General features: G+C 37.2%; 17 protein-coding genes and 4 long non-coding RNA genes across 37 annotated transcripts; 12 read left to right on the top strand and 9 right to left on the bottom strand.

Moving 5' to 3' along the window:
* Positions 1–2773: 2773 nt before the first annotated feature.
* On the bottom strand, positions 2774–25401 carry Smg6 (Smg6 nonsense mediated mRNA decay factor). Of its 2 annotated transcripts, XM_065299947.1 has the most exons (19): positions 25119–25401; positions 24437–25041; positions 23537–24372; positions 23324–23484; positions 22127–23269; positions 21992–22070; positions 21822–21932; positions 21631–21648; positions 21165–21389; positions 21031–21092; positions 19106–19251; positions 8265–8523; positions 7931–8031; positions 6540–6820; positions 6311–6475; positions 4202–4349; positions 3836–4117; positions 3520–3753; positions 2774–3466 (listed from the first exon to the last, which is right to left on the bottom strand). In XM_065299947.1, the coding sequence occupies exons 2-18, from the start codon at positions 24984–24986 to the stop codon at positions 3623–3625; spliced, it is 4698 nt and encodes a 1565-aa protein (XP_065156019.1). In that variant the 5' UTR covers positions 24987–25041; positions 25119–25401; the 3' UTR covers positions 2774–3466; positions 3520–3622. The 2 variants fall into 2 exon arrangements, with proteins under 2 accessions (XP_065156019.1, XP_065156021.1); XM_065299949.1 differs by lacking the exon at positions 21631–21648.
* Positions 25402–25540: 139 nt separating this feature from the next.
* Positions 25541–29115, bottom strand: LOC135789886 (kinesin-like protein Klp61F). The gene is given in 6 exon segments (XM_065299951.1): positions 25541–25840; positions 25897–27782; positions 27785–28375; positions 28378–28388; positions 28449–28892; positions 28958–29115. Coding segments are annotated over 6 exon segments (3009 nt in total). The 5' UTR covers positions 29014–29115; the 3' UTR covers positions 25541–25819.
* A 63-nt stretch (positions 29116–29178) lies between these two features.
* Nsun5 (Nop2/Sun-like domain containing protein 5) lies at positions 29179–31917 on the top strand. Its single transcript, XM_065299952.1, has 5 exons — positions 29179–29553; positions 29645–29912; positions 30377–30636; positions 30691–30979; positions 31043–31917. The coding sequence occupies exons 1-5, from the start codon at positions 29434–29436 to the stop codon at positions 31708–31710; spliced, it is 1605 nt and encodes a 534-aa protein (XP_065156024.1). The 5' UTR covers positions 29179–29433; the 3' UTR covers positions 31711–31917.
* On the top strand, positions 31886–36195 carry Taf2 (TATA-box binding protein associated factor 2). The gene is made up of 7 exons (XM_065299950.1): positions 31886–32242; positions 32316–32369; positions 32430–32810; positions 32872–34247; positions 34311–34560; positions 34648–35408; positions 35470–36195. The coding sequence occupies exons 1-7, from the start codon at positions 32198–32200 to the stop codon at positions 36140–36142; spliced, it is 3540 nt and encodes a 1179-aa protein (XP_065156022.1). The 5' UTR covers positions 31886–32197; the 3' UTR covers positions 36143–36195.
* A 35-nt stretch (positions 36196–36230) lies between these two features.
* On the top strand, positions 36231–39153 carry LOC135789640 (uncharacterized). 2 transcript variants are annotated; one of them, XR_010547627.1, is made up of 8 exons: positions 36231–36727; positions 36840–36891; positions 37004–37055; positions 37168–37219; positions 37332–37383; positions 37496–37547; positions 37660–37711; positions 38496–39153. It is a non-coding gene; the product is annotated as an uncharacterized lncRNA (long non-coding RNA). The 2 variants fall into 2 exon arrangements; XR_010547628.1 differs by lacking the exon at positions 38496–39153 and adding an exon at positions 37825–38350.
* Positions 39154–46188: 7035 nt separating this feature from the next.
* Positions 46189–70496, bottom strand: Ret (Ret oncogene). The gene is made up of 18 exons (XM_065318229.1): positions 69953–70496; positions 63707–64000; positions 63321–63614; positions 62856–63223; positions 59143–59314; positions 58396–58505; positions 56062–56177; positions 55603–55983; positions 52653–52822; positions 52336–52584; positions 51558–51817; positions 51124–51238; positions 49684–49873; positions 49239–49443; positions 48987–49116; positions 47431–47632; positions 47144–47334; positions 46189–47061 (listed from the first exon to the last, which is right to left on the bottom strand). The coding sequence occupies exons 2-18, from the start codon at positions 63966–63968 to the stop codon at positions 46769–46771; spliced, it is 3708 nt and encodes a 1235-aa protein (XP_065174301.1). The 5' UTR covers positions 63969–64000; positions 69953–70496; the 3' UTR covers positions 46189–46768.
* On the top strand, positions 55358–56108 carry LOC135804363 (uncharacterized). Its single transcript, XR_010551055.1, has 3 exons — positions 55358–55466; positions 55894–56022; positions 56092–56108. It is a non-coding gene; the product is annotated as an uncharacterized lncRNA (long non-coding RNA).
* On the top strand, positions 65738–68614 carry LOC135789479 (uncharacterized). 2 transcript variants are annotated; one of them, XM_065299324.1, is made up of 8 exons: positions 65738–65916; positions 66410–66586; positions 66642–66896; positions 66958–67100; positions 67177–67447; positions 67679–67831; positions 67960–68138; positions 68202–68614. In XM_065299324.1, exons 2-8 carry the CDS (start codon positions 66425–66427, stop codon positions 68251–68253), a joined length of 1215 nt encoding a protein of 404 aa, XP_065155396.1. In that variant the 5' UTR covers positions 65738–65916; positions 66410–66424; the 3' UTR covers positions 68254–68614. The 2 variants fall into 2 exon arrangements, with proteins under 2 accessions (XP_065155396.1, XP_065155395.1); XM_065299323.1 differs by having other exon boundaries at positions 65738–65920.
* Positions 70497–74463: 3967 nt separating the features above from the next.
* Nop56 (Nop56 ribonucleoprotein) lies at positions 74464–76699 on the bottom strand. Its single transcript, XM_065299680.1, has 3 exons — positions 76541–76699; positions 75845–76407; positions 74464–75769 (listed from the first exon to the last, which is right to left on the bottom strand). The coding sequence occupies exons 1-3, from the start codon at positions 76541–76543 to the stop codon at positions 74863–74865; spliced, it is 1473 nt and encodes a 490-aa protein (XP_065155752.1). The 5' UTR covers positions 76544–76699; the 3' UTR covers positions 74464–74862.
* Positions 76700–76900: 201 nt separating this feature from the next.
* On the top strand, positions 76901–79730 carry Pitslre (cyclin dependent kinase 11B pitslre). The gene is made up of 3 exons (XM_065299679.1): positions 76901–77818; positions 77885–79449; positions 79513–79730. Exons 1-3 carry the CDS (start codon positions 76996–76998, stop codon positions 79612–79614), a joined length of 2490 nt encoding a protein of 829 aa, XP_065155751.1. The 5' UTR covers positions 76901–76995; the 3' UTR covers positions 79615–79730.
* Arms (Ankyrin repeat-rich membrane spanning) lies at positions 79618–93392 on the bottom strand. 3 transcript variants are annotated; one of them, XM_065299675.1, is made up of 12 exons: positions 86651–86790; positions 86408–86539; positions 86098–86295; positions 85762–86032; positions 85481–85698; positions 83530–85428; positions 83056–83471; positions 82199–82998; positions 82051–82142; positions 81704–81860; positions 80447–80626; positions 79618–80387 (listed from the first exon to the last, which is right to left on the bottom strand). In XM_065299675.1, the coding sequence occupies exons 1-12, from the start codon at positions 86684–86686 to the stop codon at positions 79750–79752; spliced, it is 5037 nt and encodes a 1678-aa protein (XP_065155747.1). In that variant the 5' UTR covers positions 86687–86790; the 3' UTR covers positions 79618–79749. The 3 variants fall into 3 exon arrangements, with proteins under 3 accessions (XP_065155747.1, XP_065155749.1, XP_065155750.1); XM_065299677.1 differs by having other exon boundaries at positions 79618–80384; XM_065299678.1 differs by lacking the exons at positions 86098–86295; positions 86408–86539; positions 86651–86790 and adding an exon at positions 93195–93392.
* On the top strand, positions 86140–87514 carry LOC135789712 (uncharacterized). The gene is made up of 2 exons (XR_010547642.1): positions 86140–86251; positions 86378–87514. It is a non-coding gene; the product is annotated as an uncharacterized lncRNA (long non-coding RNA).
* LOC135789711 (uncharacterized) lies at positions 87741–90719 on the bottom strand. 2 transcript variants are annotated; one of them, XM_065299681.1, is made up of 4 exons: positions 90261–90719; positions 89070–89201; positions 88760–88957; positions 87741–87953 (listed from the first exon to the last, which is right to left on the bottom strand). In XM_065299681.1, exons 1-4 carry the CDS (start codon positions 90717–90719, stop codon positions 87942–87944), a joined length of 801 nt encoding a protein of 266 aa, XP_065155753.1. In that variant the 3' UTR covers positions 87741–87941. The 2 variants fall into 2 exon arrangements, with proteins under 2 accessions (XP_065155753.1, XP_065155754.1); XM_065299682.1 differs by lacking the exon at positions 87741–87953 and adding an exon at positions 88592–88612.
* Positions 88811–95311, top strand: LOC135789713 (uncharacterized). Its single transcript, XR_010547643.1, has 3 exons — positions 88811–88913; positions 89040–94629; positions 94686–95311. It is a non-coding gene; the product is annotated as an uncharacterized lncRNA (long non-coding RNA).
* Positions 95312–95986: 675 nt separating this feature from the next.
* LOC135789769 (tripartite motif-containing protein 2-like) lies at positions 95987–107239 on the top strand. 9 transcript variants are annotated; one of them, XM_065299763.1, is made up of 10 exons: positions 95987–96125; positions 99245–99293; positions 103148–103257; positions 103394–103408; positions 103855–104309; positions 104366–104581; positions 104644–105349; positions 105409–105629; positions 105685–105823; positions 106011–107239. In XM_065299763.1, exons 2-10 carry the CDS (start codon positions 99268–99270, stop codon positions 106250–106252), a joined length of 2130 nt encoding a protein of 709 aa, XP_065155835.1. In that variant the 5' UTR covers positions 95987–96125; positions 99245–99267; the 3' UTR covers positions 106253–107239. The 9 variants fall into 9 exon arrangements, with proteins under 9 accessions (XP_065155835.1, XP_065155839.1, XP_065155838.1 ...); XM_065299767.1 differs by lacking the exon at positions 99245–99293; XM_065299766.1 differs by lacking the exon at positions 103394–103408.
* A 163-nt stretch (positions 107240–107402) lies between these two features.
* LOC135789774 (golgin subfamily A member 7) lies at positions 107403–108654 on the top strand. The gene is made up of 3 exons (XM_065299775.1): positions 107403–107675; positions 107751–107903; positions 107964–108654. The coding sequence occupies exons 1-3, from the start codon at positions 107526–107528 to the stop codon at positions 108102–108104; spliced, it is 444 nt and encodes a 147-aa protein (XP_065155847.1). The 5' UTR covers positions 107403–107525; the 3' UTR covers positions 108105–108654.
* A 66-nt stretch (positions 108655–108720) lies between these two features.
* On the bottom strand, positions 108721–121733 carry Pde6 (phosphodiesterase 6). 2 transcript variants are annotated; one of them, XM_065299759.1, is made up of 9 exons: positions 120903–121731; positions 115749–115997; positions 114440–114583; positions 112930–113658; positions 112552–112875; positions 112205–112358; positions 111888–112033; positions 111531–111765; positions 108721–111434 (listed from the first exon to the last, which is right to left on the bottom strand). In XM_065299759.1, exons 1-9 carry the CDS (start codon positions 121584–121586, stop codon positions 111301–111303), a joined length of 2799 nt encoding a protein of 932 aa, XP_065155831.1. In that variant the 5' UTR covers positions 121587–121731; the 3' UTR covers positions 108721–111300. The 2 variants fall into 2 exon arrangements, 1 of the variants encoding a protein (XP_065155831.1); XR_010547652.1 differs by lacking the exon at positions 108721–111434 and having other exon boundaries at positions 111623–111765; positions 112548–112875; positions 120903–121733.
* A 350-nt stretch (positions 121734–122083) lies between these two features.
* Positions 122084–124528, bottom strand: Loxl1 (Lysyl oxidase-like 1). Its single transcript, XM_065299770.1, has 5 exons — positions 124057–124528; positions 123544–123690; positions 123294–123474; positions 122643–123233; positions 122084–122521 (listed from the first exon to the last, which is right to left on the bottom strand). Exons 1-5 carry the CDS (start codon positions 124298–124300, stop codon positions 122146–122148), a joined length of 1539 nt encoding a protein of 512 aa, XP_065155842.1. The 5' UTR covers positions 124301–124528; the 3' UTR covers positions 122084–122145.
* Positions 124529–125301: 773 nt separating this feature from the next.
* Positions 125302–126922, top strand: LOC135789772 (uncharacterized). Of its 2 annotated transcripts, XM_065299773.1 has the most exons (4): positions 125302–125726; positions 125817–126114; positions 126181–126422; positions 126476–126922. In XM_065299773.1, the coding sequence occupies exons 2-4, from the start codon at positions 125896–125898 to the stop codon at positions 126867–126869; spliced, it is 855 nt and encodes a 284-aa protein (XP_065155845.1). In that variant the 5' UTR covers positions 125302–125726; positions 125817–125895; the 3' UTR covers positions 126870–126922. The 2 variants fall into 2 exon arrangements, with proteins under 2 accessions (XP_065155845.1, XP_065155844.1); XM_065299772.1 differs by having other exon boundaries at positions 125302–126114.
* Positions 126923–127184: 262 nt separating this feature from the next.
* Positions 127185–128166, top strand: Tspo (Translocator protein). Its single transcript, XM_065299774.1, has 3 exons — positions 127185–127527; positions 127580–127674; positions 127747–128166. The coding sequence occupies exons 1-3, from the start codon at positions 127305–127307 to the stop codon at positions 127948–127950; spliced, it is 522 nt and encodes a 173-aa protein (XP_065155846.1). The 5' UTR covers positions 127185–127304; the 3' UTR covers positions 127951–128166.
* LOC135789771 (large neutral amino acids transporter small subunit 1) lies at positions 128156–134086 on the bottom strand. Its single transcript, XM_065299771.1, has 7 exons — positions 133489–134086; positions 130482–130728; positions 130083–130208; positions 129879–130017; positions 129496–129820; positions 129369–129443; positions 128156–129208 (listed from the first exon to the last, which is right to left on the bottom strand). Exons 1-7 carry the CDS (start codon positions 133693–133695, stop codon positions 128888–128890), a joined length of 1440 nt encoding a protein of 479 aa, XP_065155843.1. The 5' UTR covers positions 133696–134086; the 3' UTR covers positions 128156–128887.
* Between the last annotated feature and the right edge of the window lie 4874 nt (positions 134087–138960).

Genomic DNA, 138960 nt, shown 5'->3' with positions numbered 1-138960 from the left:
AATTTATACCACCTCAAGTGTTTCAGTAGAACTGATTGATTTTCAGGTTATGTTTCTCTTTTAAACCACCGTTATTTTGCAACACACTCAACAAGTAGTTTCAGCAGTTTTATAAAAATGAATAAAAAAAATAATCGCATCAATAACATTAAATTAATAAAAACTGTAAATAAATTATACTAACACGCGCAGATGTATAATAATAATCGAACGGAACAATGATAAACGTCCATATATTTCACATTAATTAAATATGCGACACTAGCTACCAATCAATGCACAACGGTCAACTAATTAACCGACAAAACTACGAATGCCACATGTTTTAATTTCACGGGATTTCCACACATGTTAAATAAGTTTCGATAATTGATCGACCGAATAAGTGAATACGCAATCATAATAATTTAAATATTACTTAAGTGTATACATAATCTTATAATATTTAATTTCAAGTTGAGAAATTTGATTTCCAATGAACACCTTGGTGAAAATAAGTTTCTTTTCACTCTGCGATGCGTTACAGCTTCAGATGAAGTCGGCGTCACGCTTTAATTGTATTGAGTGTTTTTGTCGATTGCGCAGGCACGAGATGCCGTCTTTAAAGGCTTCGTGTTGTCACTGCCTGGAAAGAAGATGCTAGAATGACGAACAAAACAATTCAAAGTGTCTATAAGAATAGCGCTCGACATGGCATAATGGAGCACGCCGAAGAAAAAGTATCTGTGTACAAATTTAATTTATAAACGAGTAGTCACAGTTACATTTATAATTCCTTATTGTCCATCGACCATCGAGCGGGCATATTATGGCCGGCAAGGACACACGAGATGCTCTATTGTTCACCGGCGCGCTTTTTCTACTCGAGCGTTTAATTTAATTAATGTGCAAAAAGCTGCGCGTATAACAAACCGTTTAAAATTTTAATTCGGAAAAATGGCTAGTGCGAGAGTATTTTGTTGCGTCGTTGATGATGCACTCAGATAGTCAAAGAATGTGTCAAACAAATAATTTATGTGCGTTGGGTAAAAATTCCTAACAAGTTCGCAAATATTCTTATAGCCCAAGGTGACGCATTGCCATAATAAAAGCCGTGAAGTTTTCCTTCAAACACGTTCCCTTAATTAATCAGCCTATAAATAATGCGTGCGCGAATTTTAATGGAGTGCTTTTCTGACCGCGCGCGCATCAGTATTCAATGCACACATCTGAATAAATATGTTGTAAATTTTGTGCGGCGAAGAAGACGAAATCTCGCACAGCGTCTCAACGTTGGTATAAAAACACAAAAATGTTATAAAATCGAAAGAAAAAAGCGATGGCGTATGTTACAAGTGTATATACAAAGCGGCTCCTCATAAATATTAAAATTAATTGCTAAAAGCGTAATGGGACATGTTTAATGAGGTAATTTCATCGTTTCACCCCTACCAATAGCAATAAAACCTGTTTATCCTTTACCAAACTTTGGTTATATAAATAAAATTTTGCACATTTGCAAACATGATAAAAAAAGCAAGTAGATTGCTAGCGGTGCAAATTTTGCCAAGCAAGTGTTACTTTGTAAACATGCAAGCAAAACTGCAATCGGCCATCATCCCCGTTTTTGCAGCAAACGACCAACCGGCCAACGCTTGCATGTGTGCATCTGTACAGCCGTTTTCAATCTTGCCATATTCCCAAGGTAATTATTACACGGGAGCAAATGTTTGTTCGCCCGCGTGTGTTTGCTCAAAAGTCTAGCGATATGAAACAAAAGAGTGACAGTGCAACAACCGGTCGCCGTGCTACAATGTGTGCTCGACCTAAGCTGCACAAAGCTCTTTCTACTACATATCCAGCAAAAAATGGAAAAAATCATAAATTTTTTAAATCACATCAATGATTTTAATTGAAATTTTGTAATTATAATAAAAATCTAAAAAATCATGGTTGAGATGCTGATGGTAATTTTCAATTCCAATCGTTACAAAACACTTGATGCAAATAGCACTTGTAGAGTCATGTAGGAAACACCGAAGGTATGCATGTGGTCTGCAGGTCGACCGACTCGGGCTGGTCACAGTCAACGACACCTTTCATTCCGACGTCTAATAATACCATAATAGTAAAATTACTGTTAGCGCATTATTAATAGGTGAGAAGTTACTGGGTAAACATCATAAAGGCAGGTAAACAAAGAGTCGTCGTAAATTGAAATGCAATATTCCACTTCTTGCGCTCGGTGCTTTGAGTTTCTGCATGTGGCATACTATTGCGGCCTACGATTACTGCATTTTCATCTCGTGCGCGCACACCAGCGCTCGTCGTCAATGAAAATCAGCATAAGTTTATTAGTATACTAGGAATTTTATTCGCATGCCAATGAGCATCTGTTCTTCGTCTTCATCGATGGTTATCAATGGAAATAGTTAATATTACCAAATTATTACAACCACCGCATCGATGACGTAAGCGTGATGCACGACGTAACGGAAGTATTAAAGGAAAGGCACATTTAAATCGTAAAATTCAATAAATCTATTCTAATCTGTTGGGCTATGCAAGGAGTCGGTCAACTTGAACTAAACCCATTATTCTTCACCTCTCCGCGAGTCTTACGTTGCATGTGCGACATCCAATTCAAGCAAAGTTCAAGCGTTCTCACGCAATCCTCTGACCCACAACTAATCAATAGGGAAAACGGAATTTTGCGATTAATATTACGCTAAAACAGAATACACACACACAGTTCAAATTACCTAGTTTCAGAAATATGATTAATTTCACATGCTTGAATAAACCTGTAATCTTTATTTTCATTTTATTGAGCAGAAATACTTGTCGTCAATATTTGTATAGTCGAAAGCATCGAACATTCAAAAAGTTAACAGTCAAAGTCACAATTGTGTTATTTAATATTTAGTCAACTAAACTTAGCAGTAAATACTTAAAAAATTAACCGGTAAACAGAATAATAAAAATAAGACCGAACTTGGGTCCTTTTTTACCTTTTTTGTTGAAAAACTAAACAATATTATCTTGTATTCACATCGTGTAAATGTATAAGTACATAGCAGTAACTAACATACAAGTTTTAAAAATAAACGCATTTGTTTAAAATATGTTTTTCATTAACGATTAATCACAATCAGGTGCATAATTTACGCACCGCGCTTAGAAACAATGAAAATCGCCTCACGTTTATTACATCTAATAATGTCCAAGTCTCACACGCAGAATGCATGGGTATAATTAAAGTCAATAAAAATACTCTGTGCAAAATCCCGTCATAGATAAATCGTCAATTGTCAAAAAGAACAAAAAATAAGAAAAATGAGAAAAAAACCTAACAATATGTATAATAGATTAAAATAGTTTTCATAATAATGGCACAATGCGTTTGAATAATAGTTTGGTGCATGTTGATGAATCAGCAAACATATCAGGATCGTAAGTTGAAGGTAACGCCACAATTCATGATAACCTGTTAAGGATTCCATCAAAAAATCATGTTTTCTGGATTTTTTTTAAACTTACCCGATGATGAAAGATTAAATTCACAAACTCATCAATAGTTTGCAATTTGACGTGCTGTCTGGCAAGTGTAGCGGTCAAGTTGAATCGTCCACGAGGGTCATTTTCAACCCAGACCAGCCCACTGGAGAAAACTGGGCACCTCTCGTACGGGAACATCCCTTGCCAGCGCTTTCACCCGCAGGTTCCGATCTTCCGTGAGCAGAACCACTTCACGATGAATTTTTCGTGGCTCGCCTTCATTCAAAATTAAAACACAAATACATATTAAACATCTGAAGGTATATCGCGTCGTTGGTTGCTAAGAGATATTCTCTACCTGCGGCCTGTTCGCTTTGGCCCTTGCATAAAGTCATGCACGCCTGTAAGATGCGATCGTCGTTCGTGGCGTTGACATCTACGATCGCATCGTCCTCTTTGGTGAAAGCGGTCGACGCGAGAATTGTGCCCTTTGTTGTTATACATTTCACACCCGCCGAGCGTGTGGCGAGGTAATCTAACGCAGCCTTCGACGCCTCGGCTACTTTCAGGGCGTGTGCTGGATTCATGACACGTTCAGGTGTTTTCGCACCTTTTGCAAGCCCTTCTAACTCATTGAGCACTGCATGAATAATAAATGAAATTATTTTACTACTGGACTGAATTTTTTGATGATTTTTTTACTGCGAATTTGATAAAATCTTACCTATTAATGGTACCATCAACGTGTAAACATTACTTGACGCAATAGTCTTCAACGAAGGAAGATAATCAATGAAGCAGTTCGTGTCGGGCACGAGATTCTTGGGTTTTACCTCAATATGCACACTCACGACGCTCTGTTGTAAAATTTTCTGCAAAAATAAACATTTTTTAATTTACTATTAATGCATTTTGAATAAAAATCGTCTGCGAGGTGTAATAAAACGAACAGCAAGTAGCAATTCCCGAGGGAAAATTGCAGTAGCGATTGTGCAGTCAATTAAACGAATTGCAACACATACGCAGGTTCGCGTAATTCGCGTCGCCAGCGGAAGACAGCATTGTTTCGCCGCATTCGTGCGAATGATGGATGCATTATAAATAGGCAGCGCAGGCACTTGCCTAGCAAGCAAGCAAGAAGGCAGGCAAAGCAATTGGCACAATTCCAACGCATCGCCGGCAATCTTTTTTATTTTGCGCGCGCGCGCGCGCGCTCAGACAATTTGTTGCTGCGCTTTGCACATACCACGCGCCCGTCTAATCAAATCTATGTGCGCATAAAACAGTGACACCCAGCAAGATGTAGCTACACACGCCGAGTGCGTGGGCGCACCCACGCGTTCCCACGCTACCGTTCGTTGCCCAGCGTCCGTACGTCCAGTCCACTGCCCCATGGCTGACCGGAATTCGGTTACGCGAACAATCGCACACGAATGACAAAACGCCGCCGACTACTGAGCACTGTCTACACTCGTCTACACATCGGTTAATATTATTCACGCGCAAATCAAAAACGGAAAAAATCATTTTAACCTTGACTCAGAAAAATCATAAAAGTCAACATTCATTTGTCATGCTTTCATCGAACAGGTAGTTGGGTTATTAACCAGATAATCATTTGCATAAGCTTTGACGCCTACGTAAACATTGTACGATGTGTAACACATTTCGTAAATTGGATGCAAATTTATACACTCGCAGATCGTGTCCGAATCGTTTAGCGATTATGTCTAAATTTATTAGTGTTATGAATGTGGGCCAATCGTATGCAAATCACGAATACTGCAAGATTTTATTCCTTATTTAATAATCATCACATCGTTATCCGAATTAGTAAGAAACTATCCGTATAAAATATTGTCAAGCTATTTAACAAATTATTGCTATAATGTTCTTTTCTTGAGAACTTCCTGACTTCTTCGCTTGACTTTACGTTTACGTCTTGCGTTTACTTCACGCAGCTGGGCCTGTAAAACAAGTAATAAGGCGTTTAAAAACGTTGTCACTGTCGACGGCATTTCCATATTTCAAACAGTTTTGAGTTATAATTACATTTTATGATTCGTTATACGACATTGCACATTACACCAATTCCACCGCCAGCTTTGCGATGACTCTTTTTGCGCGATACCAACGACGCACACAACAAACGACGCGTGCAAGACGTTTCCAAAAGACGCAGAGACTTTTATGACGTCTGCGCTATGACCCGCCGACAGACAAGTTTACGAGTTTGAATTTATGCATGCATTTCCGCAATGACAGCCCGAAATGATGCGACGACGCATCGCGCAGACATAAATAACATCCTTGCTAAATCTTTTAGTATTTCTTTGCGTGATTTTCCTAATCGAAATTAAATTGGTGCGACGGATGTTATTGCACTTGAACTCACTCTGTGTGTCCTAATGCAAGGTTTCGAAAATACGTGGAAGTAATCTACGTTTGCGGATTGCCACTCGAGCAATGGGCTTCCAGACACGATCTGGAATCGATTGAATCCTCTTCACATTCATATTTATTACTGTTAGATAATCGCATTACAAGTGCTAGCTTCCGTAAGTCGTAAAACGTACTACGCCCGAATACAGAATGCAGACTCAAGAGATGAAATAAAAAATCAATGCCGAACGTACAGCACAATCGTTTGATGGCTACTAAACGATTAAACGTATTAAAAAAGTTTAATAACCATGACATCATGACTTCTAAATGCATTGCAATGAATAAATATTAACATTGTACCAGAAACAAATATTTAGATGCAATATGATAAGAAAATGTACAATGGTTCATGTTATTCAGGAAGTGGTAAAGCATGTGCACTACTCACCTGGACCGTTTGTCGATGCAGCTCCTGAACGCGTTGTCGCCTTTCCAATTCATTTTTTCTACTTAGCAGCTCCTGTATTTCATTTGATGTATTCTCCAGGACGACACTCTCTGAATTACAGTCCTCTTCATCACTAAAGCTCTCTACCATCAATTCGCTCTCATTCTGCAATAAAAAATTTAAAAACGCATTTAAAAAACAGTTAAAAACAAAATAATGATAAACTTACAAATTCTGGTGGTGTATTAGGTGCACTTCGATTTGCAGTGGTACAGACGACGCTAACATATCCACGTGTGTCGTTCCTGTACTCAAGTTTAAGTACGGGTGGTTCAACCCCGCACAAAAACTCGGTGCCAAAAAAGAGCAACCTATGCAGCCGTAAGGCAAACTGCGCTGATTCAATGTCCGTATCAGGAGGGACATATATGGTTGAAGGAATCACGTTGCATAAAAGTGGTGTAAATCCACTTAAGGTGTTGTCCTCGGGTAGTCGCACCAGCTCGTAACCTGCATAGAAACAACAAGCACAAAAATACAAACAAATGAATAAGAATATCATTGCACGTGGAATTTCGCACGTCCGTTTTGTTGTGTCCTTCGGGTAAAATCTAAACGTGCAGCATGTGTAGCGTGTACGTGGGGTGGCAGCGGCAGTGTAATTAAGTAAAATTACACCACAAACTCGAAACCGATCCGGACGTGTGTGCATCTATCTCAGCGCGCAAAAGCGCACACGTCACAAATCGCGCACCGATGTGAAATTATATCGAAGGGAGCGCAGCACGTTCACACAATGCACGCGCACGGTGTGTGTTGTGTTCGGTTCAATCATTCCTACCCATATAATTTACTCAGAGAGCCGCCGATTCGCTCCTAGCTGGGAAGATAATTAATTTTCCCATAATTTTCGCATCTCCCGTAATGGTACTCCCCGGCTCACTCGCTCGATCAATGTTCACATCTGTCCGTCCGATGGTGTGCCTTACTGGCCCACATCGATACCAAACACAACTGCAATTTTCCATTATGCCGCCTGCACGACGCAAGCACACCACACAGACAAGAAAAACATCTGCGCAATTTTGGCATCGAGTATCGCCATCGGTCAACCTCAAATGAGGCACAAGTTTCGAAGCAATGGCATCTGCTTTCAAACGGTGTTTTATTTTTGATAAATCTATCCGTCTATTTACGGCTAAGTGTTGATTATTATGTAGAGAAAAACGCGATGTAGTAATGTGTGGAAATCAAAATTGTTTGATAGCTTACGGGCGATTGCAGTCCGCTCTATTGAAAGCACACTCGATTACATCACAAATTCACGCACGTACGCGCTAGAAATACTAATTTCGATAAAAATGATTCTAACGGGACACTGCTACTTTTACATCTTTAAAGAACAACAACAAACACCGCATCAAAATATCAAAATATCCACATATTATGCGAAAAATTAACACCAATATCAATTTAATTGTTTCGCATTGTTGCCCGTAGCAGTTACGAAAAATGACAGTAAAGAGATTAATACATTCGCGCAAATTATTTTCACGATTGATGATCTCCGAGCTTGAAGCCAGCCAATATGTCCACTTAAGTGCGAGACAAATTACTTACCGTCAATAGCCTCTTCTTTAAATTTGCGCATGATGGACGGATCCAGATTCTCCAGCAGATTCATCAGGATGGCGACCCGTGTCCACGCGTCCCCCGCAGGCCTGCAAACACATTACGCACGCATTAAATACGCTTGCCAGATGATGATAATATGCGCGAACGCACAAAGACCATTAAGTAATGAGAGTTAACGAGAAATTGCAGCCACGGCAGGCGTAAAGTGATTAATGTCCTCGGCAGCCGCCGCCACGAAATATCGATCGTGTATGGATAGATTCGCTCCGCTGGTAGGACAAAGGGTGCGGGTGCACACACGGGAATATAATCGACTTACCCGACTTTGTAGTCGAGGGTTGAGGGCGGCGGATTCCAGATTCTGCTGTGACACAGCATCCAATCGCACCAAATCTTCACAGACGGTAGTAATTCTTCGGCGTCTTGCGGTAAAATGTTTATATTTGCTGGAGTTGCCGTGGCCAAATGTTCAGTGAGGATGGAAACACATTTTTCTAGGATCAGACTGAACATTTCCAGTGAGACGATTAGGGCGCGTTCTTGTAACTCCGAACGCAATCCAGGCTGTAATTCTGGATCTGTAAGAAGAAGAAAAAGAATGCATCTAGTAAAAGTATTTAGGCTCCAAAAAAAGTGTTGATTTCATTAAATGTGTGAAAAATCGTATAGTGACAATGACCCTGCAGATGCCGGACGCGACGATTCGGAACGGAGGGCATTGTTGCGTGCGCAAGCAGAAGAAATCGCCCAAAGTTGAGTCAATTGAAGAACGACGAGATAAGCAGGCAGAAGATACTTCTAGCGATGCATAGCTGCCTTAAGTAACTCAACTCAACTGGAATAACTTAAAAGTTAAGCATAACTGCGCAAAGCGACCATGCATACATACATACATACAAGAGGTTGACGCGGGTCTCCGCAATGTGTAGTAATGAGAGCAAAGTGAAGAAACGGCCTCGCGTGTTGGTGCGCTCGCGTTCGCTAGATCGGCCAACGTTCGGCCTTGAAACAGCCTTGCATGGGGTCACACGCGGTTATGTAGTAGAAGTCGACACAGGCCCACAGCTCGATGGAAGCAGCCATCGCGCAAGGGTTGCTCTGATCATTGCCCACAGATCCAGCAAAATGTAGTAAAACAAAACCGAAAAAAACCCGCCAACACCAACAAGCGAGAGACAATTTGCGCATCTCGTGGAGGTGAGTATGTGTCGATCCGCTATCTGCACGCGGGCGCATGAAGAAAAAATCAGTGGTGCACACACGCAACATCAACATCCGTCGAGATGGTCCCAGACATCAATGCGTACTTCTCATCCGCGTTTATGATCTCTCCGAAAGTGTCGCCTTGGTTTTATTGTCTCGTCGTGATCGCCGCGGCGCAATGTCAGGCCCATATAATATAATTATATAATATAAAAATAGATCCTGGCTGCGGCAGAAAAGGATAGTATACAGGCGGCGCGCTGCTTTGGACAGACGTTTTAGCTACTTATCCATCGATACGATACGATACGATACGATGTGCGGATGAGTGGCATGTATGAGGGAATTGCTCATGGCAAATTGACTTGGCTAATGACGCCCGTAGCGGAGGTCAGTCGGCGCCAGCCGCAGCGCCCGAATGGAATGCTTGATAATTACTCGCCTCATCCTCAACGAGATCTAACGGATCAATAGATCGCCACTTCGCAACATCCCGAGACTCATCTACACTTTGCGAATCAAATCCACAAAAGTAATATTATCAAACCATTTCTTATTTCATATTCATTTTGAACAACCATTATCCTATTACACAATTTCTAACTCAACTCCAAAACCCCTTGGGTTCATGACTACGTGACGTCTATTTCTGTCCCCACATTGAATATTTATGCAGGCCGTAAACTGAACAGTGTGTTTATGTTGGTAAGCGTAAGTGATACAGATGCATCTGATTCAAATCAGCGATCTAAACGAGCGTACAGGACGAAATTTGCATCTGCTGCGCCATGCATTCTTCGTGCGCTCGTCGAACTACTACTCGCACTCGGACAATTACACCACAATTATCAATATTCTATATTTAGCTCATGCAGTCCGGATAAGTGCTCATAAAAATAAAGATGTTAACGATTGCACAATGCAAATCAATGCGGTGAATTAAATTAGCAAGTGTTAAATAAGCTTTTAAGGCATCACTGACAAAATATGAAAATATGAATTATTCAGGGCGAAAAATCGATCACATGATAATTGTTTGCGCTCATCAAGTCGCAAAGATGATGAACCATAATTGCGCTTTTTATGGCGTCTCAGATTTCGAGATATCTACGCGAGAAATACAAATGAAACGGATGAACGAACCGTACGAGTGCGCGTCGTGTCCGTTGTGGCGACCTTCGCAAGGTGATATTACGGACAAGAAGTCCTCGAACGTCCTCGACTGGCCGTCTCAAATCGTTAAGTTTCTCCGTAATTCTGAACCTTTGCGTATGGTCCGGATTCTAATGCATATATTTCTGCGCGCGAGTGTGTGTGTCGTCTGCACATTACATTTTTACTCAGTATAGTTAGTGGTGGTGGTTTTTTCGGTTACAGCCAGCAGAGAGTGGCAATATGCTCGAAAATATACGGTTATACGACCCGTCATTATACTTATGAGTCTTTTGCCAAGCCAACAGTCAAAGAAACCAAAGCTGATGAAACACACGAGCACTTTAACATGACGGCCGAGTAGCAGATCAGCAATCGAAAAAATCTATTCTATATTGGTACATTCATAAACACACAAATACACATCCAGCAAGGAAACAGTTACTTTCGGTCAAGTGTAATAATTGTTAATATCGAATGTGCAATGAACTAGATCTTGCTTCCTTGTCCTTGTGATGCCAATTGTAAAAATAAATTTCGAATTAATTGAAAATGGCATCAATTAATAATTCAAATATAACGTATTACGACATGAATATAAGAAGATGCTCCTTCGCGCCGATGACCAGAGCAAAGTGAACAGCACATAAACAAGTGTTAACACACTCTTCCATTTGCGCATATCTACCAGATATATAGACAGTAGAAGGAAACACAACCAGAAGTTAACATAAAAAGCACATTTTACAGTACGTTGAACTCGATATATATCGGACCCTGGCCAAGCCGGCCACAAAAACCAAATTGCTTTACGGGCATTATATTGTACTTTTCGTATTAGTTTATAGTTTGATATTTGTAAAAATGCATAATAACGTAATTACATAATGCTCTGTGTACATTGCTGCACATCGCGCGCCAAACAAGATGCGGCGAAACGAAGAAAATGCACACACAACGCGCAAGGAACCTGTGAGAAGTAGTTAAACTCGCGCCAGTATATACAACAAATATGGTTTTATATCTCTATCTTCGCACACACATGTGAGACAAGATGGGAAATTAACAATTATCAAAGGTAATCATCTCCCACCGTCATTCCAGTTTTACAATTTTCGAATTACATTATCATATTATATAGATACGTGTACACACACCCATACACAATTCACATATTATATTCTACGTACAGATATAGTAATTTTATAGTAATCTAATAATATTAAACAGCATACAAGACACGCACGTCTAGCCATCGCTCTCATGCCGGCTCAAATCCCTTTCTTCTCTTTACTACTTCCTGCTTTCGCAGCCAATTTCCACACCACTTTGGCGTCTATTAATTCTTAAAGATGCTATGATTATTATTGTTATCCGCAGCGGGTGTTTAGGGCACCCAAGACATTTTTTTGTCTTTTAACTGACACCACCTGTAGTTTTATTACCCTTTGAATTAAATTAGATTTGGATTATCTACAGGTGCCACCAAGTCAAATAATTTTTCTAAAGCATCTTAATAGAGACTTAACCTCTTGTCAAGTGCTTAGCCAAGCCAAAAATGTATTAAATTATGCACTGCATTTGTATAAGCCTAGTTTCCTAAACGCATACGCCTCCCAGTCAAGCTAATCACAAGCCACGTGCCCTAATACGTTCATCCATGTTAATGTTAATGCATCATCGCACGTCATGGAATGTCTCATGTCTCACTAATATTCGACTCGATAAAACACATTGATTATGCACATTATTAAAATATCGATTAATACGTAAATAAATTCTGTGCAATGAAGAAGAAAGATGACTTAATGATGAAATAACACTGTGAGATATAAACGATAATTTCCGAGTTCAAAAATCGCGATTCATAATATAATGATCTTGACGTGAACAGCGCTCGTCAAGTAGCACACTTAATTAAGAGTAATCAATCAAATAATAGCCAAATAACTGCCAGTTTATTTCAGTTCGTTCGACTCGCGGCGCGTAAAAAAATATTAAACGTTGCTAAACGTGTACTACGTACAGACACAACACGTCGTATTTAAATTAAACACCAATTGACGCGCGTAAAAAAAAATTACACAAATCATAAACAACTTCACAACACACGGGAGCTTTCATCAACTGATGCCGTGTGGCGTAAACTTGCTCAACACGCATAGGACGGGACAGTTTAGCAAATTAGAATTAAAATTAAAATTAAAAACACACATAGACATTTATCTCCGGGCAAAGGAAATAAATATGTTGCTACAAGCAGCAGGCGTAGACTTGAGTTATTAGAAAATGCCCAAAAGCATGTAAACATAATTGGACAAGTTCAAAGAAACGAAGACGATCGTAAATTAGGTGTAAACAGTCAGATGCACACAGTGTGGGCCTAAAAACTTGATCATGCAACGCGCGCCACTGATATCTTTAAATATTACTATCAACATTTCTACCGGACCACGAGCATGCTGAGTAGGTGTTGATGTTTGCAATGCCACAGACTGCATTCCAATTGTACATGTATCTAAATGTACCTATAATTTGATTTGATTAAATGATATTGCCCGTTAGCATAATTTCTTGAAAAATAACCGCAGGATAAAGCGTATCAAGAATGTATTCCAGAATGCAAATTCCAGGTGGTTCTGAGATGAAGAAACTAGTGACAGGTAGTGATTAGACCATATTTGCTCACAGACTTGACAATCATCTTAACAAATCCCATTCATTATCATGACTTGGGATGAAATTAAGTGAAAAATTGTGGCACGCCCGGAAAATCATCTTTTTTCAATTGTTGCGGCTTTAATGTAGGCACCACAGCGTAGAAAGCTGTAAACACACGAACCACCCGAGACAAGCAAAGCGATGTGACGCCGCAAATGAAATACTCGTATGGACATTAGCATAAACCGGTCGGATATGTACCTATGTTATGCCTTCGTTGCGCTGAGACGCAAGATGAGCGCGACTCAAAGAAGCAAGTACTCCCTTTTCGAATCCATCCAAAGTGTGTTGTATGTGCGTATAGGTGTCTATGTGCGTGTGTGTGTGTGTGTGCATGCAAGGAGATCTAAAATTATACTTTCCGAAGAACAAAAACTTGTTCATGTAGAGGCCGATAGGTTGTAAATAGACGTTGCCCGCGAGTTATTCGACTTTGCCCTCGTGGCTCTCCCAGTGTTCTTCTTTGGTGACTGCCACCAGAGGCTCCAAGAGAACAGCTCGCTCGCGAAACGCGCAACGCAACACAACACGACGAGTGTGAGTCTTCAAAACGCAAACAAACTACGAGTAACTGAACCATCGACATGCCAATGGTGATGTAAAAGCTAAAAACCTAAAGTCAGAGAGCTGTTACATCTGGGCACAATTTATGTTGTATGGTTCCCTGCTTGCAACAATAAAAGCACATTACACCAAGTGCGTATGTCGAATGGAAAACTCTACACACATCCGCCAAATGGAAAACTTTTCACCACCACGACGATTGAAATGCAAAAAATGCAAGAAATGCTAATCGCCTAGTCCGAAATAGTAAAGCTACAACAAACGTGCACATTGTTAAAGCGCAACTTTTAACCATTACAATGTAACCAATTTGTTCAAGTAGAGTTAAGTTTTTTAGACTTCCACTTAAAAGCAACCAAGGACGTTTTTTTTTTTCACTTTTCTACTCGTACACTTAGGATCATCACTTTCAAATGAGCTTTAACGCATTTAATTTCCGTATTCTTGAATTGGACTTCACGCACTCGCCGGAAATTGACAAATCACTGGAATTACACAGCCTAATGAATTCGGTCGAGTGCAACAAATCAACTAACTGCCGAAGAAAATAAAGATCGTCTGTCGGCATCGGTAGCAACACACACACGAAGAAGAAAAAGGAGAAAAAAGACGAAAATAAGATGTTTAACTTGTAAAGCTCAGAAGTTAAATTTAATGGTCGATTGCGATATGCCTCTTTTTACTTGGACTGTCAGAAATATTCGAATGGGAACTAATGATTGGACTTTCCATTTCCTTTGTAGTCGGGTAATCGAAAATTCACTTTCGATTACTTCTTTTCGAACAAGAAAAAAAATCCAACGGATGCACTGCAATCTCAAATTAATCGGATTTCATTGTTAGAAGATCCACAACTTCGTAAATTTGCAAAATTAACAAATATGAGTTCACCTGACATAGAAAATTTAAGTTTCCCACGAGCGTACACTCAAATCAATATCTACCTACTTTAAACCCGCGAAAAAATCAAAATTGATTACGCCATAATAGCATACAAACGTAAATGTGTGAGATGAGAATTTCGATAATGTTGTAGACGTTGTAGACTTTAGCAAAACGGATAACAACCTACCTAATGCCATTGAAACAACATGAAAGGTTAAAACTTCAGGCACAGGTGAAATGAACAAACATACAAATCCAAACAACCGCGCCGAGAATAGTGAAGAATTTTGCCATTAACCTAGAGCTCGAAGCGTCGATGTAATAATGCCGAGCTGGTGCCTCATATTCCGAACACACCTGCACACCTGTAGAGTACAAGGCATCCATAACTGATGTTTCACATTCGCAATTATGTAATAGGTGTGCTGCGTTCCGCGATACGGCGCTATAACTAAGATTCAAAGAGTTTAAGAGACAAGTTCAACAATGGCACACGGCGATATGCCTTGCACACAGCCAAGAAAGAGGGCTTTCAATCATCGGCGCCGTGACACTGACGAACGCTTGGCACGTAAATTATGAACTTGTTTATTGTAAGTTTGTAGAAAATAAGCAGCATGCAGCCGATATAACCAGTGCCGTTATTTCTGGGACCTACAAAACTTTGGCACACGCATTTTTCCAGCCGCACGACATCAATCATGATAAATATACCTAAATATAAATGTACACACCCTTGTCGAGGCCAATAATTCAATATTAATTGATTGCCGAAGAGAATAATAATAATAACGCACATTAAAGATTGGGAAATTCGAAATTCTAAATGATAGATGATCGGATACTTCATGCAACAATGCGGTCCAGCGCAGCGAATTACTTCAAGTCGGTTTACCTATTAATTAAAGACTAAATGCCCCCCATGCATGTGGGCGTTATTCACGGGCGCAGAATTCTCCCAAAACGAAATGTTTATCAAACCGTCAACGCTACGGCTAGAATGTTAATCGTTAAATAATGCCCGTATGCACGCGCGAGTCAATATTTCTCCACTGCACGCGCATGAATAATAATAATAAAAAAACTCACCCGTCGTGCAGTGCAACAACACAGCTCGTTGTGTCTGTGTTCGTTTTTTTTTTTGTAATATACTCGTGAAATCTACGAGGTCATCGTACCAAAATTCAATTACCAGTTGGGCATTACCCATGTGCCGCGCTTGTTATTATTTTTGATTGTGCTAACGCTTTCGCCATCGCAACGCACCAAACTGCGGCGAAAAGTAGGTACTGCAAGTGTACTTACTTACTTACCCGGGAGATTCACTTACTTGTGCTGACCCGAACACGTGGGATGTGCATCATTCATTGCATTATTTTTTCAAACGTTTATACCTTTGATTTATTGCTCTTTGATTATACTCGCATATTTTACCGAAGCGGGAGGGAAAAACCTTTGGGTTTGCGTGCATGCGCTGTGTGTGAATTAGAAAAAAGAGCTTCCCACAGCAAATAAAACTAATTAAAGTTTAGTTTGTAGATAAAAAGTTTTCCTACTTCTGTCTGGAAAATTTAACACGACAGCTTCGGCTTCATCTACTTCAGCACGCATCAGTATTTGTTTATGAAATTCCTCAAGACTGACGACGGGTATTTACATTGCCACCTAAACGCAATGACATGTGCGGCAGGAATACGTTCAATATTTGATTTAGTCGAATAAAAAAATACATTTTTTTATCTTCAGACGTAGGTAGCCATTGAATAGCAATTTTTGCAAAAAGTTACATTTTCCCATATTAGTTCGCAGTAAAAATTAGCAATGGGTGAGTTTATCTGGTGGAAAATTAGCGTGTGATGCATTTCTTACAAATAGTTGAGGCCTCCGAAACGTTTTATACTAATTTAGACAGCACTTTATTTACTGGTCAAGGGCGTAAATCAAATTATAATCCATTACACGTTCAGGATTACCATTCTCGTAGAAGATTTATTGCGCCATGCTACTCCCGAGTTTTGCTCACTCATGTAGTCGCGGCGAAAAAGTTCGCAAAACGACAACCATTCGTACTTCTTCTAAGATTAGTAACCAAACCAGTAATTATGGCGAATAGAAGAAATACATTTGTCCAAATTAGTGGACAAACCGGCGCAAACCGCTAATTAAATTTGCATGAGAAACGCAAGAGGTGGCCGGACGTTGGCGCAAAGCAGGAAGGGATAGAAAAAAGGACTTAAATATTTAACTCACTAGTTCAAGTTAACACTCACACCAACACACAACCACTGCGCTAGCCTTGAAGTTGTGATACTGTTTTTCGGTCGACGAACCCTTACGTTTCGTTCGGAGGGGTAATACACGCGCTACAAGACAAAGGTCCGAGACAGAAATGAAGAAAAAACATGACGCACACGTTCGCGGACAGGAAAAAAGTTGCGCCAAAAAGTCCCAAACCGATATTATCGAAGATACATTGTGCTTATATGCGTGCGGTATGCGGCGACGAAACCGCCAATTTGTGCCTGATAAATCATCCTTCCCAGAAGTCCCAAAAATACAAGCGTCGTGCTGTATATTGCTTACGATGAAACCGAGCCTAATAACAAGGGGCGAAAAAGTTCACCAAAGCGCGCACCGCAGGTCCCTCAACTTTGGAAATTTCCAAAACAAAGCGCACCCAAGCATACAAAACATAAACACCGCAGCTGAACTTCTTAGAGAACTTCGCAGGAAGATGATTACAATGACCACGAATTATGGTCTGATTAGTAAATTCGCAAAACCGAAAATTCCATTAATTTTGGCATTATTTTCGTTATCATTAAAAATATTGTAGTGTGCGAGAGGCGCAAAGTGTTTTTTACACGTTCCACTTGGGTGGCCTGCAATTGAATCACCGCATTACACAACTACACAAGTCATCCTGTGTCGGTGCAATAAAATAAAAGCGATCCAAATAATCGACAAGTGGCCGGCCGCATAAATGCGCAGTCGGCAACGTCAAACCGAAAGTGCACTTACTCGTTCACTACTAAAACTCGAACAGTAGTAGAGATATAAAAGCGTAATTGAAATTGACCACGTATATTTAACGACACTGCCGGCAAGTAAAAATTTAATGTTCTAGACCGAAGTACACACGAGTGACATTTACAGCCTATGGGATTTAAAACTATTCTGGGTGCGCAAATTATAATTACAGGCCATAATACTCATTTCTGTGCAGCAAATTATTAAAAACTGGGAACTCATTGTCGCTCTCCCCCACTCAGACCTCCGGTTGTGTCAGGATCGCTCGTGTTTAAGTAATCCTGTGCACGTACCTCCTCCCACCCTTTTTCGCAGGTCGGGCGCAGATGTAATGAACATCACGCCTAATAGTTCATCACTATTATATCAAAACAACTCATTTTATAATATAACAATAATAATAACAAAAACCACAAGTGGGCACGCTCACCATATCTGATAGTCGTAATAAACAAAATTTATATCATGAAATTTGTATTATGTAAATCTAAACATATGATATTAAACTTCGTGTGTAACTCTTGATAATACTAGGCTTTATAGGATTTAAAGTGCCATAGATATGAATATAAATATAGTCGAACATTAAACTCATTCAACCTTTATGCTCTTTCCATATACGTCTGTTTAATTATTCAAACAGAAAACCATAGCATGTATTTTCCTTAAAAACTTTGAAACCTATCATTTTGATTTTCATGCATTTAGAAATTATAATTCGCAAAAGTTTCGAGTCGCCCAGTAGCAGTATCTCGATAATCATAAAAAAACGAATAAAAGTCTAAACACATTTTCCCCTTCCGTACACACGAATTAAATAAAGGTCGTTAACTTTATAATTAATTATAATTAAAATAAGATTATACTCGACATTTATAAATACATACATATTCACATTGAAATCGTAGCAAAGTTGAATGTATGTATTCAAATCGTCTTCACCGGCACAAATTGGTCGCGTTTGAGACGACGGAAATGACTAAATATTCTGATTTAAAAAACATGGAAAACACAAACAACCTAAATCATCATAAATAAATATATGGCAATAATAAAAATATATAATTCTAGAATTAGTGGTGCAAATTCTAAAATGATTGCACTTTACGATCACTTTCATGTCTTTCATTTCTTGGTTTAATTTTTCCAATCATTACGCACGCTTTGCAAAAATAAACTACGTTCTAAAAGTCAGTGCAAAGAGTTCAATCACCGTATAAAAACCTATTAAATGCACAAATTAGTAGCAAATTTATGATTAATTATAATAACGCGCAGCCGATGAGTTTCATAAGCAACTTAGATGAAGAAGCAAATAGCTATGCAAAAAGATTTAAATTTATGCAGCTTGGGGTTGCAGCACACCGAAAATTGATGCGGCGCGCTTTAAACCGAAAGTTGCTGCGCTGCAGCAAAGTTGCAATCAGCTAGACAAGCTGCTGCTGCTGCAGCATGAGGGTGCATACGATGATTTATCGTTTGCAAAAAGGTGCAACTTAAACATTCGAGGCATGCCTTTTCGTAAATAAGCAATCTCGCCCGACGAGCCAGACACCGTCTGCTAGTTATTGCCTATATTTTGTGCAAATATCTACATCTTCTTACCTTTAAGTTTAGTACTCTCGATTGCAAACATGTTCAACGCCAGCAGTTGTAGAAATCTACTCGAAGGCAATGGCACTGGCGAGTGCTGCAGTAGAGCACGAAATTCTTTCAGCATTTGCAATGCCGTTTCGTGAAATGTCTCCATACTGAAATAGAAAAAATAATAAAATTACTTCTTTTTATTTATTATTCTCATTAAAATAAAAAATAGTGATAAATGTGATTCTCATCACTTTATCGGGCTACAATTAGACAGAAACCCGATCTTTTGAGCGTTCACATAATTTCAGTTTCGTGTCAATAATAGTTGCGCCTAATCCGGTCGGCTTCTTATAAATGTCTCAATTATCGCCTAACAGTTTCTCATCAACGCGTGTTTCGAATCCATATGTACGGTAAATTTAATCAAATTCCATGAAAATGAGTAATAATGCGAATGTACACAGTACGTGGAAACTATCGAATCAAAGTCTTCATTCTTCACCCGGAATACCCGAGATGTGTGTTATTACACACACAGAATTTCCGCGTCAAGTTTGCGTGCCTCAAACAAGCACATAGCATAGCATAGCATTGAACCTTAATACCCTCTCGTTCGCAAAGAGACGAGTCAACTTGAACAAGTTAAACACTTATTTAAAGAAAGCAACAAATTTCCAATCGGAAAATAATTGTGCGCATGATAGTAATTTATCAACGATTAGATTCAGATGAAGATGCACACACACACTACCAACGCACACGTAATTAATCTTATTATTACGTAGTTACGTTGATCACATTTCACATTTTGTCAGATCGCGTCTCCGGCGCTCTTTCGAAAATCCGTGCGCAACTTCTATATCATAATGATGTGTGTTCGTCAATGCGTATCGCCATCATGAAATAATAAATGATCTTTTTCGAGCATGTGAAGATGCTCAAAAACGCACGCGGCTCGCGTATTACGGCAACGCGTACGCGGAGGAAAAATCAAATGAGCTGTTATGCAATGAATAACTGCACACGAAATTAAAGCACATCGCAGCGCGCAAGACAGCAATGGCGCATGTTCTAATGAGAAAATATAATTACAGTGTAATGCATACAACGAATCAAGAAAATATTTTCATATCTTAACTAGGCGGAATCACAACTTTACAAAAACTGGATGATAATTCGTAGAATTAAGTTTATTTTTATACATTTACGACAATGTTTGTGTTACTTATGTATCCGGCGAATGAAAATGACTATGCATGTATAAAGTGATTAAAAAGCTATCCCCAGTGGCAAACCGAAACGATCTTGCTAAAAGGTAATTGATTTTTGTATAATCCAAATCTGGCCCGAGTAGCTTTTACTGTTACACGATTTTTCTTCGAATGTAAGTCGCTGCCGGCAAATTACAGCAACCAAGTTGTAGCAGGCGTCAAAATTTCGCAAATCTGTACCGATATTATTCGCAGTATTAAAATGACACGTAGACAATTATCGACTGCTGCAACTTGTTCTCTTGCAGGTTGTGCTCGGTGTGAAACAGTGATAATTTGCAGCGACTGCGCTCCGTAACAAATTACAGTGGTAAGTGTAACACGTTAGTGTTCGCGGGTGTCTGCACGCAGGTTGTTTCCCCGCGACGCTAAAATATTGCACCATTTATAAGCCTTCTACTCCTGCATGTCGGAAAGTTGCGCACGACGCACCAAAGTCGCTCATTTAAATTCATGCACGAGACTTATCATGCAATTATAATTACAATGAGGAAAATTATTGCACACTCCCAGCGTGCAGGGCCCGCGAGCGCAAAGCGTTAAAGCAGAGCTAAAGATAAAATCCCCCATCCAAAGAGTAACTTAAGCTACTTCAATGCTAATGCTTTGTGATGCATTTGCACACTCTCTCACATACACACACCGCACATAAATCTACAATGTGTGACTCACCCGATTTTCGTGATGAGTTTGCCGTGCACGTGAAGATAACTCGTCACAAATCTTTTATTCACCTGTAAATCAAATGCATCCGGTTAAAATCTCGTAATTAAAATGATGACATGATGAGTGGTGAATTCACTTACTTCGACGCTCGTTAACGCCGCCAAGTCCTCCTCCTCAGAGTCGAACGTTTTGGTATCTTGCAGCGTCGACGTGGTGCGATGCATGCGGCGCCCGCCATCAGGTCGAATCCATGTTTCTTTGCGCAGTGAGCCATGCTTACTCTTCGCATTTTCCGACTCTTTTTCTTTCATGTGTTGACGGGCTTTTTCCAGTCGCTCCTCACGTCGTTTACGCTCATGCTCATACTGAAGGGGTGCATACAAATTGAATTACTTTGCGAGAAAGTTGATGCGAATTAAATTAACGTGTGTGTGTGTGTGTGTGTTGATATCAAATAACAAATTGTGTCTGCGATGGCCGAGCGCGCTGCAGCTCACATCGCATACGAAATGGGTCGCACAAATTTTATGCATAATTATATTACTAGTGAACTCTTACTGTTCTATGACCCTACGCGACGCAGACAATAAATCATAAAATACGTACATAGATTTGATGCAGATACTGCCGCATATTTAAATGGGAAAGAAGCGTATTAGTTAATTGTTATTAGTACATTAGGGACCATGAAATAACGAATAATTTATATTTTCCTAATATAAATATATAAAAATATCCATTTCAATGCCCCAAACCATTAGTAATGAAAGAATGGCAACACAACATTTGACACTCACCTTTTTACGATTTTCATCAAATAAAGAGATCAAACACTCCCTGGCTGATGGAACAGGATTCGTCGACATCAAACTACGCATGTAATAGTAAACCGCATCCAATCTTTTCTTCTGTAAACATAATTTTACATAAAAATGTTTTTAAACTTAATTTTTTTTATGTTACTTACAGAATAAAACGCCAACACTGCCAATTGATTGTATGGCCGTCCATTTTTCGGATTTATCTCATGCGCCTTAATATACAACCTAAAACAATTAATAATTTTTAAAATATTGCAAATAATCCTTTATAATATACATACTGTCGACATTTGCCGTAATTTGTTGTGTCGCTCACAGTCTCCTTATACCTATACAAATCTCCCAGACAAATATAAATCTTCTGCGCTGATATCAACGCTAGTTGAACATAACCCGTACTTTTCGTGTGAGCTTTAGTGCCGGTGTAATTCTCCAACTTAAAATTGAACTTATCTTGCAAACTATCCAAGAGTTTCTCATAATAATCAGTCCCTTCTATGATAAGCTTCAACAAGAAATCTTTATACTGTTTGCTATTGTCTGGATCTTTAACAATAGCCTTGCGCATTATTTCAATAAAATTGTAATACAACAGTTTCCAGAAGTATTGCTCAATGTTCTCTTGTTCAGCAAACTTCATATCCTCTCGTAACAAATACACCAGCGCATCCTGCAAAAACTTTCGGCAACTGTGAATATGCAACCAGGATTGTAGAATGTATTGTGGACTGGTGAAATTTAGCATTTCCGCATCAACTTTTCGGATGTTCTTTAACAAATCAGGATAGTGTGAAAGTTTGAAATTATCAGAGTTTTCATGGTGCCATGCAGGACGCACATTTCCCAATTGATCCGTACATGTATAAGACTGCGTTTCAGTAATTTCCGAAAAACTGTGCGAGCTCACACGAGAATTCGGTTTGTTAATGATAATCGGTTTATGCGGATTTTGTGGATCGAATAAAGTTTTCTGCGATGCTGAATGCGTATGCGTTGTTGTTGCTTGTCCAGGTGAGCGGCGATTTTCAGACATAGGACGATCCTTAATTGTAAGCACAGGCGGTTTAGGTCCTTCCTTCGGTAGATGTAAAAGTCCACCACGTCGGACATTATCATCGCGATCTGAAGTGCGCCGTAAACGAGGTTCCTTCTCCACGGTACGTGCACGAATCTCTTCTCGCCAGTTTACCTCTGAACTATCGCTACAACTTATCTTTCTGTGACGTTCAAATGAAGGTTCACGTGATCCATTTCGTGAGCGAGTCTGGCCACGGTCAAAACTACGATCTCGGCGCGGCCGCGCATCTGGAACTTTAAACTGATGATCTCCTGAATTTTTACGGGTGCGATTTTGATGAGAGTGGCGAGGTTCCGAGTGACGATTTTGATTCTCCACACTTCTGTCACGATTGCTACTTGTACTCCTAAAGTTTTACAAATATTTTATCACAAAATGAATGATAATATTTATACTATACCTTCTATTTCTGCGATCTCTTTTTTTGCGTCCACGTCTTGGTCTTGACGGTGGTTTAGTAACAGACTCTGTAAGGCTAGTCATAGATGAACTTCGAGTCAGAGCGTCACTCAAACCTTCTTCAAGATTTTTCACATGCATTTCTACCTCTTCACTCCAATCCTAAAATTATTCTATCAATACAAAATATAATCTCATGAAAAACAAAACATACAAATATTTCATTACTAAATGCATCACATTCAATTTGTATTTGTATTTTGCCTGCAGGTGGAGATGTTATTTTGGTTGCCGACAATTTTTCTTGTATTAAATGAATATCTTCATGCTTAACATCGTCAGCCTCTATTTCTTTGTGTCTATCACTTTCTTTATCACGTAAATAATTCCTATTTTGATTCTGATGCCTCGGATATCTGCTCGAATTATAGTTATAATCGTCTTTTCTATTGTTTACCGGTGTTTGCGAGCGTGAATCACCGCGATTCAAGCTCTCATTACTGCGCGTCCGACTTGAATGTGATAAGGTGGGTGTACTATTCGATGAGCTGTGCGAACTGAACTTATCTGGTGTAGCCGGGCGATATGGCAACATTCCTGGCTTGTTTCCTATATTACCATAATCCATATTAATACGACCTCTACCCCTTGGTCGATTATTGGGTAAAGTATTATAAATTCTGTTGTTTGCCGACACGTGCTGGTTTGATTGCAATGCATTTCCCTTCGAATTTTGCGTAGTACCCTGAAATGTAATGCTGGAGCCGTCCCAAGATTCCTCAGGGACTTGATTACATGCTAGTAAACCGGCTTCTTCTAATCGTTTCTTGCGCAATCGTGGCGGAAGATTGTCCAGTTTGATTTGTGGTTTTTGTCTTTTATCAGGCTCTACCCCGATGGTGCTGTGACGCCGTCCGGACGGTGGTTTCGCATTCGGGGGATTACGCGATTGTATTTCATGTTGGTATGCACGTGATGCATGCGCTGGTTCTACGCTGCGCGTATCACGTACGCGGTCCCATGATTGTTGCTGTGGCCTTGGTTCGGATCCTATAAAATATTATTACATAAAATAAAATTGTTTTTAGAACATTTTCACTTTAAAAAAGCATACCCTGACGATATGTTCGGTTTGGCGACGCATTCCTCCACTCATCTTGTGAATCATTCCCTTTTCTCTTACTAGAATACCTCTTATTTCTATGAGAATGTCTATCATGTTCTTGATTATGACTGCCATTTAAATTATGATCATTTCTATCCATGTAATCATTCCTAAATCTTTCTTTTTCCTTTTTATCATATCTATCCTTGTTACTTCTCTCATTCTTAATGATTTCCTGTTCAATCTGGACTTTCTTCTCACTCTCCTGTCTGGCCTTTGCAACTGGGGTTGGAACATAGATTTGTTGCTCAGGTTTTCTATTCCTTTTTCTGTCTCCTTGTTCTGGTTTATCTTGCAATTGTTCATTGACACTTTCAGGTATTGTCCTACTAAACTCCTCCTGTCGGAAGCGATTCATACGACTGGCCGCGATATTTTTCACTGGTTTACTCATAGTGGTTTCTTCTTCAGTTGTGTCTGACTTTCGAAGAGGCCCACATCCTGGTTTGTACAAGGCTTGTTGGGGCCGATTATTACCGCGCCGTGTGTTTTCTTGCATTTGCAGCTCAAGTGCTTTGAATGGGCGTGCTTAACTTGTGCGTTAATCGAAGTGCCTGTAATATGATTTGTTTATAAACAGTGTGATTGTGAGGTCTGCGCTTAGGGGAGGTTAGGTTTGTAGATTTCTTACGTAAAATTTCACCACGACTCTTGGTCGCAGTCCGCGTAGGCGCGCGAAACGGCAGGTGAGCCAAAAACCTTCAAGATTCACACAGAATTGCGCTGGTTTGTTAAGAAAATACTGTACACCACAATGATTCCTATAACGAAGATTCCATACGAGTTGTAAGCAGAAAATATCAACAAATTGGCGGCGTATTTCTCGCGTGTGTATTAAGATGTCTCACTCTTTAATATGTGAAAGCAATATGTTCGTCTCTCGTGTTATTGTGTTTTGGTGAAAATGTGCCGCACGTCAATTCCGGTTACAAAATGTCAAATAAATATCTGTAATAATAGGCAACCTGTTATCAAAGGAGCATTTATCAGTTTGTTTAATACGTCAACACTTTCACAATCATTTCCTATATTTGCGATATAAACTACTATGACTTCTTCTGTAAACATTTATTCAAAAAATGCATATCGCGCAATGCTGTACAATTGGTTGCCTATCTAAGAATATTTTGAATTAAATATTCAATTCTGACAAGATGCAATAAATAGATTTATCTTTTACTTAAATATATTCTTGTCATGATTGTTCAGGAGAATAAAAACTTATAGAACAAAGTAGTATAATAAATTAAAATCTACAAGAGCAATCAAAGTTGGTCGCATATTATATAAAATATTACTGAGATAAAACAAGGCTTAATCTAATTATGCTATTTATGTGTCATCCGATGGTTCCTGCAACAACAATAAGTATTAAAACATTCAAAATAACAACTGAATAATTAACGTACCACATTTTCATTCGTAACATTCAAAGATTTCTTCGCCGGTTTCTTTTCCTTTTTCTGTACTTCTGTGGTCACAAATTGTCCTTGATACTCAAGATCAGAGTCATTTTGATCAAAGAAATCAAGTGATGGACGCCCGCTACTTTGATCCATACTCTCATCAAGAATCGAGATTGACGAAAGATTTAAGTCTTTGTATTGCAATACTCTTTTCGATACTTTTCGGGGAATGTTGTAAGTAATACGGTTTTTGTGTGATGGTGTCTCACCGCTGGGTTTGAGAATTTGCAGACTGGAAATAAAACTATTGCCCACGCCACTCAACTCGGCGAGACTTCTGCTACATTCTTGAATACCGCTTTTCACTGTGTCGATGACAGTTGCAATTTTGTGTGCTTGCGTTTTATTGTAATGTGTAACATCCGACAGAGATTCTTGAGTACGTTTCAAGGACTCCGATTTCAATTCATATGCTTTCTGCACATAATTCTCCAGATTCTTTTGAACTGCAACCTCGAACTTTTCAGCTTCCAATTTCCTTTCATCAACTTGTAAAATAAATTGTTCTGATTTTGCATTAATTATCTCTGCAGCAGTGCCATTTGCAACTGTGTGTTTCTTCTGAATCTCTAATACATTGTTTGTAAGATGATCAAATGCAGTATTAGTTAATTCAATTGCATTCAAACCAACTTTACTGATGCCATCAAGTTTATTTTTAGTGTTTGCTACTTGCGCCTTTGTAACTTCTTCATACTGAGCCCATTTACTATCTGCATCCGTATTCAAAGTCATAGTTTTCTCCGAAAGTTTATTTAACAAATCATGATGATTATTTGCCAGTTGATCAGTTTTCTTCATAAAAGCATCAAAAGCTTTTTGCAACTCAAGTCGTTCTTTCGCCGCATCATCGACAGGTTTCTTTAAAACTTTCATCTCCGCAGATAACTGCGCTAGACGTTCATTTGTTTCCTTAAGAATAATTCGCACCTTTGCGATAGTCGCATCATTTTTATGCTTTACATCTTTCGCCACTTCATTTACGCTACATTGCCAATTTTTAAAGATCTCATTGTACGCAGTTTTATTAGTTTCAATATACGAACAAACTTGGTTCAAACTAGTGTGCATAAGAGAATTTTCCTTTTCAAGGTGCTCCTTGATAATTTGCATAGTGTCAGTGGATAAATTACATTGTTGTTCAAGTGCATCTAATCTTTGTGCTTGTCCTATTTTCATTTGTTCCGAAACGCTTTGAATGGACTCGATATATGAGCTCACTATATTAGCAGAAGCAATTTCCACGCGGTTAATACAACTGGACTGTTGTTGAACAAATTCCAAAGTGGAAGTTTTTGTATCTTGTAATTGGCGGATCAAATCTTCATGTAATTTGTCATAGTAATCCTCAATAGTACCCGTGATGTGAGATTGTTCTTGTTTAAAACAATCCGTTGCATTTTCATTCTCTTGCATTGACTCATAAAATCGCTTCAACTTGTCACATAAAATATTATGCTCTCTGATGTGATTATCAAATGCTGCAGACATTTCTTTCGATGTTTTAAAGTGCTGCGATTCTGTTTCGGAATACTTGTCGATCAATTCCTGACGAATATGTCTATCACGACATAGCTGTTTCAAATGCACCTTGGATTTTTGTAGCGTGCTTTTCGCCTCGGTTAAATCTTGCTGTGTTGCAGAATAAACTTCTTCCAAATCAGTACATTGCCTTTGCAATTCACTTGCTCTACTTTCGAATTCAGCGCATTCCTTCACTGCCCGTAAATATTCCTCTTTATTTGAGATATTTTCTCTAATTAACGATTGATAACTATCGGCATTGAGATAAAATCCTTCGCCTTTGCGTGCTGCAGTTAAATCTTTTTTAATTTATCAATCTCTTCCAAGTAGCCTTTAATCATAGCAGTTTTACATAGTCGTTGATTAACTTCAGGTTTAGTAATAATATTTCTGGCGCGATATGCATAATCTAAAGTGCTCAGTGTTTCTTCCAAGTTAGTTATTGATGGTGAAGCAGTTGCTATAATTGTTGTCTTGGTCTTTCCCCCTAAACTATCTTGTAAAATTCGTGTCAATTTGGATTCGCGATAGGGAATATGCCCAGCTTTATCAACTAAAGCCTTAATAACTCGTCCTAATGTCAGGAGACTTTGATTAATATTGCCTGCTTCACGTGCTCTCTGATCCACCGCGCCTGAACGTTGAATATTCTCAGAACCAGCCAAATCCACCAGATTAAGTTTGCCTGTTTTAACCAATTCTTCACCTTCAGGCGTTGTTTCTTTCATGTGCACAGTAATAGTAAACACAGAATGACTCCTACTTGAATGTTGATTCATATAAGTCGCGGCAATTTTACGTTTTTCTGAGCCAGTTCTGAGTAGATCATAAACATCAGTTTTGCTGTAAACTGTCTTTTCTTCTAGGCCATGGATTTGTACAGAGCTTTTGTTTTTGGATCTTCATATATTCTGTATGAATAAGATTAAGGTTTAATTACACAAACAATACAAAATTACTGATATATTTACCTCAAGCTTTTATCATCAGTTGAAAGTAAGTCATTTAATACTTCATTGTAAATTTCAAGATATGAAACTCTGATGGTATAATCCAACTCTTTTTCCCTGCCAAGACTGTCAAAGATATGTCCCATAGCCCTGGGAATAATTCCCACATCAGAGTCAGCATTAAAAGTCATTGCATTTTCCGTAAGTTCTGGTCCAACCATTGTGTGTGTTTTTCCACTGCCAGTTTGTCCATAAGCAAACACAGTACAATTGTATCCTTTGAGTACTTCTTGGATGATTGGACTGATAGCTTCCTTGTAGATATTAACTTGTTTTGAGTGGATATCAAATACTTTGTCAAATGTAAACCGGCGAGTGCCGTGAGTTTGAGGGACAACAATATCTCTGCCATTGACTTGCATAAAGTGATTTGCATTGTGTAGTTTTTCAGAATCATTGAAGGGCCTTAAATAATCATTAATTGTTAAGAAATACTGTGAAATACGCTAGTAAAAATATTGTAAACTTACCGAATACGTGCAAAGACTTGTATGTGCTGTTTATCCTTTCTCTCCTTGCCATTCATTATTGCTAAATTTTTATAAAAACACTGAGAAACACACGTTCCAACGAACTAACGTACTTCAAAATGGCAGAAATGCACGCTTTATAGAGGGCGCTAAAATCTTAACGGCTGTTCGCGTTGTGTACAAAATTTTAAATGTTTAGCCAATCAGAAAACAGGGATAGTTGACATTCTGTGCTAGGGGTGGCGCGCAGTGCAAGTTGTTAGGAGGGGATCAACCACATGAGAGTAAATGTTAACTGTTGTCCACAACAATTCCTTAATGAAGTCGCGGGCGGTATTTAAATAAACATTTTAGCGAATTATAAAAATAGAATTATATATACTAATTCAAATCAGCATAAACTATTGTAAATCATCAATTGACTGGCACTTCTTCTTTTCTTCATTCAAAGAACAGGCGGATTTTAAAAGGTAAAAATGCAAAAACAACACTCAATTAAAGTGCCCCAATTGTATAAAATAACTTCCAACATATATAAAAAAGTGAAAGATGAAGGTGCCAGCCTTAAAAACCTCGTGTACGACGCGAATCATCCGGTAAGTGGAATCCCATAAAAGGTTATGTGAAGTCACATGTTGCCTTTGTTTTCTTTCTAATTTGTTTAATAACGATACAATATTGTTTCAGAATAAAAAGGCAATTTACGCGTTAGTCCTCACAACTATTCAGAGAGACACACAAATTGATTTTTTAATGAAAAAAGCCCAATTTCTCACAAAAGAACCAGGAATCCAGGTGCCGCTTGCCAAAGTTCTTATTGCAGAACTTCTCTGGGGCAAAAAACGCCTTGCATCTGAATGTAGACCTGTGAAAACAGTACTGGCATATGAGCAGATATTTCAGGCCCATTCCTCTGACATAAAAGATGGTTTTCAGGAGCCTCTGATTCAAAAAGGTAACTTTATTTTTGTTTTCTAGATGGATACATCCAATGAACCATTACTTCCTCCACACACAAGACAAGCAACAGCAGCAATTCTAGTGCTATTGTTCTTTAGCACTTTAATGTTCTCATTGCCTTTTGGCGTTTTCTTTGGAATTCAACATGTGTTAAAAGTGTATTTTGACATTACTGGTTTTCAAAATACTGTAGCATCAGTACTTGGTGCGGTTGTCACTGTAAACTTGATTATTGTTGCATATGTATACTATGCATACAAAGAACAAGAATATGATGATCAGGGCAATAAAATTGACACATTAAATGTTGGTACAAAGATTGTACCCAACAAACCTGAGTCAAAGAAAAGAAATAATAGTATTCTATGTGCATGATACTTATTTTAGTATTAACTATTTTGTAATCTTAAATTTTAAGACTAATAAATCTATAATAATAGTGTTTTTGTTTGTTTGTAGTGTGTAAGCCCCGTTTTGTGCGAGTTAACACCTTGAAACTGGCCGTAAATGAAGCTGTTGACGCGTTTCGTGATGAAGGTTGGATTTTGAGACGTTATATGGGTGATAACTATCAGGAATTTCTAGAGCAAGTTAATAACTTGTCGGAATCCGAGTTTATGGTCGATTTACATGTCGATGATTTGTTGATTTTTCCGCCACGCACACAATTCTATAAACATGTCGCTTATAAATGCGGAGAGATTATTTTACAAGACAAAGTAAGTTCAAATTTAATGATTTACTGAATTTATACCTAATTTATAACTATTTAGGCTAGTTGCTTGCCTGTCACATTATTAAATCCACCTCCAGGAGCACTAGTGTTAGATATGTGTGCAGCTCCAGGTATGAAGACTACTCAACTAGCAGCACTTGTACAAAATTCTGGTAAGGTATTCGCGGTTGAAAAAGATGCAAAGCGCATGGAAACTCTGCGTGCGATGGTGGAATCTTCAGGTGCAACTTGTGTGGAGACTGTTTTCAAAGATGTACTCACTGTGGACGGAACTGTACTTCCAGATGTTGAGTACATTTTAGTAGATCCATCTTGCTCTGGTTCAGGTAAGAAATTTTTCTTGTGTTTGTTTGTCATGATTAAATTTTTATTTACTTCCTTATATACAGGAATAACGGATCGTTTTGAAATTGAAAATGTTTCAACTCCGGCCGATCGCATTAATAAATTGTCAGGTTTTCAAATAATGGCATTAAAACATGCCATGCGCGCTTTTCCGAAGGTGAAACGCATTGTATATTCTACGTGTTCAATTTTACCTGAAGAGAATGAAGCTGTTGTCCAGGATGTTATTAGGTGTAATTCTAATTTTAAATTGGTTAATGCTAAAGAATTGCTTAAGTCTTGGGACAATTTTGGCTCGGACGCGTATGAAGTGGGAAAATATTGTATTTACTCTCGCCCTGAATATGATTTAACAAATGGATTTTTTGTTGCGGTTTTTGAACGACTTCAAGATGGTGAATCGAATGAATTTTTGAAAAAAGATGTTAATTCTGAAGATATTAAACAGTCAAAAAAGAAAAAGAAATCACAAATCAATCAAAATAATAATTATGAGCATGATCAATCTATAGAATTATGTGATTCTGAAAAAACTACTGATATTTTGCATAATGAAGAACAAGATTGTGATAATTCTATTAAAAAATCTAAGAAAAAGAAAAAAATGAAATCTGATACAGATGTAGATCAAACACAATGCAATATAGAGAATGTTGAACAGGATTTGGATAAAAAGACCAAAAAAGAAGAAAAGGAAACAAACAGAAATTGAAGACATGCAAGGCCAAAACAAAATAGATGAACATGAAAGTACTTCTCCTGAAAAAAAGAAAAAGAAGAAGAAGAATGAAAAACTTGATGAAGAATCAACAGTTTTGGATTCCACAACAACTAAAAAGAAGAAATCAAAGAAAAACAGAGATGAGAGTTAATTTCATGAACATTATAATCTTGACAGATAAATATTTTTTCAACATGATTTATTAATGTTATAAGTTTATTTCATTTCATTTATATCCCTAGCATTACGTAGTTATTTTCACATTAATTACACATAGTAATAGTTAATATTTTGCATGTACAGAATTTCTCAGTGCACTAGGCAATAATTTAACACGCCTGGGGAAGTTTTATGTAAAATGTAAGGTTAGAGTCGCGTCAAGAAGCGTCACATAATGTAAACATACGTGAAAATGCCGCCACAGTTTTAGTGAAATTTGTTAAAGAAACGCATTTATGTAAATAATTACGCACTCAAAATGAAGAAAGAACGAACTGGAGACACTTGTCGACCATATAAATTATAAGTATCTTTTGTTTTCCATGGGTTTCTTAAAATAATCATTAAAATAACCTCGCAATTTCTAATTGTTTACAGCTCATCAAATATTAAGTTTAACAGGAATTAGCTTCGATCGTAAGAGTATTATAGTACGTAGATGCTTTATTAATTTTCCTAGATCATTTTTAATCCATTTATTTGTGTTGTAGGGATTTGTAGAGTTAACTGTTGTTCCACTTAGGGACAACCTAAGAAACATAAAACTCAATGCAAAGCAATGCAGAATCTACCGAGTTATATTAAATGAAACATATGAAACACAATTTCAATATTTTGATCCTTTTCTTGATATATGCCAGGGTGATGAAGAAACAAGATCACTGGAAACTTTTAGTGCTCATCATTTATCTGCAGCATTGAAGATTGATCCTGATAACAGTGCTGGAGAGTTAGTTATCAATATACCTGCAGAAGCAGTTCATTTAATAGCTGAAGGAACTGCACTCAGAGTTGGTATTGAATTTTCCCTTGAACAACCTGAAGGTGGTATTCATTTTGTGGTCCCACCTGGGGAAGGCACTTTTGCTGAGGTGAGTCTTATTATAGATGTATGCTTTGTGTTTTTTAATTAAATACTTATTATTTCGTTAGCGCGGGGTACACATGTATTCTTATGGTCATCAAAACGCATCTCGTTTGTGGTTTCCTTGTGTCGACAGTTATGCTGAACCATGCACATGGAAACTAGAATTTACCGTTGATGATAATATGACGGCGATTTCAAATGGTGATCTACAAGAAGTGGTTTTTACGCCAGATATGCGACGAAAAACATTTCATTATTCCTTAAATATTCCGACATGTGCGCCAAATATATCTCTGGCAGTGGGGCCGTTTGAAATCTACGTTGATCCATATATGCACGAAGTAACGCACTTTTGCCTACCACAGTTACTGCCACTTTTAAAAGTCACCACGACTTTTATGCATGAAGCTTTTGAGTTCTTTGAGGAGACATTAGCAAATCGCTACCCGTACTCTTGCTATAAACAGGTTTTTGTGGATGAAGTACATGAAGATCACAGATCGTATGCGACAATGGCTATTTTAAGCACAAACTTGTTACATTCGGCTGTGATTATTGATCAGGTGTATATTACGCGACGTGCGATGGCGCAAGCAATTGCCGAGCAATTTTTCGGATGTTTTATATCGATGCAAAACTGGTCGGATATGTGGCTGCCAAAAGGTATAAGTCAATACTTATGTGGACTTTACGCTAAAAAATGTTTTGGAAATAATGAATACCGAGAATTTGTCCAATCTACACTCCAAGAGGTGGTGAAATATGAAGAGGAATATGGTGGGATTATATTAGATCCCAGTCAGCCACCGGCGCCACTTCCAGTGGCTTCCAATACGTCGCAAATGCATTCGAAACATCAGGAGGCACATTTTTATTTTTCAATCAAGAATTTACACACGCAATCACCATTATACGTTGAGACACTCTACAAGAAAGCGTTTTTGGTGATGAGAATGTTGGAACATCGGATTGGCTTGGAGTTGCTATTGCAAGTATTTAATAAGCAACTGTCTCTAGCTTCGAATGCTTCCAGTCAGAAAATTGGAAGTGGCCTCTGGGGCCACATGTTGATCAGTACTAACTTATTTACTAAAGCAATTTTTACCGTTACTGGAAAAGACATGGCGGTTTTTATCGATCAATGGGTACGAACTGGAGGGCATGCAAAGTTTCATTTGACTTCTGTATTCAACAGAAAACGTAACACCATTGAGTTAGAAATCAGGCAGGATGCTACTACACAAACCGGGATTCGAAAATATGTTGGACCACTTTTAGTTACATTACAGGAACTGGATGGAACTTTTAAGCATAATTTACAAATTGAGAATACTGTGGTTAAGTCGGATATTACATGTCATTCCAAAAGTAGAAGAAATAAGAAGAAAAAGATTCCTTTGTGCACTGGGGAAGAAGTTGATATGGATTTAAGTGCTATGGAGTATGTTTCCTTTATCTATCAAAATCTTTGTAGAAGTAAATCATTTCGTGTCTTTTTTTATAGCGATTCACCTGTTTTGTGGATCCGGCTTGATCCTGACATGACTCTACTGAGATCTGTTGTGATTGAGCAACCCGACTATCAATGGCAGTATCAATTACGGCATGAACGCGACGTTACGGCACAAATGGAAGCCATCATGGCTTTGGAACGTTATCCAACACCGGCTACAAGATTATCTCTCACGGATACGATCGAGAACGAACAATGTTTCTACAAAGTACGATGTCGTGCGGCCCACTGTTTAACTAAGGTACAAAACTTGTTCTTGCAATTGAATGTTTCTTTCCGTTTTACGGTTTTACACCTGTGCTATTTTTTATATTGTACTGTTTTCTAGGTAGCTAATGCCATGATTAACTGGGCTGGTCCACCAGCAATGCTTGCTATTTTTCGCAAACTGTTTGGTTCGTTTGCAGCGCCACATATTATTCGGCAGAATACGTTTAGCAATTTTCAACATTACTTTATTCAGAAAACAATTCCCGTAGCGATGGCTGGCCTTCGTAACGCGCACGGAATTTGTCCACCGGAAGTTATTCGTTTTCTATTAGATCTTTTCAAATACAATGATAACTCAAAAAATCGATATTCTGATAATTACTATCGAGCTGTTCTTGTTGATGCGTTAGGTGGCACTGTCACACCGGTGATATCAGTTGTGCAACAAGGTTCGATAACATTCGATAGCTTGAGCGCTGATACAAAATGCGTTCTGGAGGAAGTAACACGGATGCTTAATCTGGAGAAAAGTTTGCCGTGTTACAAATACACCGTTACGGGTGCATGCTTAAGAGCGATCAGAAAATTGCAGAAGTTCGGGCATTTACCCAGTAGTCCGGTTTTGTTTAAATCGTACGCGGTTTATGGTTTATACATTGATGTGCGACTGGCCGCTTTGGAATGTTTGGTTGATTTTGTGAAAGCTGACGGACGGTTACCCGATTTACAATATATCTTGGATTTAATCGAAAATGATCCGGATCCTGGGTTACGACATAAGTTGGCGAGGATGTTGATACTCAATCCACCGTTTGAAAGAGCGCATAGGCACCGTTTGGATGTTCCGGAATTGGTAAAACGAATTTGGGTGAATATAAAGTAAGTTCAAATCACCAAAGCAATATTTAATTATCACTGTGATTACAATCGTTCATTTCAGTGGCATGTTGTCTCACGATACAAGATTACGTTGTGACTTAGTCGACCTTTACTATAAGCTGTATGGAGTGAAACACCCCACATGCATTCCTATACCAGGGCTTGCTGGCATTCTCAAACCGCAGAAAGTGCATAACTTTGTGGAGGAAGAACTTCGTCGGCCACAATACGATCCGAAGCCTATACCGAAACTGAAGGAAGAAAGACTTACGCAGGTTGCACCAATGGAAATTAAAGAAGAACCAACAGATGTGTGGGAAACTCGCACAATTATAAAGCAACCTCCTGCAGCAACACTCGATGAAGTGTGTGTGACCGAAACTAAAATTGTTACCTATATTGGTGGAAATAGTGTTTCAAAACAGGAATATTTCTCGGATAATTCCGTTTCATTGCCTGGTATGGGTCAAACGGGCCCAGTTGGGTTCGAACCTGGTATGTTTAAGAAAGAAGGCGACGGTAAACACAAGGGCGATCCGACTAAAGTTAAGAAAAAGAAGAAAGATAAAAAGAAACATAAACATAAGCATAAACATAAACACGAACATAAACATAAGGATAAAAAGGAGAAGGATCCGACTAAAAAGCTGATAAAGGAGGAAGAAACGCTTAGTTCTGTTAGTTCTACACCTAGCCCGAATCCAATTTCTTTGGGTCAGACCGATATTTTATGATAGTACAATATAATTTTTTTTATATTTGCAATACAATATATGTTGTATCGAAACCAGACTTTTAATAATTCCTTCTCAATATTCTACGATAATTTAATCTTATTATCTTGTTCAGATTTATCCGTTCTGTGCATTTAGTCGTTTTTACATGTAGTTTTAAGTTTTGCTACAGAAGTAGACTTTATAAAGCTATGAGAATTGTAAATATAAATAGCAGAAACTAGTAGTGTTTGCTACGATGCCGTAGGTCGTTGGTTCTATCTCTAACCGCCTCCAGCGCTCTGGTCGATCGCCTACTGCTTCGATGCGTCCATTGCTCCCAGACCATCCTACAGCTACGATGTCTCTGCGCTTTATCCAGGATTCTTAGGCATATCAACAATTTTTATGGTAGGGGATCATCCCCAGAGAGAGGGAACTCTTTATAAGGACAATTCTTATAAGGACTTGTAAAGATATTTCCAAGTGTCGTCTCCCCCAGAGCCGGCCACAACACTGAGAAATACTTTACAAGTTGTTACCTGTACCTGAAATGATAGAAAGAAGGGGTTCACAAATCATAAGAGACAACCATCACATCAGATTGTAAGTATTTAATTTCTTTATCATTCCCCTAAATAACTTTTGTGATTATCTCACAACTTGACCGCCAAAATAGCATTTTAATGTTCGAAGGACTAATTTTTGCTGGTTTTAGGGCTTTAGCATCTGAGTCTGACATCGTAGAAGTACCATTCTTGCATCAGATTGTAAGTATTTAATTTCTTTATCATTTGCCTAAATAACTTTTGTGATTATCTCACAAGTTGACCCCCAAAATTGCATTTTTATGTTAGAAGGACTAATTTTTGCTTGTTTTAGGGCTTTTGCATCTGAGTCTGAGATCGTAGAAGGACCATTCTTGCATCAAATTGTAAGTATTTAATTTCTTTATCATTTGCCTAAATAACTTTTGTGATTATCTCACAAGTTGACCCCCAAAATTACATTTTTATGTTCGAAGGACTAATTTTTGCTTGTTTTAGGGCTTTTGCATCTGAGTCTGAGATCGTAGAAGGACCATTCTTCCATCAGATTGTAAGTATTTAATTTCTTTATCATTTGTCTAAATAACTTTTGTGAATATTTTACAAATTGACCCCCAAAATTGCATTTTTAAATTCTCAGGACTAATTTTTGCTTGTTTTAGGGATTTTGCACCTGAGTCTGACATGGTAGAAGGACCATTCTTGCATCAGATTGTAAGTATTTAATTTCTTTATCATTTTCCTAAATAACTTTTGTGACTATCTCACAAATTGACCCCCAAAATTGCATTTTTCTGTTCGATGGACTAATTTTTGCTTGTTTTAGGGATTTTGCACCTGAGTCTGACATCGTAGAAGGACCATTCTTGCATCAGATTGTAAGTATTTAATTTCTTTATCATTTTCCTAAATAACTTTTGTGACTATCTCACAAATTGACCCCCAAAATTGCATTTTTATGTTAGATGGACTAATTTTTGATGGTTTTAGTGATTTTGCACTTGAGTCTGACATCGTAGAAGGACCATTCTTGCATCAGATTGTAAGTATTTAATTTCTTTATCGTTTTCAAACCTAACTTTTGTGATTAGCTCATGAATTAGTGACAAAAATTACATTTATGTGTTGCAAAGGACTACTTTTTGCTTGCTTTAGGTGTTCTGCACACGAGCCCGATATCGTAGGAGAACCATTCTTTCATCAGATTGTAAATAATTAATTTCTTTATCATTTTCATATATAACTTTTATGAATAACTTAAGAATTAGCGAGAAAAAAAATAAAATTTTTGTGTTTCGAAGCACTGATTTTGCTGGTTTTCGGGGTTTAGCACATGAAAGCGTCATCCGCGTAATATCAGCGCGGTCCCTAAAGATGTAAAATTTAATTCTTTATGGCGTTATATTCTAATGTCGTAGGAGATGTACCTGTAGAACGTGTATTGTTAGATAAATTGTACGTTTCGTACGTTGTTATGTCCATAACTTATAACTGTTTGCTTACATTTAGTCATTTTGATATTTTTTATAAATATAAAAATATTTATTGATTAAAATTACAACGTGATTTTTTGGATTTTACAGGTTTTTTGTTGAGTTTGACATGTTTCGCCCAGAGGGCATCTTCATAAACATTTTGAATAGTTTTTGGATTATATATAACATGGATTGTGTTTTATTAATTTTCGTTTAAGTGAGTGAGATAGAAATACAGAATGAGGTAATAGCAGGCGAGTTAGAACAAGAGAGCAATACACTAAGTTTCATGTTTAATCCATGTTATTTATATGATCTGCCGAATTTTCTACACTTTGTTTATGCTTTCAGTTCGACCTTGATTTGTTCAGCACGCCGTGCGCTGCCATTTGAAATTTGAACAGTACCGCACCTGTCGCCGTGCGCCGTCGGCTTTAAGTGACAGTGCGCTATACTGCTCAGTACATTTTTCGCAGGCGTACGTATATCTGGCGCTGGTGGTTCGCAATTGTACTGTGTGCACGTGTTCGCTTTCTTCTTCGCCACTGTTCGTCGCGACTGTTAGTATTTCGGACGATTTTAATACGGTGCGAGCCTTATAATTGTTTAGTCATCGATTGTTATCAACTACTGAACAAGATTAATCTCGAATCGATTGGAGACTCAAGACATCACGCGCGCGTGTTAAGGCATCAGCCGCCGGCCGTCGGATCTCTTACGTTGGGCTACAGATTTCAATTGGATTTATATTCCAAAATGGTACTGTTAATTAGAGGGATAAATCACGCGATTTCTCCGTGTGGCATAGTTGTTAGTGCAAAAGTAATACAGTGAGTAGTTACATCAGTTCTACTAACAATTCTACTTTGTGTGTAACGTTTGATAAGAGAGCGTTGTGACTCGATGGTTCCTAGGATATGCCTTGGATCGTACGTACGTTCGTTTTATTAAAAATGAAACAAGAATGTATCGTTAAATATAATTCATAAAACTCAATTTAAAATTAAAATCTCATTCATATTTTTTGTGAAATCCTCTTTGTCGTTTTCAGGATATGCGTCTTAAATCATATTTCATATGAAGCTTATGTGAGTGCAACATAGCCAAGGCTTGTGTTGTTGTTTTTAAAAAGTTGAATAAAGTAGAAACATAAATAGAAGAATCAAATATAAATAATAAAAACACTCGGTGGTCGAGTGGGTACGTGCACCTGCTAGCATGCTAGTGGACACGGATCGAATCACAGGTATAGATGGCATTTTTCTCAAATATAAAAATATCAGGTGTAATTTGGGTTGCATATATGAATTGCAACGAAATATAAGAGAAATTGAAATACAAGTGAAGGCAATAAGGAGATATGTAAGAAAGTAAAAAGAGAAAGGAGAAGGGGAGAACAGAGAAATAAAAGAATGAGAGTAGTAGAGAAGAGGAGGATATAGAAGAAAGAGAACAGGGGGGGATCAGATTTTTAAATTTTTTGGCCCGTGTCGTTAGACAGTCTAAGGTCGATCTCCCAGAGCCCACTGCTTCGATGCGTCCATTGCTCCCGGCCCATCCTACAGCTACGATGTCTCTGCGCTTCATCCCCGAAATTATCAGGCATATCAACAATTTTTATGGTGGGGGATCACCCCCAGAGAGAGGGAACTCCTTATAAGGACAATCCTTATAAGGTTTTGTAAAAATATTTCTAAGTTTTAAGTCGCCTCAAGAGAGGTGACACTTAAAAATATTCTTACAAGTTCTGACCTGTAGCTGAAATGAAAGATGGAGTACACAAATCATACAGGATACCTTAACAATTTTTATAGTAGAGATCATCCCCCGAGTGGGAGAACTCCTTATAAGAATTTGTAGAGATATTTCTAAGTGTCGACGCTCTCAGGACCGTCCACACCACTAAGAAATACTTTACAAGTTGTAACCTGTACCTGAAATGATGGAAGGAAGGGGTGCACAAGTCATAAGACACAGCCATTGCTTTTAACATTTCTTTATTAACAAACTAAATACAATATAACTTCCGAATTTGCAATTTCAATACCTACAAAACACGTGACGTCATTTTAAAACATGTTTATCATCTGCATAGCGGCCATATGCATGGCTATCAAATTACAAAATATAACACTAGAAAATAGCAAATTGCGCCCTGTTTTCGCATGACATCAGTGGAAAATTATATACAGGGTGTTATCAAAAGAAAATCTTCAGTTAAAAAGAAAATCTTCAGTTAAAAAAGAAAATCACCCCAAAACAATAAAGATTGTCCATTTTTGGCTGGGCATAAAGGAAAATTTACATACAAAGTGTTGTCAAAAGAAAATCTTCACTTGCAAAAGAAAATCGCCCCAAAACAATATAATTATGCTCAGTTTTCGCAGAGCATTAAGAAAAATTTATATATATATAGGTGATACAATATCAAAATCAAAAGTGAATGTTTTATTACCTGTTTTCTACCGTTTACCTAGGGGAAGTGATAAGTACGTGAATAGAAACATAATAAATAATACAATTGCTAATAATTATAAACTTATTAAACACATTTTCAAGAAATACTAAATTCAGATCTCTTAAACACACAAATTAGCACAGACAGAATTATGAATACAAAAGCAAAAAGAAGGTACAAAAAAGTCCCGAATGAGAGCGAATGCGCAGCCGACGGAACGCGACAATATTCCAATACTTGTATTACAAAGGTTATTATATGCAACCATGTGACGACTATGCTATGTATTAAAGTGTTAACTAATTTTTCTGATCGTTTTTCCTTATAAGGTTGGTAATTGTAATAGAATATAGTTTTTATGTTACATACTTCTTTTACGTTTTCGCTGATGAAATATTCCATACGATGCATAAATGATGTTGATTCAAATTAATAATTAAATTGATACACGAAACAAGCCTGAATATTTCTTAGCCGACGGAAAACACGTGGTGCGTACGTTGTAAAACCACGAAATTCTTGGTTCCACGCGCGATAACTCATTAAATATAGGCCGCACTGGTCTGTTAATTCTAAATCTTATCTTTGATGACTGATTATAATCCAACTACAGACTTCAAATCACAAGAAACGCGATAAGTCGCCTTGAAGACCGCCGCGCAAGTAAACGCGTGCACACTACGCCGCAGCGCACGTTCAACTAAGTAAGAAATGGAACAAACACGGCTGAGCGCATGGGATGCGCTGCAACGCAATAAAAACAAGTTGTTTGTGCACTAACACCGATAAAAGCCAAGATTGCGAACTACGAGTATAAACTATTCATGTTGTGGATACAGTTCAATACAATGGAAAGATTTTATATTCTGAACGTACCCTCTTATTCACATAAACAATGTATCCTATAATCCGGAATTGAATGCAGTCTATATGAAAAGGCAGTTTAGGAGATAATCGCAATTGAAAAATCTGGGAACAACAAGGCAAATCTCTTATATTAGCGCCTTTAACAACTATTTTTGAACCTTTACTTCACGTAATTAATATATTTCATTATCCTGTTCTATAAAGAATTTTGGAAGTTTTGTAATCTTCAATCACGTGACGCGCGTGACGGCAAAAGTGACTACCATTCAGGGCATCGTACGTGGGTAGCGGTAGAAGTGACTCGTGTTCAGGGCACCGTATGAGTGTAGCGGTAGAAGTGACTAAACTACAATTCACAACGAGTACTACGGCGCACACACAAATTTCAATATAACTCGCGTTACGGAATTTTCTCGTAATAAATTTCAATGCCGAGAGATGCAGTTTTAAATTCTGCATCTGGGAAAATTATTTCAAACTAATTGTGAAATCGCGTTTGCGTGTTATAACAAAAAAACTACAATTCCTAGCGCAACAAGTACTTCGGCGCACACACACAAATTTCAATATAACTCGCATTACGAAATTTTCTCGTAATAAATTTCAATACCGAGAGATGCAGAATTAAATTCTGCATCTGGGAAAATTATTTCAAACTAAATGTGAAACCGCGTTTGCGTGTTATAACAAAAAACTACAATTCCTAGCGCAACAAGTACTTCGGGGCACACACACACACAAATTTCAATATAACTCGCGTTACGGCATTTTCTTGCAATCAATTTCTATACAGGAAGAAGCAGAATTAAATTCTTCATCTGGGAAAATTATTTCAAACTAATTGTGAAACCGCGTTCGCGTGTTATAACAAAAAAACTACAATTCCTAGCGCAACAAGTACTTCGGCGCACACACACAAATTTTAATATAACTCGCGTTACGGAATTTTCTCGTAATAATTTTCAATACAAGCAGATGCAGAATTAAATTCTGCATCTGGGAAAATTATTCCGAACTTAGTGTGACCCCGCGTTCGCGTGTTATCACAAAAAAACTACAATTCCTAGCGCAACGAGTACTACGGCGCACACACACAACTTCTATATAACTCGCGTTACAGAATTTTCTTGCAACAAATTTCCATGCAGGGAGATGCAGAATAAATTCCGCATCTGTGAAAGTTATTCCGAACTTATTGTGACACCGCGTTCGCGTATTATAACAAAAAAACTACAATACCTAGCGCAACGAGTATTATGGCGCACACACACAATTTTCAATATAACTCGCGTTACGGAATTTTTTTGTAATAAATTTCTATACAGGGAGATGCAGAATTAAATTCCGTAAATTCCCAGAAAATTACTTCAAAAAAATGAAAATTTCAATTTTTTTAAGGAGCAATTAGGAAAATTTATATAGAGGGTGATACAAATAGAAAATCAAAAGTGCAGGTTTTATTACCTGTTTCCTACTGCGTGTCTAGAAGAGCTGATAGGTGCGGCGATAGAAACATAATATTTAATTTAAATGACTAATAATTATAATTTTATTAAATATTATTTAAATTTTTTTAAAGAAATACTAAATTAAGATCTCTTAAGCACACAAAGTAGCAAATGTGTAAAGTCGATTACAGACAGAATTAAGATACAAAAGCAATAATCAGGCACGAAAAACGGAACCTAGTGGGAACGAATACGGAGCCGACGGAACGCGACAATATGCCAACACTTGCTCTACAATGACCATGCAACGATTATTCCTACTTATTTTCAGAGTGTTTAATTATTTCACTGATCGTTTTTTATATTAGGTTTTGAATCCACATTAAAATATTCCACACGGGGCACGAATGATCTTGATTTAAATTAACTATTAAATGAATACACAAAACAAAACCACTAAGAATTTTTAGCCGACGGAAGATATTCGACAGACGACGACAAACACAAGCGTATCTTGTAAAACCATGCTAACTTATATTGTTATCTCATTAACTATATGCGTCACTTGTCTGTTAATACTAAATCTTATCTTTGCTGACCGATTCTAATTCAAGTACCGATTTAAAATTACAAGAAATGCGCTAAGTCGCCACGAAGATCGCCGCGCAAGTAAACGCGTGCATTCCACGCCGTAGCGCACGATCGACTAAGGAAAAAATAGTATAAATAATGCTGAACCCGCCTGACGCGTTGCGCGATAAAAAGTTGTTTGTACACAACCACCAATAAGAGTCAAAGGTGTGAACTATGAACAATGCATGTTGTGGATACAGTCTAATGCAATGAAAAGATTTGATATTACGTACTTTCTTATTCGTAAGAACAATCTATCCTATAACCAGAATTGAATGCAGTCTATATGAAAAGGCAGTTTCGGAGCTAATCGCTTCTTTTAGCGACTATTCAACGACTTTTAGCAATTTTTAGCGAACTTTCACTTCACGTAGTAATATATTTTATTATATTGTTCGATACAGAATTTTTGGCAATATTATAATCTTCAATCACGCTATGAAAGTGTCGGTAAAAGTGACTCCAATTCAAGGCACTGTAAGAGACTAGTGATAAAAGTGACTCTCATTCGAAGCACCGTACGAGGGTGCCGGTAAAAGTGACTCGTGTTCAGGGCACCGTATGAAGTTAGTAGTAGAAGTGACTCTTATTCAGGGCACCGTACGAAGCTAGCGGTAAAAGTGACTCCCATTCGGAGCACCGTAGGAGGGTGCCGGTAAAAGTGACTCGTGTTCAGGGCACCGTATGAAGGTAGCGGTAGAAATTACTCTTATCCAGGGCACCATACAAGGCTAGCGGTAAAAGTGAAGTTTTTCCTATGAATAATATGAATAATTATTTTATATTTTTGCCTGACAGAAAATTTTCCAATCTTTCATAATCAGAAATTTGTTAGTTGCTATCTCCCTTAGTTTCAATAATATTATTTATCAAAAATCGTCGCAAAAAAGTATCAAGCACCCCCCCTTGGCAATTTTTTCTTAAGAATTAAATTTTCATCTCTCATATTTCCGTTTTAACTATCCTATCTTATAGAGAATAGTCCGTAGATTAAGACGCTGCGATCAGATCTTATTTATCTCTTTTAGTTTACGAGATATTCGCAATTGAAAAAAAATCGTCAAAAATTGAAAAACGTCACTTTTTAGCACTTTAGGCCACGTTTTTTTTACCTTTTTTTAATTCCTGTTGGGAATATAATTATGTTATATTTTTATCTGACTGATAGAGAATTTTCCAATCTTTCATAATCAGAAATTTGTTAGTTGCTATCTCCCTTAGTTTCAATAATATTATTTATCAAAAATCGTCGAAAAAAAGTATCAAGCACCCCCCCTTGGCAATTTTTTCTTAAGAATGAAAATTTCATCTCTCAGATTTCCGTTTTAACTAGCCTATCATATAGAGAATAGTTCGTAGATCAGAACGCTGCGATCAGATCTTATTTATCTCTTTTAGTTTACGAGATATTCGCGATTGAAACAAATCGTCAAAAATTGCAAAATGTCACTTTTTACCTCTTTCAATCACATTTTTCGCCCTCAAACCCAACGATATGTAATTATTTTATATTCTAATCTTATAGAGAATTTTCCAATCCGTCATAATCTGCAATTCGTTGGATTCTAGCGCTTTTAGTTTAGAAGATATTCGCTATCAAAAAACGTGTACTTTCGTTACATGCCTTAAATCGCATAGCTCCACACATCTGATTTGCAAGTATAGACGTGATTCAAAAATTTAATTAAGATGTTATAACGTTTATAAACTTTCCAGTGTATCGGATAGTCAAAGAAAGTACTGAAACAGAAAAACACGAGATTCTGATAAGGAATTTGTATTATTTTAACCGGTAATATTGCCGGAAAATCCTGCTAAGGACAGACGTTACTTACACAAACTTATCAATTCTCAGAATCGAAATAATCCAATATCCCACGGACCACTAACGCACAAATTAAACACAAGTTTTATTATTAGGTACTTCACGCGCAACTCATCCCTATCAAAACATTATACACATCTATTTGTCATTAAGTGCCGATATTTATGTAGCTTTTTAATCATTAAAATGTAATGCAGTTAATTTAATCCAAATCAATGAAAAAAAAGTTTCTAATTCCAATTCTCAGCATCGAAATAATTCAATAGCCGACACGCACATGTAAACACGAGTTTTATAATCATTTTAAACGCAAATCATCCTTAGCAAAACACTCTACACTCTGTTGTCATTAGGTGCCGTAATTAATGCTGATTTTTAATCAATAATAAAATGTAATGTAATTGGAATGAATGAAAGAAAGATGTCGAGCCGCGTGCAGGTAAGAACAGACTGAAACGGTCGAACGTTCGTAGCGCGAGAGCAGCATTGCGCACGTTTGCACGATATAAAAAGTTGTTTATACACAAACCCCGATAAGCGTGTTTATTCGTTTGAAATCGAAACAGTTCTGATGTGCACCTAAACAAAATGTAATATAGTAATGTATTATTGGAAATCTCTACGGCAACTTCACAAAACGATAAAACCCATCATATTTGGAGGACGATTTTCACATAGTTTACACGTGTCTTCCGAAAACAGCAAACGCATATCCCGATTATTACTAGTATTTTTCCGATTTTAATAATTTAGCTTATAGAGAATTTTCCGTAAATTAAGAATCATTAAATGTTTAGTAAACAGAAACAATCGTTGAAATCCAATCTTGTAGTTCCTTATAATTATATTTAAATATATTTGCAGTACATAATGATACATCATTAAAATCAAATGAAACGAAGCATTTTTGGAAAATATAAATTGTACCGAAAATATTCATGTTTCAAACATTTCCTTAAGAAAATACACATTTAATTTTACATACACTTATAGATTAGTTCATGCAATCGTTTGTTCAGTTTTTGAAGTAACAAGTGTGTATAAATTTTATATCTGCATTTGAAATTACCTTCTTTCACACAGAGATACTAAATGCTTTCAGCTTCTTTTAAAGATTTCATGAAAGCCTAAATTTAGAATAATAGAATAAGTAAAAGCAAACATAACAGGTACAAATAGGTACTAATAAGTTTACTATACACTTGCAGTTTTGATTAATCATCATTTCAGTCTCCTTTTTCGTTATAAGCAATCAATAAATGTTTGTAGTAACATTTAATTGTTTTCGTCGTTCATTATCAAGTATCCAAATCTTCTTACAATCAAGAGTTAGAAATACGGAGCAGCTATGTTTTTTACTATCACACAAAAAGATAAAATCGCAATGAACAAGTTATTTAATTACATTTTTTGACGCTTCCATGTTGGTATAATATTGTATGGGATCAGACGCAACCATTGCAGTATCGGAGTTAGCGTACTGCGTTTTAATCGGAGTTTCGTAGCCAGTTTTCAGTGGACTGAGTTCCGGAATGAGTTCGTTGTTGTTCTCCAACAGGTTGCTAATTTTCTTCTCGACTTGCTGTTCGGTGCTGCGGAACTTACCTCGCGGGGAATTCTTTTCCAAGTTTGTTTCCAGCTCATCTTCAGCATCATTGTCATCTTTATCGACGCTTTTCATTACGTCTAAAATTACATGTCATACAAACTTTTAACAAGAACAACGCAACTTTATAAAATATTTAATTAAAATTTATATAATAATTACCCTGGTTATCCATGCCATCATCAGTCTCTCCATTTATTGTACAGAAATAACTTCTGTTGTGGATGGCATTTGCGGTTAGATCCAAATATTCAACTTGATCCTCCAACATTTTTTCGAATTTGTTTGACAAATCATGAAAACTTGGACGCTGTTCAGCTTCAATAGTCCAGCAACTTTTCATAATCTTATATCTATAAATAAATGGAGTTGTAAGTGGACCATAATATTATTTGCGTCCATGGTCAAGCTATAAAAGTATTTGCTTGTGATAAATGCAATAAACTTACAATGGCACAGAGCAGTTTTCGGGTCGTTCCATTCTATACCCCGAAGTAAGCAAATGAAACAAGTTTTGAACTTGTATGCCAGGATATGGCGTAGCTCCAAGCGTTACCAATTCCCAGATCAGAATCCCATAGCTCCACACATCTGATTTGCAAGTATAGACGTGATCCGAGAGAGATTCGGGTGCCATCCACTTTACGGGCACTAAAAGTTGTTATGCATGTTGTATAATTCGGGGGATATAACAATTTCACAATTCAGAATAACTATGCACATCAGATGTCGAAGTAAATTATTTTGATATAAATCATGCATAAATCTGTTTGCGGATTTTAGAATTTCGCACAAGAGAAAACTTGCAGAAATACAAATAACGTCAGTTTAAATCACGACCTATTTAAACTGTAAACTATGAACATTCACAAAATCAATGAAACTTTATATAAAAGTATTGTTCAGTCATAGCCGGCTGAACTTCGAAACTAAATTTTCAAATATTGACTTTTATGCATCCATACATAGTGTACGAGTAAACGTAAAAAAGTTTAAATCGATATTATCAAGAGCGATGAATGTTGTATGCGGGTTTAGTTCAGAATTTTAAATAAGTTTTAAACTTTGTAACAACTTTGTTTCCCGTTTTCTTGTTTTGCAATAATTTACCGCTTATCGAAAAACTTAATTTTCTTTTCATTCTTTCGTTTTAAATTTAAAATGAATTCATAAATATGTAAATTCTTTTCGAGTTTTTCTTTTTGAATTAAAGATAACCATTTATCATTTTTCCACTTTTATTTAAATTAATTTATATTAAAAAAACTAAAATTGAATAATGCATGAACATTTTTATTTTTATATGAAAATTATATTAGCATTATTTATGATATAAAATGCCAACAGAACCGCAGAAAATCCTATAGTTCCCGCAAATAAAATACAAAGGCATATTTCAGTGCAAAGATAAAAGCGTCGTATCAGGCTACGAAACATTGGACTAACTAATACGGTTGTAAAACGCACGAAGCATGTACTATAAACGTCCGCAAATCCTTCTTGGAAAATTGAGCACCAAACTAGGAACGCGTACCCGAAGAGATCGCCACCCAACGCCTACGTACAATAGACCCTAATTCACGTGTAATGGTCAGTTCATTGTATTAATTGGCATCTAAAGATCAATAAAATTATAAAACAACTACTCAGCTCTAAAAAGTAAAAATCATTCGTTCAAAGTAATTAAATGACGGGTTTTTGTTTGATATTCCAGGCATATCTGCCATTAACAAAAGAAATTGGGTCTTTTTATTGCCTACAGTTGAAATTTGTTTTCTTTTCATTCCTTTGTTTATTACTAAACGGTAAGACCACGTTAGCAATTAATGAGAGAATGATGGCGCAGCGCCTGCAAAGTTCAATCGACCGTGAGATCGCCAATGAACATGAATAGAAAACGTTAAGTAGCCATCCATAAAAGACGAACGTCCTGAGACCCTTGAAACGGCGATTTTGGAACTGATAAATGAAAGAAAAACCTATAGAAAGAAGTACGGAAACCTACCTCGCCCCTTGCTACGCTTAAAATACGCGTCGTCCTCGTAAATATCACGGGTCAGGCCAAAATCGGATATTTTGCAGACTTTTTCTTTCGACAGAAGGACATTACGAGCCGCCAGGTCACGATGAACCAACTGAAAAGCATCATTTTTATTTTTACACAAATGTGTCATATCCTTTTTGTTTTCTAGTATTTATCTCTATCTATAAATTATACTGTGGATTATACAAGCTGATATACACAAGGAAATCCTACCTTAATTTCACTGAGATAAGTCATCCCGTTGGCGATTTGCCAAGCAAACGAGAGGATGTCCTTCGGCGTCACCTTGCAAGTCTTCGGCTCATCGTAGTTATCATTGGGCGTCGCCGGCGCTAACATTGCTTCGTCGACCATGCATGAAACAACACGCGGCAGATGCGTTTCAGATTTTAAGTGCCGACTTCGTCTCAGATAGCTCCTAAACAACCAAGATGAATGAATGACAATAAATACCGTCGTGTTCGTGTTGGGTAAATTCATAGTTTCTAAATAATATATACCTACTAAATAATAAACAAACAAAAACCCAACTCAAATGAAAAATGTAATTTCTCAGGAGAGCATCGAAAGCAAGTAGGAACAACTAAAAGAAAAAATGCAGTAAAAGCAGATAAATATTTAAAAACGTAGGTGTGTTTTTGTTGATATATTAGATTACCTCAAGGACCCGTACTGTGCATACTCAATAATCAAATAAACTGGTCCTCCAGGGAGAGTAGACGCGCCCAAAAGTTTGATGATATTGGGATGCGACACTTCTTTTAGTAGGTGATATTCAGAGAGCAAGTCGGTCAGTTCACCATCGCGTGCATCGTCTTTCAATGTCTTCACTGCGACGATCGTGTAACCTTTAAAAAATATACTCATTTAACTTACTGATCGTTTTTTACTGTCTGTTTCCATCACTTAAAAAGATTGAGTTTGGCAGGCAATTGAAGACTTTTCGGCAATTAAAGAACGTTCGGAAAGAAAGTTTGTCTGCGGCAAATAGCGGCAAAGAGAAAATCTTCGTTATACGACTTTGTTTTGCACTTGAACTTACAGTGCGCAAATTTCCCGAACGCGTTCCAAGAATAATAAAATAAAAGTTTCAAGTTCATTCTTCTCCAGCGATACTATCTAGTGCCAACTGTGCCAATGCTGCAGATGTGTAAGCAGCACAAGTATCAAGGCAAATTCAATTAAAAGTGGAAAACAATGTGAAGAATAAAAGGACGAGTATACATTACGTTAGAAAAAAACTAACTTCAACAAGGCTACACCACCCATTAATCATTAGATGCAGACTTTCCGTAGAGTTATTTGCAGCAAACATGAATTTTATTGACTTTTTGTTTAGAATTCAATTTGCAATTAAGAAAACAAAACGAAAACAAATGTCTAACTCCGGATATGCGCAGAAATTTACTTATAATGGAATAAAGTTTTAATTGCTTGTGGTGTTGCTTTACATTTACTGCCAGCGCCAGTCCCCGCATTAAATTCCCAATAAACTGCTCACTTATTTGATTGAAGTGAGTTCTGCTTTTGAAATCTACTTGAAAAGGTGTATAATGTTTTAATTCCCATCTTCCAAATGAATTTTTCCAATTGTAACAATTGAAAAACAGTTTGATGTTGATTTAATGAAAAATCAATCGAAATTCGATGAGAACTCGCTTTTGCAAATTCACAAAAGGCGTTATTAATGAATGAAGTGATGCGTCGACACGTGGGTGTTGAATTTTTGGGCAATACTTGAATAGTTCTACCCAACTCAAACAAACCTGACCCACACATCATACGACTTGTGTGTCTGAGTAAACATTACCTAGAATACGCAATGCGGCTTTGTTTCCAGCTTTTCGGCTTCGGAATAAAACGCTCATTAATCATTCGCATAATCAACGGAGTGGATGAAGATAGACATTTAGCGATAAGCTTATTCTGCGTAAGTTTTTTTTTCATTTTTCGCGTAAAATAATAAAAATTTGCAATTCATACATTTTAATTTGATTGTTCTTTTTCGTAAGTTCTTTATCGTGGTTGGTACTTTTTACATTCCACACCTAACAAGATTTGATTACTTGCTGGAATTTGTGAATATAAAATTACGTACCGGAATGTCCAGAAATGTCCTTTGCACGCGCTCGTAATACTCGTCCGAATTCACCTTCACCGAGGGTTTGTTCGATGAACAGTTGGCTGCGTGGAAATTCCCATTTGGGATCCGGCTGTGCGGAGAGAGAGCAAAAAAGTGAAATTACTATGACTTGCGACATGGTAACCCACTTTATTTCATATGCATTTGCCAATTATTGGATTATTAGATGGATAGATTCAAAGAAAATTTAAAAATAGCAAAAATTTTGTAATATTACCAGTTTGGAAATGTATATCAAAGTTATTTGAATAAATGTAAATGCAAATGAATCTATTTTAACGGTTTGCTTTCAAGTAATACCCATATAAATTTTGATTACTACTAGTTTGCTTAATTAAATTTACAGTTCTTGGAAATGCAAGTTAATTAAATGGTATCAATATACTTACAGTAACTTTAGTGTTGTGCGCCAAGGAGGTTGTCATGTCAAAGTTGAGAGTGATAGCATTTTCGGGCAGTAATCCCCTATCAATATAATCGGAGAGAGGCGCGGACAAGTCGTTGTGATCGGAATTAAACTTCCCCCGCACTTTATGTACCTTACCAAGCCTCCAACACACCACGATAGACCCGATGGTCGTAAGCACAAAAACACACACAGCGAGGATGCCCAGTAAGCAACCGGAACCACACGAAGCAATTTCCATTCCTAGAAATAGAAATAAATCAAGTAAAGAGAAAAAAACTGAACATGCCGCTAAAGTCAACATTCGTAAATTGCAGATGATCCCTAGTTTTCTCTCACGAGCTCACTTCTGATCCAATCTTCTTGTGTCAACATGATGCCAAAACACGGTGTTTGTCTAACAAACTGGAAACACGCTGATCAAAATGAGATGCGAGATAAAAAACATTAAAAAACATATAAAAATGACATCTCAACATGTTGCCACATTACTACGAAAAAAATCATCATATTAAGCCAAGCTGTTTGAATTCAATTAACCTAATTGCATCTCATCAGACTCGTACGGTTGCAACTTTGGCAATTTCGCCAACTTGACAAATTTTCTACTTTTAGCCTTCGGGTTTCACATTTCACATTACAGTCTATTCCGGGTAACTCCCATATGCTTCATAAAACCATCCTCAATGTCCTTATTAACATGATAAGATCCTAGTATCTACGTGAATGTTAGAAATAAGTAACAGCAGCAGGAGACTTACCGACATGGCGGCTCAAATTCGGAACGACCTCAACCGGCAACGCGGTCGTAACGTTCTCGAAGTTGCCGCTTGTAGTCTTGTTGCTTAAATCCTTGGCCCGCTTCCTCTTCTTTTCTTCTTGTGCCTTTAGCGACTTGCTGATTTTTTCTCCGCAAACGCATTGTGCCCTCGTGCATGTGCAGACGCCTGCTGCACGCGCGATGCCTCTTCCAGTGAGTGGATTTAGAGCTGTTGGAACAACTGAGCTGCCTACAGGAAACAGCAAAAAAGAAGTGTTTTATTTTAGTATTGATTTGTGTAGTTTCGTTGGAACTTACTAGTGCAGTCAAGAGGGCACAGTATTGAATTCATTTGTTCCAGGCTGTCACAGCGTCCATCAGGACATGTCTCTGTATCGACAGTGCAAGTTTGGTACAAATTCGTGGTTTCCATAATGGTGACAGTTTCATTGCCTCTCCATTGACAACGTGTTGTTGATCCACTTTTCCTGAATATAAAGTAAAACCTAGTTGAGTATATAATGTCTTTCTGTTTAGGAACATTTCTTGGAAATGTTAATTTTGGTACTAAAAAGAATTTGCTATATCAATTTCCAGTTAGAAAGTTTGTCATTAATGAGTTTCAGACAGAAGAAAGTGCATAAAACCATTATCTAGTTTGTAACAAAACACTGCGAGCGAGATGCAAGTTTATGCTTTCGTTGAAAACGTTTGCTCTTCTTATAACTTCGTAAAACCCAAACTTTTAGTGAAATTACGGTGTGCTTAGTAGGGGGTGTAAATGTGAGTAATAATAATTCATAATGTTTTAATTAAACTTTACTCTTTGCATTAAAAAACAAATTTAATTTCTGACCACTTTATGATAGAAAATTCAGAGTATAAATTGTTGCACAATTAATTATATTTCCCTTTGGCTGTATCTACTCGATAAAATAAGTGAAATATTCTTGCGAAATAAATCTTTAATGCAAACTATCGGAAACGGCATACAAACTCAATAGAAATTGAAATGAAGACGAATTGTATGTCGTGAACAAACTGAAAACCACATGCAATGTAGAGCGGAACAAATTGCACAAACTGTACAAACATGTACTCATTGCGTGGAGATATACCAAAAGTATAATACAGGTTCGTTCACCGCTTTATCACTTGAAAAGATTCCAAAATGAGAAAAATTGAATTGTCACCATAAGAAAAAAATTCTTCCTGAATTTATAGCGTAAATTTATGAAGATGGCATACAGAATAATATACATTTATCATATTCTGAAGTATTATTAAAACATATGCTTAGAAATCCACTACATGAATCTTGTAATATTCCCAAATATTAATTATCATCCTAGTCATTATCACTCGTCTCACAATGCAGAGAAATGGTTGATTTCTGCACGCAATCCTTGCATATACGAACCTTCTACCTAAATGTCGTCCTGACGTGATCATATATTTCGCGTCGTGAATTAATCGCAGCGTCGTATCAGCGTTCCCGCAACATCTATTATTTTAACAGGTATATCTACGAAGGAGGCGGGTACACAACCTTGGAAATAATCTAGTAACAGGATGATAAAATTACACTACGAGGTGTAGCTATGTAATTTGTTAAATAAAACTATGCGAAACCGTCACACATGTCTCCACCGCATGGCGCAAATCATACAAATAACGTGTGATTAATGATTCTTGCTGAAACGACATTTTTTTCTTCGCAAAAAATCTAATTCAAAAAAATATTCCTGGAATTAACCGCAGTATTGCAATAAAAATGTGTATAAACTTGTTTTTATGTTGTTTCCAATACGCAGTATGAAATTTTTAGCTTCTGACCTAGAAGTTAATTTTAATATGCGTTAAAAAGTATACTACCGTAGTTTTAATGCGCGAGAGTAATTAACTTTATGTACCTACATAGAAATGCAAAATGAACAAGGCTATTTTCCCTTTTGTATTCTTTTACGTTTTAGAGCGTCAGTTATTTACCTACTCGACAACAATGTTTTTCCAGACCTTTTTAAATAATGTACAATTCTCTATTTTGTTTGTGTCTTCATTTTCCATGTATTTTTCCACGCTGGAATTAAAATACATGTTTATGTTTATGTTTAGTCTCTTACACGCGTACTAGTCCTTTGATTAAAGGATTTTATCGTTGGCATATCAACACAACAGGTAGGTGAATCAAAACAAGTACGGCGTTGTTTTATGGATTAACTTCGTACTGCTGAATTAGTTATTGCTTAATTTTACGATCGTCGCAAACTTAAGTTGTAAAAGCTTAAAATACTATAAATGCTGTAAAGGTATAAACTTTATACGTCAAAGGACTAAAGTCATACTAAGTTATTAGAGCTATAAACTATGTATGAGTATAAGGGATCAATAATTCCCTTGGTAAACAAAAAATAAAAAAAAAAAAATTATTTTCTCTCTGAGATAAATTAAATTGTAATTTAAATTAATTAAAAGGGATTTAACAAGTTACAAATACTTGTATTCCACACGTGTTGACATTTGCGGAAATGTATCAATCATAACTGCAATTTCCCCGAATTATTCCAACGTGAAATTTCCACACAAATGTGATCTCCGCTAATTAGCTGACGAGAGTGATAACATTCCCTAACAAGTTCTTGTATTCTAACTGCTTTCAAACAAAGTTTCAGTCCTGGTTCCAGCATAATCGTCACTGCATTATTCGGCTTCGCTATTATTCTTGGTAATGCAATATGAAATTGCTCGAACATCACTTCAGAATCATTGTTGTGACATTTAGAAATTGTTACGCTCCCTGCACTTTAACTTTCGAGTATTTTGAAAGACTTCCAAATAAAATAAATTATATATAACTGAGCAATGACAGTAGTGCAAAAAATTTAATATATTATTGTGAATTACACCAATTTCCACAATTCACAAGACATGAGATACGAGTACTCAGAATTCCTAACAACGATGACAAGAGTTGTGGAGTATAAAAGCAGGGAGCAAATTTGAGCGATAGCAATAATCTTTCACGTCGAATTCGTGTCAGCACCAGATTGTCTACTGAATACTACGAAAGCTTAGAATTTCTGTAGTCTTCGGAAGTTAGAACTCATCTATCTACTAGGAAAGTAGCAATGAGTAAGTAAGCCGTTTGGCACGCTTAATTATGCACATAAATCATGCTTTTTGTCATTGAGACCCCGTTGAGATTAAGTATGACAATTGACATCAGTGACGGCGTGATTAATTACTGAATTATATAAGCTCTACTTACGATTTTGCAACGCTGGAGTGTCCACCGGTTCCAATCGCGCATGCGGTTTTGCAATCATACGGATTCGAAATACTCGTGCAGTGCGACCATTTTGTCAGGTTGTCATGCAGATGATGGCAGGTGTTTGATGCTTCCTCGTAAATGGCAATGCGTAGTTGATCCACTTCCAATTTTCCATCACGTTCCCATTGCACGTCCAACCGCACCGAACTCTCTGAATTCCACAAACTAGTTATATTGTTCACGTAGATAATGCCCTCGCTCTTTGTAATATTGAACGTTTTCAAATAGGATGCTTTCCGGGCAAGGAGAGTGAAGTTCCCAATGTTTGATGCAACCGGTAAAGGGGGATTGGCTACACGCGCTAATGGTGCTGCCAATCTGCAAACAAACATTTACCAAAGGGAATTGTATAGTTGGGTACGTGTTGTGACAAGAAATGAGCGAAAATATATTCACCTAAAAATCGTATAATCTCGTTGTTTGTAGAGAAGTAGAGGCGGAACATCCTTGGGAGGTATCAACGTTTTAAGTCGGTTGTCCTTTGGATGAGTTAGATGTATCGGTACGCGTGCCTTGAATTAAACAATGTTTATACAATTACTGCGTTAATTTTATTTTTCTTAGTGATGGTTGTGATGTTAACCTAGTAGAATGTGCAATTTCAGCATGTTCCCAAGTACCTGAGTGAATCGATACTGTTTGATTTATCACCCTCTCGAGACTTATTCGTTCTCATATTCGATTGACGCCGGTGCTAAAAAGGCTCGACAGGAAATTAAACCAGTGTCGTTAGAGACATGGCAGGTAAACCAGGCCGATATGAGTGCCGTTAGGCGTTTCATTATGTCTATGTTTTATTACACTCCTCGATTGCTTACGCCTCTCTCATACCGAGGTGATCGAGTTCCAGGTAATATGTACTCAATTATAGAAGTGATAAAAATGATGAGTGTATAAAATTCCAAGCGGTAGTAATGCTCAAATGGGGAAAATTGGGATCTATTTTAATTGATTTATTTTCATGGCGTGTAATTTTTTATTTTCTTTTGGGATGTAAATTTATATCCTGTTGATTCCTGCAGACCTTGCGTATTTACAGAACTTTTTTGTTGAGTTTTGTTGAGTTTTGTTGTACAGGTCTGAATTCATTTTGACTAAAATAAACATAAATTCCACCGCGTTTGACACCATAAAGTCGCCCACATGTTTAAAGCATAATGCATGCATCCAAGAGGCAAGAGTGTTCCTTGCAGATTACAAAAAGGATTATGTAAAGTACGTAGCTTGACAAAAAATGAACAATGTAAGCAGCGACGCTTTCACAGGCGCAAGTTAAAGAAACGAAAAAGGAAGAGCGAAATTATAATAATGGAAGAAAACAACCAGAGCATAAATCATTTGATAAGAAGCTTCAGATAAAATTTCCGTCGACGGTTGTTCGTTCGCTCTAGTTTGTCAAAGGACCGTCCTTAGTTTTATTGCTTCATTTTATTGTCCTTTTTTACTTACGTCGCCAGCACGCCTAAATTTTCTCTACTAAAAAGAAAACAAAAAACTCAAGGTCGTTCCGGGGCTCTAGAACTTCTGAACTCAATTCGGCGTTTGACAAATTCTAATAAAGTGTTGAAATTTAGTTCTAAATAACTGCGCAGTACCGAGACTTATTAGGAAGGATCAGTGGAGCAAACATATTGTGACCCTAAGACCCAACTAGTTTGCGCAGGTACCTGCACTTGATTTCCCCCACCACTTTTTAAGGGTAATCCCAGTATAAAAGAGCAGCGCGAAGCGACCACAATGCACAGTCGTTATTGAGTCGCATCACATCTTCGATTCCGATCGCTCATTGCGGACGCCCACCCCTATTTTCTGACTTTTTGCAATTGACTACTTTGTAAAATGATTGTAAACATCACATAAACTCAAATTTCCAGAAACTATCTTTGTGCATCTGCATCTAGGTCATGGCGTGGAAAATTGAATTCGTCCTATTGATAAAATCATATACAACATGTTCAACAACCATAGAAAAATTCGTATTTTCAGAAACACTTAAAACTGTCCTATTCTTGAAAACGCAGTTATAAATTCCAACAAAACAATAAAGCATGAATTTTGTTCCTGAGTGGTCATAGCCGCAGCGTTGGTATGACCCTTTGCAATATTACTGCTCACTACCGTGATAAATTTATGCATCTGCGTGCATCTGCGCATCAGTTTACTGGCGCAACCGCTTTCCCGGTTTCCCAACTAAACCTGGAACCTGCCATGCCGTCGCGTTCCGGGATCCGTAACGTTATTGTACGTTTTTCATGGAAAATCCCTGATGTTAATATCTATATAGCACTTTGCTCATCACCCATTTCAGCATATTTCAACAATTTCAACACATTTTCTATTTTATAATATATTTTAACCTTTTTGGAGCAACATTCAAGCAAAAACAAAACATGAAATTAGTTAGAACTAAAAGCTCTAACTTATCTTGCTATCAGACGATAAATGTCTTCACGCTTGGGTTCTTTCGTTCCCCTTTAGCTCGTACTAATAAGATATGCGCTTTTAGTTTATATCTGTACACGTAAACGGTAGAGGGTTTAACGGTGCACTGCAACCTGGCATAGAATTAAATTCACCCGAACGCGAAAGTCAGCGAACGATAAACCGTTATCAGCGAATAATAAATTCCTAAAGCTTTATAGCATTATTCAAAGGTGGAAACCTAGCAATTTTCCACATTATGTCTTCCCAATTTTCCATTTTACACTAAAAATAGTAAAATTTACTTACAAAAGTAGGTCCATGTCCTGGCATCATTGTAGTATCATTAATTTGCAGTATAACCGTATAATTACTGACGTTAATAGCGTCCAAATCAACTTCACGCTTAAAGTGTAAATCTACGACAAAAAGAACAGCACATTAATAACACTCATAAAGCAGATAATTGTTTAATTTTCTGGAAGCATGTGATAAACCTCCACGTCCTTGGTTACTTAGCATTTTTGTAATTACGTTAATATTATTGAAACGCATGAGACAGTAGAAATGACGCACATTGATATAAATTTGCAAATGACGCTAATAAATAACACGTTCTGCCCAAGCTCCCAGAACGTACCAAATTTCTGAGAATGGGTTGGGTCAACGTAAATGCCAGGACGCATTATGTTGAAGCATGTCGATTCAAGTAATCCTCGTCGTGCGCCACTGCTTCAACCACCTGCGACTATCCGATTAATTAGTCTCTAATTATCTAACCACCATGACAGTTAGGAACTACTCGGTTCATAAAGCAAGGTGTGGTAGATAGATGAAGGTCTTAATGTCAAGTTAACAATGTGTCGTCACAACGAACAGGTTGGGACGGGGTTTAATTAGCAATAATTTCAGATTTTGCATTAGGGTTGAAGGTATTGTTGTCTAATGGTCGTGCTATCACCCATTATATCTTGCCATTATAATTAGTGTAAATTACAAAGGTTGAGGCCTTTATCACCCGTACAGAACATAAAAATAAAATTATTTGATACTTACCACATGATATTATAGTTTGCGGTTCGCCATATCTGTCATCTTCACTTTCATTACACTTTACATCAAAAAGATCTAAAGTATCGTTTAGAAGTTTAACTTTGTGGGAGTTCACAGCAGGTGAATCCAGGTCAATGAATATCAAAGTTTGGCGATGTTCTAAATCAATTTTTTTCTGTAAAAAATGAAAAAATGAAAAAATTAACAATTTATCTAAATAGGTTTTCTGTGTTTTATTGCATTCATAAATCCGGTACGGTATAAAAAGTTTTTAGAATTCATTAAGGTTTTATCACTCTCTGCATTTTGTCCTTCAAACAAAAACAATTAAAACCCCCTTGCAATTATTACGACTTTTCTTTTCGCAGCTAGCGTGCTTTATGATTTTGTGATACGAAGTTTCTGAATCTCAATTTATTCCAGCATGCTTTGTGTTTGTTAGCCTCACACGCAAGTTTACATGTTTAATCGATTGCTCGCGCGTTTTACGAACGCAATTAACAAGTTGCGCTTTTCAACCACACAAACACAAACACCACTTCATATTAAACCCTTCACAATTTACACGCGTTCTTTCTTTTGATAAGTTCATAGTTCAAAGTCAATGCCACAAAAGAAAAAAAATATACTACGCAAACTTCTAACTTTTAATTAGAATTATGAATTCATTTCATTTAGTTCCACAAGATAATGTAATTAATTATTCATTCATTACCTACAGAGGATAGAAAATCAGACAGATTAATCCCAGCTTTTGTTGTCAAACAATTGTATCAGCCCAAATTCAATTTGTATTATGTGCACGAACATCTGTACGTAATTAATATAGAATTTTAGAGTTGTAGCGGTATACCAAAACACTAACTTCGTGCCGCCGAAATTGCGACCGATGTTAACCGGTTGAATATAATAAAGTGAGGGTTGATAAGGGGAAGAGATTGAGGTGCCGCAATGGAAATTTAATTAATTAGTTGCGCCGGCGACGTCATCGGCATAAACTGCAACCCGTTAAAACCCTTAAGCGTGAAAGACGGTAACTACCAGCACCGGCGAGTTAAATGCCACGTTGTTAAATGTCGGGTAATCGAATCCGTATAACGGTGCGGTGAATTAATTAAGTAAGATCTGCGTAAATGCCACTTCATTAATAAATTAATCACTGGCTAAAAATGCAAACTTGTAATAACTTCGTGTTTACTTTAAAATTTAATCGAAATTTCTGAAGTCAAAAACGGAAAGGTAAATATTAACAAAACGACAATTAAAATTTGAATATTAAAATATTGGAAGTAATAAAACTTGTTTTTATTTTTTTCTATGTATGCTGTCAAAACAAAAATGTGCAAGGCACCAACTTATTAACTGTACCATGGCATGTTATTTCCTTTCATTGCTTTCCGGAGGAAAGCTGCTTTGCTTTTGGAGCTTAATGGCGCACGCGAATTTATTATGAATTTCTCAATTGTTAGTTGCTCGAGCATGAAACCGCAAGCAAGTATAAGCAGGATATCGTGATCCCAAAACTCTTTAAAAAATGTAATATTTGCAAAACGTGTATTATAAAAAAATAATTTCATCTAAACACGACATCTATTTGTGGACGATAATAAAAATCTAAGAATTTGTTTTTATCATAACAAAATCAGGTTTTCCAAGAACACATATGTCAAACCTCAACAAGTTAGAACGTGTATGTAGTACCTAATAAAGTTTAGCTTCAAGTAACAAGTCCTCTTACTTTAACATTAGTTTTGCATTATATGCTTTCAACTTCGGAGTAAGTCTTGAAAGTGTCTTTTAGTGGTTAGCAGATTAGAAAATCCTTTTACTCTTCAACATCATCAAATGGACGCCTTCGAAAACTTTGGAAAGAGATGAAAAGCAGTGGTTGAAAAAGAAGAAGCAATAAAAGCGTTGAAATGCATCTTGTAGACAAGTTTTTAAGCTGGAAACCATTTTCAACGCTTTTAACAGATTAAAATCATGAAACTCGCTGTTTTAATGCTTTCATTCAAGTTATACACTGTTTAGGTTTGTGTATCTTTTGTTATCATATAATGATTGACATTCAACTTTGGCATTTTATTGATTCGAAATTATTTGATCGGATGTATCACACCTTTCATTTTTATCGCGTTTATTTTGTTTGCTTCTTGTATTACGAAGAATACGACATAGTCAAATTCCTAATAATAACATTATTGATTATTTATTAAATCACAGTTTATTGTCAGTTGTGATATAATCGACAATTGACGGTCGTCTTACAATTGACAATCCCGGTACAAGTCGTGTGGTTTACATGAACAGGAGACCTAAGTCAACTAGAAACGTATTGACAGTCCGGATAGCATCCATGAAAATGATGGAAGAGAATCGCAAGTGTTATTTCCCGCGTCCGCCGATTCGATTTCGGACAAGGCGCGTCTCGGAAATATTCGAATTGTGAGCAATTTATATTCAATCGCAGTTCTGTAACATTCCGCTTCTTATTTGTATATCCAGCCGCAAACACAACAACTTTCAAGATTTCCATTTTCATGATTCAACACTTCGGACATCCGCAATTTTTCTATATTTACTTCGTTTCATTCCGCCGCATCAACATAAAAATGCGAAAACAAAAGCGGAAAAAAATGTGGCCACAAAAATGTCAAGCGATTTGGCCCAAATATTCACAATCCGTATGGATATTTCATCAGCGCCTATTCATCCTTATATCTGAATGGATTTTTCATGCGAGAGCGGCTGGCTGTGACAGACGATCTATCTCGCAAATATACATATGATACAAATGTATCTTTACAAAATATGTGGTGTATTCACAGATCATAGAAAACGTAAACATAGTGATTCCATGAATCCCGGCATTGCAGTCCTTTAACGTGAATTTCAATGATCCACCAATTACGATAGGTAGATGGATAAATCCTTTGTTTATATTTCAATAACCAGCGTACGTGATGCAAATTTGTGTTAACACGCGTAAATTTCTGTTTGATCGCGTTATTGTAAACTGGATGCCGATGAGATACCACTTCGTCCTTGTAATCCGTTTATTCCTCGGTTGCACATTGGCCGCAATGCAAAATCGTATATTGCACAGCATATAAATCGATAGATAGGACACTAAGCGTTCAATTGGCGCACATATGCTGGTTGAAATACATAAATGTACTCAAAGATACCTCTCTAACGACATGCAATTACTGAAGTGGAAATGTGACTCCGTATCGAAGACTATAAACGTAAATTTCAATGCCAGTTATTTTATTCCGCAAACATGCACATTGGAATGACTCCCAGAAAGATACAATTAACTTTTATTTTATTTTTTCCACTTTGAAGCACAAAAAAATTATATAAATGAAATTGGCTCATCAAAATGTTCTTTAAACGAAAAACTTTCGATAGAGGACAGAATAACTTCGATTAACTGAGATATTGGAAGATTGTCTAAACAAAAAAGCCGCAGCCGAAAACGTCAATAAATCAATTTTTCTTGCTGCGGATTCGTTCGCAAAAACACCTAAAGCCTTTCGATGAAGAAATTCCCAAAACGATCCTCGCATATAAAAATAAAAATAATTCCACGCTATTCGCAGGAAATAGAAGATTACTAAATAGCTGCCGGCAAAAGTACAACTTTTTCGTTGTTTTCTACGCTTGACGATAATAAACTTGAATGTTTACTATTTTTAGAAAATTCGACTTACCTTTTGCAGTTTGGGATGATCGTATTTTATGAAAATCTCCGAGTCGTCCTGATGTTTGGGCGGATTGTCGTTTTCATCCAGCACCTTGAGAGATAACTTCCTACTTTCTTTTCGTTGTGAACCGTTGATATCCTCGATGAAACAGTGGACCGTAAAGTTAATCAACTCCCCAGCGAATCGCTTCTTGCGTAAGTTATGCTCGTGAACCGGCGAACGTTGAAAATCTCGCTCTAAAGGTTTCAGCGTACGAATTTTCCACAATTGTCTCTCGTCTTTTAAATCACTTTTAATATTGCGATGATTATTTGCATTAAGACCCACGTCATTATCTTTATCTGCATAACCGGCACTTAGACTTATTCGATCGTCTGAAAGTTAATAAAAGATGTTTTTAGTTTGACTAAATTTTTATTTTTGTATGTACGAGTATTTTTACTAAAAACCGAATTAAATTAGGTTCGTTACCTTGATTGGCTATGGTGTAATTAATTCGATAGCCGGGGCATAGTGATTGCAGATAGGATGACCCTAACGTGCCCACAATCGACGGCCGACGATTCTCGTAGATGCGATAATCGGCGGCTTGCCAATAGCACAGATTACTGAGAAGGAAATCGCATTCGTAGCCCTTCGCACGCTCAGGGATCTTTTTACTTTCACCAACCGGCCCAAACCTCATCACGTCCACGGTGACCGTGGTGTTATCTAGATGCCCACTGCTGTCCTCGACAGATATCTTCACCGCAAGGGTCGACAGGTCTGCAATCATAAAGTAAGCACATCACGTGCGTTAAGAAAAAATATTGCTGGAAAAACCATTGATTTCTATCACTAAAAACATCTACACTTACTTTTGTCTTCTCCTGATCGACGAATAAACGCTTCAGTGAACGCTAAATTTTTACCATCCACTATCTCGAAATGATTTTTGTTGTCATGCAGCACGTACTTTAGCGTCTTGTTGGGGCCTGTAGCTTTATTTGAAGTTTCTCTTCCCACGTTGGCGCTGACATGATTTTCATCGGCTGCTTCATGCGGTAGAGTGTAGAGATGAGTGAGGACACGATGCTCCTTGCTGACAAAGGACGGAATCGTCAGCTTGAGGTTGCCCATGGAGAAATAGGCGCCTTGTGTATGGTGCACATCTGGAAACAGGCAAGAAACGCAGACGCAAAAATTAATTAATCTAAGATTTAAATGAAAAACAATGATAAACGAGAGTGCATGATGTATTTTGGCGTTGTACGCTTAGCAAAACGTGTTAGTTGTAATATTTTACGATTTTTTTATTAAGGGATTAAAACCTACGCTTTTGTACATACTACGACAATTAAATAGTAAATAGTAAAACGTAAAATATATACTCAGATTGAAATGAATTTTATATCTCTATCAAAATTTACATTATATTTTTGCGTCAAATTATATTTGTTCATGTTTTGTACGTGTCTAGTTTATTATTTTACAAATATTCATATTTTTTGTGCAAATAAAAACAGATTGATACCCTGGTGTAATTGCTTTGCAATGTCATGTAGCGAGCATACAGATGTTGACCTTTTCAACTTGTCCGCCATAATGCATTGCGAATGGATGAAGGATTGTTCTGCCTACCCACCAATGCGAAACATTGGCATGCTTATAAAATATTTATACTGATCGATAGCAACAATTATTCCAAACCACAGTTTAAAAAGTATGTTAATAAATAGTACAGCAGCTTGCAATTAGCTTTTTTACTGTAAAAAAGATAGTAAATTTAAAATAAATTTGTTTAATTTTTTGCATATTATCACGAATTCATGTCAGTCTATGCACAATTACAATTCGTTGCTTTGGTGTTTGTGGTACATGCTGCTGTGACTTTTCCCGCTTTTCGTAATGGCTTGAGCGGTTAAAACGTGAAGAGCTCACAAACTGTTGAGCGCGTTGGTTGTAATTAAAAACGCCGCCAGCATTTTTATGCGCTCGCATTTATCATTTAAGTTTTCTTCGTTTTGCGTTCTTTTCATTTTATATTGTTTGATTTTTTATCACGCCTCCACTAAAAGCTCTGCATATTAAAAACTCCAGAATTGTTCATATTTAATTATTCACAGTTATAAATATAGAAAAATCTACCTCAAGAATTTTATAAAGTATTTTTTCGTCAATATTAGAAAGGTTATACATTACTTATGCGAGAACGTGTCGTTTGTGATCACTAAGCAAACATATTTCCTTTGTTAGGTTCAGTGTGCTACACTTTAAATTATTAAATTCCACTCCACCACCAATATACCACATCATGACATAAACTATTTGCTCAAAGTAACTTTGAACACAAAAAAGGTAAATTTATTATATTACATTCCTCAAATTTACGTAAACAATTATTAATAATAAATAACATAATGGTCTTCAAATCGAATTAAAATCCATATTTTTAAAAGTAATATTAAATGAGTCGTGTACACATAATAAAAGTACATTATTGTAATTATCCTTTACACGTTACATTTCATTTTTCTTATCTGATTAATTTCCTACTCATCACATTACTCTATATTATTATTAGATACAAAAACTGTTTAGAAATAAAGGTGTAGGGCAAGTTCAAGGTTAATAATATCGGATAATTTTACTACCTACGCATTAAAGTAATAAAAAACAGATCAATAATGTGTGCAACTGCGTTTTATTGCACTTATTGCATTGCTATACATTTCAAATCGTGAAAAATAAATGTTGTTTGACTAGATATTCTTCAATTTCCGCATAAAGTGCACAGCGGGTAAATAACTAAATCCTACAAGTTCTATTCAGCGCTGATTCCCCTACCAATACTTAGGTAGGAGGCTCATTATAATAGAAAATGGAAAATGCAGGCAGGCAACAGCTGTGGACGTGAAAATCAGGTGCCAGGTGCAATGTTGCGAGACCTAACGAGGCGATGAGGAGTGCGAAGGTTGTATGGAAATGGAACGGTCGTTTGCACGCAAACCTTTACCAACATTTTCACATTTAACTAATATATACCTATATTATTATATACCAACCGGCACGGAGCGCATTTAAAACAGTATGTATGTATATAAATAGAACCTATAATTACATTTACAAAGTTGGAATAAATTTTCCATTTTAAAACAAAAATGCCAAAAAATTGGATTTAATTAATAGCCTACAAGACATACTGTATAATTTGTTAATGAAGTACAAATTTGCACGCAAGAATCGCAAGAATCATAATCGCACTTCATTAAAACCGTATTAAAATAATGCATATGATAAAATCATGCGTTTGTGCAATACATTCATAAATGTTTTTCTATAATTTTTCGAAACACAATGACAAAACAAACGAAATATGCAAATGCAAATTTCAACTCGAACAACTGTTCACCTTTAGTCTAGTGACGCTTGATTTAAAATTCAAATCAAGTTTGTGGAACGATATACATTTTGTGATAACACATTTTCATTATATACCAGACCCAACTAAAGTAATGTTGTTCCATAAATAATTTCATAGAAAAAATGTGTGTTTAATAATAATTTGTGTATATGTATAGACATAGTGAGTAAAAATGGTGGTACTCAGTAAGTTGCAACTGTTGTGTGATTTTCCGTTTATAAAATCATGTCGGCCATTGCATTTTTCCGGACATCAACATTGTTCGGCAAATGCAATCATGTGTTTTCTCAATGCAGCACGTGCCTGTACCAAGTATTACGTTCCTGTGTATATAGTACGTAAATTGCAGAAAATAAACCAACAATGTGTGAAAATGTCATCATTTTTAGTTGCAACTTGCATTAGTTGGAGCAAAAAATTTAAACCAAGAGAAGTTCTTGGAAATTTTCCTTGGATATTTACGATCGGTTATTTATGGTGGAGTATTTCCAATGGCTGCCAGTGGGACTTTATGTTTATATCTGACATTATTTGGTCGAATTGATGTGAAAACTCTTCTTACTATTGGTGTGATGGTTGGGGTGACTATTTTTTGTGAAACCAAACGAAATCGTCGGCTTAACTCATATATGATTAGCACATTAGTAAGTAATCAGTGGGTTTAACTGGTTTTGCTTCAAATAATATTCAAAACTAATTTTTAAGGCATTGGAAGTAATGGTTAATGAATTGGAAGCCAAGAATTTGATAACAAGAAGTCCGCTTCGCGACACATTAAAATTTATGGCAATAAATGGATTAGTCATGTATTTCTTGGCCCGCAAGAAGCTGAAATCTTTGAACTTTTGGTAATCCCCGCCAGACCCTGAAACTTAACATCATTGAACTAAATTTAGCGATAAATTCTGAAATTTTGACTTCCAGGTTTTACGACATAAAACCAATTAAAGAGAAAGCCCCAGATGATAACGTAGAAAACATCCAAAAGTGCACACATCAGGATAACTGCACAAACTTTCTCAAGGAAGGTTTTAAAAAATATTTTTTCATCGGCTATGGATGGAACCTAATCAAAATAATAATGAAAAAGTCAGCTCTAATGATAAAGAAACCAAAATTGATTCCATCATTTATAGTAAAACTAGAAAACCTAAAATTTGGTGCTGTGCTTGGTTTATATGCTGTCATCTATCGAGTAAGTTAACATTTAAATCGTATAAACATAAAATATTCACACTAACATCGAAAGTCACTTGAATGCAAATCAGATAAGCGGTTCCAACAACAACATTACAAAACTAGCACTTTATATTATGCTGTAAATGTCACTATTTGTAATGAAACATTATTAATATTTTACTGCTGAGCACTTTAGATTGCTTTAAGTTTTATATAAGTTTTTTACTAACCGCACGCATGTTAACAGTACATAATGTGCAATCTGGTGAAAATCGATTCCGTTCAAAGTGCACAACGAAGGGCAGTCCATTCGGGGTTGGCTGGCGTGCTCGCAGGCAGCACTTATATAATCGAACCAAATTTACAATTTGGATTGACGGCACTGGTAACATTGCTACAGGTAAATTATTCAATAATAGAACAATCTATTTTTGTTTGTGTGAAAATAGATTTCACCTGTCTATTTTTAAATTATGTAAATTTTTTACATTTAAAGTAAAATAATAAATAATTTGCTTTTGCATTCAGATATTTTATGAAAATTTAAAAGAAACGACATTCAATGAAAATTTCTGGGAGAAAGTGCCCGGAGCTGAGTTGTGCTTCATTGTAATGGTTTCATATTTGAATATTTGTTACATCGCCAATACGGTCGACATGCAACGAGCCAATATTAAATTTATTTATGACACTTTTTCCGGGAACATGTAAGTTTTCTCAAGTTACAGATTTTTTTACTGACTAACGATATAAATAATGATTTCTTTCAGTGCAAGCAAATTCCGAACGGTGATTCTACGAGAAATGAAATTAATTCAATGAATATATATATTATTTAAATAAATTGTGCTATCAATTATTTGGATTAAAGTTGTTATCATGTATTTATGGTTGAATTAATAGGTAATATAATGTAAGCGGCAATTAACGCATTTGAATTGGATTAATATATCAAAATCATTCGTGAGTAGAACTGCGAGGGGCAGAGAACTATAATCAGTGTTTAAATTATGATAACATCTATGCAAACCCGTTTGCATACCAATTAACTCTGCTTAAACTAATGTAGAATAATCCATATTTGTATGCAAATAATTTTGTGATTTTTTCGTCAATTTAAATGTGAAATTTAATTTAAAATTTAATGAAATTTAAAAAGCAAGAAATAAACTTTTATATTCAATTGTAGATAATTTATTAATTAAATAACCCATTTAAAATAAATCTAAACTGTTTGTTTTGATGGAGTTAGATTGAAACATTTTAATTTGTTCTGAATTAAATTTGCACATAAAAGTGTTATTTTCAACAAGCTTTGCACCCTTTTTCACCCTCTTTCCTTTCCATGCAAATACTGTCTGCCTGCAAGTCTACCGAGTCTACCCTTTGTGTTACCCGTGGTCAATGTACGATTTTTCCATTCCCATTCATATGTGGAAATGGCAACAACATTCGCAAATATTTTCATACATTTCACGTTCTCCTCTGTTGCGTTTGCATACGCCGTATTTTTTCACATACGTTTGTATGTATCTACATAAAGTGGGCAGGCGTCTGATGTTCCCAACTAATAGTTGCAATGCATATAAATCCGAATAATATGGAAATGCGATGAGGGCCGATGAGCTCACCAGTTGAGTTGATGAGCCCAGCGGATGATTCCGTGCAAAATGCAAGAGACGTGAATTATTATTGCATCCCCTCGTGTGGTAGCCTCGTCGCTCTATTTTATTTCCTCAACTAGGATATATACGTTTATATTGCATTGCGCTGTGGTAGGATTCAATAGATTACGAGTTTTACTGCGACGCGACGAGAGGAAAAACGTTAAGGTCAGCTATGATTCATCCCTGCTAGAAAATACGGAGGATGACTGGACAAACTCATTCAATTTTACTAAAATCTGTGATTTTTAATTTAATGTTATTAAAAATTCAATATCTAATATATCTGGGTTTATATTTTTCTAAGAATAAGAATTCGGTAATGTTTTGTACGAATATCTACTCGTAAGGAACTTTATCTCGGCGACTAATCGCACAGTTAAATCTTAAGACACATAGTGAGAAATTCCGATGAATCCTTGTTTTCCATCATCAAATCCGAGGCTCCAGGCGCGTACGACTTCATCAACATAAAGCGTCGGCAGACGGAACAATGCCAAAGTTTTTCTCTCATTCATTTTGTGTCCTTGAATACAATCGCAGGCTCAACGCCCACCAAAAACTTGACTTCATTGAGGAATATAAATGCGTACACCCACTTTTTGCAACTTTTTTTGCTTTACTTCATTTGTAGGCATGTTTTACGACAATGTGAGAAAATTAAAATGTAATTGGTTGTTTTCATTTGATAGAATAACAAAAGTTGGAAAGAAATGAATGAAAATTGAATAATGAACTTTATATTCAAGTTTGATCAGATTAATCAAATTATATTTTGTTTATTTAACCGGTTTTACAAAGTTGATTACGGTCAATTTTTTTTGTATTTGCTTTAATAATAAAGTTAATTTACTCACCCGAAATTGTCCACAACACAAAAGTATTGCAAACAACTTCATTTTTCACAAATATTTAAATTATTTTCACGATTAAAATTAAATTGTCCTGGTCAATCAATGTCATTCGCACTTATATAAAACACGTTACCAATTGCCATGTGGCTGCCAATTACCATTGTCTAAATTTTTAATTATAATTTTATTTTTTTAATTTTTGTTTTGTGTGTTTTCTACGCGCAAAGTTTAATTCCTCCGAAGGACGATGTGCAGAACTCACGCTCGTAGGGACGCGCGCGTTATACTGGTTTCGCCGTGCGAAGCAAGCAGGACTATTCGACGCTTGAAAAGCGTGCAGGACTATGCGCGGCGTCGCGATGGCTTGAGCGTTCGAAACGTCGCAACGCCCACGCACACCTCGTTCGGCATTCAACACACCCTCGAAATTTTATGACCCCGTGCGGTGTATGTGCACGATATTTTTTGCGCCTGTGTCCGTGTGCGTGCATTGTGTATACTAAGTGTATTCAAACGCCTTGGTGAGTTATCTTGACACGAGACGGTGTTCACTTGCTCAGCGGATAAATGAGCAGCGCGATGCCGGAAGGGAGAAAATGCGGTGGATATAAACGTATGAAAAAACAAAACAATGAATAAATAAATATCAGGACGAATTATTTATACATACAGATATGAAAAACGTTGCTTCGCGGTGAATTTTAGGCCTGGGCAGTAAATTAAACATGAACAAAATTTAAAAAAAAATTGAATTTTTTTTCTTGAAAACAAGTCAAGTTTACGTAATTTTAATTTTCGTATTTTGTATAAATAAATTATTAAATTAAATCTAAGTATTAAAAATAATTGAAGAATCAAGATGTGTTATATAATGTTGAGGCTTACTTTGTGTTTAGAATACACGAAATTCTGTTTAAAAATGTAAATAAACAGAATCGAACACAATGCACTGCACAAAATCGCGTGATCGCGCACGAAGGACACGAGTGTTACTGATATCAACAAAACAAGAGTCGAGATATTGTCGCTTGGAATTTAACACAAATATGTGCATCCTAGCACCATCTTGAGTCAAAATATAAAGTTAGATTTAAGAGGGGTGTGCGCAGAACGTGAAGCAACTCACCGGACACGAGTTTCGCTAATCAATTTACTCTCTGTCAATTGGAACCTCTAATAGGTAATGCATGCAATGGAAAGCAAAATATTATTAAAGAATGTTATGTACAAAAAAATATTCTAAAATATTTACTGTTAATTTTATTTTATCACTTCTTGGGTAATGGCTTTATTAAAAGTGTTTTGTATATTTCATACGTCACATACCGAAAATTATATATTTCTAAGTATAAACGAATAAATTTCGAGTGAGAATTTAATTATGAAAAGTTTTACGACCCAACTAGTCCAGTTTTCGGCGACCAAGTTAAACGAGGGAACGCGACAGGACGACCCACAGTTAATGCATATTCATTTTTAAAAGGATTCTATTACGGCATGATTGCCCCATATCATGCCAACATTCTTTCGTATGAATCTCGTTTTTCATCATAAGTATTTCGGCAAATTAAACTTCATTTGCCTAATTGGTTTCAAGGAAATAAAAATAAAACCCAATTACATCTTTGGAGAATATCGTCCAAATAAATTTAAAAGTTGATAGGCGTAAAATAAAAACATTGTGGGACATTAGAAAATTGAAGAATGTGAACCGAAAGAAAAACGATTTTATAGGCAAGCATCAGCTGGTGCAACCGGGAATTTCGAGGGTATCCCTGAAAATAGCAAACTGCAAATAACGACAGATCCTCCCCGATGGATAAATAATGACCCTAGTAAGCGAACGTGATCTTCTAGAAAACACAAGGATTATACATTTTTGTGAAAACCTATTCTTCATCTTGATAAAAAATGATTACCTCAATATTATTGGCTTATTTTAAATTAAACATTCCAAACATCATAAAATACTTATATAAAATTTGTTATACTGCTGCGTAAATAATGATTATGATAAAATAAAATTCAATTTACTGTAATCGTTTTTCCAATACGAAATATACGGTGCCAATCTCATTCCGGTTTCCTTTAGTGATTTTTTAATGTTTCATTCAGACCAAACCGCGGTGCAGAAAAAAATTCTTTTCACCATTCGGTAAAGACATTTCCCCACCCGAATGGCCACCATTATCGCAATTGAAATAAAATTAATCTTTATAGCTCCAACGGATCGTTCCGGTTGGATGTATCTATGCATTTACGTATGTGTGTTATTTGGATATGTGTGGTATACGAATGAGTGTGCAAATAAAATAATATTTGCGAACTGTCGGAACGTCGCTACTGATAAAGAGGAAAAAACTGAAACAAACACACTAAAACTACGAAGCTAATTCGAACTATCATCACCACTGACCGCTTGATTTTGTTCTTTGTTTTACGGCCAATTTATTAATGAAAACAAACCCTGGGTAGGATTAAATTATTTCCACACGCCGACATAAATTCATATATTGCGGAATTTATCACGCCGCCGCTTTTGGAAATCCAATATTGAACACATTGAATGAATGAATAAATGTAATAACGCGCAATAACCGTTAGCGATCGTTATTGCAGGTGAAGCGTCCCATTATAATTCATCCCCCCAGTTTCAGTTTACGTTCAGGGCTCCCAATGTGGTAAAGTTTACATTTGTAGACCCGTGTTATTCGATTATGTGACAAACACGCGTAGAAAGTGTTTGTTTTCGTAGCATCCGTAAAACATAAAGGAGCAATGCGAAATATCGATAACATATCGTTTAGAGTCACAATCATTTATTGCTACCTATGGTGACGTGACAATTTCGTTTATGTTTCACGACCTACGCAAAATGTACCTTTATGTTTATACAGAATGTCTCTCAAGAAAAGGTTACTCTTTGTGTAATATGTCGAGTTCTTTATGAGAAAAATTGATGTATCTATATATTTTCTCCCCTTTTAATTCTTTTGCGTACACATAGGGATGGTGAAAACGGCTGGATATGAGCAAACAGATCGCAAATATTGACACAGGCTAATTGTTTGTGGGTTTCATTACGCGTCACCACATCAAGGCGCAACCCTTCGCTATTCATAGACATGTTGTTGTGTTACACGAATAATAACTGTATAAAATTAACGCTACTTATATTTAAGTGTGGTTCGTGTGTGAGTTCATACATTCTAGAGCCTCTTTCTTTAATTCATTGTTCGCTTCCTAACACACACCAACAAAAAGTCTACCGCGCGCAGGACAAACTAACACATACAGTATTACTTTATTGTAACGCAATGCACACTTGAATAATTTAATGCAAAAATGTGCATCCGAGCTCCATCTTCAGTAAAACTATAAAGTAATGCGCGACTATCTCCATTTAAATCCGTGTAAGCACTGATCAAAACAAACTTCTGAAGGATAAAAAAAAACAATCTGCTGTAGCACGTGCAATCACACGATAAATTCAATTCGAAAATGACATGGTAGTGTCATCTATCTTTTCAAAAACATAAACATTGAAATGGGATGAGTGATACATAACAAAATGCCGTTGAACAAAATAAACAACAAACTTGTCTGAAAAAGTAAACAGTTCATTTATCTTGCACGCTTTACGCTAGACCTGAATAAATCGATTCTATTTATCTTAAAACTATGCTGAATTAGAAAAGATGCTCGCAGTTTCATTAATAACAAGATTCTGCTCAAGAAAACACATTAAACCCTACATTTACTTCATTATCCAGCCCGCAACTATGCCGACGTTTTCTCATAAGAAGAAGCGATTATACTTAATCCCATTCTTGTAGTTTCATTCAACTTTCCGCCATTCCTTATGGCTTGTGGCTGCATCGACCCGGGGAAAAATGTGCACGCGAATGAGCACAACGTAATATTATGCACGTACGAATCGCGAGCGGGCGCGCTGTAATCGTAAACGTAATTTCAACATAATTCTCTAATGCGATCGTTATTATGCACAACGCGTGAAAAAGCTAGGGGTGAAGACAAAGCGGTCGGTTCCTTGAAGGAAGCACACGCGCATTATTACAGCCTGAATGTTTATGAGCTCCTGGTGAATTTCAGAATACGATAAGTATGGTATGGCTTAATCCCGTACCGAAATTATAGTAAAAAGGGGGTGAATGGTGACAATGCACGCATTCTATGGCAGTCTGTCTAATTCAAGCACGATCTAAACTTTAAACTAGTACAAAGTGGTCTAATTTCTATGAATTGAGTAATGCGCTAAGTAATAAAGCAGAATTCAGCTGTATGAAGAATGTTCATAATATAATATCACTCATAGCCTCCTGCCGAGTCCCAAGTTATCACATTCGTTCCATAAAGATGTTGTTACGTTCCTTTCAGCGTCGTAAATATTCTTTATGACCATTCGCACCCCGCTTTCGCCCAGAAATATAAAACTCTGTACGAAGTAAATCAGCTCATTCTTGATGCGTCTCTTACAAATATAATACTTAATGTATGTGAATTATTAGTGATTATATTTTGTCTTTTAACAATATAATATATTCAAAAATGCGCAAATGACACTTATTTACCAATTATTTATCCATGTGAAATTATTATTAATTGTATTCTCCAATATTTTCCACGTATTTTTCATAATATTTCGTGGAGAACATTGGTACGTGTTTTGTATTCGCTGAATTTAAAAAAATTAACTTACATATTACTAAAAATATAGTTTACCAGCTCCATAAATGGTTCATTATGAAGCAAATAAAGTAGCTAATGCTAACATATAGTCAAAAAATACACTCCATTGAAGAGTCCGATAGAAACATGAAATTATTGGCTACAATAACAATTGGTATTGTATCTAATATTTGTTAGTTCCTTTTTTATTTCATTTTGTTAGTTTATTCATCGTCACCTTTGCTCTTCTTCTTCTTTTTCTTTTTCTTCGGCGGTTCACCGCCAGCATCCGCTCCGTTTCCGTTCTCTTCTACAACAGACCCATTAGCAGCGCCATTCTCATCAGCTGCGCTCTCGCTCTTCCTTTTCTTCTTCTTTTTCTTTTCCATTGACTTATTCAATACGGCTTCTTTTTCGACTTCATCCATCGCTTCCTTCATAACGTCCAAATTCTTCTTCGGAATGTCGCCGGTTTCATAAAACTTAAGTCGATCCTCCACCTGCTGACGGAGCATTTCACCAAAGACTTTTGTTTGCGATTCGGCGAAGCAATCGATTCGCGAGGCAATTGAACATTTGTTCGCTAAATAACGCGAAATACGACCCTTGTTTTTGGCGCCAGCGCGACCAATGAATGTCGAATGATACAACAAACCATATTTTGGAGTATTACCTCTAGTTTTTAACGCTCTGAAGAGTGCCTTCTCAGCGCCGAGAATCTGAACGGTTGATGCTGGGTATTTCGCCAAGTTAGTCAATGAACCAGCGTGTGAAATAAGACGCGCGCCTACTTGATCACCAATTAAAGTTGCCAAATTGGGAGCGACATCGCTCATCTTAGTGCGGAGATATTGCGACAATTCTTGGCGGTAGTCCGCGAGAGAAATAACACGTGCAGCAAACATTTCAATATTTAACAAGTCAACGACGCTAATGTCCATACCCATTGAAGAACGAGATGCGTCAAGAATAGCCTGGGCCTTTCCGGAGTCCATTGTGATTTCTTCTAGTCCAGTAAGAGAATCGTCGGTCAAATCTTTACGATTTTTGATAAATTTAGCAAGTCGAGCAAAAGTGTAATTTTCAGGCACAATTTTGACCAACTCCGGGAAATGGTAGGAGTACCATTCACTGCAGAAATCAAAACACGAAACAAAATAACATGAAATTTCAATTTTTGAAGTTGATAAAACAATTGAAACTTACCGTATTCTCATAGAGAATGTATTAATATCTTTGTCCAACTGATCCAACAAGGCAATACTCTGAATAATCATGTTGTCAACCCTATGAACATTAAACTTAACTTTAGCCCTAGAATAGGAATGCCCCAAGCCCAATTGAGCAACTGCAGCACTCTTTGAAGTGAAACCCTTTGTCAAATTGTGGAAATGATGACGAATTCCACGAATTATTTCAGGAACTGGACCAGTGTGGTTGCATTGAAGACCCAGAACTTCAGTAATGGCAGCACCTAATTTAGGGTCTGCCACACCAAGTTGAGTCTTCTTCTTCTTGGGAATAGCCATGTTGATGAACTGTTGGAGTTCATCAGGAACAATGCCTTCTGATACAGCATTGATGTTCTCCAAAGCAGTGATGGCACTCTTGAAGGGTGAAAAGCTGACCAGTTTGACTATGCTGTTAAAACGACCTAAATCGGTGACGGCCGCTTCGACTTGCGGCAGAAGCGTACCGATTTCTTCAAATTCCTCAACTTTGAAAATGCCGTAGCCAGCGGCATGTTCGTAGAGAACAAATAACTTGGACTGAAATTTGGAAACGAGAATTCATCAGCACCACGTTGCAATTGTAAGGTTATGAATACAAAACGAAATAAAATAAGCGATAACGCAAGTTAAGAAAAACTTTCAGTAATGGGAATATGAAAATGTAGCTTACCATTATTAAGCGGATCGGCACAATATTAAATAACAAATAATTAAGACACAATTATTAAATTCTAGTGCTTGGAAAACACCAACCACGCGGTGATTTCACAAGCAGACCAGTAAGAAGAAAGTTTACCGCATCTTGTGCAGGGGGCAGCACCTATCGAGAAGTTGCAAAATAAAAATGATGCGCATGCTTTATCCTATGTAGTTTGGTTCAAAAAATTAAATAATTTAATGATTTCACATAAAAAAAATTAGAATCTCATAAAATAAGTAATCCTATACATTATAATACAAAAACTAGTTTTTTAAATAAAAATTCTTCATTGAACTTCTATTTGTCTCATCTGTAAATAAGTAACCTATAATGCATTCCTGTCACAATACGATACTAAACGTAGACTCCGTTTACTACAGTTTTATTAGAGTTATTTTGGTTTTCTCAACTTTTATTGGATTTAAATGTCGTTTAAAAGCTCCGGCGATGAACAGAGTGAAGACGGCGAACTGCGTCAAAGCCCTTTATTAAATCGCAAGAAAAATGACATAATGGATTTCAGTTTATCTGAAGAAGATCCTGATACTATGGATGGACTGGATATTAAACCTCCACAGGCTCATGCACCAGGACAAAGTTCAAGAAGTAAAAGACGAGATCATGAGAGACATCATAAACATCCTGACAGACATAGGGAGGAGAGACATGCTCACAGGAGTAAACATAGAGATAGAAAAGAGCGCGACGCGCATTATTTGCGTGAAAAAGAACGCTACTATAAAGAAAAAGCCAACTATGAGGCAAGTATGTACAACCAAGAAATGCAATACATGACCGAACGCGCACACCGCGAGCGTAAAGAAGAATCGAGCACCAGAAGACATTCCGAGCGTAAGCATGAAGAGAAGAAGAGAGAATCTCGTGAAGGCCGTCTTTCCGATGGTAGACATCAGCGCGAAAAATACGAAGACGACCGCCGTTCTGCAGGCGATAAAACTCTGAATGATTTACGCGCACGTCTGCTTAGCAAACGAACAAGCACCAAAAGTGAAGATGAATATTTCCACATTGAGAAGGAATTGTCAATGAGTCGGAAATATCGCGAAGAAGAAAGCATGGATACATTACTACAAGGTGAAGCAGGGATGTATGTCAAAGATATTATTAACATCAGTTCTGGAGATGATTCTAGAAGGCATAGGAGTGTAGCACACAGGGATGATGATAAGTTGACTGAGGAGGAGCGAATCGAACAGGAATTGCGCAGAGAAAAGCTGCTTGAGGCTGGTAAGTCGTTAATATTTCTTAAACATAGTGAAAAAAATTCTAAATTTGCTTCTGGTTTAATTGCAGAGAGAGAAATGGCCAGACAAAAGGAATTGCGTGAACGCCGTCATCTTGAGAAACAAAAACGTAAACTCGAAGACGATCTATCAGCGCACAAGCGAGCTAGAGTCGAGGACCACATTGTGCTCTCGGATAACACCGATTCGGATGAGGCAGAACCAGTTTCCGATTATCACGAGAACGATAGCGCAAATGAATCAAAAGACAGCGGCAGCGAACGCAGCTCAGCTCACAGTAGATCCCATTCATCCGAAAGAGATTCAGCTCGGTCTCGTACCAAATCTCGTTCGCGATCACCATCTAGATCGAGATCCAGATCCGCGAGCGCAAGTTATAGGAGTGGTGAAAAGTCACGATCAACAAGCCCTATTGATAATGGCAATATCAATTCAAACGAGTATGAAGAACGACGTTTTATCCACGAGGTACCTGACGAAGAGATGGAAAAGACAGAGGGTGAAAAAGAGACCATAGAAAAACCAATGGAAAAAGAAGAGGAAGTGAAGACTGAAGTGAAGAAAATCGACGATGATTTACCACCATATTTCCCAGCTATCCAGGGCTGTCGATCAGTTGAAGAATTCCAATGCCTAAACCGCATTGAAGAAGGAACCTACGGAGTTGTCTATCGGGCTAGAGATAAACGAACTGATGATATCGTTGCACTGAAACGACTTAAAATGGAAAACGAAAAAGAAGGTTTTCCGATTACTTCTCTAAGAGAAATTAACACGCTGTTAAAAGGACAACATCCAAACATTGTTACAGTGCGAGAGATAGTCGTAGGTAGCAACATGGATAAAATATTCATTGTCATGGATTACGTTGAACACGATCTCAAGTCGCTGATGGAAACAATGCGACATAAGCAACAGACATTCACAGCAGGAGAAGTTAAGTGTATATTAATGCAATTATTGAAAGCCGTAGCACATTTACACGATAACTGGATTCTACATCGTGACTTAAAAACGTCAAACTTATTACTCTCGCATAAAGGTATTCTAAAAGTAGGCGATTTTGGTCTTGCACGAGAGTATGGTTCACCTCTCAAGCCTTATACATCGATAGTTGTTACCTTGTGGTATAGGGCGCCCGAATTATTACTTTGTGTAAAAGAATATTCTACACCAATAGATGTGTGGTCCGTGGGTTGCATATTCGCCGAGTTGCTTCTAATGAATGCATTATTTCCGGGCAAGGCGGAAGTTGCTCAACTTAATCTTATCTTCAAGTTATTGGGAACACCGAATGAAATGATATGGCCAGGCTACAAGAAACTGCCGGCTGTCATGAAAATGAAATTTACTGAATATCCAGTATCGAATTTACGGAATAAATTCCCGACGATATCAGAGTCCGGTTTGAATTTACTTAAAAGTTTTCTCACTTACGATCCAGCGCAGAGGGTTACAGCGGAAGATGCACTCACCCATCAGTATTTCACCGAAGTACCGCTGCCTATTGACCCGGCGATGTTTCCTACATGGCCGGCGAAGAGCGAACTCGGACATCGGAAAGCGCTCGCTGCAAGTCCCAAACCACCGCGCGGAGGACCAGACCTCAAACAGGTAGTTATTTACCAAATAATCTATAATTAATAATAATTTTAATTCGTCTTTGCTTTATTCCAGCGAGATGAAGTTGCTGATGATGGGTATGGCTTCCGTATTGGTATATCCGCAGCTGACAGTCGTCGTTTGCAAATGGGAGGTGGATTCAACTTAAAGTTTTAAAGATAAGTTTAAAAAGTTATATAACAGTCTGTAATTAAAATATCCACATAAATATTAAGTTAGAGTTAAATATAACGCCTCAATTAAAAGTTAAAATAAAGTCGGGTTAAAAAAAACTCCTAAAAATATTACTGGTTATTCCCTATTTTGCGGATCGCAATATACGTCCGCTAAATTTTCGGCCGATTCAATTGCGTCCTGCCTACTTAGAGAGCTGATTGAATTGCGACTGTAAATACTGACATTACTCGCGCTAAGCATGCGTGTCTTATGTGGGGGCGAGCAACTGGAATCTGAAAAGTTTCCGTCCAAAGTCTTCGCGCTGCGCTCCGGTGAGCAACTTTGGAAGGACGCCATTGAGAGAGCTAAACTGTTAGAGCTTTGCGACTGGCACTGTACGAAACCAGGCGATTTGGTTGGTGTAGAATTATCCGATACCAACGGGGTACTTTCATTGTCGCTCGCGTCGTTGAGTTCTGGATTTGAGTACAAGTATTTTTCTTTGAGTATATGCTCGAATGATTTTTTATGATGTCGTCGTGTTGTGTCGATCGACTTGGAGCGGTTTCTCGACGGCACCTTTGTGTCCTTTAGTACCAGACTCGTAGGCCGTTGTTTTTTGACATCGTAATATACTACGGTGTTTTTATTATTAGGCTTGGTAGGATCTGGGGTCGTTTGTTTAATCACGACGTGCTTCGGCTGTTTGTTCGCCACATTGGGGTCGCTTTTAAGATTGTTTAGCTTTATGCTGCTACTTCGACGTTCCGCTACTGAAAACATTAATAAAAGTATTTACAAATTCAACATTTACATTTTATGATTATATTACCTGGTGATAAATGTGGGCTACTACAGCGTGAACTATCGCCACTGATTGGTTCCGACTGACCGGAAATCGAAATCGTCACTGGTTGCCAACTTCCGATTGGTGAGGACTGCAGGATAACGAAGTCCGTTTCGCCGAAACCACACGCGCTATTCGCACGTGACCGAACGGTCTCGTTTCCTTCTACGGACAGAAAGCAAGCTGCTACAACTAAATCAAACTAGGTTTAGCACCAGCGTGAGATAGCAGATGTAAACAAACGACATTTTGATAAAACGGACGTCACAACTGCGTTAATTTAATTAGGCAAGCGACCTTAATTCACTTGTCATGAAATAGCTAACCCGTGATTCTTTTGAAAGCACGATTAACTAATAACAGTGATTTTTATCAACTTAAAAGTAGTTTTATAGCCAAAACCTACTATTATGGTACTTGGGTCGAAATCAATCACGAGGTAATTGTCTTTGTCATATTTAACAATATCGTGGGAATATCTAAGCAACTAATAAGTATTTACGAAGCAACTACAAACTACGTCAGAGATAAATGCGACTTAAAGTAAATAAAGCAGTGCTCTACAAGAGTTCATTCGTTTAATTTACAAGTTACGATATTAAGTACATCATGCGAGGTGTAAATGCATTTTGAAAAGTTTAAAACACGTAAGAAATTAATGGATACTGGATTTAATTTGGTCAATGTAATTTCTTTCTGTTATTTGTGTGATGTTGCATTCTGCCATTTTGTTCCAAGTAGTATTAAGGAGCATTATTGTTAGGAATATTTACTACACAGTAATACTAAACACCTAAACAATCGTTCAAAACGCAACTTTCAATACAACAAAGTAGTTCCACGTCTAAATCTAAAACGACCAAAACGGAAAATTTGTTCGACAGTTTCTATAAAACATAAAATACAAGTGGCAGGCTTATCTAATGTTAAAATATCACAACATGTATGGCACAATTGGCTCCCTGCTTAATTTAAACTTTCTACGCACACACACATAATACTTTAATTTCTTATTGTTCTAAATTATATTTGTTTCGATTCAAATGTTTGGCTCAAAGTCGGCGCCGTTGACAGACTCGTTCTGCAATTGACGCAAAACGTCCTGCTGCTTCAGGCGGCCGTTTTGTGGCTCAAGTATCATAATAGTAGGTTCGACATAATCGCCCGTGTTTGTGCTCATGTGATTCATGTTCGCACTCGATGCGTCGCTAAAAGTCTTATTTTTAAGTTGGTGGTCTTCACCTTGTGAGCTGTCTGGACTGGGATGGATGACAAACGTGCGCGGAATGTCGCCGTCCATCAGTTCAGGATTCTCCTCGGTTTCTTCAAGCACATCTTCGCACGCTTCCTCGTTCAACGTTTGCAGTGCACCGCATATCATTTGTTCCTCCAGGGTTACCTAAACAAATTAAATATTTACAACGTATTCATTTACTTCTGAACAATTTTTAGAAGTGTGATTAGTGTAGACAACACATGCAAGACATTCAGACAGATATTTTACCTGATACTACTCCAAGGCAATAAAGAAAGCAGAAGAAACCGAAGCATTAGAAATAATCTTAAAGATTCTTTCGAAAATACTGTACCTGTTTCTCAATTACGCTTTGTTTTGTTCGCTGAGTCGCTGCATCATTTTGAATTTTAGTTTCCTCACGATCACGATCCCCTTTAGCGGATCCTAAATATTACGTAAATTTTGAATGTTGCGTTGACTTTTTAGATGAGATTATTTACCTTTTCTTTCCTGATGATTTCCACTGGGCAACTGATTAGTACCAATAGAAAACCTGACATTTTTCGCCTCATCCTGCCGTACAATTTGAGTCAATTCATGCTCCCTTAGTGAAACAACCACCACTTTGAACATTTCCCAATCGCCAAATGTCATTTTCAACAATTTCTTTAACTCCTCCAAATCACAATGCAAAAGGACACGTCCATTTACGTTGTTCCTGCGGACGATTTCCTGATAGCCTCTCAAGGCATCTGGAGAAAACTCATGCATTTTTTCTAGTATCTTACAAACACCTTCGACATTCATAGCAGACAATTTCGAATCCAAAAAGTCTGGGGACAAAGTTGAGATTGGGTACTGCGGAATTGGGGATGCTTGGTGCATGACAAGATGGTCACCCCAAGGTTGCCACGGTTGTTGTGGATACATGGGCATTGCTATCGGCATTGAAGGTGCCGGTGCCTGAGTGCGATTTATAGATCGCTGTCGGCGTGACAAAGGATGTCGTTGGGCCGTCCAATCTGATGCACTCTGTGGCGGCCACGAAACATTTTGATGAATGTTCATATTACGATACGGTGTCACCATGTGCGAGGTATCATTATAACCCTGCGTTTCTTCTTTAATAACTTTCTTTAGATACGGATCTAAATTGATAGTAAAAGGCAAAAAGATTTTTAAATCACTGATCAACAAGGTTGATTTGTGATATGTGAGGAAGAAGTCAAACTTGCGCTCGTCACGGTCCAGTTCCAATAAGGGTTCCACATCTTTCATTGTAGGAATATTTGGACGCACCCTACAAATTATTATATTTAACTCTAATAAATCATTTATTTATTTACACTAGACATACTTATCATAAACGGCTTTGAGGGAAAAGTTATCCTCCATAGACTCCTCATACAAATCGTAATGATAAATAATCCAGGATGTTCTAAACGGCCATTGTTCAGTAATATTAATCCAAGATGCCAGGCGATACCAGGAGAAATCAATCTGAAATGCTTTGAGGAGTCTGCCCGTAATATACACAACGTTCATTAATCGTCGCATGGATCTTGGATTCACATCGCTAAAGTAGTCATCTGTGAGAAGCATTTTTGTGAGATCCTGCGCGCCTCCAATACGATTCAGGTTCGATCCAATCGAACTCGCAATCGACTCAGATCCCTTCAATTTACGAGATCCTTTACGCCCGCCAAATTTAGTCGATAGTTTTTCCGTGGATGACATTAGCGCGTTTTCAGATGAAAGTCGACGAGCAGATAACTACAATAAAATTATTTCAATTACAAACTTAAGGATAAAAAGCAAATATCAAACTTACAGAACGACCGGTAACACTCAAACTATCATCATTTGATGCCGATTGAAAGGCATTCTTTCGATGGGCTAACGCAGTCTTCTGTGCTTCTTTAAACTTGCGCAATCCAGAGTTTTGCAAATAAAACGGCAAGTGTACCATATTGTTTAAATAACCGTGGCCGCCAATATTACTCTCACTAAACAATCTCCGTGAATTCATCTCCACGGCTTTCGAAATGACATGCGGATCAATTGCAAGAATTACAATAAAGGGTGAATTCGCATCTGAGAATAACATATGCACTGCATCCAAAACAAGTAGAACTTTGTCTTGTTCACTGCTATCAAGTCCATCCACAACAATAACTAGTCGTGTCTGTTGTGAGGACAACGAATCAAGACATTTCACCATATCTTTCATTAGATTGACCTCATATCGCAATGCTTGTAAGAAACCTTCTGATTTCAGTGTATCCAGTCTTGAAATGGTTCGTTGCAAATGGCGTCGCTGTGAGAATATCAACGATCCAAACATTTTACTCCACGTATACAAATTAGCCAACACTGATATTCCAAGCATAAACGCCGCAAGTATTAAAATAACTTGCAGTGTCATAAACCCAGAAATTTCTTCAGTATTACTCTGCTGTTGATTGTATTGAAACAAAAACACTACCAGCGCGCTAATGCCCATCAAAAAGAAGATAAACATTGTCTCAAACACAATAACATAGGGTAAACAGCATAGTTTCCTCCAACGCCATGTTGACGATGATTTTAGTGCTCTCGGTTTAAAAGCACGATATAAACGAGTCACAACCGATCCATAATCATTCTCGATCGCATCATATAATGAACCAATCATTTGTACCACCGAATTCTCCCCGCTTGTGGTACTGCTCATCCTTGTCTGGTCAGTGAAATAAAACCGTATCGGTTGTGCTGATATCGAATCATGTGACGGTGCTCCCGGAGGATGACAGAATAATATCTGTAGTATCAGCTTCAAGTTATTCATTTTTGTTGTGAGTTTCGTGTTGAAATTATACGGCCAATCCCAATCGTATCGTTTGCTTGCAAACCACACGAATGCTAATATTATATACGAAACAAACAAAACTCCAAGCCCAACACTCAAACCCGATCGCCAATCAAATGCGGATAGGCCAACAATAGTGCCTACTATAAGTGCAACGTGTAAGATTATAAGAAACAATAACGGCGTAAACTGGAACACCGGATCAATCCACTGCCTCGCAAAGTTCTTCATTTCCTCACGTAGTTTATTCAATAGAAAAGACTTACCACTGCCCCATTTAGCGTATAATCCAACTGTTATTGGCATTGACAACGATGGCTCACTGAGGACATCCGCCAAAGCTGAACTATACAAATCATAACCCAGCATGTTCTCATTATCCTCATTTGTATTCAATCGTCGTGCTCCAAAAATTTGTCCCAGGATAGTTTTCTGATGATTAATATCAATATTATACGGAGTTTCACCAGCACGATTCGGTCGGTACAACAAGTGACTATGTTTTGGATTTCGTAGCAATATCTCAACGATTGCTTTGGATCTGGCACGCATTGCAATGTGTAACGCGGTATCACCCTTCTTATCAGCAGCTCCTACTTTAGCCTTCTTGTCTAAAAGTAGTTGCACGACTTCCGCATTCCGACAACGTACTGCTTTCAACAGTGGTGTATCACCTTCTTTGTTGGCTAATTCGAGATCAGGATTAGCAGATAGAATCATTTTCACAATATTATTATTGCCCTTTTCGACTGCTACATATGTAGCTGTTTTACGCTCTTTTCCGGCCACGTCTACATCTGCATACTTTTTGAGTAGAGCTTCCACTACTCCACGATGGCCACCTTTGACCGCATGAATAAGATTTGTATCTCCTGACCGATCCTGTGTGAATATTTATTTAGTATTTTTCTACCTTGATTGATTTTTTTATTACCTGTATGTTAATATAAGCATTACTGCTCATTAAAGCCGAGGCAATTTCATAATATCCTTCTTTGCATGAAATGGTCAACGCAGAACAACCGTCCTTATCCAGTGCATTGACGTTCGGTTTGTACTCTAATAATAGATTGACGATATCAATGTGATTACCCTGCGTCGCGACTAAGAGCGCTGTCCATGAGTACATTCCAGCTGTATCAACATTTGCTCCTATACGAAAATAAAATAAAATCAATCAGATTATTTTCCATGATTGAGGAAAATAAAAGTTACCTGCTCTTAGTAGCAAGCGTACAATTTCAGTGTGACCCTTTCTTGCGGCCCAAATTAATGCAGTAGTGCCGTATTTATCTCCCATGTTGACTTTTCCGCCATGATGCAGTAATGTTTCAACAATATGCGTGTATCCTCTACCTGACGCCCACAGTAGACCGGAAATGTGATAATTTCCGTGCGCGTTGACGTCCGCTTTGTTGTCCAGCAACAAGTTGAGTACATCCAGGTGACCCTTGTAGGTAGCCCACATAAGTGCAGTCCAACCACCCTGTATATTATGTTTAATTAAGTATAGTTGCAATCAAATAAAGATAAGATAGTATGATAACACACCATATCACGATGTTCTATTTCGGCATTGTTCTCTAACAATAAGCAACATATATCTGCGTGACCTTCCTTGGCGGCGCAGAGTAAAGCGGACCAGTTATCCGCATCCGCCGCATTTGGATCCGCTCCCATTTCGAGCAGTTCCCGAACGAAACGGGTACGTCCCTTGGAGGCGGCAACCATAAGTGCTGTCGTTGCATTCTAACACAATAAAATAATTTCTACTATAATATCTGCTACGTAGACATGATATTTGTTTGTATCTTTACTATGTTTGTTTAAGTTAAGACACACTCGAGAAATTTTCCATTACCTCATCGCGATCGTCGATTTGCACCTGTTTCCCCTGCAGGAATTGCTGGAAGCCTTCAAAGTTATCATCGCTGATAAATCCAGTCAACGAACGGAAGCAAATCGACACCATCGATTCGGATCGATGGAGCGTCTACAAAAATCGAAGGTAAACGGTATCAACATTTGTCGTCGGCGACACACTTGATAAACATCAAGGTAATTATTAATAAACAGCAAATTTAATACAGAACGGGATAACCACCTCCAGAAAAAACTTCACTGCAGTGCTGGTAGTCATTGTTACGGTCCATAAACAAGAGATTATTGAAACATTCACATACACAACACATTAATTAATTATTTAGTCCGCTAAACACGAGTGCAACAGACACACAAATCGTGAAGGTACTTAGTTAGAAAGACAAAATTTAAGCCCGTGCTTTTAATACCGAGCGCATGTGTCGCGATAACTAAATAAATATTAAGCAACGAACAGAGAGATGGAAATTCACAAAACCGAATTGAAAACTAAAAAAAACTTAGTAACAAACGCCTCCCACGCGCGTATTTCACTCGAATATATAATACTGAAGTGAAAACGGCGAATTTCATGCCAACTTCCTGGCGAATAAATAAATATGTCGTAAAGAAATCCATTTTAATGACATAAAAACACACGCAGAAAGTGGACAAATAACAATACGATATTTACACGATATATAAATATCTCGTTATCGTGATGCTACGTTTATTTAACGATTACTCGGTTCTGGAAACAAATTATCCTGATGCACTAATTTCTAGTGGCCAAGTCAAGTAGGTATGTAGTTAAGCCAAGTTTGTGCACTCTGCAAATATTTATTTTGGAAGCCTTGGCTGAAATTGAGCGTAGACGAGACACAAGTGCAATATAAATCATAACTCATTGAAAACTGTTGTTGCGTTATCGCCGCTTGTTTCATCTCAAGCCAGAAGCGTGTATTAATAAAACAACAAAGCAAATGTGCACACAGTTAGTGTACCACCTAGAATAGTGTTAAAAAACGTGTAGATAGTGTGACAATAAATTGAAATAACAGTGGAGCGTGACGAAAATGTGCGATTAGTGTCACAATACAAGTAAAAACGGTTAAAGAAATAAAGATCAAAGAAAACCAAAGATAAACCACGAGAGAGGGTACGTAAGTGCTAGTACGCAAGCGCACAACTAACGTTGTGCGAATGTCGACGCAGGCCCAGCCCGCCAAACGTGAACCACGGCGACTGCGATGAACCGCCATCGGGGGCGGTGAGTGAAAACGACGGCAGATGTAAATGCGTTAGGGAACCTCTCCAATTGCTCGAAGTTTTTCTCGAAGTTTTGTGCATAGATGATTTGGCGTGGGTGATTTTCAAAACTTCAGTCTCGAAGGAGCGATGTCTATATCAATGTTCTTAACGATTTTAAAATTTTCTTTGATTTAAAATTAAGCCGTGTTGAGACTAATAATTGTGTAGAGCGATTATTGTCTAAGTATGAAAAAGATATTGAGCCAGAATATTTCACTGATGAGTTAAATCATTTTCTAAAATACATACAAGAAGAAAATATTAGAGATCCACATGAAATGTATGCAACATTAAATAATGGTCTAAAATCAACTTTTCCAAATATACACACAATACTGCAAATTTTTTTGACCTTGCCCGTTTCTAATGCAAGTGGAGAAAGGACATTTTCAGTTTTAAAACGAGTCAAAAACTATCTGCGCAATAGTCTTTCACAAGAGCACTTAAATGACTTCGCATTAATGTTCATAGAAAATGATATTTTTAAAAAACTAGAGTACGACAAAATTATTGAAATCTTTGCCCAAGAGAAGGCAAGAAAAGTAAATTTGTAATTTGTATTTAAATACGATTACCGTTTTTAAGCACACGTACGATGAACTCGAGAACCAAGATAGCATTGAAAACGATAATCCCATCGCGGATAGTATGGCAGAAAATTTTACCTGTGATATTTCGATCGGTCCTGAAAACAATTAACGCACAACACCTGGTCCATTGCGAAGAGCGAATCGGAAGATAATCCATTAAATTTTGGAATAGTGCGTGTGGATTAGGCCTACTGGGGATACCACGATAAAAAACGCGCCACGTACTCTACCTCATGGTGGTGTGGAAATGAGTTTTTGGCACAAACGAATGTTGAAATAGACTTTGCGGCGCCCGTACGCTAAAACTATTAATTTTACTGGGCTAATAACCGTTTTTGAAAATTTTCGGATTTAGGGGCCCCAAACTTGATTTGCGCCTAGGGCCCCACTGAAGCATAATCCGCCACTGTATAGTTGCAATCAAATAAAGATAAGATAGTATGATAACACACCATATCACGATGTTCTATTTCGGCATTGTTCTCTAACAATAAGCAACATATATCTGCGTGACCTTCCTTGGCGGCGCAGAGTAAAGCGGACCAGTTATCCGCATCCGCCGCATTTGGATCCGCTCCCATTTCGAGCAGTTCCCGAACGAAACGGGTACGTCCCTTGGAGGCGGCAACCATAAGTGCTGTCGTTGCATTCTAACACAAAAAAATAATTTCTACTATAATATCTGCTACGTAGACATGATATTTGTTTGTATCTTTACTATGTTTGTTTAAGTTAAGACACACTCGAGAAATTTTCCATTACCTCATCGCGATCGTCGATTTGCACCTGTTTCCCCTGCAGGAATTGCTGGAAGCCTTCAAAGTTATCATCGCTGATAAATCCAGTCAACGAACGGAAGCAAATCGACACCATCGATTCGGATCGATGGAGCGTCTACAAAAATCGAAGGTAAACGGTATCAACATTTGTCGTCGACGACACACTTGATAAACATCAAGGTAATTATTAATAAACAGCAAATTTAATACAGAACGGGATAACCACCTCCAGAAAAAACTTCACTGCAGTGCTGGTAGTCATTGTTACGGTCCATAAACAAGATTATTGAAACATTCACATACACAACACATTAATTAATTATTTAGTCCGCTAAACACGAGTGCAACAGACACACAAATCGTGTAGGTACTTAGTTAGAAAGACAAAATTTAAGCCCGTGCTTTTAATACCGAGCGCATGTGTCGCGATAACTAAATAAATATTAAGCAAGGAACAGAGAGATGGAAATTCACAAAACCGAATTGAAAACTAAAAAAAACTTAGTAACAAACGCCTCCCACGCGCGTATTTCACTCGAATATATAATACTGAAGTGAAAACGGCGAATTTCATGCCAACTTCCTGGCGAATAAATAAATATGTCGTAAAGAAATCCATTTTAATGACATAAAAACACACGCAGAAAGTGGACAAATAACAATACGATATTTACACGATATATAAATATCTCGTTATCGTGATGCTACGTTTATTTAACGATTACTCGGTTCTGGAAACAAATTATCCTGATGCACTAATTTCTAGTGGCCAAGTCAAGTAGGTATGTAGTTAAGCCAAGTTTGTGCACTCTGCAAATATTTATTTTGGAAGCCTTGGCTGAAATTGAGCGTAGACGAGACACAAGTGCAATATAAATCATAACTCATTGAAAACTGTTGTTACGTTATCGCCGCTTGTTTCATCTCAAGCCAGAAGCGTGTATTAATAAAACAAGAAAGCAAATGTGCACACAGTTAGTGTACCACCTAGAATAGTGTTAAAAAACGTGTAGATAGTGTGACAATAAATTGAAATAACAGTGGAGCGTGACGAAAATGTGCGATTAGTGTCACAATACAAGTAAAAACGGTTAAAGAAATAAAAATCAAAGAAAACCAAAGATAAACCACGAGAGAGGGTACGTAAGTGCTAGTACGCAAGCGCACAACTAACGTTGTGCGAATGTCGACGCAGGCCCAGCCCGCCAAACGTGAACCACGGCGACTGCGATGACCCGCCATCGGGGGCGGTGAGTGAAAACGACGGCAGATGTAAATGCGTTAGGGAACCTCTCCAATTGCTCGCATCTGGTATATTCAGATGCAGGAACGAGGGCCGTCGTCGTCCGCCTTCCTTCGCGGAGGATGACGTAGAACCACCACCGTTGCTGTCGTCAACATTCAAAGATGGCGTCGTGATGTTTACGGCAGCGATACTATGGCGTACTTTTTTCGTCGCTTGTGACGCCTGTGCTCCTTGTTGTTGCGTGAGCATTGTTGGCGAAGCGGGTGGTGCCATCGCTGAGAACGTAGGCAGCGATGGCAGGTCGGCAACTGAATCGGCCGACATTTTATCAACTGATTTGTTTGTGTTGATTACAAGGTGTGAATTAAAGCGATGAGATAGAGACATAAAAGAAAAGAAAAATAGAAAAAACACATTGAAACGCAGACAGTGGCAAGAAACACAGAACCAGAAACAATACTTAACTTAAAAGAAAGCTTCACGTTGATAATAAATAATTTATGTATGTTGTAATGATATTCGAGTAAACAAAGTAAGTGTACATATCGATTTGTCATGTTTTTCAAAAAATTTCAGTTTTAATAATAATTATTTATAGCTACTCATCAATTAAACAAATTAAATTCTATATTTAACTACGGAAAAACGAACGAATCTGAATACTATTCAAAAAGTTATAAACAATTGAATTTGATGCTCAAAGCAAAAAGTTTAAAAAATGATTTCAATTGGTCGGCATGTTCTGATTAAACAATGTTATCAATAAAATCCTTTGTTACTAAGATTCGAAATTTAATTGTGAATAGATTTATAAAAGTTTCATTAATTTCCGTTAATTAACTTTCGCGTAATTAAAGAATTACTAAAACTATTATACCGACACGTCGCGACATTTAATAAAAGAACAATACACACTCGATGAATTATGTCATTATGAATTGTTCAAAATATGACAATAAAAATTTACTGCATTGCAATGAACAAAAAAACAAAAGATAACATTTTACGTAAACACGTCAGAATTGCTTCAATAAAAGATAGAGGATAGTGAAACGTGAGCAACGCACCTACATACAACGTCAAAATAATGATCGAAGTAATAAAATAAGTATGCTTACGACATTATAGTTTGTTGGTCGTGGCCGTCTTAGCGTGCTCGTGCGCAACTTCTTATACATTTTACTAGTCATTTTCGCGTCTTCCTCAACAACGTGTTTATTTGTTTAGACTAACATTAACACACATCAACACTTGCTCCAGTATACTGCATTACATAATACCAAACAGCTGATTGCTATTAAAATGAGCATGACACCAATATATTGCGAATGAAATAAAATAATCAAATGTTCACTTCGCGATTCGCTCGCTATTCGCGCCCGACAGACACTGCACTAGCGTATGAATGAACAAGCAGATGACACCTCTATCATTATCAACAGCGATTTTCCGCAGGTATGCGAGCATAGCGCGCGGCGTGTCAGTGTTCGCTCGCATGTAAGCAACTATTGATTGTATTTATTTGTCGGCTTATCGTACATTCCGCGGTGTGTTTATCGAGGCGATAAATCTCGGCGCTCGATCGTTGCTTTTACCAGTTCGGACGGAATGATACAGAGTGAGTCCTCATCAATAGTGAGTTAATTATAGCGCCTCCGCCATCGGCAACATGTTTTTTTTCATCACTGATAAGCGCGTGATAGTGAATCAACACTTTAGATGACTACATTGCAACTACAGACAAGTACCTGTTATGTCGACACTCATTCAGAGAGAGTCTGATTAATAATTGTTAATTTATTAATTGATAAATACAATTACCTGCGAGAGTTTTAGTTTCTTGGCGACTTTAAACATTTTATTCGACATTTTACGAGCGATTCACTTAATTATTAAACATGGTAACGTACAAGTCAGCAATCACTTAAAGAATAACATCTTTCGTGCACCGATGGACTTATTTATACCTCGGGTACGTAAATCGTCGAAACACGCACCGTTAATATTGTCAAATGGTCAATCGCAATCACAAGTCTTTAGTTGTTTAGTTGAATGCCCGCCTGATTCTATTATTTGAACAAACACAATAATAATAAGTCATAATATACCTCGAAAGCGATGCAATTAAAATAGGAAACAACTTAATGCAATAATAATATAATCATAATTTCACGGATAACAAAAAACGTTGGTTAGTTAATTTAGTCATTTTTACAAATTTATTTCGATAACCACTTAATTGTTTCTAGTTTTATTATTAATCGCTATCATGTTGTAAACTTGGACGTTTAAACCAATTTTCGATGATTCAGAGTTTTTAAGTCAAATCGCGAGTCACACTTGATTTAAACTGACCGTCTTGAATTATTGGGTATGTAAGTACACGCGCATTGCTCAATCGTGTAATAAGTGAGCCAAATGGTGACAGGCGAAACAATTAAGAGGCGTACGCACGCAGCGACGAGAAGAAGCACAAGTGCCTTATGATTTATGACGTCCGCGCGGCGAATGCGTTTTAATAAGTGTCCGGCTACTACACACTTCTAATCGCGCACGATTGTCGCATACACGTTTTTTATTCCAACACAATACCGTAATAACAATAAGTTAGGTCTTGAATGGAAATAATGACGTTTAATGCAACGATTTTGAGTATAAATCGTTGAATTATTGAAATTTTGCTTAGCAACTTAAAAAAATCAAAATTAAAACTCCTAATAATCTTTGACTTTATCTAAATACAATTGACGTCATGATTTTCGAAGATAATTCAATGTCATAGGATAATAAATTAAATGTAAACAAATTTATAAATTTTGTTATTATAAAAACGCAAAAAATAAAATTATTTTATGAAATTACCTGTGATGATCGTAGTGTGGCCTTAACAAAATGATAATACGGAAATAATGACCCATAACTTTTGGCTGGAGCGACAATCAACGGCACACGTTCAGTATTTTCTTTTTTCTTGACTTTCCTGCCATCTTTCCGCTCCCTTTGACTTCCTTTATACGATGATGTGCTACTTTTACTACTAGTGCTACTCTTCGATGACATTATTCACGCACATGTATCACTACACTACAAATTTATGCTTTAAACCAACCCGAGTTGCAAACAAAACGTCCGATTATCAGTAAGCATTTTTGTTTAAATAAAATTAATATTAAAATAAGTTTAAGGCCTTTGCATGATGCGTTGTGCTACAATGACGTAGATACGCAAATGAAACTCAAATGTGGATGCTCTCGCCTTGGCCGCGATTGTTTACAAACAATTAATAATATTCCGTACTCGCGTCGTAAACACCACTACCGAATTGCGTTTATAGCAAGAAAATAGAACATGTGAAACCAGGCAGTAAATATACGGCGTGTGGAATATTTTCACGAATCACCAGCAACGTTATTTCTTAGTTATTTAGTTATCAGATAAGTCGGTGTCGCGAGACGCGTTTATGAAATGTGATCGAACGCATCAGAACGTTCGATTGCGACGCATACGCTGCGAATCGGAAATTTATCCTCATGTACATAGTATACCCATGTATCCTTCGTCAATGCACTACTACGTTATTAAACGCGTGCGAGACGAAACGTACAAATGATAAGCACTTATCAATTCATCTCTGTATGTATTCTACGTTGTCAGACATTACATGAACTTGACTCATTTAAACGCTATCTGTTGATTTATTATAGGCAACCCAACATACATTCATTATGTATATAATCTCCCACTTTCGATTTTATTATGATTATTGTTGTTATTACATACCTCAGAAAAACGTCGTACATCTGATATACGTCGCACTAAATCATTACTAGTGTTTGTCCATTTTTCTTTCAATTCTTTCCAAGAAAAGGTTGAATTTGTTGTTAAATTGGGCACTGGTCTATACCGATCAATGGAACCCAACGAGAAACGTTTAGTGTACAAATGCGACATTATTACTATTATCGGCAATTGAGATTAGTTTCGCGTTTTAATAGGATATAAAATAATTGTATGCAAATTCGTTGATAGTGGAAACTGTAATGCAGTAGTGTAAAGTTGGAGCGATAGTGAGACTTTGGTGTGACTTTTGCTTAACACGCTTTTATTAGCGGGAATATGATGATTTTATGTACAAACATGCATGCTTACTTTCAGTACCTGTGAAATCACTTAAAACACACACGTGTATTCATAATCACGATTTGTAGGCGTCCAACAGTCTTTTTCCCCAATAAAATGGAAAATGTTTAATAAATCGGAGATTAATGTTTGAATTATCGTCCGATAAAGGAAATTTGTACGTAGTTTTCATTTATCTATATTTAAATCTTTAAAAAACGCGACATTTTTTAGAATTGTTTCTAGAAAATTGATCAAATTTGCAGATTTTGATAATCAGGAATTACCTCCTGTCGACCGCGGGGGATTAGGACGCACCAGTTACGTCCTGGGTGTCCTGCAACGTGCATTTATAAAGTAGTGGGAAAGGGGCGGATAAAATAATAGCATACATCTCCAAAGTACGCACTTTGAAACCTCTCAGATGGGTTTATTACGGACGTACTGTTGTTACGGAGAAAAATATAGCAACCGTCTATTAAAATTATAATTTACGGTTATTATCTATTCATAAAATAATCTAAGAATCATTAAATGATTCCATAATAAAAATATGATCTATGCTCTAAAAATATTGCAAAACGTGATATGCAAAACTATATTTTGCTTGCATTATTTTAAGAAACACACATGCTATTGCTATTTGCATATTGTAAATATTTGCGCAAGTGACGAATACGTCTAGAGCAAAACAACTCGATTATTTTCACATGTGTATAGCATGTCTGCAAATGAAATTATCCTGTGCAAAGAATGCATAAACAAATACGATATGTACCCAATTGAAACTGCATATATTCAATGAAAGGCATGTAAATGTAAATTAAAGAGAATGTGAGGTTATCAGACATACCTTTCTGTAAGACGCTGGAGGATGGTCAAAGATCGTCAACTTAATGCACCCTGGAAGTGCAACGAAGGCCCCAAAATATTAGCACATTAGTTGATCAACACTTCACATTTTTAGCAAAATAGATGCTTTTGGAATCACGATCACTTTCAATATTTATGTTTGCTGATTTGCATACTGCGAACTTGTCATTCACAACAATCAGTCATAGATTATATAGGTACTACTGTGCTAGTGACAATAATCGTCAGCAGAGAATTGTCAGTCATAGAAGTAGCATAGAAATAAAGAAATGTTAAATACCTAAGGGTTGCAAACATTAGTTTTGTTTTATAAATCTAGATGTCGGGACAATGCAGTTTAAGAAATAAAAATTATTGTTTTAGAACATAAAACGCAATATAAAAGAAATATAATTAATGACTTGTTATAGTACAAAGCCATATTGTTATTTTTTATTAAATATTGTGAGAAAATAGCGCTCAGTTAAGTAATATATAAATTATTATTCATTTTTTAACTACTGTCCTCTACATCACACTCTTCGGAACATTTCCCCCTCTATTCAAAATTGAATAGTGAAGTTTTCTCCATTTTGTACCGTTTCCTACCAGATTTTGCAAAATCTGAAACAAAATACAAACACCATATCTAACCTAGAAAAAACTAATTATTAGTAGCGCTGTGCTACTGGTGCAAGTGGTATTGTGGTGCTCGTTGTGTTGTTGTGAATGGTTTCGACAACTCGCGAACAACTCTCACAAGTCGATCGAATGCGCGAGTTGCTAGGAAACGCAGCATCATTCCAAGAGATTCTCCAAAAGGTAACACTAAATTTTTGTAGTCGACAAAGACAAGTTCGTTACATCAGTTCCTATTTCCGTGTTAAATATTGATTTTCCTCTGCACGCTGCTGCACACCATTTCGCCGTTGCACACAAAACAAAAACATTACACTTCGATAAATCAATCAGCGTCGTATCATATTTCCAACGCGAAAATAAACAATAAATAATTTCCAGTAGAAAGATGATGAACTCGCGTTGGAATGTTGAATGTAACGATTACGTTTTTATTTATTTTTATTTATTGCTTTCTCGTGTTTATCTCAACGCGCACATTGGAATTTTAAACTATGAGAACCGTGAGTGATGAACTTCTTCAGGGGCATTGCAGGCAGCTTTTAAATCATTCGTTTATTCACTTCTGCAAGTCGTTGAACGGAAGGAAACCTATTACAGATTACAATACAATTGCCAGTTTTCTTGCTCATTTAACGCTCGTGTGTATGCATTATTACGAAATACGCAAGACGAAAGCGATGGGAACGTTCAATATAAGAGCTTGGAATGCCTGAATTATTTATCATTCCCAGATTTTATTAAACAATGAATGTTTTAAATAAGTAGGTGTTAAGAAACTGACTTGAACTTGTTCCTAAACAATAATACACCATATGTGATTCAATGCAAATTAAATATTATAAATAATTGTTTGTTTATACTAGAGATCCGGTTATTATAGCCTGCGGTAAAAATATTCAAATGAAATCAATGATGGAACCTTGGATGACATGTGCGTATCTGCATTTGAATCAATAATATTTTTTTTTATTACACACATCATTTTCCGCCCTTTGAACCCAAGTTTTTCACTTTCTACGAATGAAGTAAGCGCGAAATAATTATACTACGTTGAACTTTACATATTCATAAGGGCAAGCAAACATGCAATAACTTCGTGTTCTCTTAGAGCTATGAATAAACATAACTTCATTAGAAAAGCAATAACTTTGCATAGGGTATTATTATGTGGAAATTGGCGAATTTATTAATTGCGTGTTCTTGACCCGAACTGCAGGTAATCATAGCTCAACTCAAGCTTAGTGCTTGTTTAAATCATGCATTTTTTTGTTATCTATATTAATTTCCGCTATAAAATGGTTCTGTATTCATCTTGTGCTCTATGTGCCTACGAGTGCCGACACGGACGTAATTTATAATTAGAATCAAAGCTCATTAATGTTGCCCACCGTCGAAGCTGAATAGGTTAAACAGCGACCATGCGACTGAATGCAGCTACTCTATCACCATGACTTTACTATAAAGCTCCTGAACTAAAACTAGTAGCAAACTAGTTACGTCGCTGTATTCGAGCTTAAATTCTCGCATCTCACGTCTTTTAAAACCGCCTCCAGTCACTAAAAGCACTGGAAGCGCAGCATTGCGGATGGAACTCGTAATAGACGCGAACTATATTTAAATCGGAACTAATTTTGTATTCATATAGTTCCACGAAATGTTTATTTAGTGTTTTATCGAAGGATTATGTTTGATTGTTGATAATAGTCACCATAACGTTCAAATATTTGCATTTTTAAGTGAATGCCATGCAGCACTAGTTAAAAAAAGAGTTAAATTATATTAAGTCAACTTCTTAAGTCAACTTTGTGATTTATGACGTAAGAAACACAAATAATTTTGTTTTATTTGACGCTTGCACTTGCACTAAATACATAATATAATCACATCATTATAAATATGCATGAAATCTAATTGCGCAAAGTTGAACTCTCATTTCTTTGAAGTAAAAGTTGTTTTCTTAGTTTTCTCAGCCAGATAGCGAGTAGAAAAACGCCACAAATAGTATAACATTTCACCGCGCGCGCGTTGCGTTAACCAAATAGAAATGTAGGATAACGCGAAGTGATAGGCTAAAAAAGAAGAAAAGCCAGTGCAAGTTTTGAATTTCAAGCATCAAGCTGCGGCACCAGCAACAGTGTAACATGTAGAATGTAAGATAGATGATTGTATCAAACTGCACGACTATTTTGGGCCTCTTGCACAATCTTTTACCTCTATGCACATATGCACGTGCTAGAGCTGGTACAACACAAGCTCGTAAACCTTTATGAGCTTGCCAGTATGTTACTTTATAGTGTTTCAAACAGAGTAGATATAGGTATACCTAGACATACAGTATGTATAATGTATAAAATTGTATAAACGCGGTGCCTTTTTTTATATTGTAGAGCATTATGAATTGTTTTTGTCATTGTTGAACGGGACGATTGTACGTGAGGCAATGCAATCGAGTGGAAAAATGAACGGATGAAGTGACGGTCAAGCCTTTCATGGTTTGCACGAATATTATACCGTTTTGTGTTTTAGATGGTTTAGCAATTGTAAATGTAGTATGATACCTTTTTGCTCAGCACCGTGCAGTACAGTTTATATGGAAATTACTGAACAACATCCTTTGAGCTTTCTGTAATACCCATAGAGTTCATAGCGTTGCGTTCAAGTGCACAACTCGAGGCACAAAACGAGAATTCAATCGAAGTTTTGAATTCTGCTGCAACGCGAACACGATACGAATACCAGGAATTTATTGTTCTTTATGTCTTGTACCTATGAAGGTATAATACTTGCAGTACAAAGAGAGATTTTCTGGAAGTCCAAATGTTACAATTTTTGTAACTCTTGAATTTGCCATGCCATGAGTAACACAATGGTATGCGTTGCGTCCACATTTGTATGCAATGTGCACATTGTGCAGCACTTTGGTGCCGATGTTCGTTCCTGCCACGCCATTTGCACCGTTTGCCGCATTTTATTCGATCAAGTGATTCAGAATCGAGTTGGTTGTTGTGGTCGCCGGCAGCGGCTGCTCGGGTGTGTGTGTGTGTTTCTCTGTGGTGTTGTCCCTCTACTTCCGAACCTTCCGCGGGCGCGTTTTGTTTGTCGACGTCGTGCCGGTCGTGCCGTCGTGCGGTGCATACCGAGACCGATAGCTCGATTCGTCAGACAGTCGGCGGTACCGCGCCGCGTGCGACTTCCACACCGGCTTCGGGAAACGTTCTCATACTCTCATTGCTTCTTACAATTGTTGTGACCATTTAGTGTGCCAATACTAACAGTATTATTTTCTTTTCTTTTGCAAGGATTATAAATAAAAGGACTTCGGATGTGCTCCTTGGATGTGCCAATACCGTAAGTTGAATAAAACTTTTTTTAAACTTTTTTGGCGATAAATTTGAACCCAAAAAAGGTGTGAAAATGTGCGATGAATAAAAAACGTGTATAATGTGTTTGTCTGCAATGTGCACGCAAATAAATTCAGAATTCGGCCGCACAACCACCCATAAAATATAAACCATCAAACCATCAGCTGCTCTTTACACACTGCATTGAATTGAAACACATGCCACTCTTGCCGGCGACCGTTGGTGTGCCTTTAGTGCACATTGAATTATTGTGGCACGTTTCAGCCGGGTCGTTAAAACGATGTACATATCTTATTTATTCGTGTATGCCTTCCTGCCGCATTCGCTGTTTTTTGTGCGAATGCTGCGCGTTTACATTACGCAATGCTCTTTTTCACTTTGATGCGGAATATCGGCTTTCAGTGATCACGATCGCATCACATTCTAATTTTGAAAGTTTGCACAAATTAATTGCACGAATCAGTGTTTTTTATTATGTTAACATTGTTGTAATTTGATTTGGTTAATTTAATAATTAAATTGTTTTATTTCAATTCCGTATTGACCGCACGCGATATGTTTTAATTAAAACAAAGTGGAGACTGGAAATTAAATGGATACTATGCAGGGAAATCACGTAGGATGAAAATAGTCAATGTCAACACGTGTTTACAATGAGGAAATGTTTGATTACATACAAAAAGCAATCCTTAGACATTCTTCCTTTACATTTCAGTGATGTTGAAATTGCGTTTTATTTTACATGCATGTACATACACAAAGTATGTGCTTGTAGCCGTTGACAGTCACATTTTGTTTGTTTTGTGCGCTTTGCATTTATTATGTCAATTTCTATCCTTACATGAAAAAATTAAATAGGAAGACTTATTTTTGTCAACATTTACAGTATATTAATGAATGGTATCTTTATGCTGCATAAAGATACTCCTATGCTAAGTTATCACAGCTGGTGTAAATAAGGATGTGTAAACTTTCCTATAGGATAAAAATGTTTTATTCAAACAAACGAGAAATTAATGCGTCGCTTGTGAATATTTTCGATGAAAACATTAAGTAATGCTAGTTTTTTATAGGATTTTTATGGGATAATATCATTTATTTAATAAAACAATTTGTAAAGTTGATTGAACAAATGTACATAATGATTACAACGATTTTACAAACCTGTTTGACGCTCTGCTCTTTCTCCTGCAGTGAATTTTAAAACCCAAACGCTCGGTAGTAATCGGTCGTGATCGGTGTGCGCAACTGTAGACATTCTCCTGCGCTCCTGCGAGCGTATTCAACCAGTGTCTGTCCACTCGACTATTTTAGCTAAAGTCATGCAGGCCGTGCGCCAGTAAAGCGAAACATTCGACGCTTCTCTGCGGCGTGCGTGCTGGTTCCATCGTCGCGAATGCGCATTTTAATTCACTTGGGATGAATCGTAATGTAATTAGCGAAAAGCGTCAAACGTGACGCATCTAAATTGTGTTCAATTGATCTGTACGTCGGTGTGATATTGATACAAACTGCTCCAAGCTTATACGAAGACAATTTACTGCCTAAAACAAGCTGCACAGATCGTGTTCATGTTCATCCTTTGTGTCTCTTGCGCATATTTCCAAAGTAAATAAAAATAAAACAAAATAAAATCATGTCAATTAAAATTACTGTGATTTATGACGAGATTATATTGTGATTAGTTTTGATTCGTATATAAAGTTGAAAAATTCCATGAATTGTTTCTACGTAGGTTTGTTTTGAATTGATAGTCATTTGTTTTCATTCCGCGTTCGCTTATTTCATCGCAACAATCAATGCTAAACCGCGAATGCGCGCACTGATTTGATTCGCTGCGATGGTGTCGACATATAAACATCGTGAGTGTTTTTTCGTTTGAGCGATTAGAACAATTGAAGTCGCGCGTTCTTTGCGCCTAGGAACTATTCCCGATTGAATCGCGGTGAAAACATTTCAATTGTTTTCGCGTGTGGGTTTTCGTGTGTTATTGTTGCCGTCGATAACGCAATCGAGGGATTTGCGCTGTAGAAAATAATGGACATGGACGCGATTACTATTTCCATACAGTAAGTGTTTATCTTTTAATGTTGTTTGCGTTCTTAGCATTTCAGTTTTCACTCCGGCAATAATAATTGCATCAGTTTTGTTATTAATGTTGCAGTATTTCATTTCTATTTATAGGTTTGGTTAATAGTAAATGTCAATAACTTTAACGTTAATATAATAATTTTGCGTATTTACTCAAATTTAAATTGTGATCATTTTTTATTATGAAAATATTGATTTGAAATGAGAAAGAAATTGAAAGTGGAACTTTATTTTGAAATGAAAACAAGTTTCTTCTTCATTTTTTCAGTCCGGCATGCTGCAAGCGTTGAGATTTCTTAATGCTTAATATCCATTAACATTTTAACGATAATTGCCATGGGATGTTTGTGGTCGTCGGGCATCATTTATGAGCGGCGTCGTTCTCGACGACACTGGCGGGCCCATTTCATGTCGGCATTATTTTGTCGGCGCACGTTCCGTTGTTGCTTTTGTTACACTCTTTTTATCATTCGGCGTTTGTTGTGCGTGCGTATTGTTTCATTCCATTTAATTATTTAATATTTTAGAGCGCTTACATGCTTATTACTTCCATCACTTACTCTGCATACGTTCCTGAGTTTAATTTGCGTGGTATTGCGGTTATAATAATGGTAGAGGTCAACATTTCTTTGTTTTCGAATGAGTTGACATCCTCTCGGTGTTTGTAAGTTTTTATTTGGACCTTAATCATCATCATTTATATTTATTAACGTGCTAAACTTTTTTTACGCTAGTGAGTTTGTTATTGCGTGAAATTACTAAAATAAGGGTTTTTTTAAATTATTTCTGGTGTATTTATTCGTCAAATGTTTATTTACTTATTAATTTTTGTTTATACTATGCTATATTTTTGGCAAAATTGCATTTCATACCGGGAGTATTTTGAGAAACATCCTGACGCACTCTGAAATTCCTGCCTGCGTCCCAAAACACTGAAAACATGCCAAAAACTACACGCGATGCTCTTAAAATATATCTGTGTAAATATTACACCCAAAAGGGAACTAATAATTTATCACCTTGTAAAAATGTTGTTGTCAAGTGTCAAGTTCTCAGGTAAAAATAATATAACAATAAAATTAATATTAGCTTTTTGCTATAAAGTAATAAAATAATTGTTTGTTTGTGTGCTCCATGAATATATCACCTAATTATTCATTCTAGACGGTTAGATAACACTTAAATATGCATTCATAATCTAATCAACACTAAAAACTAGTTTGTATTTAATTTACATATAAAAACATCTACGCTCAGTTTAAAAATACTAATCGTGCGTATTTTTTTCAAATGTATTTTTGTCGGTTTCATATTTGCGTACAAAAGCCAAATATTGAAGTTTGGCAAATAAAACATGTCGTTCACATTAGTTCGATTGCACATTAAAGACTAAATCAAACGAACAAGTGTTACGTCGCGTTCGAATTACAAATCAGCACAGTGCAACAACTTTGGCTTCCACTAAGAGCAAGGAGCAAGAAAATTAAGCAAAGTGGGTCATGTTTATGTTTACATAACTTTTGGTGTCGGCTTAAGTCGAAAGTGATACAAATCAGGCTAGAAAAAATATTGATTTCTACAACTTGTACTATCTGCGCGCAGACAAAGTGTTTTGCGATCAATGCCATCAACACCCAACCAATTAGTTTGCACATGTGGGTGCGCATTATTTAATAACGTAATGTAATTAAGTGAGATCATCATCAATAAGCGGTAATTGTAATTGTATGCTTTTGTGTTTGTTTGCAGGACTCGTGTGGGCGAAAGAGTTGTGAGCATGAATTCAACACTTGTCGAAACCGTGAGCATCAACTATGAAGACTTCAACGAGAGCTTCCTCACCTGTGGGACTTGCCTTTGTAAGTGTATTACATAATTTCGAATTATGTAAATCCCAGAATTGTATTAATGAGCACATATCACTTTTAATATTTGTAAATTTGTATAGAAAAATAATCTACATAAAAAGCATAAAACATTCGTTTTGTTTTGCAGACGGCTTATGGACCGGTATTGTGCTTCTCATTGGTGTCTTGTTTTCTTCTAAAAACTCATTCAATCATAAATCTAGCGGAATTTATTTTAAATCATAGCTTACAAGTATAGTTTAATAATTTAACAATAAAAAAACTGATTAGACGGTTTGATTCCGAACCACTAAACCTTGAACTTCGATTCAGCTCATATAGCACGTGTGTTTAAATTTTGCACGCGAAACTAGAATTTATGTACATATTTTCATTCATTAGATTCATTTTTGCACTTATAATATAGATACATTTTATGCAGTTGCACGTTTCCGACATTCACCGGACATTCTCTTCTCGTTCTCGGTTTACAATGTCTTATGTTTCAACTTGTTTTGTTTTTAATGTGCGCTAATTGTTTTACTTACTTGTTTATCATGTTACTCACCCAACTAATGTTTCACGTGGCCCGCTCTTCTATTCTTGTAGACACGTACGATGGCAGCGAGCACACGCCGAAACTGCTGCAGTGCTCGCACACCGTGTGCCTGCACTGTCTTACCCGCATCGCCGCCTCGCAGACACGCGACACCGGCACCTTCAGATGTCCGATATGCCGCGAGCAGATCACGATACCCAGAGGCGGCGTTTCGGCGCTGCCACCGTCCTTTCTCGTCAACCAGCTGCTTGATCTAATGTCGCGACAACGACGCGAGGTCGTCCCCAAGTGCCCTGTACACATAAACAAGGAACTTTTGTTCTGCGAAACCTGCGATATTGTTTTCTGCACGCAGTGCACTGGCGGTGGGCATAGTAACGATAGCTCGGCGAATTCAGATAGCACACAGAATGTTACATCGGACCATACTATCATACCGTTTTCGATTGCTATTAAACGGATGTCAGAGATTCTACTTTATAAGGCTAATGAGTGTATGTCCAAAGTAAGTTTTAAAACTAAATTTTTATATATGAAATGATTTAATAATTAATATTTTAGTTGAATCAAGCTCAGGAAGATGTGACGAAAGAACTTGGACGCTTGGATGGTGCCAAGGATGATAGCCTGGACCAAGTGAATGCTATTTTTCAACAGGTGCAGTCTTTGGTTGATAAGAGGAAACAGGAAATGATTGAGGCTGTGAATGCTGCCTGTGCAGAGAAACGAAAAGTTTTAGAAGAACAACATTCATTAATCGAGAGCGAAAAAAACAAAGTACGTTACCTAATATTGCCATAATTTTTTTTTGAATGACTAATGACTATATTTGTGTATAGGTAAAAGATGAATGCCAGGGATTGCAACACCAAGTTGAAGTGCGTAACATTTCTCAACGTATTGATACACTGACCAAAAAAGTAGACGCTGCCTCGACTTTAGGCGAACCACGTGAAAACGCATTCCTAACATGCGATTTTTCGCAAACTGAAAGCTTAAAACTCATCGAACAAAATCTCAGTAAATTGGGTAAGGTACGCACATCGACAACGTTTCCAAGTCTGTGCAAAGCACACGTGGAAGATGAAACCATTGTTGGTATTGAGAATCATATTACATTAACTACGGTCGATTATCATGGCGATGTGAGGCAAACAGGTGGAGATCCAGTAGAGGCTAAAGTCGAACATGAGGATGGGTCTCATTTGCCTACGTGGATTACAGACTGCGAGGACGGTACTTATCGAATTCACTTCCGGGCGGCGAAAAGTGGCAAACATTGCATGCGCGTTACAGTTTTTGATCGTCCCATAAAAGATGTGGTGTCTTTTGAGGTGACAGAGCATAATAACCCAGTGGAAACGTTTGGAAGCAAAGGTAGCGGGAAGGACGAGTTTAACCAACCTGTTGGTATCGCGATTGATGAGAGTGATAATATGGTTTACGTGCTGGACACTGGCAATAGTCGAATTAAAGTGTTGAATACTGATTTGGAAGTTGTGAAGCATATAAGCAATGAAGGACTTCTAGGTCGCAGTTGCACAGGTAAATAATTGCTTCCGGTATTGATAGTGTGATAATTTATTGTGGATGTTTATTATTAGGCATTGCCATTTCGAATGAAGGCTTGGTCGTTGTCAACTGGCGAACGAAAGTTGTCACTGAAATGACTACGGATGGTGATTCTATCAAAAATTTCACGTACAACGCTTTCATGGAACCTATTGATGTGGCAGTAGATAAGAGTTACGGGCATATCCTGGTTGCTGACAACGGCATGAGTTGTGTCTACGTCTTTGATTCCGTTGGAAAAATATTGTTCCAAGTAAGTTCGCAATTAAACAGATTTTTTATCATTCATGTAAATTATTTTGTTAAAGGTTGGGAAGAAAGGCACGTTTAGTTTGATCTCATCTGTAACAGTGGGTCCTCTTGGTGAAATAATAGTAGCTGACAGTCGAATTCAAGTGTTTTCTGCAAAGGGCGACCCCCGGAAGGTTTTGTTCGAAGAAGGACAAGGTAAATCTCATTAAAACTAATTTCCGAAAGCCATTTGCCTAATATTACATATTACAATTTTCACTTTGACTATTACCGATAAAGGAAAAGGTAATATAAATTAGTTTCCTTGTAAAATGTTAGTCCACCTCATTCCAATCATCATTTTCTACCTATACTTGTATTAAATTAATGTGTAATCATTTAGGAAAGGGTCGTTATGGAGGAATTGCTGTCGACTCCGAAAATCGAATCCTAGCATCGCGCACTGAGCCAAAAAGCAAGAACTATGTCCAATTGCTATCGCTGACTGATGATGATCCGCCATACACGATTGATTCGCATGACTCGAAGCTAAAACGACCAAGTGGCGTCGCCGTGACTCACGACAATCACGTCGTCGTCGTCGATCTAGGCAATAATTGCATCAAAAAATATCGGTACTGGTAACAGCACGACGCACACGATATTGCTTGCATCTACATATTTACGGAAAATATATACTACGAAATCGGCATTTCGCGAATGATGAACACTTATCTGCCATATATTTTGTAAATTAGAGTACGATTGGTACCCGCAACGAACAAATGCCATGATGGAATATTTTCGAAGCTATAATACGAGTTTGCTTGCGCACGATGTGAACTTATTTGCTACATACATAGAGGATAATTGAATAATTACGCCAACAATTATTTAATTGGATTACATTACCTGAGTATAAAATGTACATTAGATATTTATAAATTTTACTGTGATTTATTTAGCATGATGAAACAAAAATGAGAAACAAATGAAAATCACGCATATTATACAAACACGAATCAAATTGTCGTCACATTCAATTCTGTATTCATGTGACCGCTACTACTACTACTTATAGCTCCAGCTACACGTGTTCTATGTCTGATAGACGCAAATTCTATTGAAATGCTTGTGTGTATAGCAAAGCAATGTAAAAAATATGTTTACTTTTGAATCTATGTACTTAATTTATTACTTATCAACAACATATTTGTTATGGAAATGTTTCTCATTTTTTATATGAAACCATTGTTTATTGTTAAGCTTAATTTTTTACATCTAAACGTTTAGTTTTGTTTGTATTTGCGGCCATTATTTATGCTTTGTTGTATGATTTTTAATTTGCAATGCAAAGGAATTGCTTTTTGTTCGATACGATTCGGTTTTACTTTATTTTTCTAGTCATTAGGATGTAAATTATTTTATATTTTTCTTAATCATTACAAAGCGCTAGTATGGCACATTTTGTAATACAAAGAGTAAATGAAAGCAAATTAAGTGTTTTCTTATTTTGTAAATTAAAGAACGCAGTGTACGTTATTGCACGGTTTTCATTTTGAGAAACTTAAAGAATTACGCTTAAATGTATAATAATTATGATCAAATACAATCAAACTACGAAAAATATAATCTGTTGGCTTGCTCCTTCGACTTTTCTGCATTTAAATAATGCAAAAAACGTAAAATTTCAAATAGATTTATTAATATTGTAATACATGTGTCGCCATCTCTTATTTCAATAACTTGCCAGAGCGCTGCCAACATTTTGTGAAATACCCAAATACCCAACTTTAGTAACATTTAACCAGCCTTCCTTACATTCATCGGTTGTCAAAGTAAACATGAAGAATTAAGTGTGTTGCCTCATTACATTAGTGCTTAGACAATTTTATAGCGATAACGGGATCGGTTAGAAATGAGTAATCATCACAATAATGGTGCTAGAGCCGGCGAGACTGAACAAATGGCGCCTTCCCAATGCCTGAAGGTGTTCATCCAGAGGGATTACAGTGAAGGCACTGTAGTCAAGTTTCAGAATAGATTTCCACCAGAACTAGATGGAAAAGTAAGTTATGATTTGTCCCATCATCTTAAACAAAAGTTCATATAATAGAATAATAATTATCTATCTGTTTCACAGCTAGACAGACAAGACTTTGAATATACTATTAACAAACTGAACGAACTGTTCATGGAAGCTGAGAAGGCATCTTGTGCAGCTTACTGTGAGGGTTGTTTGGCATGCATCACTGCTTACTTTATTTATATTTGTAAGGAAACACATTATGAGAAAGTAAGTGATGTTAATATTCCTTCATACAAGTTCTTCAGTTAATACTGTTTTTTATTACAGTGTTTGAGGAAAGTATCAAAATTTATTGCTGAACAAAATGAGAGAGTTTATCATCCCAGAGGACTGATTGTGACAGATCCGAGTTTGCGCGGACTCCGAGTGTTAGAAATTAGCTGCTTAGATCGACCGCCAAACGCATGACTCACCTTGTCACACTCCACTCAGGAGTTTTTCATGTAGCATGCAAGAAACTTGCACAATTGTGCATAATGACTTATATGATTGCATTTCATTTATCATATTCATGTCCTTCACTGGTTACTACCCAAAATTGATGAATTACCGGAGTAATTGCGATTTATTACAGTAAAAATCTACATAACAATCAAGGACGAAACGAGAAGAAACGATATTTTATACTGTATTTATATTTGCATTTAGTCTAAGATAAAATATTGTGATTAATCAGAGGTTTATGTTCATGTTTTGAAAGTCTTAATACGTTTTCGTCTTGTATGTATTTTCATTTCAAATAATTTACTAATAAATCTGACTTCCTATATATTTAAATTAAGAGAATTTAAAGAATAAAAGATGTAATTACTAAAAAAAGTATCTTAACACTTTGGTCTGGTTGAAAATATATGTTGTTATCAATGTGATGTGTTATCAAATGAATTGTGGTGGTGAGAAAAATTACGAAGACTTTTTTATATATGTAAAGTGTAAATAAATATGTTCATGTATATCAGTTGTGTATTTTTACTTCTTTTCTATATAAAAAGACTTGTTTTCCGCCCGAAATTATATACAAGAAGAAAATTGAGTTAATTTTAATAAGATTTCTTTTTACAATCAATTTTAAAATACAATTATTTTCTGTATGAAAAATTTGGCCAATTTTAACATAATAGTACATAATTATAATACCAGCTTACATTTTACCTCTGACATCATGCCTAATATAATTACAAATGCGTTATGTCTTTTACGGTTGCATTATATGCTTTCACCTTACAAAATATATAACAAAAGGTTTTCATGACACAGACTCGTGAATCATTTGTAAGGAAATTTTTGATATTCTCCATTTTCAGTGAAATATTAAAACAGTTTTGATGTTGCAATATAAACTAGGTGGTGTATTGTAAACTGTTTCATTGTCAAACCACATAAAATGTTTATTTAAGATTAAACCAAAACCTGAATTATCAAGGTGAATATTGTGTGAAAAGACGCATGTATGTGTTAGGTGAATATTGTTGTGAACGTAAATCGAATGCCAGCAATTAGAAAATCTCATGTCTTAAAAAAAACATAAACAAACATGGAATATTTTGCAAGAAGATACAAGAATGTTTTGCTAGATGGCCTAGTCTGTATGAAATATAACATTTATTTATTTTTGTTTGGAAACATATCCCCAGATAAAGTTTTATCTTCAAGTCTTGATACCGGTTTAAAACAGCGTTCGAATGCACCACCTTGTAATATCTCTCTTGTTTTGTTTTCATTTCATGTTAAACGTAATATAAGTTTACAATGCTTATTATTCTTCGAATTGTTATAAATGGTTTCTTGACACAGCTTCGTGAATCGTTTATAAGGAAATTTTTTGTATTCTTCATTTTCAGTGAAGTATTAAAACAGTTTTGATGTTAGAATATAAACAAGGTGGTGTATTGTAAACTGTTTCATTGTCAAACCACATAAAATGTTTATTTAAGATTTAAACCAAAACCAGAATTATCAAGGTGAATATTGTGTGAAAATACGCATGTTTGTGTTAGTTGAATATTGTTTGTGAACGTAAATCGATTGCCAGCAAATGAAAAATCTCATCTGTTACAAAAAACATAAACAAACATTGAATATTTCGCACAAACATACAAGAATGATTCGCTAGATGGCTCAGCCTGCATGAAATGAAACATTTATTTATTTAAGTTTGGAAACTAATCTCGTGATAAAATTATATCTGCCTGTCTTGATACCGGTTTAAAACAGCGTTCCAATGCACCACCTTGTAATATCTCTCTTGTTTGGTTTTCATTTCATATTTAAAACGCAATTTAAGTTTACAATGAATATTATTCTTCTAATTGTTATAAATGTCCCGTTATTTGATCGAGTAACTTGCATCTATTTTCATAACATTACTGCGTTCAATCATAATCTGATATTTTGTTAGATTTTCTGGTAAAATGCTTGAAACACACATCTTTTATGATGGTTTCGTATAAAATCTTCACCATTTTCATCATTTTCGTAAGCGAAAATTAAAAAGTGCAATAAAAATCCACAGTTTCTTTTTATGCTCGATTGACAATATTCATATACACTGAGTGTTTCTTGTTAAGGTATAACATTGAATTTAATTGATCAGATCAGATTAGGTATTACATTTGCTTGAAAATGAAGAAACAACTATAAAGTCATTGACATACTGCACATTGGCCCGAATTGTGAAAACACCGTTACATATATTTGGACCCTGTTTAAATCTAATACAGTCCAAAAATTAATCGCAATTCATTCGGTTTTCATTTCATTAATTTCATTATCATGTTGTTAGAACCAAATTTGGCCCCTACCTTTTCATTAACACTTTTTGTAATCGTTTTCTTTTTAATTTTAATATTTTAAAATACATCTACAAGTATCAACAAATATTTCACCTCAACACTCGACTGAAAGAAACTTAATTGATAAAAATCAATGATATTTGTAGCCCAACAAAGACGGCGTGAATAAAATAGTAAATGTCTTTCATGTTTCTTATCACATCCATGCTTAACGTGTTTGTTTACTTTCTCCGCATACAGTTACACTCGCTTGTGCCAAACACAAATAGGTATATTTTTAAAAGTATTATCCAAAGAAACACTCTGTATATATCTCACCCGCTTCGCAATTTAGTAAATATTACTATAAGATTAAAGTTTTACCGTTCACAATGAAACATTATGAGCAATCACATCCAATATTAAAAACTACGAAATCACTAGATTCATCATTATCGTAATTATTACTTAGATAATTTCATTTCATCATTATATGTATAGAATATGTACACTAGAAAATATTTGATTTTCCTCATTTTTCCCATTAGTATTTTCACTGCTGCTATTTTTGTTTTTGTTTATTTGTATTTGTAGTTTATATTATAATTTGTTTATTGTAATAGTAATTTTTCTTAATGTTTTATTAATTGCTTCAATTGGAACTTATTCATCGCACTTATCACGCCTTCCTCCACTCGTTTTAAAACTTATTTGTTAAGAGACTAGTATTAAGTAAATGTAGGCAATGCGCGATGTGTGAAAACAGTGCCCTTATTAGTACCTAGGCATGCACGAAACGACATTAGGCTGCTTGCTGCGACGTCGAAGTAGTGTCACAAGACGCAACAGATTTTGTGCCTTCGTTTTAATTTCTGACTCGCCAGCGTCGGCTGCGAAGAGTTTTGATTCGCCGGTGTCGTGTGTAATGTTTGCACTGTAAATTCAATGTCTTTGCTTTCTTCCTGGTCTGTAATTTACAAGCACACAGAAAGTTACAAACGAGTTTTATGAGTAAAAACAAAGTTTGTGCTTGTTTATTAGGTTTCTATATAAAAAATATCACCTGTGAATGTCTCCACCGGCTTGTCAATGGTGTCGTGATCAATCCACGTGAGGCCCATCTCGACCTTTTCGGCAAGGTCCTGCCAATGTCGGCGGTTCTCCAGCGTTCCTTGGTAGAGCGGCTTTACCCAAGGGAACGTGTCGGATAGCACGCGATAGAGTGGTAAACATATCACGTCGATAAATCCAACCTGCATCTGCGGCAGCTCGTCCTTCCGTTCTCTGTCCATCATAGCCTGGGCGAAAAAGGACGATAGTAAATACAAATAACGCTGATTTATCGCCGACGGCAGATTATTATAGACATTATGATAGAGGGCTTTTTCCAACCGGAATCAAAAAGCAAAAAGATACTCACGACGGGTTGCTCTTTCAACTGCATCTTTTCCAAATCGCCTTGGTCGAAAAATTCGTCAGCGACAAGCTTGGCGACGCGATGTTGCACATCCCAGGGTTTGGCGATCGCGCTGACGTCGCATGCGGTCATCATCATTCCAGAAAGGACTGAGGAAAAACCGAAGATAAACCAATCAAATGTGTTTGCCGGAAAATTCATTGGAAAAAGGAACAAAAGTGCTGAATGTGCTATGTCAACATAGATTTAATTAAATAAGGTGGGATTTACAGGTTTCGGCACGTGTTTTAACGACGTTAAGGTAGCTGTTAAATACGTACGGTCTTTTTTGTCGTCGCTCTGCCAATCGAATTCCCCATTTTCTATCAGCTCGAGGAACATGCTGCGTTTCTTGAAGTACATCGCCAGATCGGTGCTCAAGATCGCCGTCTCCACAAGTTTCATGACACGTCGATAGTCCTCTGGCGATAAGGCCTGCAAACGGAATCGACTTTTACACTTCACTCCTCACACCCTTCAGAAGAGTGCAATGCAACATTGTGACCTTTTAAGAATCATATGGACTGGCTGTTGTGAAAACTGATACGTCCGACATCTGATCCATTTAATTTTCTTTATTTTTAGCGAAAGATGAGAGATATTTGAGGATTAATCAACGCGCACCTACTTGAAAAATGTTATTGCTGTCCGTATTTAGTATCATGACGCACTGGTCGAAGTGATGGTGTTCCATCGTGCTGGTACTGTATAGTATCGCCAGCGGTGATTCCGTCTTCGTCTGAAAGGCATTGTTCGTCCCTCGGTGATCCAAATCGTGGCAGAGGCAGGCGACAAGCAGGCCGAGAATTTCCAGATCTGTCATAAAGCGGTCCATTTTCCCCGTCTTGAACATGGCGAACATTGTCTGCGCCACATTGAGCGCATGACGCCAGTTGTGATATTTCACAGGGCGATAGTTTTTCCTAACTGACAGGATCCATCGACAAAGTACCTAAATGTAACACAAAATTAATGCTACTAAGGTTAAACTATAATATTTACTCACATCGTATGGTATATGAAATTGTTGGACTAAATTACACTCCATGAACATTCGAATCGTCGCTTTGCATGTATCATCATCAGACAAATCAAAATCAACGAATGTAAAACTATACAGATTGAATTGCTGAGCTGGCGGAATATCCAACTTGACCAGCTTTTCCGTTGCATCGTTGCTTGCCGTCGCATGATAGGACAAGCATTCCAATGCAACCTTTTGTTTCGCCATCAGTTTACACGCATTCTCGTACATTTGCGTATTGTGAATTCCTAGGCCACAGAAGATCGCGAACGCTTCCAACATTGATACGTCTGCGTCCGTAAACGAGCTATTGTTCGCTTTGTTGATGAGTTGTGCTACACCGATCAGATTTCTCTGGCCGTTGCTAATCGGCATACAGAGGATGGTACGTGCTGATTCTGCATCGCCTTCACTGTGCTGTTCCTTCAACCAGGTGCGGACATCACCAATGTTTAGGATCTGTTCCCTAGTGGCGGAATATCCAGCGATTTGCGCCAGCGTTGAGCTTTGCAAATCGAAGGACGACGGCCGCGAAACGAGGCTTTTAGAACCGCAGTCTCTCAACTCGAAAACTGTTGTGAATGTGCACGTTTTATCCAAGCCATTCTCACGCATATCCTCGGGTGTAACATTGTCACTTTGAAGACGATTCAGCGGTCCGTGGCGCTCAATCACTCGCCCTGGCCGCTCGATAATGTTTTCTAAGTGACTCTGCGGAAAGTGAATGATATTAATCTTTTAAAGTGCGATTCACTAGGGTCGATTAAGATGAATTAAAGGAAAATTTGCATGAGCGCATGAAAGTTCGCGGCGCTTCAACGCTAGCGAAAGAAAAATATTGGAAAACTTTTTGGATCCCCAAACGTGAAATTTGCATTTTAATTTAATTTACATAAAAATAAAACTTTATCTCGTCGTTTTTATTTGCGATTTCTTTTTGTTCGTTAATGTCTCCTCACTCCTGGTTAATAAACGGAATTAATTAGACTGTAGGCGTTGAAAGTATTTATTAAGTTAAAGGTTTGTAAAGTTTAAAGGCGTAGTGACTGCTTCTTCAACTCTTCCACAACATTAAAAAGTTTTCGGACGGGAATTTCCAACTTGAAGACTTGTACCTTTCCTATCGCCAATTCACCGAAGCAGCGTTGGTTGTTTGTTGATGGAAAACTGAAAATTCTCGCGCTGAAAACGCTAAAAGTTGTGCATGCAGTGCGAAGGAAACTTTTAGCACTCAGCGTTCAATTCATGCTTGAGCTGCGGCGCGTAAACTTTGTTATTAACTCTTAATTACCGAAAATTAATATTTCGTAATCAACTTATTTGTTGCTACTGATAGCATTAGGTAAGGTTGCTTCCTCTCAAACTTTACGTGTAACTAACAAGAGTAACAAGACTGAGTGTTTGCAAATCACAACTATAATTCACCCTAAACTAATTTTAAATATAAATTAAAAAATTATTAGTATAGGAAATATTATTGTTTATATTATACCTGTTCACAACAATCCAAATCAAGTAGATAAACAGCACAACGTTCGCACTTGAGTAACTCTTGTGCTTCTCGCATTATTTTAGTGACGAGACACTCCAAGTTGTTTTGCTCCTCGAAGATGCTGCGCGCTAAATTTAGCAATATCTGCAAATTGAGATGGAAAATGAGTCAAATTGAATTTTTGCCATTGCGGGTTGGAGTCAAGCGCGAGAGCGTCGCGACGCTAATAGGCGAATTGATTGCAGTGGCACGGTTATACCAATTCCAAGTGATTAGATTTTAATTAAATCTAAAGTCACATTTCGCTCATACACGTTTAAACTCTAAGTCACAAATTAAATCCGAAACCGAAATAACCACATTGTTTAATTTTCCAATGTTTTACTACCTCGGGAGATGTAAAAGTAACATTTTATGCCAAAATTATGTTTTTAAAATATCCTGAGTGAAAAATTAGCATGTCAAACTTTTAGTGACTCGTTACATGAGTTTACAATCAGAAACTTTAAAGCGACTCACATTATGAATTAAATTTTATAATGTTCTGCGGATTAAAACCGTATTAATCCGTTTTATGGTAACGGATAGCGAAAGCGTGAGAGTCCTCTGCTCCTCCACTTGAAGTGGAAGCTCAACGGCAATCTGATTAACGCAGACCGCTCTTGCACACACGTGCTATTCTCCTACAGCACTTGCACTTCAGGATGAGCTTCTAGTGTGTAATCGTAATCTCGTCATATAGTAGCGCATAATTATTTTCATCTTTAATACGCGCGCAAATGATGATTAAATTTTAATAAAACAAAAAATCTGTCTGAAAACCTCGTTTTATCACAAAGTTGTTTTGTTCATACCCACCTATTGGGATAGTATGCGCGGCAGAACATAAATCTTGTCAGATTAAAAGATTACGCGTTGGTTTAGTACTCCTCAAAGCATACAAAGCTGCGATTAAACGCCGAAATGTGACCGGTCAGCAAGCATAGCCGAGGTTGCGATTAAGATGATTATTCATTCACTCTTGTTAACCGCATTCAGTATGTTCCATGAGCTTAAAACAAACATCAAATTGTGTTTTCTTTTACGTCTGTCTCGGGTTGATTCTTTTGTGTTTCTATCTACATGTTTTGTTGCAAATTAATACAATGGCAACACGAACAAATAGGTAAAACGGGTTGCCTGTCAACGTTTGCGCTATTCAGTAGCTGAATCCGATGAATATATTTGAATAAATATCGATTCCGATTGTGTAATACGTATCAGGGCTGCGTGCTGGCTTGCGTTGTGCATTCCTGTTGAACATCCTCACCTGATTGCGGCGGTACTCCAGCACGGAGACTTCGAATAGCTGCGCGTTCTGAATGCCGATGCCGCAAAAGGTGAGATAGCGCTGGAAGACGACGACGTCATGCTCGCTGAACTCGTCTGATCCGTCCGTCTTGTTGATGATCTGTGCCACCCCGATGACTTCGCCCTCGTAGTTGCATATCGGCATGCATAGGATCAGCTTTGTTTTGTAGCCGGTTTTCATGTCCATGTCACGGGAAAATCTCGGATCCTGTGGAGGATAAATTTACGTGTTCAGCATATTAAAATTTATTAAAAATAAAATACATTTATCTCATTTATCTTTCGTTTGACGTCATTGCCGCTAACCTTTTCAGTATTTAATAAAGTACAATTCGATGTTCAATAAAACAAAAACCAAACATAAATTAAAATTCAGCGATTAACTTTTTATGGCGTAATAAAGTTGAGTCATATTCTTAAATAATTACAAGAGTGATCCCCAAGCGTCCGTTCGTTCCTGTTAATACACGCCGGACATGCAAACAGCAATTAAACAGAAACTGCTTCAAAATGTAATCGAATTAAAGGATTATAGCGTGAGCGAAGCTACTTCTATTTACTTTGCCCCCAGGAGAGGTCGGTCTATCCGGTCATGTTTTATTTCCCTGCATATGTACGGTCTTATTTTGTTATTTTGCGTGTGCTTTTCGCTGCGAGAGCTTCACATAAGCCAAAAACTCGGTTGTTGCACACGCCAGCCGGGCCTCGTTTGCAATGCGAATGCGTTCGTTGTTTAGTTGACGAAGCCGGAAACATGCAAATTATGCAGCACGCTACACCTTTCACTAACTTGACATTAGCGGGCAAAATGTGGAAACGAAGTAGCTCTGCATGAATATTCATCAATGCTTTCAATTGTTTCATTGGGTCTAAACAGCGTGATGTTACAATTTTGAGAATAACACAATTTTTACTCGCTGGCAGGTTGTTTGTTAATTAAACGTAAATAAATTAGGTAAATTTAATTATGGTTATAAACCACCCCGTTGTGTGCAGATTGCGACGTGCATAGTGCATCAATAACCGATCGGCATTTTATCGCCTCATCATGAAAACGTGCACCAATGACGCAATTTCATATTTATAGCCCAATGCACTATATCGAAAGCAATACGAGATAATATTATGAAAAGCGTTTTTCTGTAATAAATCTGCACTTTATAGCACTGCTTGTAATAAATTTCAAAAACTAGAATTTCCACCATTTTGTTGTTGACATGATAGACGTCAATACATTGTTTACCTTCAAAATGTTGCATTTTTAAGAGATGCGTTGAAATATAAGGTTTCCAGCTTTCAAAATTTGATATTCTTACTTTTACCTACAGCCTGTAAAGTGCTTCGACATTAAGCAGTATTGCTGCCTGTGGGATGTATTTATTTTATGGTGTTATGATGAAATGGCGACCGCGGTTTTCGCATTTATTGCGTTTTTGTTGTGCTTAATAGAGAGCTCTCTTTCGCTCGTGCGCGCAATGGCGGGGCGGTCTTTAATTAAATCGTGCGGAAAACGCGCTCGTTTGTCGTCATACTTGTCCTCATCGGGTTGTTTAATTTCAATTCTCCGCTTCGACTCCACCGCAATCGTCGCGGGCGAATCAAGTCGAGAGGAAGCTTTAAAACGGAAATCAGCCGCCGAGAATATACGAAACGCTTTCATTATATAAAACAATAAACTGTTTATCACATTTGTGCGATGCAATGTAAACGAATGAAAATTTTATGACATAATTTTACTTTTAATTATAATCATTGCGGAATTATAACAGAAAGCAATTTGGAATTTAGTTGTAGGAATATCAAAGTGTATTAAACGCATAGATAAACAAAAATGTTGTAAAATTGAATTTTGGTGTGTGTTTACGTTGATACCAGAAATTGGATTTTATTTTTCTCCTCTGTTGGAAATGTTATTTGATGTAAATAAATTATGTTTTGGTAGTGCAAGAGTAAACAAACTCAATGTACAATGCCTACCCGTGCATTACCTTTTTGAATAGACGCACACGACGCAAAAACCTTATTTCCTCAATATCACATTGAAGATTGAAAGTTCCCGAGCGATTGGGTTTGATTTTCGATTAGTTTCCTACCGCAAGACCCAGCAGACTCTCGGCCGCGTTTCAATTCCCATCCACGGTGCAATCCCAGTCCGTCTCTTTGTTTGAACATGTTAAGCGCTCCAAATTTCCGAACAGTGCCGGATAATCGCCACGTTTATTGGCGCAGTAAAGCAGTGAAAACCTGAGAATTGCATTCTCCGCCTCCTGCCGCAAGGCGGTTGTCTGCTTAGTCTCCTTAGATTATTCTAATGCAATTACATTTGAGAGTCAATTATATTAGTTCGGTTGGCAGACAAAGCCCCCGCAAAGCTGAAGAAAGAAGGCGATAGTGGGTTGTGGTATTGTAGCGGTATAGGAAGAGCAAGAGATGAGAAAAGACGTGGCAGGGTGGATGGGAAAGCGACGTGGTGCTTGGCCAATCTTACTAATGGATTCCACCGCATCCACCTCGAAGCTCACGCCGGATATAAATAAAGTACAATGCAAAATATAAAACATGCGAGTTTAATAAAACCGAAGTATGTGCTTTCACTTAGCGTTTAGACACACCTCACGGCAAACTAAACAATAGCAGCACAAACAGCGCAAAAGAAAAACATACGAGGACAATGTTCCGCGGAAGATGCTAAGGTTTAAAAAAATATATTAAAAAAAATAAACATCACTAAAACCGACAGTGTGCACTAGTCTAGTTGATCGATCCATACTTTATGCTTCAGCTCTGACGCACGAGCAACGTTTTTATGTAATAAAACCTTTAAAACAATTTTAGCACCATACGTCAGAAAATAACTTGTTGTTGCCGTTGAATTATCAAGGGATGAATTATTATCTATCCCTACAGAGTAATTATTTGTCATATTAGATATTGTAATATTTGTTTAAGTTTGTCGACTTAGTACTCACTATTTAATGGCATAATGGGATAGCTAACATTAAATTGATGTGGATAAATGTTTCTCAACTGAAGAGAATGACCATTGAACTAGTAGAATTGTCTCGTGGACGTGAAATTGCTTGAATAATACGAGTAATTCTAGGAAGTGACAGTGGAAAAAAGACGAAAGTAAGAGAAATGTCTTTGAGTTTGCACAAAACTCTTTTTTTGCTGCTTTTTATCCTTCCGGTCTTTTAAATTGCAAGTTAGAAGTTATGTGAAATTTTTAGACTCGAATAAATGGAATTTCAGATAGAAAGCGTCGCTCAATCGTAGTTTAATAGGAATAAAACAGCAAAAAATTGAATATTTTTAATTCATAAAAGTTTTAAACTGGCTTTAAAGTTTATGCCTTGTACTTTATATCCCTCCTTTAACATTTAACTAAATTAGTGCCAATGCTATAATTTTCTTTCAAGTTTCTAATGGTTTTAAACGTCTGAAAGAAACATTTCACTCTCTGAAAGTATATAACGAGCGTCTTCTTAATCTCCATCGCTTGTAATGTAATTAAATCCATCCATTTGAATGGAATCCAATTAGATTAACGTCACAACGTCCATTGACATCAAACGCCAATCGAATCACATACTCTGTTTATGCTCCCACACCTCTATCAAAATCAGCGAGCCACATTAAATTTGTTTGATATGGCGCGCGGCCGGTATCATATCTGAGTGTTTACACGCAAAATCACTAATGACGCGCCATTTGGCTGCGCTTATTTCCATCTATCATATGCAAAATATTTGATTAATAGTTAATCAGTGCCGGCGCCGACGATCGAGTGCGGCAAACAACTGTGTGCAGCTGGGACAGCCGGGAAAATTGTTAAATTAACTGTGAAGCAATTACGTCCCCGATACAGACGGCTGGAAGAGTTTATCAGTAAAAAAAATGAACCTCGTGTGCGGATAAAAGGTGATTTTGATTGGTGGTAATATCAATATAGTTTCAGCTAAAATTGTGTAAAGATTGGTGTATGGGGGGATATATATTTTGTCGATTAGCGACATCTTGTCGGTCTGCTTCCTATTAGTTTTGCCAGCAGGAAACCCGATAAATAACTTCATGTTCCACCAGGCACAAACTGAGCAGCGATATAAAAACATGATTTTTGCCCACCTGCGTAGAAAATAAGCTTTTACTTCTCCGAGACTATTATATTGTATATTTTAATGAACAATCATGATTTAAATAATGAAAAGAGAATCGTGGCATAACATAAATTACGTTTCCCATTTTCAGCACTTTCAGAACCACATACGTGATATATTCCGAAACAGCTACACCACAAAAGTTTAATTCCGCGCAGACACTCGAGAGATTTATGAGCGTAACAAAAGTATCTATGCCCTTCCTGTCAGTATCAGTCTCTGTGTCAAACTGATTGGTTTATACCGAGATGAATAACGTGAGAGTTGAAAATTGAAAACACCATCATTTCTTCACAATTCCGACAGTCAATCATCAACACGCACATAATATTCGCATATGAAGAGATATCGATGACGTATAGTACAATTGCTAAGAGAGTTGATAACGTCACCGTCACCCCTTCAGCATGGTGCCATGATTATTGTCTGCTTTACTTTGTTAACAATGCAATAGCAGTTGTATTGAATTCAATTGAATTGCATCGTGAGTGAAGGACGTGACGCACACCCCGTGGTATTGTGAAGAAATGTCATGGCAGCAATAGACGACAATTGCCTTTCAAGGACAATAATCTCACAAAGCGAAGGAGATTTTGTTATGGGAGTGAAGTAACTATATAAATGTAATGTTATAGTTGTATTGCGATAGAAGTTGAATTGATTCTACGTCACGCCGCGGCGAAAATTGAGTTTTTAGTCAAAGGAGACTGAAAGGAAACAAAATTAACCTACATATAGCTAAATTATGATTTGTGCAGTATATACAACTGAAAGAGCACAAGATTAACGACGTATTTTCTATTTATACGTTCTGTTATTGTTTGTAACTTTGTGCTGGTACGCACGAGTTTAGCTTGGTGAAGCTAAAAATACGAACACATCGCAACTTGATATTTTTTTAGCATTCGGGTCATAAAATGTGAGAAACCTATAAACAAGATCACATTGAGACTTACATTGTAAGCATCTTTGATGTTGATCAGTGTCTTGGTTTGCGCGACGGTGCCGGCAATGCCAACACCGAAAGGCAGTCGTATTTCTTCGATACGTTGAGTTTGTTCTTTTTGTTCTCGCATTGTGCCCATATTGTTGGAGCTTTCCGGAGGTGTGGTGTCATGTCGCACGTCGAAGAGCTTCGCCACGAGGTACCGCGAGTTCGGTGCTCCGCGCGCCAAAAACAATGAACCGCGATCGGCGCGTGTCAACACGCTCACATTGCGAAGAATTTTGTGGCAGAGCACGTCGATGTCCAGCTCGTTGGCGACGTCGCGTATCAGCTCCATAAACAATTCGCTCTCTTCCAGCGCGTCGTAGTCGGGCGGCTGATGTGGACGGACGTGCGGGCCCGCCGCCAACAACAACCGGAAGAGATCGGCGCTGGCGGTGGACGCCGCATGCTGAGCGGTATTATTCGACGGAGATACGTCTGGAGCCGGTGGTGGTGGTGGCGGTGCTGGTGCGGCACTAGAAGAAGCACATGCATTCTGCACGTTTTGACGGTCTCGTAACCACGCTTCAACCGCGTGCGGATGCGCCTCGAGCCACGCGACGACCTCGGCGGGAAGGTCGACGGCGGCAGCATCGTCTTGATCTGTCTGTGGCTGCAGCGGCGGTAGAGGCAGCGGCGGCGACGGCGTCATCGCCCCGCATGGCCTGCTGCTGCGAGCGGACGACGCACGGCGCCACGACGTCGAGGCGGCCAGGTGCGACGCTGCGCGGCGTTGGACTGACAGCGCGACGACGACGGCGACGGCGGCGGCGGTCGCGGCATGTGCTCGTCCCGGATCCGAGATGCGTACTTTTATTGATCAGAGCGCCGCGGCGCGCGCGAACCGCCGGCGTGTGCGGAAAACGCGCGCGCGCCACTCACACGCACGTGCGCCGCCTACGTTGGCGGAGGCGCGCGCGAACTGGGTAGTTACCCTCATTACGTAATTGTTACCAATGCGGTGTGGGCACTCATTAGCGGCGTGCACACCACGCGACGCATCGCACACATCTCGCGGATTGTTTGCCCAGCCGCCAGAACGGAAGCGAATGTAGCGCTGACTCTTTGTGCTACTTTACTTCGCTTCCACCAAACAGGAACTGCGTTACCCCTTAATTGCTCCAAAGAAAAAAAAAACGCCAGGTAATATAAAAGTTTGCAGCGTTCCTTTATTTAACATAACAGCTAGTAAGTATAAAAGTTTTTATTTGTTACGGCCTTTGCACGGTGCAATTAGTAATGGTCCCACTGGTTTCCCCATAGTAGAATTGGCAGTACGCAGCGTTATTCTCAAACGTCATCTCCGGCACCTTAAACTCCGGATTAACAGCCACTTTCAAAGTGTAAACTCCTGGCTCAATGTCAGAAATATCCACCCATTGACAATCTACAGTATACTTGTAGATATCAGTGCAGTTGACTGATATTCCTTGATCTCCATAATTGGCACATGCATACCGTGGCTTTACGCCTGGCATACATTGATTGTCTTCTAAGCAAAACGATGCTTTGTGGCCTTCAGCCACGCGCACCATATTCTTATCGTAAATGTCAAACGTCGCGAATACTTCCATGCTGTGATAGTGCCTGTAAAAAATAACCAGGATATTCAGTACCTGACCCACATCAAACTCATTCACTACATGGCTTGCTTTTTATTATATTTTTAGCCCACTTTCGAGCTTTTTGAATAGATGTGTTAACTTACATGTGACACATGTGCCATTCCCAGAGATGCTTCGGAATGGCCGGGCGAAAGTCCGCTGTGCCTGCGTTTAGTATTCTCGCGGTGAACTTTAGCAGGCGACGAGTTTCGAGATGCCAATTAGATGTCTCTTTCTGTATGACGTATGCTTGTGATGCGAGGCAGTTTTCTTCCATGGCGCATTGCAAGAAATACATTTGCCTATCTTCCAAATGTGAGGTGCGCATCAGTTCCAGATGGTCTATGACAAGGTCAGCCATTTTGTCTGTGCAATAAACAGCCGCTACGTCCTGTACTTCACAACTACCCCGCGCGGATACATCGTGCATACATTGACTTAATGCATTTTCTTCGCCATTACATTTGATACCGGTAAAGGTACTTGAGGTTATGTTACCACCAAAATAATCTGTTTGTAATGCGTCGCTTGCATAACCAAATGAAAGACTCCTACAAACAACCATTGCTTCAAGCAAGGACCATCCTTGTCCACAAATTGTGTGCCATTCATTGTTTGCTGTTTTGACCTCTACTCGTCCTTCAGTTGCTATTCTTCCACCTTGTAGACGAACTTGTAAAGTTGGTAATTTTGCCCTGTTTTACAAAAACAGATTGAAAATGTAAATTATTTTATTTGGATTTAGCTTAAATTACATGGTTGGTTTCTTTTTGGTGATATTTTCTTCAATTTCGTTTTCGTTTGTTGGCACGTGCTGACAAATCACGCCAGCTGCCTCAGTGGCGTCGCAATCGCTCTGACCCCATCCGTCGAAACGACACTTGGTAATTTCCTCCTCGCTGCCGTCGCAATACAAGTTATCCATCCAATATTTCCCTGCACAATGAGTATTAACATTTTAGCTTTACACACAGCTTGAAGCGGAAGGCAATTTGAATGCGTTACGTTTGGGTGAGCCAAAGAATGAATTATGCGTGGCTTTCGGTATTCCTGTGTAGCCCAGTTGTTTGCAGATCACCTGCGCCTCAATGGCGTCCCATTCGTCGTCGCAGATTGCACCCCATTGACCTTCGTGGAGCACTTCTACGTTTCCTTAAATGTTTAAAAGTTTCAAAATTAATTTGGTATTAAATTTATCCTTTAAATTATAAAAAAACCATAAATATTATGTGATACAATAATGTCAACGTTATTATAAGTGAATTGTGTACATGATTTATGGTACCTAATTTTATATTAATATATGCATGATAAAAATTAAATGTAAATCTCTGGCGCATGAAAAAATTATAAAAACACATTTACCGATTTAGCCAATCTAAGTTAAAAAGCGGATTTTGGGGGAATTAAGGATACGATTTTTCAGTGTGGCCAAAAGTACATTAATGTTTTTTTAATGGCCATTTACAATGCATATTAGACCATAAGCCGGATGCAAATAAAAAGAGACGAACTTACCCTCGTATTCGCCGCGACCGCCGACTAATTTAATACCGCCCTCTTCTTTTCGCAGCCGTTTTAAATGCTTCTTAATTAACCTAGCCATCTTCTTTTTTCTGCCCTGTCTGAGCGTCCTGGGCGTTTCTGTGCCGCGGATTGCCGCAGTTGCATTACCAATTTCGGTTTCATCATCCAACGTTGATGCATGCAGAATGCACAAAACTGCAAGCAAGATAAAGCATCCAAACAGTTTACACTGCATTTTAAACGCAAGGCAATAAAATTTAAGCGGAAAACGGGCGCACTTGAACTACTTCGGAGCGAAATAAAAATTAGGAACAGGCGCTTGCTCTCGAAAATGTAAAAAACGACTGCGAATTGTTTTGTGAACGTGTTATTAAGAGTAAATTATGAAATGGGTTTGAAATTAATATGCGCTAAATAGAGGCCCAGTTTTTTTTGTTCTTTATTGAAGCTGACACAATAATGACCGGCGACTCATGAGATCATGCTCACGCAGGCTCTTTTAATTTCTATTTATATAAATAGTTGCTGGTTGTCGTCTCAATTAATTGTTGGCAAGACACATTTAGTTCTAATCATGTTGTTTACAATAAAATGAAAAATTTAAAGGTTTTAAGGTTAAAAAGTTGAAATTAGGTTAGAAATTATCCAATTTTTAATGGTTGCCCGAAAATGCATTAAAAAGTTTCCAAAGTTCCAATTTTCTTGTCAAAAATTAATTACAGTTATAATGACGACATCATGGCTAGAGACCGACCGAAATTTCGGTTTCGGTTTCGGCCAGTTTCGGCCCAGAATTCGAGTTTTGGCTTCAGTTTCGGTTTCGGCCAAAAATGGCCAAAACTTTCGGCCGCACCGAAACTCACTTTTCGTGAATTGTCGTGCGTCGCTCGGCCAACTTCGCGGCTAATGGCGGTCGTTATTTGCCATCTCAGTTCGCTCATAGAAACTTAAATTAATATTATATTAAGTATCAAGTGACTAAATGGGGACTTTAATCCCAAAATGGATTTTGTGTCTAAAAAATGTGGAAAAACTGGCGATGTATAGGTAAAAGTAGAAAAATATGTTTATATAAATTAGTTTCGGTTTCGGTTTCGGCCGAAACTGATTGCAAGGCCGAAATTTCGGTTTCGGTTTCGGCTTAAATCCAGTTTCGGTCGGACTCTAATCATGGCGCATAATATGAATTGCAGTCATGAATACGGTTTATAATTAGTCATATTTGATATATTTTGACATTAATTACAATTAATACTCGCATAGCAACAAAAATTTGCCAGACATCTCATCAAGGAAGGTTATCTCCAGTTAATTCCTACTTTACATTAATGTACACGCGGCCTAAAAGCATTTAGGTGCTTCCATTGTGCTTTAAGTCGTTGTGTGACTTGCTCTCCTACTCTCAATAAGTTCGTGTGTACTCGTTTCCACATGGCAATGCTTCAAATGATCACTTGAACTGAACAGTAGCACTCGAGACTTGCCACAGTTAGATAGTTGTAAATTTAGTTCATTTTGTGCACGAGACATCAATTTCCACCGATTTGCAAAATGATTCCTCAATTGTGACTATTTTATTTCTAAGTGTTACATGACTCGATTATTGCAGCTATCAAAATAGCATAGATATTGTTGGAAACACTTGTCACATTATATTATCAGTCGGTGTGTGCGTGGTTTGTAAATATTGAAATAACTCGCGATATGCCAGACGTATTCATAAGAGCAAATTCATTCGTTGGGCATTCTAGCTCTACCTCTCGTCGAGTAAGCTTTTAAAAGTGAATTCCATCCACACGCTCGGTTTTATTAACGGAAGCTAACAAGGTCATGGATAATAACGACATACTGACAGAGCTCGAGACTGAGGGCATTGTTGAGCTGTCTGCATTCTACACAAAACGGCAAGATGTTGCCCCACATATATTCAGTTATCTGGAAAATACCCTCACGTGGCAGGGGCAGTCGCATGGAAGTGAATTAGTTCAAGTTTTTGTACCAAAGGGGAATGACTGGAAAACAAATGGAACATTTATCTCTGTTGGGCATGTATGCAAATGAAAATCAGTTTAATTTGATTTATTTATTAATTTATTTTATTATTTATCCTAATAGTTTCCCTGGAAGATGATTGTAACATTCACAATGGAAGAAAGTGGTAATCAATTATTTAACGCGCTTGTAAAAACAAATCGTTTTGACTATGCCAATGATATGTATTTATACTATGCTCTTCATGAGAAACACATACCAATAGTTGATAAGGCGATGTCCCAGCGTGGATTAACAAAAATCTCTGAAGATAGAACAGATTTATGGAGATTAGATCAAAAAGAAGGCATATTGAAACAACCAAGGTAATTTACTTTATGCAATCATTTATACTTCACTAAAATATCTTTATATCTAGTTTTCCAAATGATTATACAATGGCTCCACTAAACATCTGTGATGCAGGTCAAGTGAATGATGTGTGGCCCCATAAGTCTGATAGTTCCGAGGGTTATGTGCGTATGTTAATTGAACTGAATGGCGGATGGGGCTTGTACACTCAGGAATCTAATGAGTTAGTTGCTTGGATTTTAAAATCGCAACTTGGACAACTTGCGCTGTTGCAAGTAACTGAAGATCATCAAAAGAAAGGTCTTGCACAAGCGCTTGTTTATGCTCTATCAAAGGATATAGCTCAGGAAGGCTTTCCTGTTCTTGCCACCATTGTTCAAACTAACGTTGCATCTCAAAACTTGTTTGCAAAGTGTGGCTTTGAGAAACTTTTCATGTGTACCTTTAATGTATATAAATAATTCTAGTTAATTATCATTTTTAATGCAATTTCTAATTAAACCATTTAAATCAATTATTTATTATCTTTTCATTCTTATTAAGTTATATAAATAATAAAAGATAAAATATGTGATAGTTTTATCTCAGGACGTTGACTTGAAGTGTCTCTAGGAAACAATGTAAAATTTGCACATTTTATGCTTAAAATGTGATTGCAGAGTAATTTTAACACTAGTTACCTGTTGTTACTAATACGTAACTTATAAATACACAATCCCCCTTCTTTCAACGCTCGCATGCAATGTCAGCGTATTTATTTTGTTTTCACGATGCGTCATAGCTTATAAAAATGACCTCATATTGTAAACACAGTTCAGTTATTCGCCAGCAGTGCGTCGTAACGCTACCTTTTGTTTCAGCGCATTTATATTCACGTAATTGTTTAAATAGGCGAAATGGTTTGTAATTCCGTATTAGCTACTGGTGCAATCTTGCTTCCAAATATCGGCGGCTACATTTCGAGCATACCGGTACGCAAAAACATGGCCTGGTACGCCAGCCTCAAAAAACCGCGTTTCGGCCCGCCCGACTGGGTCTTTGCACCTGCTTGGACCTTTTTATATTCGTCCCTCGGCTACTCATCGTACTTGGTATGGAAACATGGTGGTGGATGTTCCGGTACGTTTTCTTTTCAATACAAATGATGTAATATTAATCAAGATGTTTTTAGGTCCCGCGCGGATTCCACTTATGGTTTATGGCGGTCATTTGATGTTAAATTTAAGTTGGACTCACATCTTTTTCTCTATGCATAAATTAAAGCTGGTGAGTAAAATTTACCTACCAAAATTTACACAAGTTGTATTCATATTTGTATTGTGGATGTGATGATTGCAGTCACTTTATGAAATCGCCGCGGTTGATGTCACGGCTGTTTTAACTGCGTACTTGTTTTATCAAGTTCAACCAGTGGCTGGTTGGCTCTTTCTGCCGTATTTCGCTTGGTTGAGCTATGCCACTGCACTCACATGTTCAATTATGCGACTAAATCCTGAGGATGAAACGCAAGGAGCGACTGTGACTGAAATTAAAGATGAATAGTTATAGATTCACCTTTTGTAGAGCTAATAATTGATAATGTTAATAATTTTATAGCTTTAAAGATACTTTAACATTTATATCTTGTTTAATGAAGTTTTTAAGATAAAAATGAATTTGACTGGAAAGATATGCAGTAAGTTACTTTAGGTAGTTAGGTTGAAATAAAATATGAAATGGCTACTTATTGTAAATAAATAACAAGAAATTCTTATTGTATATGCTTCATTGTTCTAAGTTAAAGTATACATGTACAATTTGAGGCTTACACACTTGATATATTATTGTCGATGTCTCTTATCCACATTAGTCAATTGGATTGCTTGCATCAACAACGCAACAATTGATAACTGACAAGTTATCTAAGCTTTATTACAATTAAAATAAGTCTGTGTAGTCTTTTGTATAAATTAATTATACATTGTTATTCTTCGTGTAAGTTCGTCATAAACACTACTCATATAAAAAATATTCATATAGAAATTTAAAATTTCCTTGCTCAGAATGTGTATATGTTCATTTAAATGTTCATATAAAATTCCCTATCATGCGCAGCCATCACATAATAGAGAATTTGTGTTTTTACAACCCGTGCAATGCAAAACACACTTTGTTTCAAATCTATTACATTATTGTCAGAAGAAGTCAAAGTTTGCATTGATCTGCACTCAGCACTTTCATTTCATACAAAAGACTCTCAACTCAACTACAACCATCATTGAGTATCCAACAGTAACGCAGATAAACCAAGTCAACAGCTGGTAAAAATGGAATGTTGTGAACATGCGAATCAATGCAACCGCACATATCTTATGGCTCATCATGTGCGAGTCGCAAGTCAACAGAATATCGAAAAAAACTTGAATGGAATGAAAATAAATTACTTAAGCCTGTCGATGAACTCGAAGGATATGTTGGTCAGCGTGATGAAATTTCAGTTTTATAGTTGCGCTGTCTTCGCCTTTCCGACGACGACAAATACTTTTTGCATCGCTGACGTGATGCACAGAGTGCAGGCGACAAACCATCTCGGCTTTTGCTTCCACATGCAACAAACCAAATAGACCGGTACCGAGGTGAGTATCATTAATAAACCAATGCCAGTTTCCACCGGACTGGCAATCATGGGCACTGCGGTCACGAAGACGGTGGCTAGGAGGTAGAGAATCGGCCAGATTAAGTTCACTTTGATGGGTCGTTCCAAATTCGGTTGCTTCCAGCGCAACCAAGGCAAGCAAAGAACAGAAGCTCCAATACTCAACTAAAAATTAATAATAAATAATAAATATTAATAATAAATATCGTTTTGGCGATATTGTGAGGGTATAGCGTACAGTAAGTGTTTACTTAACTTTACTTAGCTTAAAAATTAATATTATCACTTAAATATTCAACACAACACAACATTCAATTATATTTACCCAAGTTGCAAATCCTACATAGTTTATCAACGCGAATATATTGCTGGATGTCAGATACAGCATTGACAGTATTGCCTGCAAAATTAAATCGTAAATACAAATTTACAGCATTGTGTTTTATGTGTACCATAGCAATAACAGCAGGGGTTGGAGTTAAGCGCTTCGATTGAATCATAGTCAGCAATTCCGGCATCTGGCCGTGCAGGGCACCCGCGTAAAAGAGGCGCGATGAAGTTAGCAGGATTCCGTTGACAGCGCCGAACGTCGATAACGCAACAAAGACAGGGATTGTCCATGCCAGTGGGCCGAATAACTTATTCGCAAACGATACGGCAACGGCCTCAGAACCCAAGACTTCCGCTGGTGACAGTGTCGTATAGAACGCCACATTCGTGAAGACATACACGATTGTCACCAGGGTACAAGAGATAGCAATAGCCAACGGAAGATTTCTAGAAAATAAAAATTAGGTATAATATAACATCACAAATCAATATTTAGATAGATTACCTGACTGGGTCTTTCAATTCCTCAATGATGAAATTCAGATAATTCCAGCCATTGTAAGCGAATAAACCAGAATAAAACGAAAGTGCAATTGATGTCACCTGGGTGTTTGTATTCATGAAAGTGAAATGCTCGGTATGACCTAAAATCAGTATTAAATTTTATTTATCTATTCTTTTAATGTAAATATTAGCAGTGTGGACTTACCGTTGATCAATTGGTATGCACCAGAACCGATAATGACAAACAACGCCAATAGTTTTGCATAAGTGAAGACATCCTGCACCCGCGTTGCCCATTTGACGTCATAACAGTTAATGACGGTCAAAATAACTATAAGCAAATAAAACACAATATAAATATCAATCGATACTTTCACAGTTCAATGATTCTATTGATGAGCTGTCCAATTAGCAGAGACAATGCAAAATAAAGCAGAAACAATAAGAAAAGTGATTCGAAGAAACCGCAGCGAGGAAAGAATAATTGGCTTGTGTAGTAGACCAGACAGCAATAAGATTACGCGCTCGGTATTTTCGCTTGCGTGATTTGCGAATAGGGAAAAAATGGCTGAAGAGAAAAAACATGGCGCCTAATAGGACTTACGAATGCAACAGGCCGCTAGCAGACGGGCAGCGTCGTCGGGCGGCTGGCATTCCGGAAAGAATGGTTTCATCACGTACACGCTGAAAGTGAGCGCGACAATCGCCTGCGAGCACGGTCGGACAATCATGCACTCGATCCATAGTCGCACGAAAGCCCAAAATGGTCCGAACGTCTCCATGATGTAGGCGTAATCCGCTCCACTTTTCCGGATCATCGTCCCCAGTTCGGCATAGCAATAAGCACCGACCTAAAACGTACAAATAGAAAAACTCACTTTTATAATTTACCTAGAACATGATAATAAAAGTGAAGGAAAAAAGTGGACTAATCATGTTGTTGGTGAGAACCGGAATCCAAAGTGGGAATGCAATATCGCATTACGGCCATTATTCGAACGGAGCGAACAAAACACAAAATAATGATACGTCCTTGTAATTCGTCCGCTGCAAAGGCGGCAGGTTCGGTCATGCGATGCGTTGCTAGCACGCAATATACAAAATTCGATCTGTTCAATGGCTCGGACGTGCATAAAACCGAGAAATTGCACAAGAAATATCATTCGGATAGTGCTATGCAGATCTGTGGCATTATTAGTTACACTACAATCGATTTTATACGTGACAGCCACGCTTACATAAAAAACGAGCTTATATTCAGCCAGAGGAGAAAATATGTCAACCGCACGCAAGAGGAGTAATTAAATTTTCCTCTTCTCCCTTTCAGACGCTTCCATAGAATCACCATCACTCTAGAATTTCCCGAAGCACGCCAAGCTTTCGTGCGCTGCTTTATCGCTATTATTGAACTGTTGTCATCCTAATTTAATTTCGTGATTAAAAATCTTATGAAATACTAAATCAATCAATCTGTTTGTTTGGTATTATACAAACTAAAACCGGAATAAATCGAATTATCACATACAAGTTACATAAATAAAAAGTCAGCCTTGAATAGTATTAGAATATGAGTTTTAACAAAGATTGTCGAACGAAAAGTTCAAACTGGTGAAGTTTTAGTGAGTCATGAGCATGGGCCAAGAAGATTGACCAAGCTAACATACCAAACGGCTCACAGCGTGAAGTTAAACCTTTTTATAATGTGTGCGGCTATTTTTTAATTTACTTCCTAACAAAGAATCGAAACGATATGCGCGCATTGAGCATGAAGAATACAATTAACGTGTAAACACGAGCAGGTCGAGCAGGTACACCGAAGCACTGTTATTGTCTACCTGGCTTGCGTTCTGCGTACATATTATTCATGCTAATATTGTCTTCGAGCTCGACATTATTTTACCTGATTGCATGATTATGGTGTTTATTAAATGAATCCGATATTCGAATTCCCGCCACTTGCCACCAACGTATCTTATTTGTTTACGTAGGTACTTATTATCAGTGTTGTGTGTAATGTTTGCCTTCACTTAACATAAAAATACATTGTGTTTACCATTATTGTCAATTCTGATGGATTTCATAATTACGATTGAATGGAATATGTAGAATATCTAATTTACATGGGGAAATAGATAAACAAATACTTAGTATTAAATTAACATTCCATATATAGACAACAACAATATGCAAAGAAAGTTTTTAATATCCGACTAAATATATAAAACTAGTCAATCTGTGTTGGGTACTAGCACGATCAATAGTTTCATTCATTTAAATCTAATCTTAATAGTAGTAAACAAATGTGGATGTTTCGTAATTCATGACGAAAGTTTTTTACATTAAAAAGTAAATAACAAAGGCACAATTTATGTAAATTACACTTAATTATATGTTGTAAAGAAGACATGAATAGTGCGAGGAGGCGAAAAGTATAGATCCACACCTTCTGTATCCGATTTAGATGCACTTATGTATAATTTATACTAGAATTTTTTAAGATTCATAGAATATTTGCATGACATATTTTAAAATGCAGATAAAAATTATTTAGAAGCATATGCATTCATATCTCACTATCACATAATTTTTGTGTCAATATTAAAATATTATAGTAACCTGTATAAAATGTAAATTTTAATCCCTGGCAGTAAGATAAATAGATTCTACATATGAATATAGGGTAAATGGAAATGTGAAATGTTGTGCGCGTCTATTATTCGCCTGACCTTCGCAGCCACCGAGACTCAAGGCTTAAGTTCGAGGGGTTTCAGACTCCCAAAAATTGCGCCCTTTGCTATATGCTTCGTGGCATCTGCTATTGAAAGCAATTCGTTGTGCTCTTTGAAAGCATGAATGAGAAACGCCGCAGAACGCAATACGAGCGAGCACTTAGTTTATAATTGATTCTGAAAAAGAATACGCGATAACAGCCACGAAGAATTGCGTTTACTGCGTAGAAATTAAACTTAATCGATTCCATTCTCAAGTGACAAATAAAATTATCACGCAATTTAGTTAGAAATATAATAAAATATGGAATTTTATCAAACAATTCAAGCTGCATGTCAGATAAATGTTTTCATCCTGCAGCAGATGCATATTATATTGTTCTTTATCATTATTTAAATTATTTAAACAGCTGCGTTTAAGAAAAATATGTGCATTAACGGACTACATTCAGATAAATCCTAAATTCAAGTAACCTTGTCGAAATTATCCATTTACTGTCGCGTATAATTTCATCATTAGACTAGTAAAGCAAAATTGCAACCGTTAATATGCTAAAAACACATGAAGATGGCAAAACGTGGTTATTCAGATGGACATAAAGCGAAACGGAATAACGAAATGAACGCACTCTGGGAGCCGAATGAGAAATCGGGAAAATCGATGAAAACGCAGTACGCGAAGGGTGAGTCCCCACGCTAGCGCAGATAACACAGTTACTGAAGTGTGTAAACCACGTGGCGTGTTCGCAAATTTCTAACTTTGCACTAGCAAAGTTACAAGGAAGCTCTACACAACTAAAATCATTCATTACTAGACTCTAAAAGCTTTTTAAATCATATTAACAAGCAAATATTAAATTTATAGTTCAGATCTCTTCTTACCATAGAAAATACACCGGAAATAGTCCACACAATCAGTGATAAGTTAACGCTGCCAGTGTGTAGGAGTACACCGGCCGGCGAAACAAAAATTCCCGAACCAATGATGCTGCCAACAATGACGGTGATGCCATTCAGTAGACTCATCTTGGGTTTGAGGGCGATTTCATCACCTTCGCCCTTTTTCTCGTCTTTCTTTTCGTCCTCCATTGTGATCAGCAGGGTAGTGTTGTCAGTATATTCCAAAAATCACCGTACACTTGTAATTTAACCGGCGCTTTCGGCAAAGCGCAAGGCGCGAGGACGATGTGCACAATCCTGTTTCCTGAACGCGAGTGGCTGAAGTGACGGAGCGCCAGGAGTTTCGGCGCGCCACCACTCACCGCGTGCTTTGGCCTTACGCTTGCTCAGACCGTTCAATTCATGGTGGAATGGTCGTAATCGTACCGGAATACGTCGAATACTATGGAAGCTACGCTGCACTCACTCGTGGTTCTCTCTTGGGTGCACAACAATGTACAGGGCTGGTTCAACCCCTGCTTCCCACCACTAGGCCGGAATCGATATGAAGATGACGTAGCAAATTCTCTACTTCCTAGATTTGGGGTTTAGAATATTGTTTATGACGTATGCGGAAAATGTAGTGACAAATAAACAAATAAATTAACACCATTTGTAATGCATCACCATGGGAATATATCAATCTCTTAATTTTTCTAGAGAAATAATTTTCCAGAAAGCTTTGTGCAATTAATATCATGATGCAATATACTTTCCTAAATTGCGTCATCCTACATCTTACACCTACTCATTTAGCCCTTAATCGTTTGATCAAAACAACTTTAATTGAACCCTCAATCAAACTCGTTAAAGTTGTGCTAACAAAACAGTTTTAGTTTGTTTTACGGATTTAACGCGATTAAACGTTAATTTTATTGAATGTAAGTAAGATCGGTGCTATTGACATCGCGTGCAAGTCTACAATTTAACTGAAATGTAAAAATCTAGGTCAATAACTCAACGTTTCCTGAGTTGATGTATTATACGCACCCTTTGAAGGGTTTGGAATTGTTACCTAGAATTTTACGCTTTCTACCTCAACATGTTAAGCGCCTCCAAACAGAAAGAATAATAAACTGAATTACGTAATTTGACTCTTCCCACTTTTCAAAAAACTCAAACGAAACAAGTTTTTAATTTGTCTTGCTTCCATCCATCTTGTGCGTTCATTTGTTACAACGTATACACTCGTTCCTCCAAATATCTCCAAGTCATTCCATACCAGTTTTTAATTTTGGTTTCATGAACTTTTACGCGCCCGCTAGGTAACCAAGTACAGTTTTTTGTTGTTGTGGCGTTGTTGCTGTGGTTGCTGTTGAGCAAACGCCTTGCTACACTTGCATTCGTCGAAAATGATTTAACAGGTTCGTAACGTTGGTTTATTCGACGGTCAGGTTCATTGTCGGACTCGCGTTTCTGAGCATTTCATAGACATTCAGCCAAACGAGTAATAATGTTTATAATCTTGTTGGATCGTGTTGTTCGCTGCTTAACAGTGAGAGAATGGGCCTGAGGAAGTGGCCACTTATAATCATGACTTACCGACCTAAACTCGCCTTTTCGGTTTTCTCGTCGGCGTTACGCGCTTAATTCGTTCTCAAAGATGCAGCAATTGCATCACAATGTCAATTATGAAATATTTCGGCGGACCCATCGTTCATCCGAGGGTCACCGCAACAGGATAAACAAACAATTGGTTGATTTGCCTGGTTAAAATTTGCATTCATGTTATATTGTCCTGAGAAAAAAGTAGACCCTATTAGGATCAACTTAATAAATATATAATATATAGGTGTGTTAATTGTGTGTTTTTCTAATATAGTTTAAAATATATTCTGTTTACTTTGAAAGGACTTGAATTGGTATAATAATTTAGTAAAATTCAGTTCAGCAGGTGCATTTTGTGTCTCTGTCAAGGTTAAGGTTAAATGAATGATAAATAATTCATATATGCATGTGGAGTCACCTTTCACGCATATGCAAGAATTATAATAATTATTTTTGATGATTTTAGTTTTTTGCGCTTTTATCTCAATAACTCGATCGTAACTTAGGCAACTAAGAATTCATTACTCCCATTGTATTCATTCTTTGTGAGATTCATAAGATCATTGCGAAAAAGCTTTGAATCTTAATCTGTATTTTTTGCATTATCAAACTAAATGTAACTCCACACTTTTATGGAAAATTTCATAATTTTAAAACAGCAACGCTTTACTATAGTTCTTCAATTTAATGCGAGATGGCGCTGGCATGCGCGTATTTGCATTTAAGTTGAAATGGAGACTTCTTCAAATTAAAAGTGTATTAAGAATTGGTAATTAAATTTGTAATTTGTATATATTATAAATAATCAAACACATAGAGAAATAAACTGGCTTTTACTTCACAAAATTTATATATTTTAATATCTTGTGTTATAAAAAAATTACAACTTTTCATATATTCTGGTTGCTAGCGATTTTAGTTTAGACGAAATTTGTTACCTAAAAATAAATTTAAAACTCAAAAAACTAAATATTCAGCACCCCTTTACCAATTTATATATAAAGAACATATAACAAATCCGTCCACTAATCAGGGCCGCTGAGAGGGGTGGTCAACTGATTGGCTTAGCCTGTATCTTGTGAACTATTACACAATATGTATTGCATACAAAAGTGGAAACACGTAAAAACATTTATTATTGACGATAATAGTCTAAATTGTGAGACTAGTATCTGTCGAATTCATAGATGGCACTTGGATGCACTAAAAATCATAAAGTCGAGTTATTCGGTATATTTTTATATTTATCGACAAACGTGGGCACGAGAAGAGTTTTGTATACAATGCTGTTATCTGCGATTCGGTGTAAACAACGTTGTTAACGCATGTGTCCCGCGCATGTGTCTTCTAGCGCCGCATCCACTTGCTGCATGTATCGAAGTCTAGTATAGTTAAGATCACAGGTAAAGTGCCTATTGCATATTCGCGCACAAGGTCGCCTGCCGTCGACGCGACGGCTTTGCGCACCTCTTGCTTTCTTATCATATACAGTTCCGGTGTTGTTTACGCAGTTTCGGCATGCACTATCGGTGGATTGCAGCCAGTTTCGTGCCGGTTGCTGGTTAATTCAGTCGTGTTTTGAGAGACTTATATCGTTTAATCGGACTTCAATATTCTAAATTTATGTTATACTCGAAGATTAATCGACTATTTATTTGTACTTTGCGACTATAGTATTTTGTTAAATGTTCGGAAATGCCGGTTTTTGATCGCGTTTGTTAGGTATATTACAAGTCACGTGATAGTGGATTTGATAGCATTCCTTACTCGGCGTTGTGTTTGGTGTCGGTTACTAAATTAATCGAATATATATCGCCGCCATGTTGATTCTCATCATTAAGAAAGATCCATCAGGCTCGTGTAAGTATTTTACAGATTGTTTATTTTGTGTTGATTGTTAATTATAACATTATTCAATTCTATAAAATATTATGGTTTTAATTTATATTTTCGTTTAGTTACAGCACTCGTTGTGCCTGGCAGTTTATAAAACAGTTTTCTATTTATCACGTACTACCTATCTGCAGGGCCGATGAAAGGGGGTTAAATCGCAAACACAAAAAATTATCAATATATTAACGATTGCCGGGGCCGATTTTTAACGATTCTTATCTAATGCACAATTTTCCAATATTTCATAACTTTCAATCCGGTGGTCGCTATCGCTTTTAGTTTAAAAGATATGCACTATAGTTAGAAGTTAGTTTAGAAGATGTCAAGAACGTTGATTTTTCCTGGTTTATTTAGTTATATTGCTATTAATCGCAATTGTATAGTTGAGTCTCATTGGGTTGCCCGGAGCAGGTCTCGTGTTCCAGGCACCGTACGAGGACAACGGTAGAAGTGACTCGTGTTCAGGGCACCGTACCAGGGCAGCGTCAGAAGTGACTAGTGTTAAGGACACCGTACCAGGGCAGCGGTAGAAGTGACTCGATTCGGGGCACCGTATGAGGGTAGCGGTAGAAGTGACTTGTCTTCTGGGCACCGTACAAGGGCAGCGGTACAAGTGACTCGTGTTCACAGCACCGTATGTGGGTAGCGGTTGAAGTGACTCGTTTTCAGGGCACCGTACCAGGGCAGCGGTAGATGTGACTCGTATTCAGGACATCGTATGAGGGTAGCGGTGGAAGTGACTCGTGTTCACAGCACCGTATGAGGGTAGCGGTGGCACCTACTCATGTTTAGGTCACCGTACCGGGGCAGCGGTAGAAGTGACTCGTGTTCAGGGCAGAGTACGAAGGTAACGGTACAAGTGACTCGTGTTCAGGGCACCGTATGAGGGTAGCGGTAGATGAGACTCGTGTATAAGGCACCGTTTTTCGCGTTTTTTGACCTTTTACTGATCGAAATATAATAAATAAATATTCTTATCTGATAGAGAATTTTCCAGTCTTTCATAATCAGCAATTCGTTGATTTCTACCTCTTTTAGTTTAAGAAATATTAATTATCAATTATTAACCGGCGAAAAAAAGTATCAAGCACCCCCTTGGCAATTTTTTCTCAAGGATTAAAATGTCATCTCTCAGATTTTAACTATCCGTTTTAACTATCCTATCTTATAGAGAATAGTCTGTAGATTAAGATGCTGCGATCAGATCCAATTTATCTCTTTTAGTTTACGAGATATTCGCGATTGAATAAAATGGGCAAAAATTGAAAAATGTCTCTTTTTAGTGGCGTTTTTTGACTTTTTACTTTTGATGATGTAATTAATTTATTTTTTATCTGATAGAGAAATTTCTAGTCTTTCATAATCAGCAATTCGTTGGTTTCTATCTCTTTTGGTTTCAAAGATAATAATTATCGAAAATCGTCGATAAAAATTGTCTCTCAGATTTTCGTTTTAACTATCCTGTCTTATAGAGAATAGTCCGTAGAATAATCTTTCCGATTTGTGCCTATTAATCTCTTTTAGTTTACGAGATATTCGCGATTGAAAAAATTCGTCATAAAATGAAAAATGTCATTTTTTAACACTTTTGGAGTAAATTCTTCGGGGCCCGGTTGATTGCTCTTAAATCACAAAACGATTGGCGGGTCACGCGGATTTTCCCGCTCTTGCTCTCGACGGCCCTGCCCTAATATAATATATAATATATGCAGTAATATTATTGCTGCAATCTTTGATAATTCATATAAAGTTGATGTGATTCTAATAGATACTTATTTTTATATCAGTGTTTTCTATTTAATTGCCGCTTATATTTCTCTTAATTTAATTTTTAACTGCTTATCTCAATAATCGTGGCCGACTTTTATCTTATTTCTTCGATTAGTATTTATAGTTTCGTGATGCGTGTGAAAGTATTTCATATTTCACTATCACCTAAATACAACGCGTGCTTCGCCTGCTTTGCAACCTGCT

This window comes from Atheta coriaria, unplaced genomic scaffold, assembly GCF_025399875.1.
Source record: "Atheta coriaria isolate IRGN ID8LTWV9N9 unplaced genomic scaffold, Caltech_Dcor_3.1 hic_scaffold_3_pilon, whole genome shotgun sequence".
Classification (NCBI taxonomy): Eukaryota; Metazoa; Arthropoda; class Insecta; order Coleoptera; family Staphylinidae; genus Dalotia; species Dalotia coriaria.
Note: the sequence above shows the minus strand (reverse complement) of the source record. Positions and strands in the feature narration are given on the sequence as shown.

Excerpts from the sequence above, each read along its gene's own strand:
- Smg6 (XM_065299947.1), bottom strand. The coding sequence starts at position 24,986 with ATGCAAGAAAACACACGGCGCGGTAATAATCGGCCCCAACAAGCCTTG. Across the intron at positions 21,933-21,991 it reads CAGTGTTGGCGTTTTATTCT|AAGAAAAGATTGGATGCGGT; the intron begins GTAAGTAACATA and ends TTATGTTTACAG. Across the intron at positions 6,476-6,539 it reads CTAATACACCACCAGAATTT|AATGAGAGCGAATTGATGGT; the intron begins GTAAGTTTATCA and ends TTTTTATTGCAG.
- Nsun5 (XM_065299952.1), top strand. The coding sequence starts at position 29,434 with ATGCAAAAACAACACTCAATTAAAGTGCCCCAATTGTATAAAATAACT. Across the intron at positions 29,913-30,376 it reads GGAGCCTCTGATTCAAAAAG|TGTGTAAGCCCCGTTTTGTG; the intron begins GTAACTTTATTT and ends GTTTGTTTGTAG. Across the intron at positions 30,980-31,042 it reads TCCATCTTGCTCTGGTTCAG|GAATAACGGATCGTTTTGAA; the intron begins GTAAGAAATTTT and ends CCTTATATACAG.
- Taf2 (XM_065299950.1), top strand. The coding sequence starts at position 32,198 with ATGAAGAAAGAACGAACTGGAGACACTTGTCGACCATATAAATTA. Across the intron at positions 32,243-32,315 it reads CTTGTCGACCATATAAATTA|GCTCATCAAATATTAAGTTT; the intron begins TAAGTATCTTTT and ends TAATTGTTTACA. Across the intron at positions 35,409-35,469 it reads CGAATTTGGGTGAATATAAA|TGGCATGTTGTCTCACGATA; the intron begins GTAAGTTCAAAT and ends CGTTCATTTCAG.
- Ret (XM_065318229.1), bottom strand. The coding sequence starts at position 63,968 with ATGGGCAACCTCAAGCTGACGATTCCGTCCTTTGTCAGCAAGGAGCAT. Across the intron at positions 49,444-49,683 it reads GCACAGTACGGGTCCTTGAG|GAGCTATCTGAGACGAAGTC; the intron begins GTAATCTAATAT and ends TTGGTTGTTTAG. Across the intron at positions 47,062-47,143 it reads TGATGGCATGGATAACCAGG|ACGTAATGAAAAGCGTCGAT; the intron begins GTAATTATTATA and ends ATGTAATTTTAG.
- LOC135789479 (XM_065299324.1), top strand. The coding sequence starts at position 66,425 with ATGGTGGTACTCAGTAAGTTGCAACTGTTGTGTGATTTTCCGTTTATA. Across the intron at positions 67,101-67,176 it reads CTGAAATCTTTGAACTTTTG|GTTTTACGACATAAAACCAA; the intron begins GTAATCCCCGCC and ends TTTGACTTCCAG. Across the intron at positions 67,832-67,959 it reads CACTGGTAACATTGCTACAG|ATATTTTATGAAAATTTAAA; the intron begins GTAAATTATTCA and ends TTTTGCATTCAG.
- Nop56 (XM_065299680.1), bottom strand. Across the intron at positions 75,770-75,844 it reads ACATTCTCTATGAGAATACG|TGAATGGTACTCCTACCATT; the intron begins GTAAGTTTCAAT and ends TGATTTCTGCAG.
- Pitslre (XM_065299679.1), top strand. The coding sequence starts at position 76,996 with ATGTCGTTTAAAAGCTCCGGCGATGAACAGAGTGAAGACGGCGAACTG. Across the intron at positions 77,819-77,884 it reads AGAAAAGCTGCTTGAGGCTG|AGAGAGAAATGGCCAGACAA; the intron begins GTAAGTCGTTAA and ends GTTTAATTGCAG. Across the intron at positions 79,450-79,512 it reads GAGGACCAGACCTCAAACAG|CGAGATGAAGTTGCTGATGA; the intron begins GTAGTTATTTAC and ends GCTTTATTCCAG.
- Arms (XM_065299675.1), bottom strand. The coding sequence starts at position 86,686 with ATGACTACCAGCACTGCAGTGAAGTTTTTTCTGGAG. Across the intron at positions 85,699-85,761 it reads ACGCTTGCTACTAAGAGCAG|GAGCAAATGTTGATACAGCT; the intron begins GTAACTTTTATT and ends ATTTTCGTATAG. Across the intron at positions 85,429-85,480 it reads ATGCTTATATTAACATACAG|GATCGGTCAGGAGATACAAA; the intron begins GTAATAAAAAAA and ends ATATTCACACAG.
- LOC135789711 (XM_065299681.1), bottom strand. The coding sequence starts at position 90,719 with ATGTCTCTATCTCATCGCTTTAATTCACACCTTGTAATCAACACAAAC. Across the intron at positions 89,202-90,260 it reads TGCGTCGACATTCGCACAAC|ACGCTCCATCGATCCGAATC; the intron begins GTTAGTTGTGCG and ends CGATTTTTGTAG. Across the intron at positions 88,958-89,069 it reads AAATCGACGATCGCGATGAG|AATGCAACGACAGCACTTAT; the intron begins GTAATGGAAAAT and ends TTTTTGTGTTAG.
- LOC135789769 (XM_065299760.1), top strand. The coding sequence starts at position 103,020 with ATGCCATCAACACCCAACCAATTAGTTTGCACATGTGGGTGCGCATTA. Across the intron at positions 103,082-103,147 it reads GCATTATTTAATAACGTAAT|GACTCGTGTGGGCGAAAGAG; the intron begins GTAATTAAGTGA and ends GTTTGTTTGCAG. Across the intron at positions 104,582-104,643 it reads TCGAGAGCGAAAAAAACAAA|GTAAAAGATGAATGCCAGGG; the intron begins GTACGTTACCTA and ends ATTTGTGTATAG.
- LOC135789774 (XM_065299775.1), top strand. The coding sequence starts at position 107,526 with ATGAGTAATCATCACAATAATGGTGCTAGAGCCGGCGAGACTGAACAA. Across the intron at positions 107,676-107,750 it reads CACCAGAACTAGATGGAAAA|CTAGACAGACAAGACTTTGA; the intron begins GTAAGTTATGAT and ends TCTGTTTCACAG. Across the intron at positions 107,904-107,963 it reads AGGAAACACATTATGAGAAA|TGTTTGAGGAAAGTATCAAA; the intron begins GTAAGTGATGTT and ends TTTTTATTACAG.
- Pde6 (XM_065299759.1), bottom strand. The coding sequence starts at position 121,586 with ATGACGCCGTCGCCGCCGCTGCCTCTACCGCCGCTGCAGCCACAGACA. Across the intron at positions 113,659-114,439 it reads ATTTGGATTGTTGTGAACAG|AGTCACTTAGAAAACATTAT; the intron begins GTATAATATAAA and ends CACTTTCCGCAG. Across the intron at positions 111,766-111,887 it reads AGTTGAAAGAGCAACCCGTC|GCTATGATGGACAGAGAACG; the intron begins GTGAGTATCTTT and ends TTTTTCGCCCAG.
- Loxl1 (XM_065299770.1), bottom strand. The coding sequence starts at position 124,300 with ATGCAGTGTAAACTGTTTGGATGCTTTATCTTGCTTGCAGTTTTGTGC. Across the intron at positions 123,691-124,056 it reads CGGTCGCGGCGAATACGAGG|GAAACGTAGAAGTGCTCCAC; the intron begins GTAAGTTCGTCT and ends TAAACATTTAAG. Across the intron at positions 123,475-123,543 it reads ATTCTTTGGCTCACCCAAAC|GGAAATATTGGATGGATAAC; the intron begins GTAACGCATTCA and ends CTCATTGTGCAG.
- LOC135789772 (XM_065299773.1), top strand. The coding sequence starts at position 125,896 with ATGGATAATAACGACATACTGACAGAGCTCGAGACTGAGGGCATTGTT. Across the intron at positions 126,115-126,180 it reads CATTTATCTCTGTTGGGCAT|TTTCCCTGGAAGATGATTGT; the intron begins GTATGCAAATGA and ends TTATCCTAATAG. Across the intron at positions 126,423-126,475 it reads GGCATATTGAAACAACCAAG|TTTTCCAAATGATTATACAA; the intron begins GTAATTTACTTT and ends CTTTATATCTAG.
- Tspo (XM_065299774.1), top strand. The coding sequence starts at position 127,305 with ATGGTTTGTAATTCCGTATTAGCTACTGGTGCAATCTTGCTTCCAAAT. Across the intron at positions 127,528-127,579 it reads ACATGGTGGTGGATGTTCCG|GTCCCGCGCGGATTCCACTT; the intron begins GTACGTTTTCTT and ends AGATGTTTTTAG. Across the intron at positions 127,675-127,746 it reads CTATGCATAAATTAAAGCTG|TCACTTTATGAAATCGCCGC; the intron begins GTGAGTAAAATT and ends TGATGATTGCAG.
- LOC135789771 (XM_065299771.1), bottom strand. The coding sequence starts at position 133,695 with ATGGAGGACGAAAAGAAAGACGAGAAAAAGGGCGAAGGTGATGAAATC. Across the intron at positions 130,209-130,481 it reads GCTAGCGGCCTGTTGCATTC|TTATTTTGACCGTCATTAAC; the intron begins GTAAGTCCTATT and ends ATTTGCTTATAG. Across the intron at positions 130,018-130,082 it reads TGCATACCAATTGATCAACG|GTCATACCGAGCATTTCACT; the intron begins GTAAGTCCACAC and ends TACTGATTTTAG.